At 39.9% G+C, this 121,896-nt stretch overlaps 1 protein-coding gene across 5 annotated transcripts; it reads right to left on the bottom strand.

Moving 5' to 3' along the window:
* Window positions 1-450: 450 nt before the first annotated feature.
* tox2 (TOX high mobility group box family member 2) lies at window positions 451-94,462 on the bottom strand. 5 transcript variants are annotated; one of them, XM_039798564.1, is made up of 10 exons: window positions 94,177-94,462; window positions 62,797-62,889; window positions 47,265-47,324; window positions 32,026-32,313; window positions 16,089-16,367; window positions 12,266-12,508; window positions 6,246-6,326; window positions 2,758-3,168; window positions 2,524-2,672; window positions 451-1,787 (listed from the first exon to the last, which is right to left on the bottom strand). In XM_039798564.1, exons 2-10 carry the CDS (start codon window positions 62,836-62,838, stop codon window positions 1,745-1,747), a joined length of 1,596 nt encoding a protein of 531 aa, XP_039654498.1. In that variant the 5' UTR covers window positions 62,839-62,889; window positions 94,177-94,462; the 3' UTR covers window positions 451-1,744. The 5 variants fall into 5 exon arrangements, with proteins under 5 accessions (XP_039654498.1, XP_039654496.1, XP_039654497.1 ...); XM_039798562.1 differs by lacking the exon at window positions 94,177-94,462 and adding an exon at window positions 93,806-94,170; XM_039798563.1 differs by lacking the exon at window positions 94,177-94,462 and adding an exon at window positions 93,806-94,170 and having other exon boundaries at window positions 12,266-12,496.
* Between the last annotated feature and the right edge of the window lie 27,434 nt (window positions 94,463-121,896).

The raw sequence follows: 121,896 nt of genomic DNA, 5'->3' as shown, positions 1-121,896 counted from the left end.
CATTGTAAGAAGCAAAAGTGATCTAATTTCTTTCATAAATAAGAAAACCTGTCAAACGGCTGATGGGCAACTAGCGAAAACAATATATTGATAACCATTTAAAATATTTATCATTACTGGCTTTACAAATAAAATAACTACAATTGGCATGTTTTTTTTTTACACAACTTAAAATGTTATAGATCTGTAACAACTATGCTACAGTAAAGAGATAAATACAGATGTCTTTGTCAGCAAAATGCATTTCTGTTAATCACACAAAAAGTTAAAAAGATGAGATCAACACAACCAAACATCAAGTAGAAACTTATAAAAAATCACTGTAATGTGGATGTGATGGCTCCATTCACATATTTCATTATTTCACTTCTGCATGTCGAGGAGACAAAATTGACATTATGGTCAGACAAAATAAGAAAAGGGAGGTGGGGGGCATTTTGAGGCAATATCTTTTTTTTTTTTTTACCTGTAACATTATATCTCATTTTATCTCACAGCGTTTCTTTCTCTCTTTCAAATCTTTTTCCTCTCAATCTCTCACCTGGCTCTTTCCATTTAATGATCTGCAGGACACATATTGTGTATTCAGTTTTAGATTGAACTTTATTGGAAAAAAAACACACCAGTGAGCACAGATTTAATGCAAGAACGAGAGTGTGAAATACTCCTCTGAAATCCAGCTGCACAAGGCTGTTAAAATTCACGAGAAAGACTCAACACTCGAACACTGAGACACTCTTGCACGCAAGTGTGTGTCCGTGCACATACACACATACACACCCGACTTCACACGTCATGAATGGGGTACATTCTCACGTCCAGACACACGCACACACACACAATGACTTACATGTAATATTAAAGAAGAAACAAATCTATCCGGACTTCCGATTCCCAATTTGATCCCATAAAAGTGATATTTACAATCACACTGTGACAGCTCAGTAGACCTTAACAGGTCTTAAATATTAAAAAAAGACTATTTTTGTTTTGTTTCTTTTCCCCACCCAAGCTTTTTGTATCAATTTGCAGGCCCTTAAGCAAAGCTACCATAACATCAAAGCCTGAACCTACTAGAAGTTAATATTTTTCTACAGTACAGGGCCCAACGCTTATTGGCAAAAAAAGAGGAACAATTTTGCAAGCCAGAAATAAATAAAACAGCAACGACAACAACAACAACAAAAAGAAAAGAAGAAAAAAAACACAAAAGGGAAATTAAAATGATTAAAGAAGAGGAAGAGTATTTTTTTTTCTTTCTCATTCTAATTAAAGCTGGATGGGGTCCCTGAGGGGACTTTGATGGTGACACAGAAGAGGAGTGCTCTAATAGCCCGGCCTGTATATCGTGGAGGGCATAGACACACAGCTCAGAGAGGATGGTGGGAGCAGGAGGGAGGGGAGGGGATGGGAGGGGGGCCTTATAAGTGCTTGGCAAATTTTAAACAGCAAGAGGACTGCTAATACATTAAGTGGTACAGACAGCAGTCATCTAGTCAAAAAACTCACAAATTCTTCTAGAAACTGAAAGAAATAATAATTACATTGACAAAAAGAAAGTGGTGGTGATTTGGGAGGTGGAATGTGTGTTTGCATGTGTATGTATGTTATTGTATGTTAGGTGTGAACTGTGTGTAAGTGTGTGCAGATCAGAAGAGGGTTGAGGGGATAGGGGTGAGGGGGGATGAGGGGATGAGAGTAGACTCCTCGTGTCATATTTGTCGACAGACCATGATCTTCAGTTTCAGGTGAGGTAGAGTGGCTTGTCCCTGCCAATCATGCTGCCACTGGAGAGAGAAAAACACAAAAGCACAGGTTAGATTACGAACAAAGACAAAACGGCAAAGAAAAGCAGGATTCTCACACACATTGAACAGAACAATAGGAAGTATATTTTCTTTTGATTGCAAGCCCTTCTCATTCCCTGATGTCCCCAATTTAAGACGAGACACCCATTCTCAAATTAAAACGAAATATTCCATAGTACTCTAGAAAACACTGTACACTCAGAATATTCCAGTGCTGCAGGACTGCATAGCCTGCCAAACCGTTTAGTACAATAACAGTGAAAACTTGTGTTAGGAACATCTGTTTTTTTTACTGCTGTCTGACAAACACATGACAAGCTCTATTATCTCACCATTACCTCTCCAGCTGTCTCCCCTGTCTCACTGGAACGGAGCTGACAATTTTCAACACTTATATTGTGAAAGCAGTGGGAGAGACGTCTGACAAGACTATATATACTTATTTCTAAGGGAGCGCTGGTCTGTATCTATCTGACAAATTCAACCCGGGAAAACTTGAATTAAAAAAAGATTGACATTTACTTTTTCACAATAAAATGTGTAGTTTAAGTAAATACATCAAACATCAGAAGAAAATGTCCATATGCTTGATTAATTTGTCTCCATTCAAAATGTCCTTCAAGACCATATGATTTGATAAGTTGCAGTAACAAAGGTTGTTGTGGGAAACTGACTGTGGGAAGCAAATAAAACCGTCTCCTCTGTCTTCACTGACCTGCAGTGGTTGCCACACTCCCGATTGCAGTATTCACTGTCCCAGTCATGGCTCTGAGCCACTCCAGGGCCCGGACCAGGTCCAGGGGCTCCTGGAGACTGGGAGCCACCAATGCTCTTCTGATACTCTGACTGGAGGTGGGAAAACCCCTGGAGAAAGAAGGAAAATGAAGCTCAACATCTTAAAGTAGAAAGTATTGCACAGCAGCAAGTGTGCCTTAGTTTGTTGCTCTACCTGCTGTCCAGGAGGTGGAGAGTGAAGAGAGGCCTGCAGCCCCATCTGGTGAGAGATGATTGGCTGGGACTGGACCTGCTGCATGCGGATAGGCTGGTTGAGGAGCGAGCTCTGGTGCAGGGAGAGCTGCTGGTGGGGGTGAAGGGGTGGGCTGATCTGGAAGGAGGAAGGGGGAGAGGCACTAATGCTGGGCAGCATCTGCGATTGGCTGAGCGTCTGCGACAGGGTGTGGCGAGGGGCGTGTCCTGCGTAGCTCTGCAGGTCGGTGAGAGGGAAGGCCCCGGGCCCCAGGTAGGGCGACGACGGCTGTGGGGGATGTGGCACACTGTACAGGGGCGGGTTGGCTGGCATCATATGTGGAGAAGCCTGGCTTGTTTGGGCACTTTTTGTCTCCACAGGATCATTATATGTCTAGAGGGGGGACGACGGAAAAGAAAAAATGGTTACACTCATTATTACACTACCTTCAGCCATAAAGAACCATTTCAGTTTTTTACAATGTGGATCTGATTTTTGTCGTTTTAGCATGGTTTTTATTAGAGATGGTCCGATGGCTCCGATACTGCCTAAAACGCTGGTATCGGTATCGGGAAGTACTGGAGTTAATGCACCGATCCGATACCACGTAATAAAGCCCTAAAGAAAATCTACGTTAAAGTAGTTCACTTATGTTCTTTTTCTGTTATAACTGACTGTCTGATTGGATAATAAAAGAAAGTTCTACGGCATTCATTGTTTGTGTTTGTTCGTGTTTCACAAAGAGTTTAACCTGAGCCAGACAGACAAAGATAGAAATAATATCACATATACAGTTGTTAAAACATAATAAAATATATGACACACTGGTATCGGATCGGTACTCAGTATCGGCCGATGTGCAAGTTCAGGTATCGGAATCGGTATCGGAAGGCAAAAAATGGTATCGGGCCATCTCTAGTTTTTATTGTGAAATTAGTTTTTTTTTTTGTGTGCTATCTTCCAAATAAAGTGGTTCAGATGATCTGGCTAAAATGTTATCTTAACCACTAGAAATGCTACAAAACTACTGCATGACCCAGGTTGTAATAAACTGGAATTATCTTTTGTGGATAAATCAAGTATTAACAGTGTGCACCATGCTGAAGGGTTCATGTAATGGTTAGGACTTGAATATTTAACATATTAAAATTTGACAGAGTTCTTATTGAAATGCAGATCTGTAAGATTTGTGTTATTTCTTTTTGGTGTAAATTAGCTGTAGTAGTTTTGCACTGCTCTTCCAAGAAGCAAGCAGTATTGTGACCCTGTATCCAAATTGCTTATAATACGAATAGTATGGACATTATAGGGGAATTTTAGTCTGCAAATAGAGTTTGAGACAGATATGACCATGCATCCAAACACTGATGGAGCTGATAGTCACTACATGATAAAGCTGTCCCATAACTCCTTGTGCCTCCTCAATTCCACAGAGACAACTCTCTCAGGGGTAGTTTTCAAAACAATATGTCAATGAAGCAAAAGAAAAGGACCAGCTGGCATCGGCAAATTCTAAGACAATTATTTAAATAACTACATGAAATAAATACAAAAGTGGCTCGGCTTCTCTTCCAAGAAACACTAATTTGATGTGAAAATGTCATTGAGCTGTAAATGGTAGTATTGTAACAATGTGCACTAATTCTGTATTATTCATTGCATAAAGTATTCATAGGATGTTTAGCCATTACGGCTAATGCTAGACCCGGTCACCGCTCTGTTCCTCCTCTCTTTATTTATTTATTTTATATACACTGTTGATGACACACACATTTATTCTGCAGGTCTTTCTGTCTCCCTTTCCTTTATGAGGTGGTGTATGTATGAAATACATCCAGTGTTTCTCATTAACTGTCAGACGGGCTGGAGTGATGTGTGGTGGTCTGCTATTTAGTAATGGCTCACATCCATCCCTCTGAACCCGTGAAATAATCAATGGGATGGGATGGAGGGATGGATAAAAGAGAGGGTCACATACATTTGCAGGGTCAAGTGGAAAATGAAATACTGAAGAAATGGTGTGAAGGGAGAAGCAAAGAGGTGAGAGGATGGCTGTGATTTGTTTCACCTTGTGATGTATTGCAGTACAATTATTTCAAATTCAATGGAGGAAATATCTAAACAGTATATGTGTCAAATGAGAGTTTATGAGGATTGAAACATTTATGAAATCTGTGAAATCTACTTCATAGTGTGACTTTTGTAATTTAGACTTTTTTTTTTTAAATCACTCTCTGTCCTTGGAAGCTTTTGGATTCAAATGAACACAAGAGAAGTGCCATGACATACTGTGGGAAGTAATCAAACTTTTGTTTTTTCTTCTTCTCCAAAACAAACCGACATGCGTCTCCAAACAAAAAGGCAACAGGTGCACGGTGAAGATGTGAATCCTTCAAATGATACTCCAATTACCTCCAATTCCACCCACCCCAATTCACTTTGAAAAGACTCCTTCATTGGTAATTAAAAAAGAGTTGCATTGAATCATGAGATCCAGCCCTGCATTCAGATTGGCTGGTCCTGAATGAGTGAGGAGGGGAGGGGGATTGCAGGTTTATTTTTGTTAGTCAGTTTTTTGACTGGCAATCTACCAACATATAGTATCAATCAAGCCTCTGTATAGGAGCTCTGACATGAATGTCTAATTGCACCAAAGACAAGAGATGAGAATAGTCTTTTTAGTTGAAAGTATGCCACAGTGAAGAGGCTGATGAATTAACTATTCATGCCTTAATCAAGGTGCTTGTTTTCGGTCCATGAGCATGAGAGGAAGTGTGGCGCTGTGCGGAGGGGAGGAAGGAGGACTGGGGGAAGGGGGAGGGGGAAGAGGAGGAGCTTTGGTATATGCTAAGGCAATTTAGAGTTGTGTTTCAAAAACAATGCAGAAACGCTGAAATTAAATGCTGAGCCCCAACAGATTAAACAGATTGAAACAGCCCTGCACTGTGAAAACTATTGCACAAGTCTTGCAGATGTACAAAGAGTTTAGGGACTATATTATATCAGCTTTTAAAAAACAAATGTGGGTAGAAAGGTGTTAATGTTCTGGGCTAAACTGGAGTAACCTGCAGCAAAGAGAGAGCAGTAGGTGTGAGCAAACCTCAGCCAACACATTAGTGGCCCATCAGGGAGGACAGAAACACCAGGAGGACAGCAAATGATAGGTAATGCCCACTTCTACTCTTACATGTGCACACTGATGAGTGTGCACGCACAGACATGTAGCGTTACTTTTCATTTCTCCCCAGGTTGCAAATTGGTTGTGTGTTTAAGGCCTAATTTTCACAGTTCTCCTCTGAGCACACAACACACACACACACACACACACACACACACACAAATACTAACCCCCCTGTGCTGCAAGTCGACCCTTTCCTTGGAATAAGAGTGAAAGGAATTCTCTGTCTAATTTGTTATCCCTTATATCGCCACTGACCCATGTATATCAAAGATGTGACCCCCGTAGTTACCTTGGAAACCAGACTGGCTCTGTAGGCGGCCAGGGCTTTCAGGTACTCTTTCTTAGCAGCCTCTGTTTTCCTCTTGTAGTTCTGCAGGAGCAAACACAACAACAACAACAACAACGATTGATTACAAAGTGATGCCAAAACTCTAAAATGACCCTGTGGTCCACACTGTCTGATGTGGATGAGATTTTGGGAGTCATGGTGTGATTTTGTGACCCGGCAGTGTGCTCTGTGATGAAAAACATATCAAATACATTCATTTCACAAGTCATTGCGCAGTTATCAAGTCAAGTACTTTTGACCGTCTGCATGATCTTGCTGCATTTGAATCGTTTATGTCTTCAAAAATGTCCGGAATGAAATGCCGAGGAAGCTTGTGTGCAACAACATGAAAATGGAGTTTGAAATATTATGGAGCAAAATGACGAGTGAGAAGCTGTTTGTAATTTTGTGTGTTGCTTTTCAGCCTCTTCCTCTATTAAGGCTGTTGCTCATCTCTTAATCAGGGCTGATGTCCCTGCAAATCATTCAGACGAGGAGGGGGAAAAAAATAAAAGAATTTGAAACAGCATTAGCAAAGAGGCAATCTCAAGCTTTCAGAATGAACCTCAAATGATGCGTTAAGACAGGGAATTCAAGTTAATGTCATCACATGTCACTCACAGGCTCTGTGTAACTGCCATTGCCTTTTTGATGCAGGAAAAACAAGTCGCAAAAAGTCCACCCTTAAATCAATGAGGAAGACTCAGCTCTGGAGCATTTTAATAATATGAAGGAGAATGTGTTTTGTGTGTGTGTGTGTGTGTGTGTGTGTGTGTGTGTGTGTGTGTGTGTGTGTGTGTGTGTGTGTGTGTGTGTGTGAATACAGCGGGTAATTACTGATCCAAAGTGAGAGACTGTCTGTGGCTCCATGGATGGGGTCATTCTTTTCAAAGAGGTGGGGTAGAATAACCATTAAGCATTCATGTGTTGCCAAATGCACAAAGGCTAGCAGCTGCTAACACATACAGTCAATAAACAAACAAGACATACACACAGAACAGCAAACAAACCGGAATGAAGACGGATACAATCTCTTGCTCAAACAGCTGATGTTTATCCTCTCACTCATCCCTATTTACATTATTATTTCCCTGCCATAATATACATCCAGGTATTTTGGAACAAGATTGCATTGGATTGGAAACTCCAAAATATAGGAATACACCACAGACTTTCATAATGAAAAAAAAAGTGAATCCCAATTAAGAAATGAATTACAGTTTTTGTATAAAAAAAAAAAAGTGACAACCTTACCCCTCACCCCTTAAATATTGATAGAGCCATGGCTGCCCCTTTAATGAACCCCAAACTTACAGCAGCTTTAATTTCAAATCAATTTAACACAGCTAATGATTTGCGCAACGACGGATACTTTTAAATAAATTACCATGCCTAAGGATGTCTAATTATTCCAAAGTGAGTGGATTCATTAGCAATTGAAGCCGTCAGAGGCTGCAGGTCAGTATGAATTAAAAATAACAAAGCTGCAAGGGGAGAGCATATGCCTCCATCGTAATCCTGACACAGAGGTGTCCCGCCTGAATTAGCCCCTAATTGTACCTTAATGAAATGTTCTTGTTTGATAACCAGTTAATTACAGGAGACAATAACTCCACACCCTGCTGACACTGAAGGGAGTGATTACGACCGGGGAAAAAAATGTGCGACCGGTGAGAGGAGGAGGAGGAGGAGGAGGAGGAGGAGGAGGAAACAAAATGGGAAGTAGCGAAGGAGAGGAGAGGAGAGGAGAGGAGAGGAGAGGAGAGGAGAGGACGCCAAGTTACACTTAGAAAAAGTACATGTGAAAGACAAAAAGGCAGAATAAAGACTACAAAATAGGCAGAAATCGTTGGATAGATGCTAAAACATAGCATATAAAAGGAGTTGAATATCAACGCATGCAGTTTTAACAAAGTGACAGTGTTCTTTTCCTTCTATCTCTGACCTTTCACAAATACACAACTCCAACACAGCCAACTCCATTAAATAAAGCTAAGGTCTCTCCTCTCTCCTACCCAACTCCATTATCACTGTTCCTCCCCACTGCTGTAAAAAAGAAATGGAAATTTGATCTTAATCTTAAATAACAAAAAACAGGAAAAATGTTCTTCTATGTTTCTGGGGCAGCTTTAACACGCAGTCACCTTGAGGAATAAGGCAGCCCAAATAAGGCATTGATCTTGCACTATAAAACAAAGGCCTTTGGGAATTAAAAATTGCTGTATAGCGGGCAGGCATTCCAAAACATCTTAATAAAAAAGAAAGTATGAACATAAACATGAATAAAAAGAAACACTTTGTTCTACCACACTCAAGGGTGACACTGGAGAATACACAACAGCGTGAGCAAAAGTGGGGAAAATGCACACTGAAGCTCAAAAAAAGAATCACAAAAAGAATACAAATCACAACAATGACACTTCTGATCGTTTCTTCAATAAAATACAGCAATAAAACATGCCGCCTTCAATGCATTTATGTGAATTCCACTGCGTGGTGCGTTTGAGAAGTACTGTAAGTAATTGGAAACAGGGGCCATGTTCTAGTTAAAACAAAGCTGTGTGTAGGGGAAGGGGAAGGGTTGTGTTTACATTCTGGTGCTCCTGCATGGCTCCAGAGGGTCTGACTGTGACATTATAGAACACACCTCATCGGTCCTATAGAGATGACGTGACAGCCGAGGTTGCGGAAAAAAAGAAAAGGCATAACAGCGTATACATCAGCAGGTCAAGAGCAGGGAAAGATAGAAGTTGAAGCAGTATATTGAAAATGTTTAAGATATGAAGGCTTTTAATGCTAAATGCATTTCACTTCAACATTACTGGTCAGCAGCAGTGATGGATACAGTATGCTATAATATGTCGTTCATACCAAAGACAGATATTTGAATATCTTTTGACTGTAATGAGTATTACGTAACATGCAGTAGCAGCATTGGACATACTCTGTAACTACACGGTTATCAAGTTTATCCATTTGTTGTGCAGGAATAAGTGACAGTGTTAGTCACAGAGAATAATTAGAGCAATCACAGTGTTATTGCCCAGACAGGGTCCTACATTTCATTCCATAATGACATCATTACCTCAAGTTAATTATGTGTCTTGCGAAATGACACGTCTGACAAAAAACATGAATGTACAAACAAATAAAAAAATTAGCTGTGGAATGGCACAATAAATGGGTGGAATTGCCCTTTTGTTAGTTTTGTCTCTGTTGCCAGGTAATAATGTGTGTGTGTGTGTGTGTGTGTGTGTGAGAGCGAGCGAGAGAGAGAGAGAGAGAGAGAGAGAGAGAGAGAGAGAGAGAGAGAGAGAGAAATCTATACAGGATCCCAAAATTACAGATGTGTTTAGTATTGTATAGTAATTATACTATACTGCACAAAACTGTAAAGTATTGTATTGTGTAATGTCATTGTTTTGTAATATAGTGTGTTTTGCAGCGATCAGTACAGTATAGAATTTATGTGACACCTATGTATTTAATATGTGATGTGTTTATACATTTTCTGTAAACTGCTTTGGCAACAACATGTTGTTTTGTTCATGCCAATTAAGCAAATTGAATTGAATTGGATTGACAAATTGAAATCTAAGGTGAAAAAGAAGCCAGGACACAAAGGGTTAAGAAGCACAAACAATAACATTTCAGGAGCAGATGTCCTTGAGGCAAAACCAAGGACAAGGCAATTGCTAATCTTGTATTCCCAGCATGATCAAATCACCAGGCAACAGATATAAATAAAAGGACAGGAAATGAGGAATTCACATTCAAGGGTGTCAGCGGCGAAATGAAGATTCATGGTGAAGAGCCCCGGTGAAGGCGGCAAAAATTAACTGCAAATAAAAGGGACAGACGGCCTCCAAAGTCCAGCGTATAAAGTAGGTTTGGTGGGAGAAAAAAAACACACATGCTAGATAGGCTCTAGTCGACGGTGGCTGGGGCTGAGGAGAATGGGCTGCACTTTGTCATGGAGACAGGTGCTTTTATTTGACACCCAATAGGCTGCGCCCTGACTGGATATTCTAAAAATATGAGTCTGCGCATGATCATCAGACTGTCTCGTTTTCCATTCATTTCACACCATCATTTGTCACCACAAACACATACTGTAGAAACCTCTTTGACTTTGTCCGTTGGTCCGGAATGCTAAAATGAAATAGAAAATGTGCTTGTGGAAATGTTCTAAACTGCAGTAAATGTTAACGTAGTTCCATACGGACAGGTCAGGCTGTAATAAAATTAAAATGACTCCTGAAATATGCAGGGAAATATATCTACACTGCTGATGGTAACAGACTTCTCACTTCTTTCAATATATGATTTTCACTGCATAATAATACAATTTCTATCAGTTGATTCTGTATGGTTGGTGCATGTCTAATTCATAAATACATGTGTAAAAAAAGAAAATTCAAAGGGATTAGATTCAGGACTTTCACTTTTCACATTTTCTATGCTTCACTGTCATGCAAGATGTCTTTATAGAGAGTAGAGGACAGCTATCTAATTTTAGAACAAATATCTTAATTTTCTGGTGCTGCATTATCATTCCACTTCTTTAATACATATTATTATGCGGTTTTAGCATACAAAAAACAAATAATGTTGCTAATACAGTTTTGAAATTGATAGCTTCATCATACCCATGGTTTGTGGGTAGATCTACTGTCTGCAGGATGTACTGTAGATCATGTAATACACCATATGAAAGGTGCTCTTATGTCTATATAAACCATTTAACTTGACTACCCTTCCAGTTAAAATGTTCTAATTGGCTACCTGCCAGGTACTATATTAACTAGTCAGAAGGACATACTATTGTGACAAGCAATACTAGAGCTGCAAGCTATCTAAAGCACTTTATTACTTTATCACATAATGTATGTTTGGATGTATGTTGTATGTATGTTTTTTTTTCGCTCTTAATTTGCATATTTCATGTACGTATGTTTGTGTGTTTTTAAGAGCTGCACTGAGGAAAATTCCTATCAACATAAATCTATCAATTTAAATCTTTGTAGCTGCATGACACAGATACATAGATACAAATCAGTCTCAGTTTGCCTGCAGTGTGTGCAGAGAGACTCACTAAGCTGTGAACGCTCTGCAGAGTTTACAGTATGTGGGGTGAACCTGACCTGTGAATTTGCATGACGGTGACCTAAAATGTAAACTGGCAAGAAGACACTCATTTCATGCTAGTTACTAACATTTGACTGGTGGCTGGGCAACTATAGGTAGTACGTTGATTGAAAGGTAGGAAATACTGTAATCAGCACCCTAATGCAGCTGCAATCAATATATTTTTTACAGCGCAATGTGTTGGTGTTCCAGCACGCAACTATTTTGTTTCGGTTTACTTTTGGTTTGCTTTCAGCAAACAGCTCAAAAAACCCACCATACACTACCTTTCCAGCACCAATTATCAGATAAAGTTAGCAACTAGCTGGTGAACATAGCGGAGCATTTAGCAGGTAAATTTCCCTCAGAAGTTGGTGGAGACCAAAACCAGAGCTAAAAGGAAAGTGAATATTGGACTTGCCAGGTGGACAGAAACATGACTCCAAATTAATGTTAATCTGGGTGTATAAATAGGCAACTGTTTGTTACCAAGTTCCCAATATCAACTCAAAAGATGATTCAGTAATGTCAGTGTCAGTGCAGTGTTCACAGCTTGTTTTTGTTGCGCCCACATGGCCAGAAAATGAATTGAATATTGCAGGTTTAAATCTACCACTGATTAATCAAACAAGAACTTTTAATCTGTAATTTGTAATATAGTCCTGCTGTAAACGAGGATTTAAGGGGCTCTATCGAGCTTTGACTTTACCTGAAGGCCACCGTAGGTTCTACCACACAATCAGAAAGGGAGGGGTGAGGGAAGGATGATTCAGTTGGTAGCAATCACCAACCTCTTAATCCTACACACTGGTTCTTTAAGTACAAAGTTGTACATGTACACAAAATGAATCTACCTGTTTCTGCTCCTCTCCCAGTCCGTCCCACATGGAAGCCACTATCTTGGATACGTCTCCAAAGGTGGCGGTGGGATTCTGTCCTTTAATGGCTGCCTGGGTATCTCTGAAGAACAAGGCATAGGCTGACACAGGCTTTGTAGGCTCATTGGGATCCTTCTTCTTCTTCTTTTTTTGGGGTTTGGGCTTGGGCTTCATCATCTCTGAAGACGGCCGCTTCTCGCCCGTGATCTGGAAGACCATCAAAAACACACAAAAAACAAAACAACTTATTGACACTGGAAAAAACAAGGCCTACCATCAACTGGAGTGAATTATTGCATCTCTGAGAAAATGCTTATAACATTGAGTCCTGGTGAAGAATGTAAACTTCAATAAGTCCACAAATCAAGCTCTCTGTTTAGTCAGCATTTGAATATTGCAGCAATGTTTCACTGACAGTAACAATTTGAGACTGCTACTTGTTGACAAAAATTTTTTTTCCTTACTTTAAAAAAAAAAAACACCTGTTAGTTGAATTTATCGAACCTTTTCAAATCTTTATTTTTCAGCAAGTCATAAATTCTGACTTTTCTTGCTAGGGGTGAAAGGAATTTTAAATCACTTGCTGTTTCTGCTCTGGCTTTGATGTGGTCTCAGAGTGAATTGGAGAGAGCAAATGGAATTACTTACTGAATAGGAGAGATAGTAATCATTTTTATTCACATACACAGTGAGAAGCACAGAAGAGATGTATATGCAGGGAAATATATTTTCTTTAAGTAAAGGATCCCCTTGTTGTACTGTCTCACTGCAAGCTAGCATGTAAATACACAGATGAATCTGAAACACTGTGGTTATGGCAGATTCAATTATAGACTCATTCACGTTCCCCTGATAAACCATGCAAATCCACAGAGACATTGGTTGGTGGGCAATTTATGAAAGCAGTTTTACAGATTTACATAAACCAAACAAATGTAAACAAGTATCCTTTTCTCATTTGAATGAATGAGTGATTTAAATGAAGGAGTGGAGGAGAAGGAGTGGTAGCTTTCAAACCAGATGGTATACTCCCAAGACAAAAGAAGACCTTAAGATCAACACCTTGTATCTGCTTTGCCGATGATCAACCATTAAAATATCCAGAGGGGAACCCTTAGGGACTTCTAGGACTTCAGAGAAGCATTCAAATTCAGCATTTTAAATGTAATATTGAGCATATTTAAATTAAAGATAGTTCTCTCTTTTAGTTCTAATTTTAGCAACTCAAATTTGCTTCAGAAATGACAGTGTTGTGTCCTGAAACCTTAAAAAATATTGTTATCCAATCAGATTTAGTTTCACATTTGTTGTCTCTAGGCAGAAAAAAGGTTACAGCTTGATCACTCATTGGTTAGGACTTAATGACCGGGACGGAAGTCTGGAGCCTGTGTGTTAGTTTCATGGATGTATTAAGAGAACTGGATACAGTGTTCGGCGGGAAGCCCCGTACGTTCCAATGAGAGTGCTCAAAAGCGCATTATGCAAACATGGAGCTCGGCTTTTCCGCATTCTTGGCCCATGACGTCACGGTGGACACGCGCACTAGCAACAATTTGTTTGTGTTGTCTTAGCAACCGATAGCAACATGCTCGTTCATGAGCTTCTCTCTCGTGGCTCTTACAAGTGGCAAACTCATGAACTCGCCGTTTTCATTGTCTAAAATATTCACTAACGTTAAACATTGTGTTTTCCGTTGTTCCTGATAGTTTACATGCTTAGCTAAATAAATGATAGATGTATTTAGCTAGACAACCAAGGAGATTTAATCATTATGTCGTGCTACTAGCTAGCGCTAGCAGTTAGCCTGCAGTTTCGGGAACAGAGCTCATCCATGGCTTCCTCTCTCATCCACGTTACAAGCTTTACAGCATACAGCCCTTGGATGGATCATAAGAGAGAACCAAGGTCATGTAATCACTATGTCTGTAGCTAGTAACGTTATGATCTTAATACATCCATGCTAGCTAACCCTGATGATAGCTAGCCGATAGCCCCGCCAGTTTGGGAAACGCTAATGACGTTACATCCACGTATCATAACTTCATAATCATATGTATCATAACTTCATAAGATAATACCATGGACGTATTGATAGAACACATGGTGAATTACAACCAATTGCTAGCTATATCCATTATTACAGCTACTACGTGAGCTCGGGAGAACAGTCACGTGAACGGACGTGCGCAGTCCCGTGGGTCTGCTCGCGTCCATTATGCGTGTTCATCATTTCAAATTTAATAATTCTGGATTCGCTTCTAGTGAATGTTAAAAATGTTAAAAAAGTAACGTTTTAAACAAGGACCCTTTCATTGTTCAAGCTGGTAAGTTGATATGCCCCGAAACAAATTATCCGCTGAAATATAGACGTTTCTTTCGCCATGTAATGTCTATGTGAAAAGTCTTTCTGGGCCATGGGGTGCAGTACCACCGTTATCCGCTAAGCCCATGTTGGCATATAGACACGGCGCTCTTCCTGGGGGCTTGGTTAGTTTAGTATTTGAAAAAAAACATTGCTCTACGCCTTCCTGTGATAGACGCGCCTAGAGGCAAGCGGGCAGGTAGGGGGGCGTGGGCAATCTGACAGGCAGAGCGAGAAACGGATTCCTACGTGAGCAACGCACAGTACAAATCAATGGAAGAAACACTTGCTCTCTCTGAGTTCCCAAAAATATAAAACTGTTTTCTAAACAGGACATAAACAGTGTCAGAGCATTTAGGCACAAGACTGGATGCATCGGGTAACATTAACGTTACATAACGTTATAGTTTGAATTACGATTATGCTAATTTAGCTAACTTTAGCTATCAAAAATAACTGTCTGTGGTTCGGAAAGACTAGGGTTGCCACTGTTTGTTATAAATCAACCTGTGATCAGGGATATGTGATACCACAGTCAACTTATCTAAATCAGTTGTACTGGCAGGAATATAGCGTTGTCTGTGTGTGTGTGCCCATGATGTGTCGGTTCCCTTGTTCGCTGTGTGTCGGAGCTTTTTACCTTGTGGTGCTTATGATAAATGTGTGTGTGTGGGTGTGTGTATGTGTTTGCGTGTGTGTGTGTGCGTGCGTGCTCGCGCGCATTAGAGCTGTGTGTTGGAGCTTGTAGTGGAGCGTGTTAGAGCTGTTCACATCTTTTTAAAAATACCTAAAAACATTATGACTTTGCAACGTTGAAGGCCCAAGGCCAGACCCCATGGTTCGCTACTGAAAATATTCATCACATTTGTAAATAAAGGAGGTCTTTTTAAAATTACTTTAGGGGAAAAGATTTCATGTCTCATGTCATGTGTGCGTAAGAGTTTGCCAACAAACTTACAGTGCCATGGTGGTAATGGATTGTCAGCTATTTGCAACTGTGTCATTGGGAAATAAATTTGTCTGAGGGTGAAATGATCTCGCACAAAAGGACCAAAGGAAGATTGTGTTTCTGTGAACCAGACTTTGGAAATGTGCTGCTCAGAATTAAGAAAAAGGGAACATTGTAATAACTAAAACAAAGTCAAGTTGGTTTCTACAGTTAAATTCGATCTAGTAAATATTTCAAGACTTTTCTTTTCAAATGTGACACCACAATCCACTACACCATTTCATACACAAATAATAAATAAAAAAAAAACATGACTCCTGTTCCCCTCAACAGCAAAATGTTGTAACCATGCGAGTCTTCCAGCCAAACCATTAAGAAGCACAAGTATGGCTACCCCCACACTACAGTTAGCATTCGAACCATCTCTGAGGAGCACTGCCAAGCCCTCGCCTCCTACTTCGCTACTACAAGTGTTGCTACATCAGTACCTTCGAATGAGGATCAGTCTCCTCTTCCTGATTGGAGCTTGAGGGGGAGGGTGTGGCCGATTTACTTCCGGGAGGTGAGGGGGAACCATGAGGCAGTGCACTCCTGCTGACATGAGGGTTTAGCTGGGTCAGTGCACTCATGGGGTTGGGCAGTATCGGAGGTGAGCTGTTAATCAGGGGGTGGTTACGGGTGGGGTCATAATGAGCGCCGTCTGGGTGCTGATGGTGACGGTGTTGCTGTTGGTGGTGGTGGTGGTGGTGCAAAGCCATCTCCTGCATCTGGGGTGAGAGAAGAACACCAGCTTTACTATCTTCTCCTCTACTCAAAGTAATAAAAGTTTGCCAATTAGCCAAATATGCAAAGACTTCGAAGTGGAGATGACATTTTCAAATTTGAGAAATATGCATATATATGTGTGTGTGTATATATATATATATATATATATATATATATATATATATATATATATGCAGATATGTTGTAATGTAATGTGTTGTAATGAGGGAAATGTGTCTGTTGGAAGAGACAGACAAAAAACCTCTCACAGGTCATTGTTAAACTGAGGCCGGTGGTTAGAAAGCTTCTTTTTTCTTTTTCAACTGTCTTCTCAAGACAGTAAAATGCACTATTTTTAAACTTGCAGGCCTGTGGCCAAGTTCATCTAAATTACTTTTTTGGTACCTGACTTTAGCACTGACCTTCATACAGGGGCACGTTTTGAATACTAGGTAGCTCTCTAAAAAACTAAAAACATATATAGTCTCTCAACAGCGACTGATCAGACAACTCACTAAGACTTATTAAAGAAGTCATCTACTTTGCTCCTTAAAGGCAAATACTGTACCATTCACTCTTAACTAACCACACTAGAAAAAACATAATCTCTATAAACAGATATCTGCATATGAATGCAGAATCTGTCGGCAACGGGACAAGATGTTGGTTACCGGAAGTGTTCTGGTTTTCGTTTCTAGTTCGTTTCTAGTACGAGTAGTATTGAGTTAGTATTTGAGCGGGCTTTGGTTGAATGCAGGTGAAGAGTGCATGTGGAGAATAAAAGAGTGCATTGGTGGAAAAGCAATTTTGGAAGCCATCGGCTATCGTCTGTCGACGATTTAGCTTTTTATTAGTTTATGTATTTATTTATCTGAATTCATATCCAGATATGTGTTCATAGAGACGTCTCTTAACTCCAACTCCATTCTTGTGTCTCAAGTTGTAAATTGGACCCGGCACATGCAAGAGGAAGTCTTGGCCAGGATACACCGGAAACCCCAAAATATTGTCCGTTGCCCCCAGAGGCTAAATCATCGTCAGAGCGATAGCGGATGGGTTCTGAGATAGAGAAAAACATGAATATAGCATGTGTGACATGGTGCCCCATAATTTTCTGAAAGCTCATTTTGAATCCTGGTAGCCTTTATGTTTTTGGCCTTCTGCCATATTTGTCAGTTACCGGAGGCAGGCAGAAAATCTAGATTTTCAATGAGTTGGAGCTGGATGGAATCTGATGAGAGCAGCATTTAACACGGCTCGCTCTGAATGGCTAAGACTGATGTCAATCAAGCAAATGTAAACCAACCATAAGTTTTCAAATATTTGGTTTTTAATTGTAATTATTGAACAATCATTGTCAAAATACAAACTGGAAGAAGTGAAATCTGCTATTAAAAGCGTAGCTATAAGCAGTACATTTTATATTATAAAGATCACATGACTGCTTGTAGTGATGAAGCTACAGAGACTCCCCTTAGCTGTACGGAGCGTTTTAGCATTTTTTAAAACTCATTATTTTGTTTTTCCAGGCCACAACTTTACTATTTTGGTTCATTCTCACAGCTTTTATAGTGTGATAGTCACATTCCAGAGGAAGCAGATGTTTTCTGCACAAATGCTCTTAAAACTCTCTGTACTCTACCTGCTCCGTATCAAACGGCAGACAGAAACAGTTAGCGACTTGCTGGTAAACATAGTGGCGCATTTAGCAGCTAAAGAGACAGATATTTTTTTCTCAGGAGTTAGTGGAGACCAAAAACAGAGCTCCAACGAGAAACAACTCCAAATGAATGTTAATATCACTGTATCTGCTAGATGTGTAAAATAAGCAACTGTTTGCTAACACGCTCAAGCGGCCAAAAAAAGGTTTTTGCAGGTTTATCTTTATAAAAAACTTTACAAACAAGTCAAAGTTTTCCCACACCTTTAAGCCATTAGGGGAACTGTCCCTTGAGCCAAACCTTGCATTGCTTCAACATTCAGCCATGTAACTTAGAGGCCCTTTATCACTTAACTAAAAATTTTATATTTTTGAAGGGAGCTCTCTATTACAGTTTAAGGTATGATCGATCATTTCTTTGACTTTTATCTACTTATATTACTAGGAAGGCAATCACTAGGAAATGCAACAACTGCAGGCCCTCCGGGGTCCTCAAGACACAGTGACCTGGTTGGTGGAAGTTTTAAGAAGCCAGAAATCACAGCACCTTGCAAAGCAATCATTGCGTCAATGACATTGATGAAAAATCCTATCAACCCCCTGCAGATATATTATGCTCCCTGTGTGCTATGAAAGAGAAAAGTATTACTTACTGCTAAGTTAAACAACACCTTTTTCAACACTTGGGGCCTACAAATAGAAATAAAAACAGTGCTCGCAGCTGGAGTTAGGACCCCCACATTGAGAACACCCTTCACAGTGATTACAGAATCAGACTCTCACAAAGTTACAAAGTTCTGCTCTTAGCCATCTTAAAAGATCTTCAATAATTACTACATGAAAAGCTTTTCTTCAAGATTCATCAGGACAGAACATGAGCATGGACCAAAGGATGCTTTTAATGTAGGCATAAATGGGAATGTTTGGCAATTTACAGATCAGAAAGTGATGAACTAGCATTTGTTAGCTCTTTGAAACATTTATGAGTTAAATAATACATTAGTGAAGTGCTAAAAACATCAAATTGAAAAAGGCCCGAGCACATGAGGTCTTGATAAACATGAGTAGAGGTTCAAAGATGAAGGCTCGGCTCTCTAATCATAATTGGTCCCAGTAGATTGCTCGAATAAAAATGCACAACAAAGTAATGTTGTACGAGGCCCTGGCCTGCTTTGAAAACTTGTAATATTCACACGACATTAGATTCTGTGTTTGCCTCAGCAGCTGCACACAAAAGGCAGTCATGAACAAAGACATTCCTTTTGCATTTCAAATAACCAAGCTCTAACCTCCCCCATCCACGGCAATATCCAACTTCCAATCATAATTCAAAACACCATCACTACACTTCTTAAAACATGAGGAAATAGCTTCAGCAAAAATAAGTAGTAAGACAGGGGGGGTGGGAAGAGGAAGAAAGGGGAGAAGGAAATAGAAATCCATTAATTTTCCATTTTCCATGGACTTGCTCTTTAGGGTCCTCACAAACCAAGAAGCATTGAAAAACCAATTAATCAAACATGAATGGCCTATCATAGCTATAGCAGACACATTTCCATAGCAACAGCCTCCAGGCAATATTGCCACCCTTTAATCTGAGCCACACCATGTTTAATATAAACAAGCAGTAGACATGCAGAGCAGAGGAGTTCACCGGTGGAAGGCATTGTGGGTACTGGGTGTCGGCCTTGCAAGTGTAGAAACACAAAAAGGGTCACTCAGGCTCTTACAGACATACAAATATCTAGTTTTAAGTTCCTATTTTCAGGGATTAATTTGAGTCACATTGTTTTCTAAAATTGTGACAATATAATACATACCGATTCGCCTTACTCTTGTGGAGGGAATGGTGGAGATTGTAGTGGAAATTTATTTTCAACAAAAGAATAAATTATTAATAAACTCACTGTATTTCTTGTTTTTATTTTGAATCACACACATTTCATCTGCCATTATTTATCTTCACTCTCATATTTCATAGCATTGACTCAATATTCATTAGAGCTGAGTGCTCTATCCTAACTAATGAAGAGGTAAGTCACCAGAAAATACAGAAACACACTGCATTCCAGTGAAAGTCTAATGAAACTGATAGTCAAAGTTGTAGTATATATAGCAACTGTAAAGACATATCAATGCAAGCACGAAGACACTGATTGTATCAAGGGGTGCATTACGCAGCAGCTATATACAGTATAACACCCAAAGGACTAGTGATCATTAATGACAACACTCCTTCTCTGCTAATGTACTCCTAAATGTCTCTGGTTGCTTTTAGTTGGTGCTTTCACCTGGGTGAGACGGAGAGAGCAAGAAGTTATCACATAGCGCCATCAAGCCTGAGCTAAATAAAGAGAGCAGCAGACGGCTGTACAAATATTATGAAAGAATCTGACAAAGGTTGCCGGTTGCCATAGGTACTGTATGCTAATTCCTAATGGTATCATCCAAAAGGGGGCGGGGGGGGGGGTAGTGCACAGTGAGTAACATGACTTGGTTGGTCACTGCTCTCTGCCTTTACTGTTCAACGTAAACTGACTTTTTTAATGGACTGTTGACATAGACCGCCTATAATATTGATTTTAACTCTGGATATATGACTTGGTCGGTGACGCAGCATGAATATGATGTTTCTTTTTTTAGTTGGGTAAACCCAATAGATGGTTATAGTTTGAGAAAGCTAACATTGCAAGTAGTCTTATTCTACGTATGTTGAAGCAGCTGACTCATTGAACACTTTTCTCATCGTCGTTCTGGTTTTTCTGCTGTATTTCGTGGTACAACTATAAACCAATAGCTGCCAACTTGAGCAATGCAGTGCCCTAAATTTACATTTATCTATATTTAGATTATTTATTAAGTTGGATTCTGAGTTCTCTTGGGTATTGTCATAGCTGTGCTTAACCTCCAGCAATTTAGTTGTTTGTTGTAAAGCCCCAGGGGATCATAGTCTCTTATAAATGGAGAGGAGGAAAAGTAAGAGGAAAGGAAAGAGGCTGCTGGAAAAGAGAGAGGGTGGCGGAAAGTGTAAAAAAGTATGACAACAGCGAGAGAGAAAAAAGACACGAAAAAACACTAACCTAAGTACTAAAATCCATCTCCAAAGTTACCAAGGGGACAGTTAGATATTGCTTTTTGGTGATGAGCAGCCAGGCACACCTAAACTGTGATGTAAAGCCAGGAAACTCGGTGTGAACATGTTCCTCTGCCATCGTTACGCCTGTCGTGTTTGTATTCACATCTTGTACATCATAGTCAAATGGGAGTCAAATAACAAAGGCTTTCCAATTATGTGTAGCACATTGTGTGTGAGATGGAATATCACAAAGCCATTGTTCCCCTGCTCCTGCTGACCTTACCTTTGAAATGGTTTCACGGCTGCTCCAATTGCCTGCACCATTTGATTTAGCTAAGGGGATTTGACCACCAGCACAGAGATGAGAAAAGGGGAGAAGAGAGCCCTATACAGCTACAAGGAGAAAGAGGAGAGATTCACACCAGAGGAGAGTAAAGCAGCTAACCTTGCTCTGTCCTTATGATGATTACACCAGAGTGGCATCTGTTTCTTCATTTAAATAAGCAGGTTGATTGCTATGCAAAGTTTTATTGCCCTGGCATCATAATAAACCAGCCTAGTGATGCTAAAAATCAATAAATGCAGTGTTTCAAATTGTATCATCATCTAAAATTAACTAAATAAGGATTTAGTGTGTGTCAGTTGTTAAATAAGTTCGGAGTCAATGCACTTTGAGTTCACTTAGTTTGAAATGCGAATGAAAGATGTATTCGCTAATGATAAAGCATTCTCCCCAATATAGATATATTTTAGTATTTAGATTTTTGAAGAAACATCACCTGCTTTAATCTGCGCTATCAGACCTTCAGACCCTCTCTCTGTCCCGTCCTGGCCTGTCTGAATAAACAGTGATCAATGCTTCAGAGAGTCCTGAGACTTTCCTCTCCTCGCTCCCTGCTTGACTGGAGCCATCTTGTTTAGAGTGATGGCTCACTCACACAGGTTCACGGCTGCTATTGTAAAACCACCCAGCGTTTAATTGAAACAAATGACTATAATAATAGAACATTATCCCTGCAGGCACCCAGCCATGACAGCTTTAATTAGAGGCGCGTTCAAGACTGATCCTTCAAAAGCCCAGCCGCCGCGCAACACGGTGGTAAACACGCCTTTAGGTGGGGAGCCAACCCCGGGCCTCACAACCCTCAAAGATACTTCTCATTCACCCCGAGGGCAAAGCACTAACAACTCTGTTCCTCAAAGAGCCTCAGAGCATCCCTCCCTCTCCTCACTCTCTCTCTCTTCTTCTTCTCTCTCTCTCTCTCCCTCCATCCATGTCTTCGGTTTATCACGCTTATATATACCCAGGAGGGTCATTTACACAAGCTGAGGAGAATTAATAAGAGTGTGGATTTATGAATCATACGCTACTTAAGTATGAAAGCAAAGGCAAAACGCTGCTTCTGCCTTCTTGTGACATCAGACAGATGCAAAGTAAGGAGATATGATGGGCAGCAGATGCAGCCGGGATGTTTGAGAAGAAGAAACACAAGTGTTTTAAGTATTTGTTGAAGCTTAATTGGATGTGTTTTTAAAAAAGTAGTCAAGATGACTTATAAAATATCATTCAATACCACAAGGAGACTTTGATTCAGCTGTAATATGATGCTATGATCCAGGTGCACTACCAACCAACTGCATTTAGCAACACACTATTAAAACTTCATTTTATTTAACAGCTTGGCAGTCACTTCATGTTGCCAAAACAAGACACTGTAAGGTCACTTTCAATCGTTCCAATTACACGCGAGTCCAAAGGAAAAATGTGAAATACTCTTGCTCTTACACCTCCTGCGCTGAACTGTGATCAAGTAATTAATCTGGCAGAAAAACAGCAATACCTCACAAACCAACAGCATGAGGAAATAATGACGAGTTTCAACACAAACTTGAAAAGAGAGAAAAAGCTATTTCAAAGAATATCTTATAGCCAAACTGTTGAAAGGGTGTTTGCCACTATATCTCTCTAAGCCAAACAGAGCATGTGCCAAGTTGCCAACATGTTTGATTTTTTCCAAAAAATACCTAGGAATGACTTTTTAAGTTGTGCCATGCAGATAAATACTAAAATAAGAAACAGAAGTGAAGTTATAATAAAAGTACATGGTAAGAAGGTCTACTTTTATGATGCTGTACTTTACAACCCCTTGTGTTGGTATTTTTTTGTTTTCCTTTGTGTGGAAAGTACTTAACGCCTGTGACTATTATTATTATTATTATAATTATTATTGTTAATTAATACATCTTAAAGTATAGTTGTAAGCGTTTGCACAAAGAGGTTGATGTGCCTGGTTGTGATTGACTGTTAGTTTGAAATGTACTGTACCACCCTGAACGCCTCTCAGAGTGAATCTGTGGCAGCAACAAGGCAGTGGTTTATTTGCAGATAGTAATGTCATGATGTCCCCCTTGGCACCATCCTCCATGTTCCTCATTACTGCTAATGTCAGAACCCCTTTTGCTTTTATTTTTTTTCTCTCTCTCTCTTTTTCTCTCTCTCTCTCTCTTCACCCACCCCCCTCCTCCCCCCAGTTCTCTCTCTTGTTCCTCAGTCTTTTTTATTCTCTCTCTCTTGTTCTCTCTCACTGTCTCTTACTCTCCGTCTCGCTCCCTCTCAGCCCGGGCGTGTCTCTGAGCTCACCTCACAAAGCACAGCGTCAGAGAATCAGAGCCTTGCCTGACATGACATGTAGGAGACGGTTGTGAGGAGCGGTAGGGACACACACTCTTGACAGCAGAAGGCAAGGCTCCTCTGCTCTCACTAATGAGACTCCTGACTGCCATGTCAAACACCGCGTGTGTGTGTGTGTGTGTGTGTGTGTGTGTGTGTGTGTGTGTAAATATTCTTCAATAGTGTGTGGGCGTGCCCACGCTCGCACAACAAAAAAGTGAATGTAGATGCAGAAATAATGAACACAAAAACAAGAAAGAGCACACAAATAAAAAGTAGGTGCACACAGTACTGTATGTGCCACACAAGTGCAGGTCATGGCGAGGTGATTTCCATGTGTGTAAAATCCTCTCACAGAGAAATTTCACACATTTCTGACAGAAGCCATCTTCGCCTTATTTTTCAGCTTTGAACTATAACAAATACGGCAGACAAACGATGAAACAAAACTCATTGCTATTGGTATGCTACACAACTCACACGGTTCACTGCATCACACCTTAAGGTAAAGTATGTATGAGGCTTATTGCCTTTGTTTTTACTGATTTTCAACACTCACACAAAACTACTGGTTTTATAAAAGAATCAGATCACTTTAAACAGGTTTTCACCCAGATTAAATGTCCCAACACATCTAAATGTTGTATTTCCTACTGCAAGACCAATCACTAAAGACAGCTCAGAAAATAGTTGTGGTAAAAGAAAATGGAAAGAAAACACAAATGAGCCACTGGTTTGCAACTAAGAGTCCCTCTTAGTAGGAATAAAAAATAAATAATTTTTGGATTATTATTTCTTTCATTGTTTAACTGTTTTTTTTTTATAAAACAGACACAATTTCAATAACAAGCAGTAAATCCTGTAAATGCTGTGAAAATTAAGACACAGCAAAAATACGTTTGACACAGCATTTCTTTCTATTCAAATATCAAATGTAAACTGTGACAATCACCGAATAATTTCTCAAAACATTTTCGCTTACTTGGCACTATCAAGGACAAGCTCTACCCATGAATTCTGCCTGTACCCTGTGCCTCTTGGTGCTGGATTACAATAACACAGCACACTACGAACTGTAGTTCATGAATACACAAAGTGGTTTAATCACCCTGGCTCGAGCCACTCTTGTGCACTATAGCAGACAGAGTGGCAGTGTTGTGTTGGACTGGTGGTTGGCAGCACAGCAGGGGAGACGTCCCTGAGTGAGATGACATAGGACGGCTCTCTGCCGCCACCAGGGCAGAATATTCCTGGTGGTGAAAGCAGAATGAGCTGATGGATGGTTGAGATAGGGCACAGTGCAATATGGACACGATTTCATGGCATGATAAATCTCAGCAGGGGCCCGTGGCTAAGTGTAATATGAAATCCCTTATCTATGTATCTGCTTCATAACACCGGCTATCTGCTGCAGCTGAAATCTGCCTTTGTTTCTTTAGCTTCTGTTCTTTGCTTGAACGCTACTGTTAAACACATCGACAGTATGGAGGAGGGCGATGATGACAACAACACGTGTGTTATAACACATCTTTTACTTGGTTGTTTTTGAAATACGATGTGATGAATTATCTAAATTGAAAATTGTCACTGTGGAGATCTTTTTTTCCATTACCTGTGATCACACTGATAGCCAGTGTTATTAGAAGAGATCTTTGCATAGCACTCCATACTTTAGAAGCTAGCCAGTGTTTGTACAAAACACGTTTGAATTATACCTGCAATATAAATGAGATGCAATTTGTCTCACATAACTGATCCTTTTAAAGTTCGGTGTGTGTGTGTTATTTAACACCATCTAGTTAGAATGTCTGATTAAAAAGAAAGAAATTAAGTCGGCACCTTATCCTCTGATTAGCTTAATCCGAGGTTAATCGACTTTATCAGAGTGGAGAAAATAAATGAGCTGCCGTTCCATTCTGCAATAAAAATCCCCCCAAAATGATGAAATTGGAAAATAACCTATATTTCTTTTAAGATATGTCTTAATATACAACTACAGTTTCATATCACATTGCCAGAGAAATAAGGCACTTTCTCCCAGGAGATGAGAAAAGAATTGAATTTTCCTTATCGGTCATCTATTTTTCCGCAGAATGCTATTACTTGCAGCCTGCCGTTGCTACGCAACAGGAAATATTAATAGGACCTTTTATTAGCTAGGCTTTACCAGTGGAGTACTAAAATGAGGAAGTGGAAAACATGAATGTGTTACATAAATCTCTAAACCTTTCAGGGTTTGCACAAGTCTCTGTTTGTCCAGTGATTTATGGCTGTGATGGTTCATTTATGGGAGAGGGAGGTGGGAAATGCCAAATGGAACATTAGCCTTAGGGACAATTTGGAAATAAATAATCACAAAAAAAAGTAAACAAAATAAAAAAGGGGGAAGCAGTTTATTTTTCCCCCTGCAGATTTCAAGGGGCCATCAAACAAGCAAGTGATATTTTTGTTCCGCTGATGGCATTGATCATTTAAAATCATCTGTGCCTGAATCAACATTGGAATAACTAATACAAGTCCCATTCTATCACTGGGCTTGTTGAACTGTGGTGGAAAGCGACAGACATTCCATCATTTTCCGCAGACGCTCTAATCCCTTTAAAAAAAAAAAACACTGAAAATGAAGGTCTTTCAAAGGAGAAATAGGTTTTCTTCATCTGAATGAAAAGTATAAAATAAGGCAGAGCCTCAAAGAGCAGGACGTCTTTTAAGGTAAGACAAATTTAAAGTCCATATTGGAAAAGTCTAAACACATTTAATGACAGTATTTCTGAAAAGTCGCTTGATAACAGTCGAGGTGACGTACAGTACTATTCATCTTTCTGACTTAGAATTAGTAGACGAAGATTTCTCTCTATAAATGCACCACTTTATCTCTAATCCACCTCTTTCTCTGTCCCATGTTTATACAGAAACCGGCAGGTGTACAGTATGCGATAATACGTTTGCTGAGACCCTCCATCAGAGAGAGAACACATTAAAACACACCTCTGCTCTCTTATCATTAATTCATCCCAGCTTGTCTGTGACAAGTTCAGTTGACATTGCAGCTCATATTTCATTCACGCAGGCTTGGAGAGCGAGCACCTGCCAGGAGCACTTAATGCCTCGCGAGTAAAAAATAGAAAAGAATAGAAAACACAGGCATCCAACCAACTTAACATGACAATCATTGTGGGATTAACACTTGATAATTAACCTCAACAATTGAAAATAAAGAGCTTGTGAGGAAATTCCTACATTTAAATGTTGGTAACAAAAGGAATTAGAAGTATGAATTTGAATATGAATACAGCTGGTAGACCACCCTCATTAAAAATGAACTGACCCTCATTGAGTCAGATGCACATCTTGTGTTCTGGAAAATAACAAATGAGATAATACCTTGGAGTTTGATGGAGCCAAGGCTGCATATAGCTCTTTCTGCTAATATATAGCCGCTACACATAACATCCTCTGGCTGATTATACATTCATCATCTGTTACATATTCAAAACATCACACTCAAGCCAGTGATGATGGCTAATGTTGCATGCATCATTGAGGAAGATGAAAAAAAAAACTTCATCAAAGATAATTCATTCCAGTCGCAGGCACAGGTCATATGAATTTGTGGAGCATTTAAAATATACTATAATTGAATATGAAGCCTTTCTGTTCAAATAGATTGCAGATGTAGTTGTCGCAGCACAGGTGTGTGACGCAAATAAATGTATCCAGCCAATCGCTTTAGGCAAGTTTTGGGGTAAATAAAGACACAACAGACAACAACAAGGCCACTTCACTTGTGAATCCAGAAATGATTCACTAGCAGCAGCAGAGATGTGTATCTTTCTGGGCTGTGTTGATAAGATCAATGCAACCTGAGCATGGCTATTAAATGTCTAATGTGTTTTGGAACTTGTAGATGCTATGACAGTGGGGGCATTAACAGAGAGAGAGAGAGAGAGAGAGAGAGAGAGAGAGAGAGAGGCCCTGCCAAGTGCATCAGAGAAAAGAGCTCTCCGAAAGATATCAGGTTTGGCCAGGAGGGGCTTCAGACACAATAAGCATCAGCAAAAGAAAAAACAAACAAAAAACAACCTTATCTATTGAAAATGGCCTCTTTTCAAAATTAGGAGAGTACAATCAATTATGTCTTTCAGGTTTTGAGAGTCAGCAGAGGAGGAAAAAAACCTAAAACGTCACCACCTGGTTGACCAGGAAAGTTAGCCTCCATTAACTCCTGTCGTTCCTGTTAAGGATTTAAACTGCCTCTAACGGATTAGCCTGGCAATATTGGATAGTTCTGATATGTTAACAAATCCCATGAACCAAATGCAACAATGTATTGATCCAAATGAACAAGTGTGTCTGCCACAAACAATTCTTTTCATTATCGTTTAATCTGCAGATTATTTTTGACATCTAGTTGATTAATGGTTTGGTTTGTAAAATGTCAGAAAATAGTGGAAAATACCATAATTACAATTGCCCAAAAACCAAAGTTGATAACTTTAAATTGCCTGTTTTGTCCAACAACAACCCAAAGATAATCAATTTTCTATTATAGTCGATTAAAAAAGAAGGAAATATTCACATAAAGAAGTTGGAACCAATGAATTTTGCCACTTTTGCATAAAAATAACCTAAACAACTGATTATCCGATTCGTTTTCATAACTGACCACTTGATTTAGATCTACTAAAGTATTGCCTATGTAGCCAAAGACCTCTATTGTTGTTTAATGAGGCCCAGTGTTGCAGTAGCTAACATGTTCCTTCTTTACCATGAACATAGGCAGTGTCAAGTCCACATTCACAATCCTGCTGCTGTAAATAAAATATTTATGACTGATTTGTATATCTATCTTCGGTCAGAAAACCACAGTCAGAAAGTATTTGAGACAGACTAACACATTGTTGGTTTTGGTCTTTTCATGGGACACACAGTAACCTTACTCTTTAATATTCTCTTTTTTTGCATTTGAGTGAAGGTCTTGATAGTTTCCATTGGTCCGGAGGATCCACACCCACAATCCACTGCTGCATCCACCTAAAGATCTAGATCTAAACACCATTTAGTCCCACAATTCACCCAAACACCACAAACAAAGCACGCACTATCTATTGTGTCTAACAGTTCCCTGACTATGATCAATTGCTGCTGTAATACGGCTCTCTACTCTAAATCCTTTTTGTTATATAATCGCCCTATTTATTTTATGTTTATATTGTTGCACCTGCAATGGAGTACTTTCAAACGTCCTCATACTTGAATCACGTAGGCACGCATTTAGAAACCAGAAGCTCTCAGCCTTTTGTTGAGATAGAATAACCTTATTTCACTCAACTGAGTTATCTCTAAAATATCTAATAATGAAATCCAGGAGGTACAGAAAACTGGAGGTATATGCTCATTTTGAATAAGAGTTACCTCTCTCCTCTTTGCAATTTCTTCTTGCTTTCCTCCCCACAATGCCTCCCCCCCCGCCCCACACCCCCCCACCCCTCTCTCTCTCTCTCCATCCTCACCCCTCCCCTCTTCATCCAACTCTATTGCACTCTTTTCTTTGCCCAGCTCACGTATTGAATCTGCCTGATGAAAACAGATCTCACTGCAGCACCACAATAGAATGGCTGATGCAGGAAAGATGAACCCTAATGGATTTTTTTTTTCAATGTGCTCAAGATTGAATATAAGGCCTGACCTCCAGATGTAGTGGATCCATTTCAACAGCAGAGATATTGTTTATAGTGAGGACACAAAAACACATAGACACACTTGGACACACACAAACAGTACGTCCACAGCACCAAAACCCCTTCCTATCTACATATAGCACTCAAACACTGCATTTTTTAGTCTAAAATTAGAATTAACCCTCATTATTTATCTATCCATGTCAAGTGAGGTATTCATTATGATAGAATCTCATGTTTGAACTGCAAAGTTTGCTTAATTACACTGCTCAACAGACTGTATCAAGGTGAGGCTCCAGTTTAATAGACACTCCGTTCTCAGCACAAATGAACCTCTGCTACGGTTTGGTAGTTTCGCCAGGCAGCCTATTTGACTTAGAAATTTCTGAGTTTGCTTTATATGCTGCTTTTTGCAGTGAAGTCGAGGCAGAGCCCTGAAAAGGTCTCCTGTATGTTCAAAGGGCTTCCCTCAGAGCCAGTTAGAAATATCAAGGTTTGGGAGGTTATAACACTTTTTAAAGACCACTGATAATCTGGTTAAAAGCTGTAATTTCTTTTGGCTTTTGCTATTTGCTTCTAAATTACCCTGAATATAAACTTAATTTGGATAATCAATATGTGTTGCATTTAACTTTGTGTCTCCACATAAAAGTGAATATCAATCACCAGCAGTTACCATCATTTGAAGTCTATGTGTTTTGATTATATGTTCATATTGTGTGTCATTATAAACATTTCAAATCTCATGCATTTTACCCCACAACCTGAAATACTCAATCTATTAAAACCACAGTGTGGCCCTCCGTAGCAGTAACAAATATCCTGACTGCCAAGCGAGAGACTGGCCAATCAACCACTGTCTCCACAGTAAAGGTCATGACCAAAATGTGAAATGAATATGAAGATAAATGACACATGAATCCAACACCCAGGGGGAATATTCCAACATTATATATAATATATAGTATGTTTATATTTCAGATCTATTTTTTTAGATTTTGGCTATATGCTGATGGTTGTTCAATCTTATCTCTCCTGTTTATGATTAACATTATAATACATTATGCGTGATATGCACCTCTGTCTGTTTTTAATGCATACTGTATATAACAGATTATCTTTTCTGTTCATTAACATACACTAAAAACATGGCTGACTCAGACAGAAAAAGAACAATATAAAATGTGCACTATATAATGCACTGCATACAATATATTATTTTACCAGAAAAGCACAGCTGTCGAGTGTACTATTTCTGTATCTTTTTATTATATCTCAGTCAATATCAAGTTATGAAGGTATGATATTCTGACTTTCAAACCCTGAACACAAAAATCTTTGCATACATGTTGTTACTGTTAACTATATAATGTGTTCTTATCTTTTCTTTCTTTCTCAGTGCTGCAATCAATAAAAGTCACATCTGTCCATATTTCGAAGGGAACCATTGAATCAAATATTAAACCCTACCATACATGTTATTTAGTGCACCTCTATTACAATATTTACATGTTGGTCACTGAATAGGATTTAAAAAAAAAGCCAACATGACTTTGAACTCCACCATTTACTCATTTCTTGCCATGTGGAGCCATATGTATCCTATATAAGAGATTGCTAAATGCAGATCCTTTGCTTATTGCAGCCTATACATTACGCATAAGCTTAACATATATCATTTGTTGTGATAGAAACCTGCTCTATTTCCTGCAGTTCTCCTGAATGCAATTACGGTTTGAAGATGTTAATTTGTGGAGGAGTAGTTCTGTGTGGAGCTGAGGGAGTAATCAGTGCGTATTCATGTTTGAAGGCTTGACAGATTGACCGATGCATGCTGTCGAAGGTAGATATGACGCTGATGGATTTACCCACAATCCTTTTCTCCATGCATCAGAGCTGACATGGCTACAGCTGAACAATCATTCAGTCCCCCTACTTAGCCCCCTTCTTCACGTCTTGGAAATTACATTTACCTTATAGGGTTGTAATCTGTTTCATATTAGAGAGCTCTTTTAAATGGCTGGCTTTGGATGTTTTTGCAATATCCAAAAAGCTTTGAAAATCATTTTAAAAGTCAAATTTGTCCAATCTCTTATGTGCTCCATCATTTTTTCCCCCCCTAAACTGCAACTTCATATCTGCCTCAGTGTATGGCATCTGGTCAGTGTGTCTGTGTGTGTGTGTGTGTGTGTGTGTGTGTGTGTGTGTGTGTGTGTGTGTGTGTGTGTGTGTGTGTGTGTGTGTGTGTGTGTGTGTGTGTGTGTGTGTGTGAGGGTTAATAGTTTGCCCTTATGTCCTCCTGGGTATCTCAAATTTAAAAAACAAAATCTTCAAAGTTTTGTTAAAAGCCAGCACAGCTTAAATCACACCCCAAACTAAAAGGGTTTAGTTTGAGTCCAACCCTCTTTCCTCTAAGGTATCAAATATTTTTCTTACTGTTACTAAAGGCTTAAACTGTCCGAAACATTTGTGAACATTACTAAAAAAATATTCTCTAATGACTCCTTAAACATCAGCTCTGTGGTGTTACAAGGCCCCCGTGGAATGGTTCAGTCCACTTAGTGCTACTCACCGAGGGCATTTGGCTGGAGACGAGGTGGCTGTCCTGTGCCAGCATGTTAGACATCATGAGTGTGGGCAGCTCTGGGTAGGAATACGGGTTGATGAGCCCATTGTGTTGCAGCGAGTGGCAGAGGTAGCCTGTAGAGTCATGCTCCATCAGGTGAAGAAGAGGAGGCTCAGGGTGGTTAGGTGGAGTGATAGGGGGGATCTCGTAGTCTTCGTCCCCGGCTCCGTTTCCACTGCCCGAGCCACCGCCTCCACCTCCTCCCCCGCCGCCGCCACTCTGACCTGTGTAGTTCTGAGGAAGGGCAACAAGGAGAAAAAAGTGAGAAAAAGGAAATTGTGGATATCTGTAGATCAAACTAAGACTATGACTATAAACTATGACTAATAAGTCATAACTTATAGTCCATATGGGTTGCAGATGTAGACATTCAGTTTACAATGATAGAGTTACTAGATAGAGAGGAACAGTTATTTAAGGTGCCAAGAGGTCCAAATGTCCTGTTCATTTCCTGCATAGGCCAGGTTAGGTACTGTAACTGGAGCACCTCCAAGACATGAATGTGTATACAACTCTCCCATTTGAATCATCAATATCACAAAAGGTGAGCGTTGCATTTCAAAATATCTAGTTCTTTAATCACAAGTCAAAGATACAAGCATGTGTATATACAATCAAGGTGCAATTCATTACATAACATCAAATCCAATCCAAAATATACATTCAGCAGTTCAAATCAATTCACTTTTGGATTCTTGGTCATTTTTGGATGAATGTGGTAACAATGGTGAATTTTGCTCCCAAATGCAAAAACAAAACACTCTCAAATTGCTACAGCCCTAATTCAGACCCCTAATTGGTTTCTTCTCCATAACAATGGTAACTAAGGTTCATGGGTATCGCATTATTTAGAGCCATTCACAAAACCAAACTGGTGGATTTTTTTTTTTTATTCTTTCTTCAAATAAAGTGGAGTTCATTAAAACTAACATCTAGTGTTTTTTTCTCTACCTCACCTATTATATATGAGAACACCTGGGTGTGTATTATTGCTTACAGAGTATTAGATAGGAAGAAAAAATGATAAATTGAATACTGAGGACTCCAGGATAAAACATGTTGCTGTACTAGATCGGCGAGTCAGTTGTTGATTTTGCTTGGATCCACTGACCACTATAGTGGTCAATACATCCAATGCGGTGGTCTGGAGCTGATTCATTAAAACAGATCTGTGTAACCTTTTTTGTGTAACCTAACAAGTAAGGCTGATGTCAACATAAATAATCATTAATATGTTAGCATCTTGTTCACCCATGAATTCAGTTTCCTGCCATTCTACAAACAGCTTTGTAAACTGTTTAAATTCTGATCTGTCATTTTGTTAGAAGAACCGGTGTAATTTTGTTTCAAATGTTGAACGTCTCATTTTGGAACAAAAACTTGATGCTCAGCAATCAGTAATAAAGAAGACCAACAGCCTCTGTGTTTTTGTGCTGTCACGCTAACACAGTAAGTCCAATCAGATCAGAGTTCTGCACAGAGCAAGAAGAAAAGAAAAATAGCAGGGAAATTCAACGGGGAATGAAAAGCAATTTTGTCTGAGACGATCCAACTTGACTCCCATTGTAATGACTGAGTCAAATTAATCATCACAAATAATATTCTGGTGTCAGCCATTCAAGGGGTTTTTAATAGAATTTTTATGATTCATGTCTAGCAGTATACATCAAACAGTCAGTTCTGCAACATTTCTGAAATAAATTCAATATCATCTTTGTGTAGGCTGTCATCCTCGGCAGCAGAGTGGTCATTTATCTCTCAAACAGATACTTTTAGAAAATAAGGGGCATGGGGAGATGGAAGAAAGGAGTGAGGATACAGGGCACATTTTTCTTCTTTCTCTATAGAGGTGAGTGTAAAGGCCCATTCTGTAATGTTGTGACCATATAAATTACAGGTTTGTTCGAATATATAACTGAAAAGGTTGACCTCCAAATAATAAATTAGCATTTTCAGCTGCTTGTAATAAGGAAATAGGCCTGTTTTACTGCAAACGAACATCACTCAAGATCAGAAAATATTAATGATGCGGATTTTGTTGTTGTCTAATGTTGGTGTTTGTTTTGAAGTGATAGCAGCTTTAATCCTTGTGTTTTGTGATGTAGCAGTGGAGCAAGCCTTTCTTTCCCCATTCGGATCACAGATTGCGCCTCTAAAGTACAATGTAACCAATAATCTTTTCTTTTTTTACAACATTAGCTTTCAGCAGGATTAAAATGTATCTAATGTCTTTACAATGCATACTTATCTAAGGCAGTAAACCCAAAGCCAGATGAGAGTAATTTCATTAAGTTACGATACCTAAAACACTAAAACACCAATCTTTAATTTGACCACGAAAAAGGACGTTAGCAATGTTTTATTTTGCAGCAAGAATGTAGACACAGACTCAGCGTTCAAAGTGCACTTTCATCTTCCTACATGTTACACCAAATGAAAGAAGGAATAGAAATAGAAGTGGGATTGTCTCAATTTGATTTACTTTGTCCTGATATAGCCTGCAAGCCAGTTGATATACATTTTTTGGACTGTCCTTTGAAGACAGATGTTTTTGTAGACCTTTGGGGATAGTGTTATTGTTTGGTCTAATGGACAAGAAAACGAACATTTCCTGAGATTCATTTTCCCTCATAATTGTTGGAAGGAAACTAAATTGTCTGCTGTAAAAAAAAGGGGGGAAAAGAAGAAAAAAAAAAGGAGGAAAAAAAAAAGGAAATTTTAAAATATTTTAAATAAAAAAAAAGGGGGGAAATTAAAAAAAAAAAAACCCCCCCGCTTAGTCATCATCTAGCATGTTCATCAAGCTTTTTGTTTTTCCAATATAAATATATATATATATATCCACACTATAGAAACATTTTCCCGGTCGCATCCGTTGCTTTTGATTGTGCAAAGGGACGCGGACAGAGAATGTGTCATGTGTTAGATTGCTGTGAGGGATCATCCAGTGCCCTTGATGATAAAATGTAAATACCAAGGACGTTCCCAGTTGGATTGTGGCAAGATAAATTATTCATATGCCTCTATTCAGAATGAGCTTGCATGTACAGAACCACATGTACACCCTGTCTAATGTATACTCTTTTCTCCTTTAAAAGTAAAATCCAAACAAAGGCAATGTATTTGATGGATTGTACAGACCAGCATGTGTCCTAGTATGGAGCTGGCTTTTCGGACAAAAACCTGCTCTTTATTTTCCCCCTATGAGGTACTCGTCATGGGTTTACTTTCAATAGTCAGGGCCACATTCCTACCAAAAGCTGCATTACACACATTCTATTTCCTCACTGAAACATCCTTTATATTCCTCCTCTTATCAATACCACACACTATACGGAGCGTTATTTCCAATACGCAGTATGCTCAGTCTGAGCAGCTGAGCGAAACACAATCTGTAACATTTTAATTATGAGACAAATCTCTTGACTGTAAGTGTTACATACCAGCACACCTTTCATTTGAAAGAAACAGATGAAGAGACAGTTGGTCTGGGACTGAGAGAGAAAATAACATTGATTGGGGAGCCTTCCAGCTTGTCTTTTATTTGGCACAGATTTCTCCCTCCCTCTGTAATACTGCCTGAGTATTCAAGGCTTTCTGGAGATGATATTGACTGTGGCTAATGGCTCATTATCTGTACATTCTTCTTCTTATTAGATTATTGTTGTAATGCCTGTAGAAATCTGGATTTGGGACATAACCCAATTCCTATTTAATTGTATATTCATTCTGTAAAATGATTCATTGTCATACATAATTAATATGCACTAAAAAAAAGGAGTTGCATGCCATTTAGTATTTGTAAAACACTACATGATCTTGGCATACAGTAATATTTCGATAATTGATTAATGGTTTAAGCCATTTTAAAATGCAAACACCAACCCTTCTCTGCTTGCAGCTTCTCAAATGTGAGGATTTTCTGCTTTTCTGTGTTTTATATTATTGTAAACTGAATATATTTTGGACTCTTAACAGATAAAACAAGACATTTGTACACCTCGTCACCTTGGGCTCTGAGAAATAAATATTCTTTTCACTCTTTCTTGACAAAAAATCATTAGTTGCAGCCCTAGTCTTATTATTTGCCAGTTTCTTACTATATTACCTAAAAGTGAACATCGTTTTAAGAAAATTATTTTTGATAGGTGGCCCACAAACAAAATAATCAAGCTAGACATCAAGTCACAACATAAGAACATACTAAGTGCATAAGTAAATTCAGGCCGGTTGCTTATGTGCCACACAGACGCAGAGTTTGAAGTCCTCTCAAGTCAGCGTTTGTTTCTAGGAGAGAGGGCGGGACCGACAGCTCAGAGACAGACGATGACAGATCTGCCTTACCACTAATGTGCACTTATCTGCCTATTGGAGAGCTTTGTCACAGTGGTGATTTATGCTTAAAATCCCCCACACACTACCACTTCCATTACCACCGACACTCTTCGTTCCAACACCTTCTCGTATCCACCGTGCAGAACTCTGCACACAGAGACAAAGTCAGGCCCTGTTATCTCTCCTTTCCACGCAGTCCAGTTTGCAAGGAAACGGTGGATTTATCTTTGGGAAGAATTTGAGAGCATCATCTATTTTCATTCGCTCTGCCATTGCTCTCCCAGAGGAAGATTATACTGTATATTTATGAATGATCCTGTTTATTAGTGTACACATAGCTCTTGTTTTAATGTAACACAGCAGAGGCAAATAGCTGTTGTCAGACTACAAAGATCACTAACTTTCAAACACTTGAACACCATGAACTGATCTGCTATTTCTGTTTATTGGACTGTTTGTTTTTGATACTTCTCTTTTTCCTCTCCCTCTCTCTCTCTTTATCCCTCCATCTCTCTCAGTCAACTCATGCCTAATTAAAGCCATAGCTGTTGTTCTGCTACAATATCATGTCAGGGGGGTATCAACACACCACAAAGCCTTCTCTAGCAAAGCCCAAAGAGAGGGAGGGGGAGAGGGCCAAAGATCCAGTTACAGCCACCCTACACCTCCACTCTCCTCTTCCTCTCTTGGCTGGCCCAACCCCAGCCTGGCCTGTCCCTCACAGAGCCCAAACAGTTCTGGTCCTTACTTTACATCCCCAGGACCCCAATCAACCCACCCTCCCACGCATCCCCCTGTCATCTCATCTCTCTCTAAAACAGCCAGGCTGCATTATTTATCTGTCACTATGTTACTGTTTGGAAATCATGAAAGGGGCTGTGGGGATGGGGATGCTAAACCACTATATACTTAGTTTCTGTTCGGAGAATGAATGGGAGGCGAGGGTGGGAAGAGAAGAAGGTGTGGGAGAGAGAGAGAGAGAGAGAGAGAGAAGAAAAAAAAAAAAAAAAAAAAAAAAAAAAAAAAAAATTGGGATGCCGTGAGGGTGTGGGACGGGGGGGATAATAAAATAAAAGTTGTACTCTTTCTAGGAAATAAAATCCAGCTACTATCTCTTCAGCCCTGGCCACAGCTAAGTGAGAAGAAATGATGCTGCTCTGTGAAAAAATGCTTCTTATTTATCATTATGGGAGGGAAAATATGGAGGGAATACTGAGAATAACTGAAGTGAATAACAACTGTCCAAAGATGAAGATGCAGATGGCCCCATTCACCCCAGATACTGAGTTGATTACTAGCTAACCTCCCATTGACTAAAACCAGCCTTTCTAATTGCTTATGTTATGTTTCCCCCCGTTTCTTTTATGTTTCTTTCCCCTCTTCTCCCTCATGTATCCTGTTCCCAGTGCTCGTCTCACTTGTCAGTCCAGGTCAGGAGGTCATCCTCATCTGATCGCGTGTCAGAGCAGATTAGAATCAGAGCTTTTGTGCCATGTCATATTTCATTATGCATTTGACTCATCTGGCAGGTCAAGGGGTCAGTGTGATTTGATTGGATGACAGAAATGATATAATTTGTGTTTAACCCTAGGCTGTATGAGGCTCTGAGTGGCGTACTAATGCATTCTGCAAAGACGGGGCAGGCCTTCTCCACACGCAACTAATCTGAAGTGGCACACCGCAGAGTTGAAGGAGAGCCAGAGCTATTGCACAACATGCTGAGGTTATAAGGGAGGCTTTATCAAATAATAAACACAACCTCCCTTGTACCTCTGTTTCTTTCTGTCTCTCACCCGCTTCCTTTTTACTCTGCAAACTGATGCGAGTGCCCAGACATTAGCTGCCTTCTGCGCCTAGTATGTTGCTTTCCACTTCCTTTTTTCTTTCTTTATCAATTTGATTCACTGAAAATGTGTTACTGACCCTCTTTTCTCTTGTTTTTCTCTGTCTCTGTTTTTTTTTCTCTCTAACTGTCTAATAACACTTGATTTTAGCAAGAGAGGAGACTAATGGAGAAGTGCTGTCAGCAACAACAACCACATCATTATTGCTGAACATTCAACTGGAACACAAACAATATTTAAATAGCTCCCAAATGACTATAGAATACAACACATAGTAAGAGTGATACACAAAGTTATTGTTATGAAGAGGAATAACAGCAGGTGTTATTGTTTGATAAACAAACATGCATCTATATTTGCGTTTGGAAGAGTTTAGGACCTTGCTGTAGTAATGATATGCAGATGCTGCAGAGTGTCAGTAAAAACTCAACTGTGATCTCCACTAATGCGGTCAGAAAACAACATGGGTGCACATGATTACTCAGGCCTCCCAATAGTCATCTAGAGTGATTATGATACCGATGTTGATACTGCTGTGGGTGACGGGAGAGGAGGAGGGAGAGGGGAGGGTGGATGTAGAAAACGGAGAAGGAGCAGTAAAGAAGGGGGGATGGGGAATGATATGAATCCAACATTTCAAATGAGGACCATAATCAAAGTTATTGCCTGACAGGGTGAATCTAGGATTGCAATGTTACATTGTCAGACATGCAGTATTATTTTCAGAGTCCCCTCTGTCTCTTCCTGTTTGGAGCAGCCATGTCTCCTGGAGAGGGAAACCGTTTTAACTTTGCTCATTGGCCAACCACTGTCTGTTCTGCGAGGCTTGACAACAGCCACTGCTGCTGCACAGTTATGGCCACCCAGAGACTCGGCAAGGCCAAAAAACAGCAGCTAGTCAACTGTTTTTTAATTTTGAATGACTCTTCAGTTATCTACTTTTCTACGCTCACTGTCAAAAGCATTATTAACATGTGGACAATGGCGCTACTGTGTCTGAATGACAAAATTAATTATTGTTATAAGAGCAAGTAAATGGACAAAAAACAGCACAATAAAGGGTTGGTGGATCAGTACCGACTGACTAACAATGTTGGAAATAACAAAGGGAGCGCTGATGGCGCAGTCATCCAAACAAACGTGCATTATACTGAGAATTGTTAGGATCCTGTCACCCACAAATAACTCATACACCAGGAGAAGGGGGGCATAAAGTGAATGTGGCTTGTGAGAGTGTGTGTGTGTGTGTGTGTGTGTGTGTGTGTGTGTGTGTGTGTGTGTGTGTGTGTGTGTGTGTGTGTGTGTGTGTGTGTGTGTGTGTGTGTGTGTGTCATTTAATCTGGGTGACAAATGTGAGTCTGCGTGCAATTGTTCTTGCACAAAACTGAGTGCAATTGCTCTTGAATGCTTTTGTGAACATTTTGTAGAAAAAATACTTTTCTTAAAAATGTACTGTCAGAGACGGCTGCTCTGTGTGTGTGTGTGTGTGTGTGTGTGTGTGTGTGTGTGTGTGTGTGTATGTGTGTGGTGTTGGTGTTGGTGTGTTCTCAAGTGTCTCCCCTCCCTGGTTCGGAGTCAATGACGCTGTGTATCGGAGGCTGGCACAGCTGGTGGGAGCAGGAGACTAACATCTGGACCCTCGTACTCTTGGTGCCATTGTTAATAAGAAGCTGGTGGGGAGTGGAGGGGAGTGGAGGAGACAGCTCTCCAGTGTCAATGAACCTCCCTGTCTCTTAGCTCGGCACTGCAACTCACACTTCACAAAAGTGTCCACAAAGGAACCTCCAGCATCGCAGCATATCCACGACTAAGATTTCAGAGTTGAACCCAAACAGGAACAGCTTAATAGGCCTGATATTTGGAGTATTTTGCCGCACTAGCGCTGTGCCTCTAAGGATGGCAACGTGGGTCAGTTGGTCCACCATTTTGACCCAGACTGAAATATAACAACTATTGGATATATTGCCATGAAATTTCAGACATTCATTTCGCCCCCTCAGGATGAATTGTAATAACTTTCGGGATCCCTTAACTGGGATTTAAAATTGTCCAGCACTCTGGTTTATGATCAAATGCCTTCACATTTGCTTCAGTCCCTGCTGCATTTTGTGTGTAGTTCTTAATAGCAAATGTTAGCATGCTAGATGGTAACAGAATATTAGCATTGTCTTTGTAAGCATGTTAGCGGGCTGATGTTAGAAGCCTCACAGAGCTGCCAGCATGGCTATAGACTTTTACTCTTGTGAATTCAACTACAAACAGCAGCTAGGAGGTGTTAACTGCATCTATTCCGATTGTGTACATTTTCTGGTTCTTTATTTTTTTACATGGTTAACTCCACCTGTGTTAGACAAACTACACAAATAAAAAAATATAAAAACTGTCTGCCACAGGCTTTGTACCAATATATTTGCTGTGTACTGCTTAACCATTTTAATATGAAAAATGATATTACCTCATTTATACTTTCTCTCAGCAGAGGAAATAAGCCAACATGGATCGATGTCAGCTTAGGGCTTTTTTTCATACCTTGAAGATACTGAGATAATGAACCAAGTATTTTTGCTAATGAATCTTGGTTCAATGCAACATTTTCCTCTTTAATAACCCATAGTTTTTTTTCCGCAGCCTTAAGGGAAAACCAGTTCAAGTCAAACTTTGTACGTTTTATTTTTAAAAGAGATAGAAAATCTCTGTGGTTATAAAAAAGCTAAACACACACTGGTCTTTTATAACACTCTGGCATGTGATCTAGGACAGGAGTGAGTGTTTGGTCTGTCATCATTCTATCCAATGGGGTGAAAGGCCTACACAAACACATTAAGGTTGCCATTAGTTTCATCTGATCACCTGGGGCAACGGGGGATGGACAGCTTGGCAGAGCGAGGGCCTTACACAAATATACAGCATTTATATGTAGTGCCATGTCAGATGAGTATTTCAAACAGAAGGCTTTTAAACGGGGAAAGAGTGAGTGAGCAGGGTGAGGTAGGGGGGGTTCAAATGACTGTAAAAAGGCAACAGGGAGAGAGCTTTCCATCTTTCTGCTGCCACGACAAATATGCCTGCACATCCTTTTGCATTGTCTCTGCTCCCTGCTTCATCAGCAAACAGCTATATAAATATTTTGGCAGGCAGCTCTTTGTTTTCATTTTCACAAAAGATGTAGTGAGGGAGTGAGAGAGAGAGGAGGGGGCAGGTGGGGGAGGTACTGGGTGGGAAAGGTAAAGGGAAGAGGTTTGGAGTGGGTGGGGGGTACATTTGAAAATGAGGATAAGGGAAAGAGTGGGGACATGGGTTGTAGGGAGGTGGAAGGAAGGCAGAAAACAAAGAAAGATGGAGGGGGGAGACAAAAAGGGTGAGTAGGAGAGAGAGGGGAAAGTGAGAAGAACTGGAGGGAAGTATGTTTAAATTAGGTAAATCAGGTGAGGTGGCATAAAAGGATGGAACAGACAAGGGATTGGGAAGATTGGGGTGACGAGTAGAGGGTGAGGCACAACATGGGAGAATCAATGGGCAGAGTAGGGGGCAGGTGGAAGTGTAGGGGAGGAGGTGCCTGCCACTCTGGTCCCCAGCTCCAATCTAAACAGCTGGAGGAAGCTGTAAATCAGACTAATTCGGCCGAGCTGTAATTCAGACCAGCAGGGCCAGGGCGCTGGTGCGGGGACCCCGAACGGCGGGAGTTTACAAAACGCCGCCGCGAGGCTTTAATCAGTGCAATGATCCGAAGATACCGTCTCCCCCAATCAGCAGGCTTCCTGTCAGTCACACACGACTGATCCCGACCAATCAGGCTCCACCGAGGTTCCAGACGGGCTGGCTGGGCTTTGGGCTGCTGCCAAACAAGAGAATTACTCATCTAAACTGGAAAGGTGGAATGAGCCTTTAATTCAGAGCATAGAGGGACGAGGTGATAGATTTGTCAAAGGTTGGACATAAAAGACTGTGGGATCATGTTCTACAATGGTTCATCAGAAACATATGGGGGAAAGATGAGAGACACGTGGGAGCTGTGGAGGAGGACTAAATCATATTCATCAATTTCTGCAAGTTGAGGCACTAAAACGAGCGACAGACATCGTGTCTGTTCACAAGAGCTCTTACACCACTAAATCTCTCATTAAAAACATTTAGGAATAACAAAAATATCACAAAGGCCTCATTATAAGTGCAGTCTGTCCATGTGTTCAGTGTGTTTTCTAAACTTAATCATAATCACATCTGTTTGCTGCCATATAAAAAAAAAACCTTTCCATCGGTCTGCAATCTGTCTCTGATTCTCTGTGTCTCACAGATCTGCTGTTGGCACTCAAACACCTCCCTAATTCCAATTACAACACCCAAGGGACCAGTACAATCCCTGCCAGCAATGACTTACAATAAAATAACTGAAACGAGAAATAGCATCAAGCTTACCGTTAAAACATCATTTGAACTCCCAAAATGTAAAACAGGCAGACAAACTTTCAAATCCCTCGTTACCAGAAGCCGCCTTTTTGATACCTGCATTTTACTCAAAGAGGAAAGAGGGCAATGCATTAACTTAAAAGTGAGTGGAAAATGCAAATGCAGTCCACTTTATCATCAGGCATTCAAACGGACCCTTTCAACTCGGCAATCCATAATATTTCAGCTTTGATGCTCAGGAAATGGCCACTGCTCGACAGTAACACGGAGCTGGATTCTGCTCTAGTAGTAGTCAGACTAGTGTGACTGGCTGGGCTACACACACACTGTGCATGTTAAAACCACATGCAGTGTCTTGGCAGCAAAGACGCTACAGCGGCAGCCAATCAATAAAACCTTGTTACGCTAATTGCAAGATCATAATCTCTGTTTCTACTTCTGCTGAATATCCAAACAGTCACTCCATTAGCCGAATTATTCCCTTGTGCAGTTTCTCTTCCTCTCACTCCACCCCCTCCACCTTCCATTTCCTCCTCGTGTTCTTTTTTTTTTCGGTGACATATTTCTCTCAAACAGCAGTTCTGCTAAATGAATTCATAAGTCAGGCAGAAAGACATCAAAGCAAATCATTGTCAAGGTAAAGTGCTGATGAAGTATACTGTTTCTTTCACTTTGCTGCAGAGCTATGAGAAGGCATCACCACAGTGCATTATCATTGATCGCATCGCTCCGTACTGCTCTGTTTAGTATTAGCAGGAGAAATCCCACTTCAGGTGAAGGTCTACTAAGACCTTTATAACACAACAAAGGCTCTCTGCCTGGTGCTCTTCCCCACTCCACTGTGGAAATGTCATGCTGTGTGTCTCTTTTTTTTTGCGCTCGAGGGTCCGATGAAAAACTCTGCGAAGACACCGGAACAAGCCGGAGCTTCTCGTCGTTGGTTACTCTTTCCTACTTTGTTGCCACGACAATGGTCAGTGGCCACAGGGGCAGACAAAGACCCTGTTGATGGCAAGACCAGGGTCCGTGACCTTGTCATTGAATCACTAACACTTTGTCACCTCCGCGGGGTGAGAGAAAGAAACACAAGAGAACTAAGCAGGGCCAGACGACGATGCTCATGGGAACATTGATATGACAATGGCACTGACCCCGTTTCCTTGTGACTCATCACAAGAATATACCCATCTAAGCATCTCGCTATATGATGCAGTTGGCCGGAGTTACTCAACAGGGCCATGCTTCTGTCCTATATGAAAGTACCTTATGTAAAAAAAAAAAAAAAAAAAGTATTTATATAGGTGAGCCAGATTAAATAGAGCGATTACATGCAGAAACTGAAGTGAGAGACAGCAGAGCACTGAGAGACACACTTTCACAGTTTGGAGGCGGAACCGCTGACCCAAATGCATTTAAATGCAACGGGGGGTAGAGAGAAAAAGAGAAACAGAGTGAGAAAACAAGCAGAAGAGGGAGAGTCAGAGAGAATGGGAGGAAGAAAGATAGAAAAAAGTGAGATAATAAAGCAGCAAGCAGAGAAAAGTGAGCTTTAGGCAGTATGATTTGTTTTGATTCAAGATGGAATATATTGAGAATAATACAGCTACTGTATATACTGTACAACATGTTTCTTCCGGAATAAAATGTTAATAAAAGATTATCCCTGCAGCTGTCTTATTCCTCTGTTCATTTTTATCTGTGCAAAAACACAAGCCTAAACACATTTCCAACAAACAATCCAATGAAACACACTTACTTGCATAGAATACGAACTATACTAATAATTGTCATAGTATACTTTTATTGCAATTAGCAGAGAAGGAATCGATGCACACTACCAATTTGCACTAACGGAAGTTATGCAACACAATGCTAATAGACATCAACCAAATGGCAGCTGAATCCCAAATCTATACTACACACTAATTCTAAGCAGGTTTTAAATATGTAGTATGTTCACACTGGAAAAGTGAAAAAAACAGTCAGTGTACATACTAACAAAAAAACTTTTTTTGTTTGTTTATGAATGTGCTGTTGATGTACAGTGTTCTCCCACAATGCAGTGCACAAAGAAATTCGAGAAGCTGCTCACAGCTTGATGACATTTCAAACTAATAGTGGGTGGTCAGGCGGGTGGTACAGCTCCAGAAACATATTTTGGAAAAACATTTTGCTGCTTTGTTAAGTTCAATTGGCATGGTTGAATTCTAAAGCCACAGTTTGATTGACGCCTGTCTAAATAGCAGTAAAAAGGTATTTCAATTATTTGAATTTCTTGTGATCTAACTCCAGAAACAGTATAAGGATATAGTATGCATCATACTGTACACGTGTGTCAATAATATGGATTTGGGTCACCACAGTCAATTATAATTCACAAAGATTTCATACTAATGTGTTTGTTTTCCAAGATCTTCCTCAAGCTGTTTCCCCAAATCCACACAAATGAAGCATTTTTAGTCTGCATACTGACTTTTTTGAATATACTTTGTGACTTTACTAGCTGAATGCACTACATACTTAAAATCTGCTTAGAATTGGTATGTAGTGCAGAATTAGGACACAGCTACGGTGGTGCAGATAAGTGATTTTTTTCTATTTCTTCCATCTCTATGTTTTGTTGTCGGAGTGTGTGTCCACCCCTAAGGCCCTCCCTGATTCAAGCTGTCAGGAGGAAGGAGAGGCTAAACTTGGTGAAGCGGAGAATAGAGCAAGGCACATGTCAAATATGAGGGGATTTTGAGTAAACAAAGTATAACACAGAGCAAAGCAAAATCGTTTCTCATCCCATCACCGTGTTTCGCGCTATTTCCCTCTCTCTGTCTCTTTCTCTCTTGCTTCCTTGATCCCCACCTTTCTCTCCCTTCCTCCCTCTGTCTATCTTCCATGCCACATTTTCAATGTTGTATCTGTCCCTCAGTAATTCATCGAAGAACATTGTGCACATCAGCGCAACTTGTAATCAGTCAATCAGCACTGCAGTTAAAGTACATGTGCTGAATGAAAATGGGAGATAAAAGCAGTGGTTCTTAAGATTTTTTAGACAGCCAAGTATCAGCATGATAAATGTGTCAGATAACAGCACTATCCTACTGAAAATCCCTTTGTAACAGAAATATTTGTTGTCAGAGTAATCTAAATAAATTTAGGGACTCAAGAAGCAGCATGGCTCTCATTCTGGGACATGAGCCACACTTTAACAAACCAGAGCATTAAGAAATTAAGCAAAAAAGAAAATGCAACAGAAACACAGAACTACTGTAGCCTATGGGTCGGTTCTAATAATTGCAATTGACAGGGACAAATTCCCTGCTTCCCTGTGTATGTCAGATGGGCTTATTCCCAAACTTCACAAATCCCCCTGTCCAAACACAACCATATGGTCTCCCAGTTGTTCACGACCAGCTGTGCTACAGTGTATCTGGCACGGTTGCCATGTACTGTAGAAGAGAGCTGACTCCCCCTCTATTCTAACTAAATAAATCCTTTGCAATAAGGCCAAAACTCACTCAGAGTGAAGCAGCGTTTTCTGCCTGGCTTTTACCAAAGGAGCACAGCGGATGATTGCATAATTGGAATAAAGTGAATTAGAATTTTATGATGGCAGAGTTAGCTTAATGGTTGACACTCTCACCTCACAGAAAGAAGGTCCCAGCACTCTTTTTTGGAATTTGGATATTTTTACTGCTTTAGGTTCTTTGGTTTCCTCCTATTTAACAGAAATGTAATTGACAGCCTGACGTAGACTGTGATGGACTAGCAACCTGTCCAGTGTGTTTTAATTAATTCTGCCCAGTGCATGCTGGGATAGACTCCTGCTTCATTGTTTAAAAGACGACAAATATTGTATCTATTAAGGAAGAGACATCAATACTTTTAACATTTTACGTCACATTTTAAAACCATATCCTCTGTATACTTCTGAATCTAGTAAAAAAAGGTTTTTAAGAAATTTAATGAGATATTTGAACTTCATTTTGCAGAGTGGATGTGCAAAAAAATTGAGAATTATTATTTTAATGTTTTAGTACTATTCTGTTCTGTTTGCTTGTATGTCATATATTTGTTTTTGATGTTATTTTATTGGGTTGCCATTCTGTAACTGTTTTACACAGTTTAGGCTATGTAGTGTGAGTAAAAAAAATCTTTTTGTTAATGGGCATCCAAATGAACAATAACCAATAAAAACAGGAATCGTTTGACTGTATTTAGACTTCAGATTCTGGGACAAGAAGAAATGTGTTTCTGTTTATTCCGAACTGTGACCACTAACACTTATATTATTATTTAATATTATTATTATTATCCTGGGAGAATATTTCACCCATAGAGTGCAGAATGTGTATGTGTAATGTATTTCTGTTAAATCTTGCAGCATAAAACATGGGTGAACTAATTGGAATATATTTTGAGAGATTTCAGTCCCTTTGCTTTCAGCCGATGTCATATAACTCAGTGGTTGTTTCTGTAACAATACTTTGTTGTCCATCCTAACAAGCTTGAACAATAGTGGAATGAAAATGGCTCGGCAACGATCGTTGGAACAGATGAAATGAGAGGAAAAGAGCAGGTATTCCATTAGAGGCAATTTGTACACACCTGGTTTGGCGGGAGGAAATCATGGTTGTTTTCATTCATGTACATGTTGTCACCATCAAACTGTTGAGATAGATAGAGAGAGAGAGAGAAGAGAGAGAGAGAGAGAGAGAGAGAGAGAGACATTTAGAAATATTTAGGCAGAGACCGACACATCACAACAGGGACAGAAAACAGATTTTCAGTCAGTCAGTGGAGATACAGAAACAGTGTAACACTGCAGCCTAATGACTGCGAGTCCTCGGCTTATAGACCTCGATGCTCTGGTGGATGTCAGTAATTACTGTTCATTAGAGACACGTATAATTATGCTCTGTCAAAGCTTGTGTAACTCACACTCTTAGTCTGAGCTTGCCGACAGCTTGAGGTTGTGTGTGTTAGTGCGCACACACCTTACGGCTGTGATTCCACGGGTGTCACAGGGCGACAAAGGCACAACAGAGTGATTATCACAACACTGAGAGCACAACACTTGCACCAGCGGCCATGTAGTTATTCAGTCAGCAAGTTGGCCAGTCAAATCAAATCAAAGGCAACATTAACATAATCAAACGGCATGTGACAGGTAAGTCAGCCAGGAGTTGACCCAGAAATTGATTTGCTGTGCCGCGCAGTTCGCTAAAACAGCTACAGGAATTTCCGGGGACCTACTTTCCGTGTTTACTTTCGGTCAGACTCAAAGACAAGAAATCAAGATGATTTCTATGGAATTTACGTTTTTTTTGGAAAGCTGTAGGAGGTTCATGCTCCTCGCTCTGATCGACATTATTTGTGCCGTACTGCGGGGTTTCCAAAATCTCTAGAATGGAGGTTGTGATCATTATAATGGCCATCAATCATAATAGAGGTTGAGAAAATACTGAAATCTAAGAAAGCCCACTAGCCACAGATGCTGTTTCCCACCTTTACTAATTAGTAACATAGCTGACCAATCACAAATCACCACGTTCAGCAACCCTGCGAAGCAGCCACCCAGCAAGTGACTGAGACTACACAGAGGTGAGAACAGCCTTTAGTGCTTTTGCACTTTGCCAAAGAAACGAGGGCAACCCCACTAATCCAGAACTCAGAAACACCGAGCTCAAGAAGCCTAAAGGGGAGGCATAGGCTGGAGGAAAGGTGACGGTTTGAGGTTATGGGGATGAGAAAGATGAGGATGTAGCCCTGAGCCAATGGTAAAGGAGTGGGTAGAGATCATGTATCAGTGGGAGGTACAGTAGCAAAGATGCTGTAGTAATGGTGGGTAGAGAGACAGAAATAAAAACAGAGAGCATGAATGAGAGAGAAACCGAGTCTGAGAGGAGGAGGGCTGTAGCAGCAGTAGTGGCAATAGAGCCTGTGGTTGTTCTGGCTGTAGTGTGATTAACACTGGGGTCACAGCCAGAGGCCGCAGCTTGAAACACACAGTCATATAAACATGCACACACACACGCACACACACACACACACACACACACACACACACACACACACACACACACACACACACACACACACACACACACACACACACACACACACACACACACTCCCAGAGGCCTTCCCTGCTTCTCTGTCTGACACGATTTGGCACCAGCCATTTATGAGGATACAAAACACACCTCAATACAGCAAGTAGTGGCCGAGATGAATTACCGCTGCTACTGTAAGGTCAAGTAACAGGATGGATATGTGCCTAGAGTAGCTTACCGAACTAGGGGTGTTTCTCAACCTGTGGGCAGGGACCAAAAAATGGGCCACAATCTTTTTTATAGCCATGTTCTTGTAATAAGCTATGTGTTCCAGGGACTAAATCTACTGTAACTGCTGTAGTTTTTCTTGATTTTTTGTTTCTATCTTTCCAACAATCTACAAAGAGAATTCCTTGCAACATTATTCAATTTGAGGCCCCAATCCCATTTCCGCGTTATCATTCAGACTCTGATCGAGCTGTTACTTCTAGTGCAGTGCTTTCTGTCTGATAGCACCATTAGTTTGCTGGAGGAATAATCATTGTATTCTGCAAGGAAAATTAAATCACTTTCTTTATTGCTCCTGGAAAATGATTTTACATATCCTAATCACATCGTGCATGAAGTGACGGTATTTTGGAATAGGTTATTTTCACACCTGCAAACCAGATGTCGATGAGCGAAATGGGCTAAGTAGAAAACAATTATACAGAATGTCAAAGAGCAAACCAGAGTCTGTGGTGGTGCTCCTGCAGCACAATGTGAGTCACTGAGGGCAGAGTTGTTAGAATAACAAACAATATCTAAATCAAGCGGAAAGGTAAAAATAATTATTTCCTGCCTCTTTGTGGCTAGCAAGTACAGTAGCCAGTTAAGCTAAGTGTACTGTAATTATTCTACCTTACAGATACAGTACACATATGATAATACGCCTACTCCAACGTGAAGTACGTTAAAAGGAATAGGACAGTTTGGGAAACATGCTTTTCTTGCTGCGAGTTACAAAGACTTGAAATAGTTGGAAACTTTAGAAAACGCTAAAGCTCACAAGTTATGTTATATCTCTTTTGTTTAATCTGTACACACAAAGGAAATGTAAAACCAAAAAGTTGCAGTTTTACAGGGTTTACAGGTTATGCTTGGGAAGAATTCTTTGGTCAGGACTTTCTGACTCCCTAGCTAATTCGCCCCGTTAAGACTATTTGTCAAATGGACTGTGCCACAAAACATTTGATTCTGTTCTTAGTAACTATGAGTTGTCATTTACCTGCTAAATTTGATCAAAAATCAACTTTACTGTAGTAGTTCCACATGGGAGATTTCGACAGAAAAAAAGTTGAATAATGGTTATAAAATGTGTTTCTTTTGTGTTATAAAAGTCACACTTTCACCAAAAAAATGTTAACCATATTCAAGCAACCGACCAGCTGAAGTGTCCGTTAGCAAGACCCTGAACGCCTACCTCTAAATGTGACTAATCTGACTAATCTGAGCAAAAGGTTCAGTTCATCTGTGCTCCCTGCTCTAAGGTTCATTTAACATTTTGAACACTTGAAAATGACAAAACCTCTGAAATGTTAGAAAATAATGTCAAAAGCTGAGAGAGATGCATAATAACAAAATTAATTAAGGAGCAAAATAAAAATGCACTAAGAACAAATTAATAATGCATGTGGCTTTACAGCAATAGTCTGGGAAAGCTGTTCTCGCTGCCAGGTGGCGGTTGTTGTCTGCAAAATCAGATAAAAAATGTGTGCATATAAAATTTTCCTCTCGTGTAATCTGACTTATATTATGTAGATCTTATTTTTTTATCCAGAAGTCATAATGTGCTCAGTGTGCACATATGAGCAGTTGACATATGAGAAAAAGGGAGGTTTGTAAGGGAAGGGCGAGCTTGTCGCGTCTCTCTCTGTTTGCTTTCCTGAGGCTTTGAGGTCATTAATCATAGCGGTCAAATCTACAGCAAAACAATTGTGCAAAGGAAAACAGAGACAGAGTGAGAGAGAGAGAGGGGGGAGAGGGTGAAGCAGGGAGGGAGGAGAGGGTGAAGGTGAGAGAGAGGTGGAAAGCAACAGTGAGATGGAGGAGAGGGGAGTCATGTCGAGTGAGGGAAAGGAGAGACATTTTGAGATAGATTGAGGCTTGAGAAAGAAAAGGGACAAGTACGGCCTGTACAACTGACGCATTTGACACCAGACTCCTGTTTGCATAGCAGAAATGCAAATACATGAGAGGGAGAGAATGGGAGGGAGAAAATAAAGTGGGAGAGAGATCCTATAAATAGCTTTGTGTTTGCGTAAAGCCAAACCAATGTCAGTTGGATGCAGGAAGTGCACCACAGTCATCGAGGTAATAAAACAACTGTTGACTGGAACACCACATATCAGAAATGTAGCTTTCCAGAGCCTTCAGGCAAGGACTCACATCTATAGTGGCATCTCAAAACCATCCAAATCAAGTTTCCCTTACAAAGTTACACCATAGAACTTTTTTTTTTAAAAGAGGAGAAAATTAGGAACCAGGATCAAATTTTTACTCTTAATGATGACAGTGAAAGAAATTGGGACAGTTTTTACTGTATTCTAGGTACAGTAGCTTTATCTGCCGCAACCTGTTCATGTTCAGTATCATATATTTTATTTTTTATTTGTTATAGTTTGTGTTTCATATTGCATATAAATCTTCAAATGTTTTGGATATCTGTTTTTGGTTTTGTGTTGGGTTTAGTGTGTACTTTTGTTATGTGTAGCATTAAGTGATCTTACAAAAAGGGTTGTGGCGATCCATTTCTTTCTCTCCTGAAACCAATTCCAGTCAGCTGCGTCCGGTATAGTCGCCGCAACCGACCTGTCGTGCGCAAATGTGACGTCATGTGAGCGCCGTAACTGTTTATACTCGCGCACACTCAAAATCCTGGCGCGCCAGCAAGATCTACGCCATTTTGACATCACATTGGCGCTCGACAGGTTGGCTGCGGCGACAGTAAAAAGGCCTTAAATCTGCCAATACTGGGTACTGATTGGCCAAATTACCAATCTGTATAACCTCACAATGTGGAACTCGTTGGAATAAGTACGACATTATCATGCACCATGGATGCTGTGGCACTAAAAATTCACCTGCCTGCTGTGATTGAATTATTTGTAACATATAACAAAAACTGTTAATTTTATTGACAAACCAGCTGGACTTAATGTGAATCAGTTAAGTCTTGCCGATACAGGAAACACTCACTGAGATCGGTAACGGTGCAGTGCCCTACTTAAAAGATATATATATATTTTTTTTTAGATCACTTTCATATCAATTCCATATTCCTACTGGGACGGTTACTTTGCATTCTGTGCTACAGCGTTGCTAACCTGCATTGATCTACACGAGAAGCTTTTCGCATAAGGTTGCTGTGAGCCAAACTGTGCTTTACTGTACGTACTGAATACCAAATCACACAACCGGTAACTGCGGCCAGGGATGTTTCAGATTTAAAGAAAGATGAGGCAGGAGAGAAGGAGAGAAGAGGACGTAACCCTCTTTCTAGTCTCTTTTCATGGTTGGAGCGTGCGCATCCCTAGTTTTTCACCCCAGCGTAACTAATCACATGTCAGTCAATGTGCCCATGGAAAGAGGCAGCAGTCAAAATACCTGTGTCAGGACTGTGGTCATTAGAGCATTCAGTGACTCGCTGACACACACACACACACACACACACACACACACACACACACACATACAGATGAATGCACACGTGTGAATGCACACACACACACACACACACACACACACACACACACACACACACACACACACACACACACACACACACACATACATACAGACATAACCAAAGCAGAGTATGGGGGATGGTGTGGTGTAAAGCAGATATGGATTGCCTGTGTATTTGTGTGGATATCGCTGCTGCTGCTGCATGTGTATTTCACCTTTATGTGTTCCTTATGTGTGAGTATGTTTGCATGCTGTATAGACAACTTAGGTTCTTGGCTCTGAACGTGTGTACATTGCGTGCGTGCCGACATGTTTGTGTAATGTATCCTGTCCAATAATACACACATTGATCCCAGCGAGATAAAGATAACAAAGTCAGACCTTCCGTAATATTTATTTTCCCATAACAGACCTGCTCAGCCACGCCCAGTTATATAACTCCATGCAGATGAAATATGGTCTTCATTACCTTTAAACCTCTACACACAGAAACCAGTGAGGAAAAACAGAATTGCCCTTCTTTCTCGACTGAAAGAGCACGAAATGAATTGGAGCAGCTGAGATTTTTTTACATTACCATGACAAATACGGCGAAATGGGGAGGCGAGAGAGAGAGAAGGGAGAGATAGCACACGAGAGAGAGAGAGACAGAGAGATGCATGACGACAGACAGAAAAGGGCAGATCAGACAGAAAGACCAAATTGTGTGAAAAAAAAACACATCAGCTCAATTTGTGCTCGACTGTAAGCTGTGAGCTGAGAAGAGAAATAAAATAAGGGATTTAGCTGGGAATCATGTTAAACCATGCAAGTGAATGAGTCCCCAGAGGAGAATGTTCCCTCTCTCGCTTATGATGGACTTAATTGCCTCTATCAGTGTTAAGATATAACATTCATCTCAGGTTTATTGCTCTGCTTTATGGTCTTTGTCCATCATACTGAGGGGTTTCAAGAGGCAGGCCACTCCTCAAATGGCACCTTAAAATAATGAGACAGATTACAAAGCAACAAGGGGAAAAAAGGGAGAGAAAAATAAGCATAATTTATATCTGGAAAATGAGAGCATTTTACAAGCAGATCTAGTATGTGAGCGAGCCGGCGAAGAATGGTTTTGATGGTATGCTGGTTGGATTACTCTTTGGTTTCTGGGTCTTTCAAAATGCATGGTTCGTCAGGCTAAAGGCACACACATCTCCCCCACCTCTGACCCCCGAAAGCTCTGAGTAGGTGTAGGGTTTCAGATGGCCACACAATCGTGCCATTGTGCTCCTGTTAACACAATGAAAACAAAGCTAACACATCGCAGACATTCAACTCCCCCCACTCTGCCCAACCTTGACTTCCAACACAACTCAGGTGGAACACTGAAATGGACAATCAAGGGATACAGAAATCTGAAAATAACTCAAAAATGAGACACCAAAGCATACTGTTGGTAATGTAAAAATACTTGCAATGGATTCTGTCTGCATACACACCGAACAATGAAGAATATTTAACATAAAATCAAAGCTTAACATGCATCTGGATCAACGCGACATTGAAAGATCATTTCATTTCTTTAAGATGTGGTTCTGATCTCCTAAAAACAGGCTGCTTCTTATCACATGAGGGCTTGAGAACCATGTCTGCATGTTCCATTAAATCTATTAAATCCACTTGCATTATATCATAGTGCTTACCACACAATAGGAGCCTTTCAAGGGCAGTCCCAGAGGAAGCCAACAAAGGGCCCTCTCTTTCAGGGTCTAGTCAAGTAATTCAGAAAGAGCCAAACACGATTTTTGTGTGTGTGGATCTTCTCCACCAGACCCCGAGCGGCAATTTCACCAAGTCAAGGAAAAGGCTGTCGGGAAAAAAGGATAGAGGGGGGGAAAAAGAGCAGTTTTTTTAAAAAGACACACAAGCTCTTCTGAAGAAGTGTCCTTCTCCAAAATAGTGATTCTCTAAGGCTCCCGATTACATTTGACATGTCTTTTATGTAACGTAAGTGCCAAGGTTTTTAAAAGCCTGGTGTTTTACAAAATCTGCACATGGCAACTGCGGTACACTTACGTTTAGGAAAAGATTACGGTCATGGAAAATAAGCTAAGGTATGGGTAAGACTAGGCAACTAAAACAATTGGTCAAAGGTGAATGTTAATTGCAGATTTGTGATGGGACAAAAACTCCAGTCTCTTGCATAAAAGTCAGATGTCCTACACCCTGAACCTTCAGCATTGCTACAGTACATCAACGACCCACTACTTCCAGCATAAGCACTGAACATTGGCACAGGACATACTGTACATCATGAGTTGCAGAATTGTCCAGTATGGATGTAATTCTTAGGGATACCAGGCTGGCCTGTCTGTCTGTTAAGTTCCCTGGATACCTAAAAAAGCACCAGATTTCAATCAAATTTGGTCAAAAGCTCAGCCATCAGTTAAGGATGAGATTCTTCGTTCTTAGGGCTGGATCCGAATACTCGAAAATTCATTCGATGGGTAGGTATTTGACTTTCAATTTTGGGATTTGAATATATTAACCCTAACCCTCTCGCTTCATCTCTTTTCATTCTCTTTCTCCTCGGCCTTCACGTGCTGCCTTCATGTGCCGTAGGAACCTATTCTGCTATTTTGATAATCAATTAGTGGTTTCAGTCCTTTTACTAGCAAAAATGTCAAATATTTGCTGCTTTCCAGCTTTTTAGATGTGAGGATTTTTCATCGGTCATTTGAAGACGTCACCTTGGTTTCCAGAAAAATATAATGGCCGTTTTTCATTATTTTCAATTCAATTCCATTTTATTGTCATTCACTCTATTGTAATTAAACTTAAGTATGCAGTGCACAGATCATATCTAGCACAGATAACTAAGGATGTTAAGTTTCTGTATGGGAGGGGCGGGGTCATTGGAACTGTTCTGCGCTGAAGCGATGCAAAGGCTCATGGGAAAAAAAATATATGTTCTGAATGGTTTCTGTCCTAGTTAAAGTGTTTTTTAATAATTTTCTGTTAATGTTTTGGGTGTGCATTTATGTTACCTGGGTTTTAGTGTTGTATGGTGGATTTAGTGTTCATGTTTATCTACATTTATTGTTGCACCATGAACGAGACCCGGGTGGGGACCAATGGGCTCTGAGTAGGGAGAAAATGAGTAGAGGCTTGAACACAGATTGGAAATCAGTGACTCTATCTTCTGAGTGAAACATTCCACGTAACATAATACGTTGGGAAATTACGACGGTTTATGTGTAATGTCTTAGTTTATGTATTTTTGGGACAAATGTATTAAATGCATTGTTCTGAGAGTGATAGTGACATACAAAAAATATTTATGTCTACTAAGGATTTTTAGTAATGACTACTAATGTAAACATGATTTGTCTACTGCATCCTGCTCTGTGTTAATACAACTTGACCTGGTAAGTTTCACCTTGTGTAAAAACTTGGAGGGTGAAAGGCAACAGGTTTCCACGCAAATTTCTAGTAAAGTCAACTAATTCGGGATAACAGTGTTGACACAATGTGCAGGCACATATGTAACAAAATGGAGGCTCACATTTAAACAAAATAATAGGCAAATTGGTCAAAATTAAAAAATAATAATTTGCTGCAGCCTTATTTTCAACTATAGATGGTGCTATATCAATAATGAACTTATATGGCCATAATTCTGTGGTTAAGCGATTCATTTGACATTTTGAAAAAATTACTCTTCCTGTACAAAGTCTTCCTATGCCAGGGCAGGATTTAGGTATTCTCCAAATACCATGGCTGCCATTTGTTAATCAGCAGGATTGTCTTTCACTGTGATACTTGATGCAGATTCAAATCTAGATGGAAATTTAAAAATGTCTAAACATTTTCAATTAAGAAAACATTGTGCAGCCTTGGCAGAGGTATATGCTCTCTGAATGCTCTCTAATTAATAATGACTTTTGGAGATTTTTTTTAATAAAAACCAGCTCACCCTTTTATGTTCTTACATCCAATGACATTTATGACCTTCTCCATTCAAATTACAATCATTTTCCCCTGTTTCATTGTGTAGCAGGAAAGCATAACTTCATCCGTTTGTTTTCCGAAGAAACCAATCTGGTTTGCACAAGTACAGTACAGTTATTTGAAAACACATAATATAGCACCAGCAGGAAGAAAAAAAAACGTCTTTCTGTATTTGGGACCTCACCATGTATTTAAATCTAAATGCAGCATCCAGTACCGTATGTTTCTATCAATAGAGCTCACAATAATTCACTGTTCCTTCATAAACTGCCATGCTGACTCCACATCCAGCCTCTGCCACTAGCATTCAAGCAGAATTTGTTATTACCAATCTAATTGCACATTCCACCCTGACAAGAGCTCATTAAACCTTAATTATACACATGTTGTTTTCTACAAACATCTCCATTTGGGTCTCTCTGCCTTGTAATTGTTCAGCAGGGACAACTAGTTGAGATTTCGGAGATTGAGATTGAATAAGAGAGGGAGAGAAAGAGAGAGGAAGAGAAAGAGGAGAGAGCGGGCAGAGAATGAAAAAATACCAGAGAGAGAAAGAGAGAGAGGAGTGTCTGGAAGTAGGTCATGCCTGTTCATAAACAAGGCATGGTTTCTAAAATAATATACCCATCCAGTGGAAGTAATGCCAAACAACTGAGCGAATGTGGAGCTCATGTAATATTTACGGAGCACTAATACATAGATGGCAGGTCTTTTTCTCAGCAACCAGCAACCCCCCTCCCCCACACACACCACCACCACCACCCCCCTTTCCAAAGCCAGAGGTTTCTTTTTTATCTGTTTTTTTTTTTTTTCTTGCCATTTGAATTTCAGAGAAAGCCAACTACATTGATATATTTGGCAGGGAGGGGGGATTGGGGGGGGTCTTAAGATGTTGAGTTTCCCTCACTTTCTTTCTCCCTTCTTTTCTGCCTCTCCTATATCGGTTCCTAGCCCTCTCTCTCTCTCTCTCTCTCTCTCTCTCTCTCTCTCTCTCTCTCTCTCTCTCTCTCTTTCTCTACTTCCATTTCCTCTCCCATTGTTCCTTTCGTATTGGCTTTGGCTGTGATGTTTTTTCACACATTTGTTACATTTTAGCAAGGGAAAGTGGGCCTTAATCCAGACTCTTTGAGGCATGGGCGATGATATTACTGTGGAGAATCGGCCTTTTAAAGACTTCTTTTAACTCCAGCTGGTGCTGTAAGGTCACCAAGCACTTGTTCGATGTCAGGCCCAGCGTGATGCTTCTGGGCTTGGGACTAACTGGCTGTGTCGACTCCAGGCTAGGCTTTCTGGGCTTTTGACAGCGACTGGCAATGTGACTGCAAGAGGGAAAAACTTCTTTAGCATGTTCTCCAAGTCCTGTGAGAAAATAACTCTCAGTTGATCATTATGTTTGATATGCAGGACACTTCCAGTATCATACCTTCTACCTGGATTGGCTGATTTTGCTCTTTTTTACATGATAGTAAACCGATTATCTTTTGGTTTTGGACTGTTGGTCGGACAAAACAGGGCATGTGATGTTGCCTTGGCAATTACGATGACTGTATGTCACTGTTTCTGACATTTTCCAAAAAAGAAAAACAATGAATTGATTAATTTTGAGACTAACCGTTATAGCCCTATATATGTGTGTGTGTGTGTGTTAATAAATGTGTTTGATGTAATGCATAAACATTAAAACATCATATACAGTATATCAATTTTAAAAACCATCCTTATTCAGCCATGTCACCTAACAACATTGATTGTTTGAGGTTTACAAAACAGACACTATAGCAAATGATACATGTTTTGTTGTGTTTTGTTTGTGCTTATGTATATGACACCTTAATTAAAATCAGATGCTTTTTTCAAAATGCGGTGGCATGAAATGAGATGTCTTTCACAGACCATCCGATGTCACCACCACTTAGCACCCAAAAAAGCATCAAGTGTGCTGAGCCTCTCAGTCATTGCTAGGGACCTTCTCAGCCTGTCACTGTTGACACTTGCTGTATGCATCATTGATACTCACCCAGCAGCAGAAAATACATGTACATAGCCTGCCATCAGATCACTCCTGCTTTGCAATATCACAATTATCTTGGCAATGTTTTTTTCACTCTTTTTTTACAGCAAGCATTTGTTTTGTGTCTCTGTTTTGTTTGTTCATTCAGTTGGTTCGTTAAAATATTCCATTCTTAGCACAATTACAGTGGAACATCACTCAGTTCTCACCAACATCAAACATGCTCACTGTACGGCGTGATGTGAGCCATGTCAAGATAAACAAACATGACATATTAAACAGGAAAATGAGTCACTCTTATTATCCCACCAAAATAAATCTGGAAAACACTAATTATAACAAACCTGTGCATGATCCTGACTAATTCACCCCTGCTCTCTGGCTGGCTGTGTATATGTATATACAGTACAGTGTTTGTGGTTTGTGTGTGTGTGTGTGTGTGTGTGTGTGTGTGTGTGTGTGTGTGTGTGTGTGTGTGTGTGTGTGTGTGTGTGTGTGTGTGTGCGTGCGTGCGTGCGTGCGTGTGTGTGTGTGTGTGCGTTTGTGTGTGTGTCTGTCACATTCTTCTCCTGCTGCTGCCTTAATAGGCAGTCTCTTAGATATTCACTACAGAATAGCGCTCATGCAATATTAATATCGCACCAAAATATGGAAGCCAGAGCCCCCACTCCATCTCTCACTCCCTACATAATTGACTATGCAAGGCTCCAAATCAGCTTGGAAAAAGTGGGAAAGACAGAGAGAGAGACAAAGCAGGAGAGAGAGAGCAAGAGAGAGTGAGAGACATGTAGAAACCAAGGGAAACAGACAGAGAGAGAAAGAGTCCTGAAACGATCCTGTCTTCTCTACGCTATCGCAGATTCTGAACCTTCACCCTATATGTATCCCTGTCAAGGCAGTGGAGCTACAACAACAACAACAATAACAACAGCTACAACCGTAACTCAAACAGTTTGACTCCCTGCAAAGAATACTCTGATGCTTATCCAACCTGAGCTGAAACAAACCTCCACTTCAGCAGCTTTGAGAGTGATTGCTAAACACTCATTATATTTCATTATTTCATTTCATTGTACAGATTCCTGTAGCTCTATTATAGATGACAAAACTTGAACACATTGCACCATGCATGCAGTAGGTTGGTAAACTGAGCGTACCTATTAAAGTTCACTGATCCGCCAGTGGGTCAGTTATTGCAAACTCATGATGTGCAGCCAATTGTTTCAAACCCACTGAGTGTTATCTTAAATTCTAGTGGATATCCTAAAGTTTACAAATATACCAAATTGTCAGGGTGATACTAGAGGAAATGTGTATAAAATGATGCACAAGACATATTTCCATATGCTGAAATTGCACAGCTATACTTGGCAGTGTGGAAAGAGATAGATAATTTTTTACAACTTCAAACAGCTAGCCTGGCTCTTCCAAAAATTCTGCCTATGACAACAATAATGGAAAATGACAATTAGCAGTTTTTAAGAGAGTTACTTTCCACTGTTCCGTCAATCACCACTCTGGTTTGGTTAAAATAAACCCTTAATTCACCCATTTACATGTGAAAATATGCTGGCTCTATAAACGCTAAAAGTATTGTTTATTTAAATGGAGTCTGGTGAGTTTGGTGATGGCGATTTCGGAGCGGTTTTTTGTTAAACAAAAAGGATCTTACTCTTTAACAAAAAGGTCTATCTCTGTAGGGATCGTTCCCATGATGTCATCAGACACTTAAAATAATAATCTGCAGAATGTCAGTGGCAAAACAAGCACTTTTAGTGGATGTAAATGGATGGTGCACAAATGTTATGAGTGGTTAGAATGCAGCCTGTATTGTACGCAATACTGAACTGATTTCCAAAAATGTTGGTCACATTAGTTAGACACAAACATGGGAAAACAGGGTCCAGGTTAAAAAAATACTGAAGTTACCTTTTAAAGAAGTAAAATTAAAATAAAGAGTCTCTATTTTAAGGCAGAGATTCTCTTCAAAGCCACAAATACCCCCCCCCCTTCATTCATGTACATGCAGGGATTGCAAGATCACTGCAGAGCAATGGGGGTCAGGCCCTCTGCACTGAGCATTTTTAAAAATGAACTGTAGGCATTTAGAGCCATAATAGATGTTGAAAGAAAGAAAAGGAGAAGGTTGCGGGGGCAGAGCCGGTGGTTGGGGGGAGGGGGCAGTGCACCTTGACAGGAAACATAGAGGTGAAGAGCAGGAGTTGGAGGTTAGTTTGACAGAGAGAAAAGGAGGGGTGGTGGTGGTGGTGAGGGGGGGGCTTGGTGCTGCGGAAGTGCCAAGCCCACTTTTAACTGAACTGAGGGTGGAGAGCGGTGGTGGGGTGAGGCAGGAGGGGGGAGACAGAGATAGAGATCAGGGGAAAATAAAAGGGGTGTGCAGGGGAAGGAAGATGGGAGGAAGGAGTGGATGGGTGAGAGGAGCTGTGGGGTGAGGAGGGGGGGGGGTGCAGAGACCTACTACACCTTGATACTTGCTCTCACCACAGCACCTGATAAGTGCAATGGAAAAACGTCTGGTTTCCTCCTGCATGTTAAGTGGTTTATATTCTCCTCCTCTCCATGCAGCCTGTAGCTACAGACTGCTACTGTATTGATGCTACACCCAGGTAATAACAGACTAAAGGAAATGACAGAAAACCAAAAAGTGGGGAGGGGGAATAGCACATATTGTCTCCTTGTGTATTGTGTTTTGTTTTTTGATTAATTCTAATCTGTGTCAGAGTTGCAATCTTTAAATTGGAGCCTGAAAAAAAACACAACTAGGTGATTTAGAAATGTTCCTTCCCTTACATGAATGTTTATTCATCACTTTTAACATGTCCTTCTTCATTTCAAAAACAATTTCTGCATAGAGATTTAGATGCAGAGTTTTATTTGCTCAACAGAGGATCAGATGAAAGTGGATATATATCTTTACTACCTCATGCATGCACTGACAAGGAACTCATTCCCATGATTTGTAAGTGGGTCTCTCCACAGAACAGCATTAACAATATTCACTTTAGATAACGTATGATTCCAGGCCCGAGGAAAGGATGGGTTTCTTAGAAATGCTTTGTTAGCACTCTCCCCCTTGATAAATGATTGAGGACATGTGGCCTGAGACATCAATACAATCTCTGTTGTAATTAAAAAAAGGTGCGCACCAACAATATTACACAGCTTTCACATTGTCTCTCTCTCTCTCTCGCTCTCTCTTCACTCCGTCTCTGTTTCCCTCTCTCTCCTTCGCTCACCCACACTTCCTCTCATTGAGCCCTGGAGCAGAGAAGAGATAATTCAAAAAGCACTTGCATGGAGTGAAACATGAAAAAGGGGGACATATGAAATTAAATTCTCTCTTTTTGCTCTATTGTTCTTTCATTGTATCTCTTTGTTACATAAATGCATAAAAGCAAGGCAAGCAAGATTCTAATTATGATTTTCACAACACTAGATTTCTTTTTTTTTATAAAAAAAATGAAAGATGTCACAAACAAAGCAGACTTACTGTTCGCACTTTGTCAAAGTCAAAGTACTGCAAGTGCTGCATCACTAAACGTCAATTAACTTGATCTTTTTCTTTTTCCATGCATCCTTGCAAACAATTATATGAAATCATGAAAAAAATCACCGAAATGTTTGAATCTCTATACTCAATCAACAATTGCCCTTCCTTTATTTTTTAACCTAAAATAGGTCAGGAGCAGAAGCATTGTATCCAGAAAGCCACTGCATGCCTTTGTTCTGTGTAAACACAAATACACTAGCAGGCGGTTGGTTTTGCCTATCAGCTGGAGCAAAACGCTTCTGTTGGAAGCTACCAGGCAGACACCACACAAACCACCAAGTCAGATGGGTGCTTAATTGGGAACCTTGCGGTGGCCAGTGATGGTTTGAAGACAGGGGACTGAGCAGGTCTGTCAGTGTGAGGAGCCCATGGGGTGAGTAGCAGTGGGATGAGGGGTTAAAGGATGTGGAAGAAGTCATGGTAGTTGAGGAAGATGCTAAGTTCAAAATGATGGGTTGTGTGGCTGGTTGAAACCAGATATTGGTGATTGTCTTTAACAGTTTTTTCTATGCAGAAGCTTTCGATCACAGGATCAAGAACTTCCAGCTACTGTGCATCCGAGGGGAGGACACTTTGACCCATGAAATACTGTCTGCACTGCTTGTGAACTATCACTCCTATCCTGTGACAACCTTGCTGTGCAAATGTGTGAAGGCCTCTTCGGTGGCTCTTAGTGTACGTATAGGGGTTAAATGTGGCATGTCAGTACATGTAGGTATGGATGAGACCTAGAGGTGAGGGAGCAGGGGTGAGGGGGGAGAGAGGGCTGAGAGAGATGGGTCTTACCCCAGTAGAGGGCAGTCTCTTGCTGTCAGGGTTTGGGCGCATGGGCAGGGAACTGTAGAGTCTCACACCTCGATCTGCAGCAGCGTATCTGCTCTGGAAGAGGAGAAAGAAAGAGAGACATTTTTTAAGTATATTTACTTTCTTTTAGCGAGAATTCAGCGTGAAACTTTGCATAAATTAAACACTTCAAACGCTATAGAATAAAAGCACAATCAAAAGATCCAGATTTAAATTAAAGTAGTTTCAAACTAATTCAGTTTCAAAGTTACTTTTTTAAGTTTTATTTATTTTTTGAATCCATAGTGCAGGGATCATACATACTGTAGTTCTTTTCGCGGTCCTCATTTTGTTTCATAAATTTCCGCCAAGTCGGAGAGCCTGCACATTGGCTGCCATGTTAAATCACATCACCTCATGGTGATGTACCACACATAATAACTGGATAAGGTTGGCTCAGTAGCGGCACTAATGGAACTAAGCTGTTGTGTTTGGTAGCCAGGATTCCTGTGCTCAGCTCCACTGTACTCTACTGACTCCATCTTTCTATATGTTACACGGATGATAATTAGAGTGTGGTGGGCTCCGCCGGCTCCTCCCTGTACTTGCCTATGTGGGTTTCAGCTGTGCAACACAACCTGAGGGAGTGATGGCAAAGCCCTCAGTAGCTGGGAAGCTAATGATTCGCAACAAGTGGTCCCTGCCAGGGGAAGACAGTGCAGCTCAGTGTGGTTCACACCGTATAGCCCAGCGGGGGTACATCCCAGGATTCACTTCAAATCTCACTTTCTCTATCTAACTCCTCGTCTTTATCTCTCTCCTCACCTTAAACTATACACATCTCACTGCACCTCTGTGATTCCTTGATAATCTGTCACTCTTAGATTCTCTCTTCTATAACATCTGGTCAACAGTTTGCATGGTGTTTCTGTCATCTAGACAGTGACGACCTATTTTGTGTGTGTGTTAATTGATAAAATGATCTACATCCTTTTCTGTCTGGTGTTGGAGTGTCTATTTTTGCTTCTGTACACTGCCTGCTGTTAAAATAAATGCTAAGCTGTTTCTCATAAATAAGAGGATAAGACATGAATTTATATTTGGTAATGACTATGGCTCCTGTCTGCTATGTAAAGTGCTTGTTGGTTTTGCCCCACGTATTACATACAGTCTGCTAATGAGGATGTGATGTAGGTTATTGAGTGAGAAAAACTAGCAATCTAGAACCAATATTATTATGTCTGTCTCGAACTTAAGCTTTTTACTTGCTTTACTATTTATCCATTCATTCTGTCACCTCATCCACACACTCTCACACGCACATGCACACACACACACACACACACACACATAAAACACCCAGACACACATGTAATCACACATATACAAACAGGCTACGTCCAAGGGCAGGGCTTCAGATTGCTATGCAGTGAGTCAGTATTTCACTATATTTAACAATTGAGTGTGAAAATATCCCTGAACCAAAACACGCAGGCAAACACACATCCAGTCAGTGCTCACATGAGCATAGCAGTCCTCAGCTTTTATAGTGGAACCTCCATAAACACACCTTATGTTTATAGGCCTAAAAGCATAATGATTACCACCACGCAGTGAAACCCACAAGCAATGTATGCAAAAGCTTATGTAACATATCATGCATGAAACGTGTTTGAGAAATCACAGGCTCAAAGAGCATGATTTATGCCCTATAAGCAACGTTCTATGCAGAACAGTATACAGTATGTACTAAAAGTATGCTGATCTAATAGCCTACAACAGACAGTATACAGTGGCAGGCTATCCCCTGAGGCAGAGTGAGAGTACTTGCTGTGTAAGGGTTTGATTTCCTGTGCTCATTATGAAAGGTGAAAACAGATGAGTAGACAGCAGTGGCCATCTCGTCGATATGGTTCGCATAATGATGACCCAGCGTTATTAAAGAGAACTCTCATTTACAACTTTCCTCGATGCTGCACCGTTCTGACAACCAAGAACATAAAACCCACAAAAAACAACCATTTGGACACAAAAAGTGCATTAACTTTTTATTGCAATATAGATATTTATTTGCTATTTCAATTATTTGCAGTGCTATTCTAGGTCATAATCAGCAACATGACCCGGTACGTTGTGCCTTGTACATCCTCCAATCAGAAAATTATTTTCCTCTCTACCTTTCCAGAGGAGCAACTGTACACTAACTGCATCCCTCAGTAGAGACTTTCTTTCGTGGCTTGTTAGGTAGCTTGCCAGCATCACAGCTAAATGAATGCCTCGCAGAATAGCTGCTTTAGCCAGCGAAGGAGCCACAGTAAGTGAATGTTTGATATTTCTCCAGTGTGCCAGGCTAATCTGGCCCTGTGGCATGCCATTACGGGGCTAATAACAGCTGTCTGCGGCCTGGAGGGGACACAAGCAGGCCTGGCTGCGCTAACTGGCCCTGACAGACTCATTAGGAGTGCTGGCACCCAGAACAGCAACAGCCAAACTCCTCACATTTCCTTGCTGGCTCACAACAGTTTGCAAGTGCAAGAAGCATTGTTCTCTACCCTTGTTCTCTGACACCTTTCTTTGGTTTTCTAGTCCTCACTTCAGACGCTCTCACCCTTGTCACCCCTCTTTCACTTTCTGGCTGGCTTTAGGTTTCTGTGATATTTCTACCAAACCCAGATGCTGCCAGCCGTTTACCATCTCTGCTCAACACCATGTTGAGTCCAACCACTTATTGTTTTTTATTTTATTTTTTTATCCCGCACACCCACACTCTCATTCTGACCAAAATAGAGCTGAAGTCAGAGTTCTCTTGTTTGTTCACGCTACTGTAATCCTCGCAGAGAAAAGTAAAGGTAAAATAAATACATAAACAACTGTGTAACTCACTCCCAGTTTCTAACTGACTTTGGTGTACAGCCACAGGAAGATGCTGCACCACACCAGGAAGAGGCTGGCATCCTCTGAACTTTGTATCAGTTACTGTAGCTTGGCCTGGCTGGGGACAAAAGGGACTTCCCCAGGCAGACAGCAAAAGCAAACATTGTCCTGTCGCTTGGCAGAGTGGAGCCAATCAGTACAAGCTAAGCAGGCAGACAATAAACACAGAGAGCCAATGACGGTCGTCTGGATGTGGAACCATTAACAATAGAGGGGGTGCTTTTTCGCACAGCTCTTGCCTTGTGTCAGACTTTTATGCTTGTGTACAGATTAACATGACAGTTTCTGACAAATCTTGTTGAAAGCGTATATTCGCTGAGATAAGCTAAAGTGCAACGTTGAATATTTCTAACAACAATGAGCTGTCTGCCACCACATTATATAATATATAAGCCAACTGATACTGATCAGCGGCCAAGATCGAGTTATCACAAATATAATGGTATCAACATGCAAATTGTTGGATAAGAAAAAATTAACTGCAGCAATAAATGCTTAATTGGTGGCTTTTTTGTACATATTTGATTTATAGTATGTTTTTGATTACTGTAATATGTTTGTATTTATAGTAATATATATATATATATTACATAAACATGTTACTGTCATCTCTGATAAAGTTCTAAAATAATGTGACTGTAAAATATCTTAACCCAGACATATCATTATGTTTATGTTGTAAAAGCAAAAGCAGTAAGGAAAAGCAAAAAAAAATATCAGATTTTTATTATTCTCAATATCCAAAATAATCTTCTGGGCTCTATTATCTAATAAATAGTCCAAAAAAATCAGCAGCCTAAAGCACATTAGACACTGCGATACATCTACTCATTAGATATCAGCACTGCCTTTTTATAGGCGGGGGTTGTGGGGCACTGCAAAGCCAAAGGCACAGCTGTGGGGCTATAGTTACCTGTAACGTTAGCATGTTATATTATTTACGCAGATCTAGACTTAATGGAACACATGTGTGTCTGCAGCCGACATTCTTCCCAGATTAGCTAAAAGGCCTGCACACATCAGACTCCACCGACGAGAGGAATGCAAGGGCCTAGACCGGCTTATGAGGAAACCCTATCACTCATCTATAATATACAGTGATGTATGCACACACACAATCATACATGTATATACATGTATGCATACAGTATGGAGACAGTGCTCCATACTCCGTACACACTGTACGTACAGTATGCACTCAACAATGCATACACACTGACATCAAAAGTTCAATGACACAAAACATTACTCTCATTCCAAATTCAGTCTCTACATTGTTCAATTCTGCTCCCGTCAGTGCTGTTCTTCCTGATATTCTTCAACTGGTAACATACATTATCCTATCAATTCTGTTGCATAAACATTTTACATAATACCAGTCCGATTTCTAGCTGCGGTGGTCTAACAGTCAATAACAGAGTATGAATCACTTTTTCAGTGTCTTTTAAAGGTCTGAGACAAAACCAACTGCAGTGTGCAACATTGGTTTGCATATTGTGATGAATCATTTTCCTTTATAAATTTTGTACTGAATGTGATATTGTTTAATTTGCTGGAAGATGATTCAGGCATAATTTCTGCCATGCTTTACATCTGATACTTTAACATGCTATATATGTTTAGCTTTATGTTCAAACATAAGCTGAATTTCCAGCTCAGTTTGGAAGGGTGTACAGTATGTACTACAATCATACTAGAATGTTATTATGACAAATTAATTTGATTTATTGGAATTTTAAGTTCATGAAACCAACTTTACTTTGCAGGGACTTGAGTTTGATGTTAATATACTTACAGTACCCCATGTGTGAGTTCTAGCATTTAGACCTTGAAGAAAGTTGTTTAATTTTAAAGAGAAGGGCAGACTTGAGCTATAAAATATAAACAGAGAGGTAACTTGCATTAATGTAATATATACCTCAATGTTCAAACAGAAATGTGTTTATCCTCTTTTGTTAGGCCAGTACTTGTGAATCAATACATAGCATTGATTACTAAAGGCTGGAAGCTACTTGCACAAACATATTGATGCATATTGTACATACCCATGTATATGTTTACAGTGATTTGTTTGTTTAGATATTTGTGTTTATTTTCACATAGATTATGAATCAACAGGTATGTCACATTCCATTGGGCTGTGTTTGTACTGTATGTATTATTTATTTCCAAACACCTGTAGTGAGAAAGGCAGACAGATGAGTTGTGTGTTGTGTGTGTGTGTGTGTGTGCGCGCGCGTGTGCGTGCATGCCTGTGTGTGTGTGTGTGTGCATGCCTGTGTGTGTGTGTGTGTGCATGGGTGCGTGCGTGCGTATGAAAGAGATGTCAACTAAGGCCTAAGCAGCTCAACCATAACCAGGACATGAACCCAGGGGCTACCTGCCTCGGGCCACTACTGACACTCAAACTACTGATCACACCATTGGGAATATTCAGCCAGGGCTATTTATAGCTTACCGCAGCTTTTACAGACTCTCCATCCACTACTGATGTAAACTCATGTAAGTTTGTTTGTACGTATATGCTTACGCTTGTGCTTCTAAGGTGGGAACAACTGATTATTATAAAATCGTTACAGAGCTTTGCCTTTGCCACCCCTGACTGTGCTGCTGTCTTCTGTTTATATTTCTTTAATGGTTGTCACAAGTCAACGCAGACCATAATTTTCACGCAAGTGTATTTATTCTCAGTCTTCTGGCATTTCAAGAGACTAGCACTATGTGTTAAAATGCAAATACATGTTATTGTTGTTTGACACTGAAAATGTACAGTAGAAAGAGAGGGTGAGGTCCCATTTTTCTTTGGTTGTGGCAATTTCTAACCAAACTCATTCCACAATGTTTTCTTGCCCTTAACCAGAGGTGCTGTATTTCTCGAAACTTGACTGTTACCGAACATTTACATCTAACTAAAATGAAAGGAGCCTCTGTCTGTTCGTATGTCGATTTCTCGACAACCGTTCATCCGATCGACTTCACCCTTCACGGATTTTCTGCTGAAGACTCAAGGGAGTGCAGTGTCAAGTGTGTGCTCTTGAGATCTACGGGACATTTTTGTTACTAGTTTGTAGCATGTAGCATGCTGGTTAAGCTCGCTCTTTGTCACTCGCTACAGTGCATTTAAGAACAGATGAAGACAGACAGACCGGAGATGTTACACTGTGGCAAAATCAAACAGGCATAAGCAATGTGACTTTCATAATGAACATTTTTGTTCCCAGAAGTAGCCTGGTCCCAAATTGCTAGCTGTTAGCAAACAGCGCTTATATACTAGCATTGCTAGGAGATGCACCTATTTCATGGCAGGTGTAATGCTCAGGACACAAGGAAGCGCAGTGTTGGGTGTGAAGTTGTTTGGATGAGCGGTTCTCAAAAAAGCTGCAAGCAGCAATACCGGAGGCCAAGCAATCAGCCCGTTTAGAAAAGTGCCCATTTTGAATGGGCACTGCACTCGTGTGATAAACAGCTGAAAATCTGTTTGCTATTTTTAAGAAACACAATTAATGGTGGCTGTGGAGGCTACGCATCTGCAACACAGTTTAGGTTTCCAACTTTGTGCTCATTTCTCAAACTTCTATGACACTGCGCTGTTCTCCCTTCTCTTCCACAAACTCTCTCTCATTCTTTCTAACTTGACTTTTTGTGTCTATACCTGCAGCTACAGAGGGCTGTCACAGAAAGTAGATTCTGTATCTACTTGAACAACAAAGTACAGCTTGGCTGCATGTTTTCAGGCCGGTAGATAAGAAATTCAACAGCACCATCTAAAATTGTGCCAAAACTCAGATACTAAGTACAGTCAACTGAGTGGATTATTGAGTAGATTAAACGCTGCATTTTTGAAGCCTCCACACAGGGAAACAGAATAAAAGTTATAGATGTAATTAAAGATTTTTGCTCCAGTCAATCCTGGTCAAGTACAGTTTGTCGTAGGATATATCAAAGTGCAAAATGAAACACTAAATTAGTGTTGTTCAAATGAAAAAGTAATCAAGCATCATCTCCACTAAAGCTGAATGTCAGAGAAGCAATACGTTGATGAAGTATGTCTCTTATTTACATCAAAGGCAGTTTTAAACACGAGACCTCTATAGCACTACACCTCTTACCAAGGATAACACGTATATGAATAACTAGCCTGCTGAAATGGGTTTGCTCTCTTTTCTGTCACTTTCTGCCCTCTTGCATTTGACACAAAAGCGGGAGAGATGGAGCACATTAATAAACTGAAGTCGGTGCCCTTGCTCTCTCTGATACAGAAGGGAGAAAAGAAACTTTTCGTTTTCATATCTTTTGTTTTTTTCAGAACCCCTCATCTTTTAACGTAGTTTCCTGAAGGCAAAACAAGACAGGGTTACAACAATACGACTTACAACCAACAGCTGACAAGCAGAGCCAGAGCCTGGGATGTGCGCTGCCCACAACTAGTGTATTACAGACAGAAAACAGATGGTTGGGAGAAGATTTAGCTAATACAAAAAGAGGGGATTTTCTCTTTTCTTTTTTTTTTTTACCAAGAAGACGTACATGCAAAGGCTAGATTAGTTTAATACAGGCAGAAGCAGAGGAGAATAATTCCTTAACAAACTGGGATTGCTGAGGAGAGCAGAGACTCCTGAATGTCAGTTTGCATTTGTCATCTAATTTCATGAGAAATTCTGTGACTGTGATATAAATGTACTCGTGTTTCCTTTAACAGAACTTAGCAAATATACCATCTGTACTGCATTATAAGGATTTTTAGCAACACAGTATTGCTGATAGTAAGACAGGAAAACAGATAATTTTAAATGTTTTTAAGTTTAGATGCATTTATTTGAACCAAAGGTGTTGCTTTTCCAAGATGTGAGCTGCAGAGCAAGTCACTGCCATGTTAGATAACCTTGTACAGTAAGTCAGCTTTAGCAACATGTTTAGAAGTTCAATCACACATCGGAGGAAGAGCGAGAGAGAGAGAGTGTGGGAATGAGAGAGGCAGTGAGGATGGGTGAAGATAAGGCAGCAAAGACAGAGAGAGAGAGAGAGAGAGCATTAGAGTAGGCAGGAAGAGAGAGAGAGAGAGAGAGAGAGAGAGAGAGAGAGATGGAGATAGAGAGATGGAGGGACAGAGTTAGTTGAGAGTTGATATGCTGACTACAGGCAGTTGATTTGGTTTCAGAGAGCATTGTTACGGTGCTTTGAATTAATGCCTCCCAAAGAGTCCAATTGTGATTCTTGGGCTGTGCTGACAGAATATTTGACAGCCTAGGGTGAGCTGCTGATCTCAGCTGAATCCTCTGTTCTGTGAGTAAGTGTGTGTGTGTGTGTGTGTGTGTGTGTGTGTGTGTGTGTGTGTGTGTGTGTGTGTGTGTGTGTGTGTGTGTGTGTGTGTGTGTGTGTGTGTGTGTGTGTGTGTGTGTGTGTATGGGTGTGCAATGTATGGTTGATACCCAACACATTCATACACCTACACATGTTCAGATATGTGTGGATGTGCAAAACCGCCCACACGGACGTGTTCAGACTCCCACATACACACACATGGACACACAAAGACAGAGTGGACAGTATGTGATAAAGACACTATACATAACTCAAATCCTAAATGACGCTAACACACACAGTGACACAAAAAAAAAACTCATATGCAGCTAAATTGAGCACATTCACTTAATCAAGATGAAACAGATTGACCATGTTTTGTTTTTTTCTTCCTGCAAGAAGCATGTCGTCCCTTCTGGGCTGCTGGAAGAATTAAAAAAAAACACAGACAAGCCCAATGCCAGTGATGGGAAACAATAAAGATGCTAAATCAAAATCAATGTGTTGCATAGTACTGATCCAGTTTGACAGCAGCACACATGAAAAAAAATGCACTACACAAACCTGCAGTTACTGCAAATATATTAATTGTATTCATCATGTTAAGTCTCATGATCCTAAAGCTACTTTTATCTCTTACGCTACAAATGTGCTGTAAGCAGATGGATTGTGGGCAATCCAGACTGAAAATCTAAAATATTGTGTGTTTAAAATGTCATTACCAATATAGATCTAACTGAATATTCAATATTGATTTATATAATTGAATAGGTTTTGTTAAACACTTTAATGTATACAAATGCAAATCAGTGGTAATTACAGAATTAATTGGCAAAGCCTTTCACACACAGAGAGACATATACAAATCTACTGCATATGATGCCCAACCAGTGCACTAAGCCTACATTAACACATGAATATAGTCTACCTAGTGTTGTTCATTTATGTATTCTCATTCTGCAGGGTTTAATGATGCATTTGAGTGCAAATAGATTACAAATGTGTAGTTGTGTAGTCAATAGTACATGGCCTATGTTTTTGACATCCCTTTATGGTCAAATGTACTGCTTTTCTCTGTTTCTCTGTAATTGTAAATTCAATATATTTGGGTTACATAGGAAATTATGGTGGCCTTTTTTCACTATTTTCTGACATTTTATAGACAAAACAACGAATCCATTGATCAAGAAAATAAACAAGGCCTTAATTGATAATAATAAATATTATTTGAAAATAATAAATAATTGTTAGTCGCATCCCTGCTTCAAATGTTGTGTAGTTGTAATGGTCAACTGACAACTTGCTAGAGACTTGACTGATATTAGCCCTCGAGCACTTATGACTTTACTTGAAACTTAACTTTGACTAACTGCACAAAAAGGAAGGGGAAAAAATAGCTCTGACCACCAAGAGGAAATTTCTATAATATATCAAGCAATGCAAAATGATTCAGAGTTAGATTCAAAGTATGAAACCCCCTCGTAATAACCTGCGTGTACTTGCCACAAGTTATGAGACAAGTGTAATAAGTACATAAGTAGCAGATGAGTCAAAGGTATATATTTAGAGTTTACACTAGTAACCTTCCTTTTCCCCATGTGAAACTCTCATTCTGCTGATTTGAGAACTTTGCTCACCACAGTATCATGACAAGTTTAGTATGAATGTAATAACACAGTTTTTGTGTGCTTTTCAGAGGTTTCTACAGCAAAAACATCCTAAATCGTGAGCATGAAAATTCTGGTCTATTGATCTTTTTTAGGAAAGCTCAGAAGCCACTTCTTCATTAAAATTAACTGAATATGGAAGAAACAAAGAAAAACAATGGGAAGAGCAGGAGGCAGGAGACTCGCAGCCAACTGAAGAATATAATTGGGATGCAGGTGTTGATTTCATGGATAAATACTTCTCCTCTTCCAGCCCCCTTTCTCTCTCTCTCTCTCTCTCTCTCTCTCTCTCTCTCTCTCTCCAGCCTTTCTCTTCTCCCTCTCTTTACCTCTGCTATCCATTTCCAGCACCTCTGCCTTCCTCTCTCTCTCTGCCTTTACATCTTTCTCTCCATCTTGAGTGCTGTGCCTCACCCTAATTAGAAATTCCCCCTCCGACCAACTGAAATTGAATTGCCCATCATTTGCATAATGATAGCTCACCGGGCTGACGGACGATTTACCATGAGATGAAATGTAGCAATCACTTAAGAGAGTGACCATGAGGCAGTGTGGGTAACCGGGGAGGGGGTGCATGGGGAAGAGAAGGCGAGAGAGGAAAAAAGCAGTGTAGAATGTGAGGATGAAATGGGATCACAAAGATAGATAGATAGAGAGAGAAAGAGAGAAATCCGACAGGTATTTAGGTTATTGCCTCATACAGCAATATAGCTGGAGGGAAGGCTGTGTCCTCAATATGACAGCAACTGGACACAACAAGGACACAAAAGGACGCTTATGTAACACTGTTCCCCTTGTCAATGGAAGCACTTCTGTCTTTCAACTCCAATTATCATAGAGTATGTTTCATACAGAGCTACTGTTCCATCAGAGCACTGAAGAAATCCTGTATTCCCCAAATCCTTATACGCTGATCTTTACCCTCACACTTTTGTGTTATTCCCAATCTCCAGCTGCCTTCTCCCTAGGGTCATTCAACATTTTTTAAGTTGCAGACTATTCATTTCAATAAAAAATAAGTTGCACAACTGGGACAGAAATGAGACTGCCAGTGTCCAGTGATTACTCTTTTATTTCACAGTATTTTATATTTAATGGAATCAACTCAATGAGCGACCAAAGGTCTGTCACCTCTAGTCAGTCAAGAAAGATTTACCATTTAGAATGAACAGCTCATACAATTTATGTGCGTTTTATTTTTCCTACTGATAGCAAACAATCCTCTTTAGAAAGTAAATAAGGAAAAGTTGATCATTAGGATCCAGGGGTATGTTTTTGTACTCTTAGGACAGGAATTAAATACTTCAAAACAATTAATACAAGTCAGTGACCTCTATTGTTGGTTTAAATGTTAAGCTGTATTTTTAGTCTCTCGAGTAGATGTTTGGCAAGTTCTGACTTTGTTCCCTGCACAACATCAACATCGGGAACTCCTGAACCACCCACAGTTTAAAAAAATGGTCAGCCTGTCAACTGTGTAGTTGTCAGTGAACGCCCTATCAGCTTCACAACTGTCACACCATGTACAAATTACTGTAATCAACGATATGATAATCATCTCCTTGTCTCGCTTCTTCTGGGGTATCGATCTCGCGTTCCACTAGGCCTGAAAATTTGATTTGTAAAAAATCCTGATAAATCTTGTCTCGGTGAGGTCACGTAACTGCAGGCAAATCAAATAATGCAGCATGATGAGTGTGCAAAATGACAGTCTAAAAGCTGTTTAAAATCTTAACACTGAGACAAACTTGCCACTAAGGGGCCTTTTTTATCAAAATTAGTTATTCATGGGACAGAGTGGGCTGAGGCAATTGGTGTAGAGGTCATATTTGTTTCTACAGTAATAGTCATAGTGATATGTTGAGCTATTGGGATGGAAGCTCTGCCCAGAGTCTGATAAGGCCACTGTTTATTGTCTAACTTCCACTCTTTAACCTGAGGAACCTCAGACTCTCACACACGGTACTTTCCACTCCTTAGCCATTACCTCAATGTGTGTGTGTGTGTGTGTGTGTGTGTGTGTGTGTGTGTGTGTGTGTGTGTGTGTGTGTGTGTGTGTGTGTGTGTGTGTGTGTGTGTGTGTGTGTGTGTGTGTAAAATTTTTGGTTTCCATCACAAGTTTTGACCTAATTAAAAAGTCCTGTCGATGCTCAATAAGTGACAGATCATCAGAAAGCACACAGAAGTGCACACACTAAGACACACAGCAGTCGAGTAAACCACCTCTGGCACTTTTGGGCTTTGTTCATAATATTTTCATTGTAGCTTTGCTTTACTTTCCAGCAATTCCATTCACTGTGTGTGTCAGTTTTTGCTACTTCAAGATAACATCAAATAAGAGCGTCAAATAGGAGCACTTAATAGAAGAACTGCACTTTATTCTTAAATCTAGATGTAATTGCGTTTTTCTTCTTTTTTGCCTGTGCTGAATCTGTTATGGTATTCTTTTAACATCTACACATACACAAACACACACACCACACACACATACACTTCACTCAGTGCTCAAATCATTTATTCAATTCTTCAATCTCCTCTTTCTCTGTCCATCTCTACATAAGTGATCAGTGATCACATGTCGCATGTTAAAGTCGGCAGGCCCAGACAGGAGGGAGTTAAGTCCCTTATCTCTCCTCCCCAGAAGAAATTCCTACTAGAGGCCTCGCTCTGCTGGTTTCCTGCCTTCTTGCCCAATGCCCTATTTTTACTCATCGGCTCTAGAATACCAGGGGCAGCTTTTTCCTTGTCACTAACATATTTCCTGCCATTCTCACTCTGACATTCTCCCCACTGCACGGTTTGCTCAAATCGTTCCCCCTCTTTATGGGTCATAACCTTTCAGTCGGGGCCGTTCATATTCAAATGTACCGGCTGATGCTGTAGCCGCTGTGAACACACCCGTCATTTTGGTTGGCCTTTTTTGGTGTTCACAGGTTTTTACCATCAGCGTTCACCAGGTGTTAATTTTGAGATCGTTCTGAGAGCTGCCAGAAACAATCAGGTCCACTCTCCGCTTTGCTGTCAGGTTACCTGACTGTGTATGATGGCTCATCTACATAACCAATAAGCGGTTTAGTGTTTCAGGCTCCAAATTAAAAGAATAGATAGGGCTCTTAATTTTTGGAAGTTTATCTTCAACAATTTAAAAACATGTCAAAATTGGATTTAAAAAGATAGTACAATACCACATTATCTGCTGTTCATTTGCACTTTCTCCACATTTTTCTGTTTATATTAGAGCAAGCATTTTCTGACAAGTCAACATTGCGAGGAGACCTTATTTATTGTAAGCTGTGGTGATAATAGTCTTCTTGTAGCCGAGTACCTAAATTTGAGGCACACAGAGACACCAAATCTAGGGGGAAATTTGTTCAAACTGATCTGCTCCTTAAAAAAAAAGAATCTGTCACAACTGAAAAAGTCCTCACTTTTTGTGTGAGGAAATATAAACCTTTATGATACTGCAGGTATAGTACATATTTTGACATTTTACCCCAGAGAATAAGGCCATTATTGAACATATCAGTGGAAACAGTGTCTAACCTTGAGTGCCTGAGTGGGCATTTCCAAGCTAGGCTACTGTAGCTAGCACTGATTCCCACTAGGAATGTCTTAACTTGTGAAGCATCAGCATCTTCTGCACACTCTGTATTGGATTCATCCTGCACTACACAAGCAAGTGGGGTCAACCTAGCGTTAACTGTCTTTCATGGGTCCATGTGTTAATGACAATGACCATACTGTCACAGCAAAGGGAAGTCTTGTAACCTCTGCGCTCTGATTAACTCTCTTGTTAGCGATCAAGACATGGGAAATCTTTCCTCCTTAGGCAGAATTTGGCAATCTTATACTTTGTCACCTCACTTCCTCGTTTGCTCTCGCGACAATTACAACAGCCACGAGAGGTTGCCACCTAACAAGAAATGTAATTGTTGGCCATTATGAGTTTAATAATCGACCCATATGGTTGTTTTTGAGGTGAGAATGGGCTGATATTTTGCACCAACAAAATAACCAATGCCAACAGTAGAGTCGGACCCAAACATTCACACCCTCTGGAGAACACCAATTTAGAGGGTGTTATCATTACAGAACAATACAAAACTTAAATTTCTTCTTTTTGGTAATAACAATTTTGAATCAGATGATGCCCACCAAACAGACTACTGGTTTAAATATTACAAGGCTTGGTCTTTTTATTATTATAAGAACCAACTCTTAAAAAAACCTTAACCTTTCGTTGCTAATGTTGTATTTTGACAGCTGGGACGATCCCTTCAAAGTCACAAATCAAGATCTAGAATGTCTGGTTCTCAACCTTACTGAAGCATTTTGTAACCAGTGACAAGTTGAACTTGAACGTACTACTTCACTCACAAGGCTCGGGAGTCCGTGGTACAGAATGTGCAGTTAGAGAATTCTAAGTAAGAGGCCTAAGGAGGCCTGAGGAGGAGAATGAATGGCAGTTTAATGCAAGCCTGGGGAGACATGATATCAGTGACTGGATCTGTCACTGCAGCTTTCATCCTATCATACACCAACATGGTTTAAATGAAGGTGGGTCGATGCTGGTTGAAAACACTAATGGCACATAAAGGGAGCATACTTTGCTACTGTGTTTCTTTCTCACCAAGGTCTGATCACTCCTAGTATATTACTGGAATGCAGCTCTCAGTATATTCAACCAGCTACAGCTGAAAAAAGCTCCATTGTCTACGTTTTCATGGTTACTTTTTTTTACAAAACGGTGGCATTGACATTCCAAATAAAGATAGTTTTTCTTCTCATTCATATTTGCAGTAATATTGTAAATGTGCTAAAATTCATTCTGAGTGGGATATTGTGAACCCAAGACAGTAGACACCTGTGCTTGAATCGCACTGTCTATTGTATCGCTTTTTTTGTCCCTTTACTGGGTACATTTATGAATATCAATATTATTTCCCAGTAGGAGGTAAATGGTATTGAATGGTTGCCAGGCTGCTGGAGGGGAGACTGCTCAGCTGACTAAAAGAGCCATTCTCCATTTTATCTCTCAATCAGTGTGTGTGTGTGTGTGTGTGTGTGTGTGTGTGCCTAAATACCATTCTACTGGTGTGTGTATGTGCAAATGTGTGTTTCATTTTGACGAGGAGCAGAACGAGCTGGAGCTTGCTGCACCAATAGGCCATGTAAGAAAAAATGCACGTGATGCAGGCAAATACAGCCGGTCTTCAGCAGGATGGAAAGACTGTAATCAAACCATAAATCAAAAATCACTGAACTGCCATCCACCCAACCCCTCTCCCCCTCCCTCTCACTTCTTTTATTGTTCCTACCCTCTTACTCCTCTCTGCAGAGCTCCCTAGCATGTTGTGTTACACACAGCCATGCATAAACTGCTCTGAAAGAGGTGAATAGCAGATCAATGAAAAATGCATTTTCCCCATATCAGAGGTTTCGTCATGAGATGCCAGAAATCATACAGTGAAAAAAAAAGATCTAATTATTTTTCAGAACAGTGAGCTTTTTCTATAAGCTCTTATGTTTTGGCCTGTGATGTGTATCAAACCCATGTCTATACCTCACACAAACTGCAGTCACATGTGTGCATGTGTATTTGTTTTTCTGACTACTCACCAACACACGCAGTCCACAGTTGTCTGGCCATGACATTTCATAGTGAGCCACCTGGTGTTCTGTAATATCAGGAGAACAGTGGGGTCATTGTGAAGGAGCTGTGTGATATCTAGGAAAGTGACCCATTTAGAGCCCAGCCACAGAGCTGACAAGCCTCTGTTATGTCTGGGACATCTGGGAGGCCGGAGACACTCACTCTCCGCTGTACTCCTCATATAAGTCAATCCTTACCAGAGAGGAAAAGACATCTGACATGGTCACGGATATTTCACACACTCACCTATAGGGGCTATTTAGGAGGTAGGGCTGTAAAGTGGTGCTGATACTGGCGAGGATCTGTTACAGTACACTGGAAAATCTGGAAGGGATCCAAACAATATCTGAAGCTGTTCTGGTAATCTTGCAGATATTTTAGAGGGTTGGAATAAAGTTGCAGCACAGTGCTATCTGCTGCTCAGCAGAAGTGCCCCGAAAAGATCAAGTGATCAAGAGAAAAAGTTCTATCTCATTATTCAAATGAGAATGACTTTTTCAGTAACTGGTTCAAACCACTGATGTTCAAAAGAGGCCGCATATTCTGCAAAATAACGGTAGCAGGTAACTGACAGCATGAACGAGAAAAAAAAAACAGGGAATTCAAAGAAAAGAAATGTTAACATTCATGTATCATACACAACGCTGTCCAAAACGACTAAGATTTGTCCAATAAAGCTGCAGTGTTGCGTATTATATAAACGAATACATGAATGCATAATGAGAGGCCAAAATGAGCCAAGGCAAGCACGCTGAAAAAATCCCCCAGGGGAAAGGAAATTATTCAGAATAGACGAGGACACAATTCATAATAATATTGGGAACAGAAAGTTTTTTCTCTCTTTATTTAAAATACATACTTTAAATGTAAATCCAGAACTAACCTACATGTATTGAGTGGCTTACTTTAACAAGATAGGGATTTTAAAGGATCTGTATTTTTACACTGATTTCAAAGCCACACTTTCAGATTATGGCCTGAGGTAAGATTGCTGAGATGGCGTATAAACAAAAATACAAGCTAAACTAATACATGTACGGTTCAAATGTAAGCATTTGTGCACTCTACAGCTAGTACAATGTAACAGCAAACCCTCTGATTATTCCATCTAAAAGAATCCCACTGTCATTTCACATTCCCAAACAATAATTCTGTATCATGAGGGTATTCGGTTTTTGTTTTTTTTGTGTGGAGAAGCAATTTGCTGCAAAGATTGAATCATCGGCCCTTGTTTCATTTTCCATGTAATTAAATCAGCTTCTGAAAAAAAAACGATGTAAAAAAAAAAAACGATGTAAGCTGGCGTACAATTTAGGGAAAATTAGCATTTTTAATCACAGTACATTACTTTAATAACTCAATAAATCTGTGGCAGCTGGAGCATCTGAGAATGTTGTCACAGCCACTTAGTTCTGCATTTGCAACTAATACAGGCTGATGAGAATCATCCCGAGAGAGAGAGAATAAAAAGAGAGTGAAAAAGGGAAAAAACAGAAATCCCACAGAGTGAGACAGAAAGGATGAGAATCCAGGGAGATAGAAATAACAGCATGACAGGTGAGAAACAAGGGTGAACAGAACCAGGAAGAAAGAAATATCACCGCAGACTTTGGCACAGAGAGGGGCTCAGCACTTGTCTCACCTCCTTCAGTTATTAACTGTTAATCCCCAATTAGCTCATCCATCACTTCGGTGTCGTACGTGAAACCTGCTTACCCCTCATGCTGCTCTGTTGCTTAGGTTTGTTTGTGGGGCTTAGCAATAGTAGTTGCCAAATACACTAAAGAAGCCTGAATGACTACAGAAAATCTAATTCAATTGTAAAGGGATGTCAAGGATGCATACAGTGCACAACCAAGCTGCAGGAGTTACTACAAATTTGAAGCTGACGTACAAAGTCCTGACCCCGCAGCAGAAGGAGCGCGGCCTCTTTAAAGTGAAGAGAAAAGCAGAAATGTTATTGGAATGTGATAAAAGCTGGAAGCGTTGCTGAATGGTCAAGCACTGGCTCATGGATTGCCTCTCCATATCTACACTGCTTCACTCTCCAAGAGACACCTTTTTGGTCGAAACCCCGATACTTTGACAGACATGTAACCTCCAGAAACTGGACTGAGCTCTTGTTCAAACAGGTTAAAACGGCCCCTGCTTACATTTAGTGCTAAACTAAACATAGTGTTTGGTTCACACAAAAATGAAAATACAGGAGGGAAGGATGGTTTGCATCTCGTCTTCGCCTGATATGCCATTGGCTTCTTTAAGGGTTTTTGTTATCAATTACTGTAATCTATAATTTCATATTTCTATTGAAAACGTTTTGTTTTTTTAAAACACTTTGCTTTGCTTGTTTTGTCCAACCAACATTCCAAAACGCGCAAGCACATTTGATAAGCTGAGCCAGTGAATATTTGACATTTTTGCTTGATATATGGCTTAAACTAATGATCAGTGATCAAAATTGCTGGCAATTCGTTTTTTGTGGATCAACAGATTATTAATCAAAAAACCCTTTCAGCTTCCTTTAGCGTTGCCTAAACCTAACCATGACGTAACCCTCATAAAGCGCTCATACTGATGGTTTTGGACTGCAATGACAAAAAACCTTTGTCATTTAGCCGTGGGAACTTGTTGAAAACTACCGCGTGATTGGGCTGTGGTAGGAACACCGATGTTTGATGTTGGATGACGTTCTCTCTGCTGTAATGAAAATAACAGCGGGTGTGAGCAGGTGCATGAGCACAAATGAAAGTTAGAGCGGGTGTCCTGTGGGAAGGAGGACTCTGCCTTGGTTTGTGTGCATGTGTCAATGCTAACGTGTGGTACACATCAGCTATTCTATTAGTTTCTTTTTTCCTGTAAGTTTGCAGAATTGCTCTTCAGGCCTCTTTCTCTGTCTGCCGGATAAAGCTCTATCTCTGCATCTCCTCTTCCTCTCTGTCGGATGTTTGTTTTCTAGTTCTTTGCGCAAGCTGTAATAGTAGAAACCTACATCATTTTACAGCTTAACAGTATATCCCTAAGTCTGGGTTCACACAAACACGTTTACTGGCATCTTTTCACATTGAGTATCTAAGAAGGCACACACACACGGAAGAAAATCCTACGCCTTTATTGAGATATTCACATTCGACATAGGCAGGAGAGGCACATGAAAGCATTATGGCACTCAATCAATGCCCCGAAGGTGTATTGGCAGGCGTCTGTGCCTGTTCGCTCTATCTTTGCAGTTCCATTGAGGAGACTGAGGAGCCTTGTTTCCAGTGATACACAGCTTTTTGATTCACTTAGCAGGCTTTGTCATGCACATGTTGAATTAAGCTTCTGACTAAAAATCAACCGTGCAGCGTAAGTGCGCACGCGCGCACGCTGCAGCACCCGCAAAGCCGCAAACAGCCATTAGCAGGATAGTGGCAGACCCTGCTAATTAGCTCATCATCTCAACACCTCTCTCCCTCGCTCCATGGATCTGGTTGCAAAGTACACTTCCCAAAAGTGTCATGGTGTAATGAAAGCATCACGGCGCTGAACATACAAGTAGTTTTCCTTGTGCTCTCTGGGGACAAGAGGCGACACACAGGACTTGTAGTTTCCTCTATCGACTGTGTGACTAACATTAAAATAGCACCCGAAGAGGCTAAGTTGATTTGACAGGACAGGTACAAGGAAAAGCTATTATAACGCCATGCCAGGCTGATTTTGTAAGAACGGCTCGGCTGGGCAGCTCGATCCATTTGCAGATCAGGCAACAGTGGATCAGAGGGACATTTTTACACCACAAATAAAACACAACAACCTAACAGCTCACATTTATGGTTCTGAATTTATCTGCTGGTTCCTCCTTCTGCTTCTCTCTCCATCTCTCTTAGGGCGTTATCACACTGTTGTGTGACTGTTGAGAAATTGCAGTTATTATTCAACCTTAAAAATGTTTGAAATGAAACACTGAAATATCTCTTGAATGCAAACAGTACAGTACAATCTTGAACACAAATCTGAGAATATTTGAAAGTATTGTTTTTTTGTGGTTCATACTGCCCTGAGGTCATTCAAAGAAGAGGAAGATCACTGTGTACTTTGTGCATGCCAAAACAACCTCAAATGTCAATTACTGTTGGTCTTTACGCAGCTAAAAGGAAGTGATAACACAGTAGGTTTTCCTGACACTATCTTTTCATCTATTAGTCATTTTGGATGATATTTCATCACTTTGTTAAAATGCAAACTTTTGTTTCAGCCCTTGAACAGTTAACATCAATCGAAAAACAGATGTCTAGCGTAAACTAATAATAAACTGTAGACTGATCCTTCTTTAAGTGTATGTGAAAACATTTGCAGTTACGATTGCAGATTTATACCTCAGTCTATACTTTCTGCAGCAGCTGCAATGATACTTTCACCTTCTAATGTTTATTTTCTTGTGTGTGTCTTTGCGTATAATAAAGTTAGTCATTACTTTCAAATTAGAACGGCTGGTAACATCTGTTACATGTCAGTGTATGGACTGGTTACTTTGTGCTGTTGAGGAGCTGCTGAAAGACTCACACACTCTATATGGTAAACAGCAGTCTTGTACAGTTTCATATGTAGACTGGGACCAACAACTGGGGTTTACATGTGACTGTATATAAACATTATTACAAAGTCGGATTCTGCACCATGGCCTCATGGTTCGTGATATGGCACAGCCAGTGAAATGGCAAAGAAGCCAATTTACAGTTTATAACTCAACCACACATCAATAATAGAAGAAAAAAATAGATTACAGTAAATCCATGGTTCAAAAGCTGCATACCTTTGAAATGTCAAAGGGGAAACCACAATGGATAACTCATCTCAAAACTCATTTCAACTGCACAGTGCAAGCTGTATTACAAATATTCAACAGCCTACTGTTCCCTCCAGGTATTTTTCAGCAAAACACTCTATACATTTTCATTTGGGAAAAAAAGGGAATGTATTTTTTCACTGGCAAGCAGCCAAACCAATTTAATTGCATTCCAAATGGGCGCAATCTCCATGTAGCAACCAACCGTGTTGTATTTCTCAAACTTCAACAAGCTCCTTGACTTTCTCAGAGTAATTGAAATCTTCCACTCTTACACCCTCGTCGTTATGCAGAGCAGCAGAAAGTACAACAAACCAAACCACAAGGAACAAGGAGATCTGGCTCTAGGAATGAGCAGCTTTAGCCAATTTGTAACTTCATCAGCACATATTGATATAGTTTCTCTAAAGTCAATTAAAAGAATATTAGGTGGTGTGTATCTAGAAAGAACTAACGCCTTTCTCCTGCCAAGAAGCTGGTGATTACCCATGACCGGTGTCAGCAGAATTCTGTCAAAGTCTGATGAAAGGTCACCGCTTTTCATTTTGGCATCATTCTTCTAGCATTATAGCCATGTCCCAAAAACAAAGAAACTATTCTTTTAATGTGAAAATATTCATTCGGTACATATCTGAATGCAATGCTTCTGCATCTGAAAGATATCAAACTTTGCAAACAGCAGTCTTTGGTGCCAAGAGGTAACCTTTTAGTACAAATGAGCAGAACTGCAGTAATTATGAACACAACTCTGGATAACACGACTATTTGGAAATAAAAAAAAATAAAGTTTTCTTTCCATCACTACAGAGATTATGAATATATTTTCAATAAATGTTTCAGTGCTTTAAAAGCGCTTACTGCCAAATCGTTTCAAGAGCTTTTTTTTCTTCTTTTTCTTTTTTTTTTTTTACTGCAAAGACAAACTATAATCTCAGAGAGGTCCTCCCATCTACCCGGTGGGTAATTATAGGATGGCAGGCAAATAAATCATCCATCAAGAATGGCAGTAATGTGGACTTCTGCGCATACTACAACCCAGAATAAGGTCCTGAGGTGACCAAAGTATCAGGCATGGTATCAGTCACACGATGATGTGTTTGCTTCAGGAAGTCCTTATAACTGTGATGTTCAAGGCCTACAGAAACCCCCCCCAAAAAGGTAATCTTCCTGTCTAGATGGAATAAAAAAAGAGAAAATAAATAAATGTAAACGATTTAAAATGGGAGATCTTTTAAGTAATTATCCCGCTATTTATGCACACACCCACACATCTCTCTCTCTCTCTCTCTCTCTCTCTCTCTTTTTTTTTTTTCTCTTCTCTCTCTCTCTGAATGTGTCTGAGAGCCCAGCCACATGCCAGTGCCTTTGTGTCAAAGATTAAATGAAACCAGGAGTGCCAGCAATGCTGTGTTTGCACAGTGAACACACTTGCTTTCAGCTGCACCAACACATCGCATACCAATCAACATACTAAAACATACCTCAAGCAGCTACTGTAGATCCATAATCAATATGATACAAAATTTCTAAATGTAAAGTTAATTGTACTATCAGGTTCCTGTACATGTTACTGAAGCAGTATTCTGTGTGTGTGTGTGTGTGTGTGTGTGTGTGTGTGTGTGTGTGTGTGTGTGTGTGTGTGTGTGTGTGTGTGTGTGTGTGTGTGTGTGTGTGTGTGTGTGTGTGTGTGTGCGTGTGTTTAGATGTTAAAAGTATACCGTAACAGATTCAGCATAGGCAAAGAAAAAGAAAAATGCAATTACATCTAGATTTAAGTATAGGGTGCAGTTCTTCTATTAAGTGCTCCTATTTGACGCTCTTATTTGATGTTATCTTGAAGTAGCAAAAACTGACTATCCACACACAGCGAATGGAATTCCTGGAAAGTTAAGCAAAGCTACAATGAAAATATTATGAACAAAGCCCAAAAGTGCCAGAGGTGGTTTACTAGAGTGAGGCAAAAAAAAAAAAACAGGCCTAGGGGGACTGTGGGTTTGTAGTGATAGGGAGGGGACTCTCTCTCATATATACACACACACACACACACACACACACACACACACACACACAAAACACACACACACACACACACACACACACACGGACTTGGCTCAGAGCAGCACAGAGACAAACGGCACACGGCAGAGGACCAATCCTTGGTGGCCCAACCAGCTAACTTCCTGTGCAATCCTGAAGTAACTCAAACGTGATCTATACATCACATGTGACACTAGTTTCAAAACTTTTCACTTAAGGGCTGATTTTGCGTTGAGGTTAGTCACACATTTGACATTTTTTTTTCCTGTGTTAAAAGAGCAGGGCTTCTAAAGTCACTGTGACAATTAGAGAAGGAAGCAACTAGACAATGTTAAACCAAAAGTCTAAACGCTTACTTTTATTTTTAATAAATCTTACTAATATACACGTCCCAACCAGAAATCTTTCCAAAATTGTGACATACTATAAAGTACATTAACCACTACTGCAAAGGGTCGGCCTGTTGATTGGTCAACAACACACCATTATTTATGTGGTCTGTATGCTAACACGTGTGCGCTTGTGTTTATTTATGCTATGCGAGCGCAGACATGCTTGCATTTGCATTTATGAGTGTGTCTACCTGTGAGAGTGTGTGTACTCAGTGGACCCATGGTCTCTAAGTGTGGGCCTGAACCAGCTATCTCCAGTTCTGTTTGCACAGGACATGCCTCAGGAAGCTAAGACAACTGTTCATGTTTGCCCATGTTGCGAACCCCTCTTAATACACCCGACAGCTGCATTCATAGACGGCGCAGATGCTATGTTTATCAGTGTTTTTATACATATATCCTATGGAATCTGTTGGATCACGCCATCCTCGCCGACCTTCTCTGAGGAAACGCCCATCAGGAGTGGAGCCAGAGGATTGAAATGCCAACAAATAAACCGCATGCCATGTTGCAACTCTGACAGGCAAATTATCTGTGCTTTTTAATATAATCTAATACGTTATAACCTGTACCTGAATCAGCTGTCAGTCTACCATTTAATACAGCAAACCTGCCTTATAACAAGGACTGAGTCAACAGTGGGAGCGATGAAAGATGCCATGTCCCACAAAAAGCAGAATTTCCAATCATACATTTTGATGGGTGATTTGGTGCCTTCACAGACCTACTCAAAATTGACTTAACACTGTCCCTCCCAATCCTGTGATAGCTAGATCTTATCTTCCAAGTCCACAACTTGTTAAATCTTCCCCACTCTGATCTGTCAACAAGACCCCCCCCCCCCCTTTTCCTTCACTCCTTCCTTTCCTTCGTGTTTCATTTCCTGCTATTAGACTGAACAGCAGTCTCATACCATTTCACATAGTGTACTGAAAAAAAATCCTAAAAGTACCAGAACATAGGCACTAACAAACCATTCCCAGAGTGACGAAATGAAAAACAAATTGTTGGGTGAACTGTGAGATCTTTGCAGAGTGGCGAGTGTGAAAGTCAGAGATGATGAGCCCTGTCTGTGCTTATGTGAAATGTTGATATGGTTTTCTCATACAATGATTACGCTAATTTATGTACCAAAGCCTGCTTTACACAAATCTGCCAAGGCCAATAACTGCACTCATAATCTCCAGCATCTAGAATAATCACTTTGTGGTCTATTTGTTTATGAATGAAATGAAGCAATTATCCTAATGAAGATCAGCTTTCTCGCTCTGGGAATTGCATTTCGACACACTGAAAATGTTCTGTCTTTGTTGCATCCGTCTTAGCTGTGTTGATACCTTAAAACTGTGAAACAATAGGAACACCAAAAGTGTTAGTGTATGATAATTAAGGACACGCAGTTCACAGCAGGGATGCTGAAACTGTTGCAAAAAAGAGCTGCGCACTTCCTGACCTACAGTCTAAACCACATGCATGTGGATGATGCTAAATGTCTGCATCAACATTAAGTTTGGTTGTTGCCCTTGGTGAACCAAACATGCATGTATAAAGTTGCATAACAGAGGGTCACAGTGTTAATATTGAATCTGGCTTATTGTTATATAATAACAAAAACAGAGCCTATGCAACAACTTTGTGATATATCCTCTTGCTGCTAAATATGTTTACCATACTTATCTCTATTGAAGCATGTTATCCTGTATTTACTTTATAGAAATATCAAGGCTCTCAAATGGAAAACATTACTGAAAGGGTGGTATTATTTCCTATTTTTGTGCTGATAAAAAGAAAGTGAATCTGCTTTGAAATGCTACTGTAGCACAGTGAAATTCATATAGTTCACCATTCTCATGAGCAGGCAGAGTGTAGAGCAGAGCACAGAAATGGTTAAATAAATCACATGAAGCAGATGTCTCTCTCTCTCTCCTTCTTTTTCTCTCTTACACACACACACATTCATTAGTGAAATCCATCAATCAGCATTTCATGCAGTTTGGGTTTGAACCACACCAAATGCACTAAAACAATAAACGTCTGTCTTTCAAGTCGCTATCTGGACTGGAACACATCTGGTGGCACAGCTCATTTTGGTTTCCACATCGTTGAATGACATTACAGACTCAAGGGCAAGCTGAAAAATAAAGTACCCCTAAAATCTTTCTCCATTTTCACTCTATCTACAGCCCTTTCTCTCTTTACACACAACCCAAATCTACTTCCCCCCCCCTCCCTGCACAAACCAGCTAACCTCTCAAATGATATTCCACCACCCCATCCCCCAACCAATCAAGAACTGAATATAAAACAGCACAAGGAAACTGGGTGGTGGGGGGCAGACGGACAGGGAGAGAGGCAGAGGACAGGCTAGGCTATTGCTACTGAGGAACCAGTGGCCTCCTGAGGTGAAGACAGTTTAAAACACCTTGACACATTGAACTCCTCTACACAAGTCGAGGGGTTGAAACACACACCCAACATCCAGCTGAGGAGCCAGGAGTCAAGCTTGACTGTAGTATTTTGGTTTCAAGGGGCAGTGACGATAATTAGGGTTAATGTGATTTAATGAGGGGCACGAGTTGGGCCGGGGCCGGGCCGCTTCGATTGCCGTTCAACGTCAAAATTGGAATTACTCTGACATCTTGAGATGTGGCTGTGTTTCGCATTACGTTACAGACTGCCATGCATATCACCAAGCCTGAAAACTAATTGCTATCAGTCTGATGATTTCTTATAGTAAACTTACTTTCTGGTGGATAGACTGCAATGTGATAGCAGCATAGAAATGATTTGGATAGCAGTAGTATATCACAAAAGTATATTGGGAATATTTAAAAAAAAAAAAAAATGCACAGTCATGATTGAATTCTTGGCAGTTCCTACAATCAATCATCGACATAAATAGCCTGTTTCCATGGACCTAGGTGATTAAGTAGCTAACCAGGCAGGATAAACTATACTATCTATTTTCAGCCATACATGACTTATGACCCTCTTAACACCTCTAGTAGCTCTGAGTCATGTCTGGTCTAGATTATAAAGTACAGAGCAGAGCAACGGGAGAGCTGGAGAGAGTCTGGTTGAGGCTTTGCCACCTTCACTGTCCTGTAGGTTAAACAGAAGTCCACTGTGGTAAATCCCTGTTATGGACAGTACTGTATCCCCTCGCCTGTTCTCTATTACTCAATTGCCGTCCTGAAATTCCCTATAAAATCCTATGTGGGTGTAGCTGCAGAATACAAACTACAGTATCATTGATATTTTGGCACCAATGTGGAGATTTTTCCTATGTTGTTACAAAGGTGAATGAACATAAACAGATTAGAAGGCAGGTGAAGTTCTGTCTGCAACTCACGTATCCACAATCTATCCATCTAATTCTAAAAATGTTCTCAATATCCTGTATTTTCCTTTCTTGTGTTTAAAACAAGTGATCATAAATAGCGCAGTTTTTCTCATTCTGTAATAGTCTGTGCCCAGAACACAATCTAAGCCCCACTGCTCCAGAGAATAACACTTTAGCTACTTATCATTAACTCAAAGACACAATCAGCCCCAGGCGATCCGGCTTCCCTCCATAACCTTTTGACATTGCTGCTGGGAAGGTAAATGAGAGAAGAAGTTAGACGGAGAGAGGGGGAGAGGTGGGGAGAAAGAAAGACTTGGTTATGAATAGTGCCAGTATTTTATACAAAAAATAATGTTCATTCCATGACTGCATTTTATGTTATCTATTATTTGCTCTGAGTTAACTGCCTGGAACTGCATTAGAACAATAAACTCGACACTTTGAGTATTCACAGTTCCAGCAGCTTCAGACTGCGTTTCCCCCTCTGGTGTGCATTAGTGCCATGCATGGGTTAACATTTTCCCAGTGAGAACGGTTGGGATATTGCAACTCGGACTGGCCAGTCAGCAGAATGTTATGAATAGGCACAATGAAAAACCCCAAGTCCATGCTGTTGACCCAAGAATGCTTGCCTCCATGTAATTAACTTTTCTCTGTGTACAGAATGAGGTACTGCTGGAATAACTCTTTACTTTTTTCTGTTTCTATTACGGTCATGTTTTGAAGAGAGAGAGAGAGAGAGAGAGAGAGAGAGAGAGAGAGAGAGAGAGAGAGAGAGAGAAAGAAAGAAAAAAACACATTCTGAGAATTCAACATGGAAAATATTTTCGTCTGTCCATACTTTGAAGTATCCCATGACTAATACAGTGATTTGGATAGTGGTGGAAATGGAACGGACCACTAGAAAAGGGATGGTACGTGCTCTGCAAAAGCTCGCCTCATTGCTCTTTGGGTGGACAAATGCCATCAGCTTGTTACTTGCGCTCATATAAAGATGCACAATGAGGCATTACAAAGTATAACACGTGGGGGGAAACTCGATCAATGTATAAATGAGGGTCATCTTGTTAAACATGTTTCATACACCTCGCCTCAAGGTATAATAGCAATTAGGTATGCACTGCACACACACATGCACACATACAGTCAAACACAGTAATGCTTTTATTGAGATATCACTTCTCTGAGTACTGCACACACTGTGTATCAATAAAGTGTTTGCTCTGCACTGCGGTGAAAATGGCCTCAGCATATATAAATAACATACAGTAACTTGGAACAGACTGCAACTATGTGAAGAATAACATCTGCAAACCATTGGATTATAAACCTACAGAATAACTACAGTATAATTACTTGAGAGCCTCTCTCTTGGGCACCTTGTTGTTAGAGGGAAGAAGGATGAGGAGAAAGTGGAACAGCTACAGTAATCTATCCAACTTCATTTCACCGGAGTGATTCTGCCTTGGGGTATGCACAAGTCATAATGCATTTGACAAATAGTCTCTCGCTAAAACAGGCATTTGCGAAGAAGTGGCCTTCAGCACTGGTATACACAGCTGAGTGTACGCTGAACAAACAAGCCTCCCACTCTGTGAGGAAAGATACAGAGAGGCTTCAAAAAGATTAGGAGAAATCTTGGGCGAAAAGTAAAGATGACTCACGGTGATTGTGCAAGTGCAGGACAATGCAAGTTGGATGGAGTTGAGAAGAGCAACAGAGCCGTGGGGTTCATAGCAAAAATACAAATCGATGCTCCGCTCATGTGTTGTTCTTTGCATTGTTCTGGAATGTGGATGCACAGGTTGTTTCATCAAGGCATCGACAATGAAATCTAAAGAAGCACAATGGCGTCTTTGTCTTACATAATCTACTCATCGTTTTGTGTTTGAATTAGATTTGGGTTTTAAAAAGGAAATCAAAGCATAAAGTACATTCGACTCCTTTTGATTTATACATTCATGATTGTTACATACTGTATTCTGTTGATGTTTTATGTGTAATTGCAGGAAAGCCATTGTCTAAATTCAAAGGTCAAGTGCAATCATGGATTTGTGGTATTGACTTATCCTGTCAGTGTGATCCATATTCCTGGCAGGCATCAATCAGTCATCAGTCTGAATGTGGCTGAAAAGTTCTAACCAGTTTCAGCTTACACATTCTTTACGTTCCTCAATTCTTAACCCCTTCAGGTAGAAAGCATCATGAATACAGGCATGTGCGTGCACACACACACACACACACACACACACAGTCATTCTCACAAAGCCTAACAGTCAGTCTCACAAATAGATGTGTTTGAGTTCACACCACTAGAACAGGAAGTGCTGGGCTTTTATATATGGACTGTCCCACTTAGTGTTATGCTCACTTCCTGGTTAGTGTATTCAATGCTGTAAAGTAATGCATAACCACACTATTGAGTTTCAGACAAGCCATATATATATATTCTGGCTAGCTTAATGGAAATGATTGTAAATCAACACCTACCTTCCTGAAAAACTGCTCCTGCAAAATTCAGTGAGAATCATCTTTACAATTTCCTATGAAATATTCTCACCAAACCATTGAAATCATTCCTGCAATAGCTATAACTAACTACATAATGACTGTGAAAGACAAAACAATATCTTATTTTTTTAATCATCTTTGAAAGCTTCCCAGTTAACACCTGCTCACACAGTGCTACTTCAGGGGGTCAACTCCATCCAGCTCCTGAAATGAAACCGCTATAAAAGATGAACTATTGCCAAAACGTCATATAAAGCTCCCGTATCATTATTCAACAGTTATGTATAGTAGCTGCAGCACAGCACAGATAATGTGTCACTTTACATCTTAGTCACAGCTGTTACTTTAGTAATGACAATGTTAGACGATTCTGTCCTTGAAACCCAAACCTGCTTCGTACCGGGCCAACAACCTCTATACGCTCGCCGAATCATGATAACTAGTACAGTTCGTTGTGTCAACGCTAGAAGACCTGAGGCACGGCATTGGTCAGAGAGCCAGGTCTCATTGTGATCTTAAATATACATCCGCAGCAGCTACTGTGTGTGTGCCTATGTGTGTCAACTAGACTTAGCCAATATACACACACACTAACACACACACATACACACAATATTTTGCTAGTCCTCACATTTATAACTATAGCTTATTTAAGGTATGTTAGAGTTAAAGGCTTGACGTTGATGTTACAGTAGATTAGGGTTAGGGAATGGCTGCAGTCTCATGTATTGTAATTCAAACCTCACTGCACGTGAGTGTGGGTGTAACAGTGTGTGTCTGTGTGTGTTGTTCATGTATACAGGTGACTGTGTGTATGGACAGGGGAGATTAACAATTCAAATATTGTACTGTGCTACAGTATAATGTTTCACTTTGTCATCAGCAAATGTTAACTGCCTGCTGGCTTCCTTCCAGGTGCTAAGGCAAGCAAACCTATTTGAATGGCTGCGGGTATAATGCCTTCTTCTAGCTCTGCCAAATGTTTACACAAGTTTTACCCTGACCACATAAAACAAAACTAGCTTTGTTGCGTGTGACTTGTAATCTTGGACTATTTAGCAGTTTTGTAAATCTGTCATTTGTCTTAATACTAAACCTTTATCAGTGATGCATAGAGTCAGCACCGGTGTCCATGGAAATATTGGAGCAGTGGAAAAATAATTTATTTACAGTAGGCTCCATGACATTCAACAGAAATATCAATAACTGCATAATTTAGGAAACTTGACAGTATTTCCAAAAAGGGCTGATGCAAACTGATTTTGTCAAATGGAAGCATGTCGATAATACTGTTTTATTGCTGCCCACTTCAGTTTACCAATAAAAGTATCTGAAGTTCTAGTAATTGGATAACATTTCGCACTTGAAACCGCATGTGCATGTTTATAGGAACACAAAAAGCTGATAAATAAATTCCAATATTTCATCCCTTAGAATTTCAAACAACACCGGATGGTTTCTTTTATAGGTTGCTGATGAATAATTCATTCTTCAAAGTTACTATGTACGTACTGATGATATTAGGTGGATGCGCAAAAAGGTGTTAACCGAGCCTGCATAAATATGCTACTGTATATTCTTCATTGAAACACTTTTGTCGAGCAATGAGACAAAATAAGACAAATTAATATGCAGACTGGTCAGTTACAAGATGCACGATAGCCTATACACTGGCTTAGAGCATCACAAATGGCCCTGATCCATACCATGCTGTCACTATCACATTCAGACGCAATCTTGATAGTTGTTTATTGGACTAATTGTGCATTGACCCATGTGGGAACCTGTGTGGAGCAGATAAGATAGCGTGTTTCCGCAGTTAGTCCAGCATGGTTTAAACAGGGAAGATTTGGCCCGTTTACATATTTAGTTTTAAGAAGAAGAAAAAAGACACATGTTCAATTTGTGAGCATTCGCCAGTAGCTCCAGTGCGCTGGAGAGAGCGGTGCGCTCGGACTCAGCTCACAGGACAGCTACAGTAGGTACAACGTGCCTATACTTTATTCAGGTGAACACATTAGCAAATTCTAATTAAAGGAAAACCCGCGTGCACGAGTTAAGAACAGGTGTCATGCGTGCTTTTCTGCAGAGTTTAAAACAATCAGCACAGCATAAATGCAACAAAGTTCAGTGATAGTGTAGCTTATAGACTCATTTCAATCTAATTCATCCCGAGGGAAGTAAAAGTGCAGCACTCGTCTTCCTACACATTGCGCCTGCTCATATAGCTATATACGGCCCACCATGTGTAAGCAATGTAGGCTACTTGTGCGCGCGCGTGCATCATCACACCGAGTGCTGCACATCTGACCGACTATTAGCCCGTAAAGTAGAGATAATTGTTACCTTGTTGGCGTGGTAATAGTCCAAACCGGAGTCAGTCGGTAACGTACATGAACCCACGCTTGAAGGGGGAGCTGGATAAAATCTGACGTCCATCTCAGAGTCCGCAAGACTGACGGCATGAAAGCGTAGCTCCAAAAACCTGTGCGACTCTCTCTCTCTCTCTCTCTCTCTCTCTCTCTCTCTCTCTCTCTCTCTCTCTCTCTCTTTCCTGCACACACACACACACTCTTTTTCTCTCGCGTAGTCTATTAAACCGAACAAAAAGTAGAAGTAGCCTAGTAGTAGAAGAAGAAGAAGAAGAAGAAGAAGAAGAAGAGGAAGAGGACTGAGTCTCTCCTGTCGTTCACTATTCACACCCGTCCTGCACTTACTTCAGCACTATCTGGGCATTCAGCACGGTGATGCTCTGATATAACATCCCTATAAAGTTCACTTGGAGACAGGGGGAAAAAAAGAGGGGAGCTGCCCGCCTCAGTAATCACAAAAAGTGAACCGGTCACTGAAGTTGTCTGTCAACGAGCCGAGCCGAACCGAGCCGAGTCGTGCTGCAGGTAAAGATGCAGAATGGATCTTGTCGACGGTTTCTCCCAAAACGCCCCGTGCTCCGTTCCTGGTTTCCAGACGCGCTGGAGCTTTTGTCATGTGGGAGCGCTCCAATACATCCATGCGTTCATGTCCACACAGAGTGGCTGCTAGGCTGCGACCTCTACCGGTCACAGGAGGAACAGGCGGGTCAGACGGGATGGGAGGATTGAATGTGTGTGTGTGGGGGGGGGGACGACAATCATGTACTCCCAAACTGGGGTCAAGTCCCCTCCTAATTGGCGGGATAGTGTTTGCATGGTAGTCGCAACACAAATCTAAAGTTAATTTAACTCTAATCAGTCCGAAGTAGCCTATTCAAGTTATTTACCACAGTAAAAGGAGAAATGCCACACTGTGAAAATACTGCATTACACGTATAAGTATTGAATGTAATTGTCAATATATCAATATCAGATAATTATATATTATGTTGTGCGGTTGTACGATGCGGATAAAACATTTTTGTATCTCAAAAGCTATTTAAAGGGGGCATAGAATGCAAAACCGATTTTGCCTTGTCATAGTTGAATAACGACAGTTTGGTGGGTAAAGAGGACATACATAGAGCCTCAAAATCCCATTGACACCTCTTTCCTCTGCAAATCTCACAATTTGAAACTGCCTCTGAAAACAGGTAAATCTCAACGAACCACCGAGTTGACGGAGTCGGGTATGGCTGCAGCCTCGGGACCTCCCGTCTCCTCCCGGCTGGTGGCGTCCCGAGCTTCGACTTTTCAAAATAAAAGCTTGCGTCTGGTACGCTATGTCGTCGTACTTTGGTGTTTTTTAACTAAACAGTACGCAATCATGCTAATGAATACAATTATTTTTTCAGCAGATGTCTCAGTTACAACACGATTGGAGCTAGCAAAGCAGTCTCACAAAGCTATCTAGCTCAAATTGGCTGGCTGTCTAGAAATCTGTTGTTTTGTTTTTTGTAGGAAGAGCGAATTGCTCCACAATATTGCTGCGTTCCAGACACACTTTTTAGACCGTAAGTTACGACTTCAAGTCACGAGTTACGACTTGGTAGCATTCCAGGCAATGTCACCACAAACCCTTCTTGCTAGCGTTAGCGTTAGCTAGCAGCTACCTACCGTTGACGTTAGCTAGCACTAGCTGATACTAGCGATTTCTAATCGGCAACATATTTTGGGCTTCATTTAATAAACAACCTGTAGTAGTACACAATCGTATGTGTATTGTTTTGATTACAATGTGCGTAATTACAGACCTCGAAATTAAACCCTCTCATGTGATATGGCTTAAACAAACTAAACGCTGATGCAGTTTTAAATGTTTTATGATTTCAGAAAGGAAGAGGTTAACCAATATTTCATATTCATCCTAATCCTAATTAATCCTAAACATTAATAAAAAAATAAAGTAAAGTCATAGCAGGTTTCATCAAATAAACAACAAACGTTAACATCAGGGAGACAACATTAACATCCACAAATCTGCCAACTATAGACTATGTATGACTATCATTAATTTAAAAGTTTAAACGGCATTCAATTAATTGCATCATGCTCACTAACTTAATCGAGACTTCATTTAGAAAATAATTCACGATTTCATATTCTGAAAAGTTGAAGCTCGGGACTGCACCAGCCGGGAGGCTATGAGACGGGAGGTCTCCAGGCTGCAGCCATACACTCTTGAGTTGACGTCAACTCGGCGGCTCCTCCTTATTTGGCTCTAGTCTCTACCTTTGTCACGGCCCAACATTTACATAGGCTACACCGTCTTCTGAATAGGTCACGCAGATCTAAAAAATTTTATACATTGTTCGTCTGCTATTTCATCACTAAATTCACTTCTGAGACTTTTTTATGCAAGAAATCAACTATGTAGAGGTCAAATATGTGCCGTTTTACAAAAATTGATGTCTAATTGCAAATTATATCCGACTGTGTGTCGGAGTTCAGCGGACGGTGCTGCCTGGGTTGCTGCCTCGCCGCCTGGCCTGCCTTCCTTCACAGACCCCGGCCTGCTGTGAGCTAGCTGGAGCTCTGTCACGGCCGGCAGCCCGTGGCGCTTCAAATCCGCGCAAAGTCACCGTTTCTGGGTTACTGGACTACCAAACGGCGCTGCCCTGACAGAGCTCCAGGGCCTGCAGCTCCCCTCTTCGTGGCCGGTGTGTGTGAGTGAGAGCACGGTCAGCGACCTAGTTACGCCCGCAATCTCTTACCACAGGTTCCAGTTAATCTTATAATGGATATGTGTGTTGAGTTATTTAAACAAACGATCGGGGAAATAAACGCCTTTTGTCCGCAAGTGATCTGGACGGAGCTCTATCAATAAGAGCTAGCTAACCTCCTCCTAACGAGACCTCTGAAATTCACAAAAATGCATTAAATTGAAATCGGACAATTGTTAGCTAAGCTTTGTAAGACCTTAGGGTAGCTGTGATGTACATGCTGTGACGAAATTCATACTGTAAATATACTATAGTTATGCCGAAAGTGTACCCGGGGTCTGTGAAAGGACAGGCCAGGCGGCGAGGCAGCACCAGCCGCTGTCACGGAGCATGAACTCCGACACACAGTCAGAGAAAATGTGCAATTAGCCATCAATTTGTTGATTTCTCGCATAAAAAAGTCTCAGAAGTGAATTTAGTAATTTAGTAGTAACGAACAATGTATAACATTGCAGTGTCTGAAATATGAGACCTGCTGTCTCGTCTCCATGTGTATGTGGGCTCATCTAAATATTCATGAGCATACCATATTTGGAAGAAAAGCTCTCGTTCCAAATAGGGCCAAAACACAGGGATGCATTAGGACCCATAGAACAGCACTCGGGCCATTTTCAGCCCAACCAATATTACATTCCCTATTAGGAGACCTTAAGGAACAATGTGAAATACCCTATATAATCATTCTATCACCCCTTTAAGGCAAAAAAGAGTGAAAAATCTGACTCATTTGCTTTGTAGGATTGGAGTCTTTTTATAATTTAGACATGAAAATCTAACATGTTCCTGTTGTTTCTTAATAATGTCACTGACTGGACTGTCATGGATGTGAGCTATATGCTAAATGTTTGGAAGGACACAGCTGAGAGTCAGTGAAGAATAACTGCCGTTTGTATATTTTTCAGATAGCGTTTAACAGGAATGCCAATAAAATATGACTTCCTAGGGGTTAAAAACACTGTTTTCATGAATGCATACTTTTGTGTTTTTCTCTCCCTTTTAAAACTCTATATGACTTACATCACTTTGACCCCACTTGATATGTGTGTATATGTGTAATAATTTAGGCCATGAAGTTCATGCTAAGCTATAATTTTTGGTAAAGTCTGTTTCACCTAGGACTCCACACCTCTAAATCACTGCCTACAGCTATTTGGAATACTTTTTTCCCCCACACTTTATTTCATTTTGATGCCTGTCTTCTATGCAGCAGGCAGTTGAATACACACTGAGAACAGATAGACTTCTCATGGTAGCTGACATGATATATATTGCTACCGTGCTCCAGCTTTGACCCTCACATACACATACACACACACAGTCACATTTACACACAGCTGGACAAACGCAAAACATACTCACACAGCGGTCTACACAACAGGATGTAAACACAGAACAATGTCTAACTGGAGCTTCAAATAGGTGCAGAGAGGGAAAATAACACAGCTCACAGCCAAATGTGTATCACACTGTTTTTAAGAATGCGGTGGAGTGGTGTTATGTGCTCAGTCATACGTGTAGGAGAAGTGTCATTAATGTGTTTTTGCAAGGCAGAGCAACGTGTAAGTTATGTATTGTGAAAGACAATTTTTTTGTCTTTCTGTGCTTTTGGTGCATGTGTTTGAGTTTTATATGTGTGTGTTTGTGTTAAGCAAGCTGCCATTGTCATCCCAGTGGGTGACTTGTTGGCCCCCTCAGGACTGTGCCTATGTCTGTGTAGCTATTACGCAGCATGGTGGCTCTGGCCCTGGGGTGGGAGCCTGCTTTAATACCAGGCACAGATGGGTCGCACCGTGGGCTTGCTGTGGCGGTCTGACATCAGCTGCCAGCTCAGGCTGTCCTGAATCCAGGCTCATAAGGTTAACTGTCACAAAGAAGCCGATTCCTCCTCATTCTGTACCTCTGTGTCGCTGTCTGTGTGATTCTTCTCTGCCCGTCTCTTAATTTCTCTCTTACTGTCACTTGTTCACTCAGTCTCTCAGTGTCAGTCACTGTTAGAGCAGAGAAGACGCGGTACACAGGGGTATCTGGCACGGGCCGGCTCATGGCTTCATGGGAAAGGAATGCATGCCGTTTTTTGTGTTGCAGCGCTGCGTTACAGTATTGGCCAGACAGAAAGGGAATTATGTCACAGAGAAGGAAATATGTTTGATTTAAAAAAAAATAATAATAATAAAAAAATGAGGGGGGTGGAAGAAGTTTTGTAAATGGAAAAAAAGAAAAGGGAGCATGAGAAGGATGAGACATAGGGTGGAATTAGTTGTTGGGTGGAGGGGTGAACAAAGTAGGGACTCTGACTGGTGTAACATGTAAATAAAGGAAAGATGACACAGGGAGAGAAAAGTCAAAGTCACGCAAATTCTTAAGATGTGTAACACTCAAGAACGACTTGTTTCCAACGTGGGATGCAAATCATATCGTCTAGCCTACCATTGTGAAATACATTCATCCACTCAGAGCAATTAGCAAGAACAAACACTTTTTAATGCCTTGGTAAGAGCTCCGGCTAGCACCAGGAAATGAGCGGAAAATATAAAACAATATTTTCCATTAGGGGTTACGACCCAGCCGCTACTTCGATGATGTCAGCAGTACTGTTTCTATAACTTCTTATAAGCTTAAGTGATCGCACTTTTCGAAAATTAATTTTCTTTTATAAGAAAGTGGTGGTGACTCTCAGCCCTCAACAATTTTTTGTTTTTGTAAGTAAAGGAACTCAGTAATGTTCAGTTTGTGCTTTTACAGGAGCAATTGGCCTTGGAGAGAAAAAAATGAAAAGAGGCACAAGACAAAGTCAGAAACATTTTCTTCCCTTTCTACTCTGCCCCTTAGATTTCTCCTCTTGCATTTAAGTGAGCTGGTAATTCTTCTTCCATTTGGAAAAATGGACTGATTACCATCAATAAGCATTAAGCAACACCAAAGAAATAATTTTCCCTGTTCATAACTTACAAGTGCTTTTATTACACTATGAGATAGTTGCTACATTTCCCTTGTCTCAGTTGTTTTCAAGCAAATGTTAGTATATGTAAGGAAGAGAGCACCAATTCCATGAATTATAAGGCTCCATCTGCAATCTGAGCTATTGAGCTCATGAATTAGAAGTCTCTGATGAAGTGAATAGTAATGAATGACTTGTGAATTTGTTGAATCGATATAAAAACATCTTTAACTGTGTTGCATAAGTGTACAAATTCTCAAAATGGGGAAGTGGGAAGCTTGGGAAGTGGAAAAAGATTGGTGTCAACAAATAACCTCCACACACTATGTATTTCAGAGGTCCTATTGTACATTAATCTGTATTTCTTTAATGGCATCCTCCCTCCACACGAGAGAACACACATTAGCCTACTCCCTCATCTGTAACAAATAAGCAGAGTTACGCAAGTGTTATTTTATGTCACTATAATAAGGCCTTCAGTTCCACACTAGTTATGGAAAGTGAAGCTGTCAAGGTGCAGTTTTATCAGACACAGCAGGACTTTTGTTGTTGGTCATTTTCTGTAAAATATTAATGCTTATTCTTTTTTAAAACAGCTCAAAGCTTTCATGTTCTACATTACTGTCAGATGTTTTAGAAGTCAAGTCATTTCTTTACATCGGAGCAGTACGAGGTTATTTTTCACATAGATGTTCATTGTCCCTTTAACCCAAATTGAAAGTACATGTTGCTACCTTTCTCTCTGATTTAATGTATCACTAATGTAAATGTAACAGCATTGGCAAGGTCTACTGGCAGTAATTCCATATAAGGTTGTCCTGAGAAAAGCAAACAGCAAAGTAATGGTAAACAGGAAATAGTTCAATAGGTCCATTAAGGAGAGAGATGACTCATTAATGACCCAAATTTACACAGAAAAGACGCTGTTTTCGCAGTATTGCAAAGAAGCACCAAATTTGTGGAAAAAGATAAAAACCATAGAAACTGATTATGCTGAAAATACCCACCTTTGCTTTGATTTGTGTCATTTGTGTTCTGCCAACCACTTTGTGACAGAGCAGCTGGTAAAAATGCTTCATAAATGCCTTTATAAATGACTTTGCTTTTGACTTTGGTTCTCATACAACGAATTTCACTTTCAATTTGAGCTAAATCAAGCCAATACTTAATGTACCAATGGTGCTTAATTTTTCACATTTCCACTCGTCTCCTGCTGCCTAAATATGTTGAATGAAAAACCATTCCGCTCAGTCAGTTTGGCTGTTTCTCCTCAACCATGCAGGTCAAATGATTGCTATTATTTTCCTCAAAACTACCATGATCATAAACAGAAAATAAGAAAATTTATTTAAATAGGACTCTGAGAGAAATGTTGTGAGGACAAACAATGGAAGTGATGACATGACAGGGTTTGGTGGAATACAATTCTGGGTTAACAAGGCATATAATGGCTCCAGATTCAACATCCTGACTGATAGACACAGCAAGTGGCTTCATATAGCTTGGAACTATCACACTGGCCAAAGCCTTACAAGAGACCCCATTCTTGTCTGGGAATATTTAATGCTCAGTCTCACTGACCCCCATAAATGTTATTTGCTCCCCTATGAGATCATATTGCTGTATGTTCTTTCCGAGAGAACAACTGCATATGGCAAGCAAAGATGTACTATACATGAAAAACTGAAACTGACTTAAGGAAATCACAGACAATTCAAACATTTCCTGGTGTAGCGTCAACTGAATTAAAATGTGTGACAGTTCCAGAATAACAACAATTACACGCCAAATAATGCTTTGCAGAATTTGCACTTCTCTTTACCCAAGCACAGTTGAGTTTTGTATCAAAGCTTGTGTGAATAAATTCTGTGTGAGGCCGTGGCAGGCCGGCCACAAAGGGCTGTTCAATGCTGAACCTTTGCTAACCTTTTCTAGCCACTGACCTTTAATAATGAGACTATGTTGTCTCTTGTTCCTTCGGACAATCGGCCATTGAAACAACTGCCATTCATGGAGTCCGCTCCACCCTCTGCGTGACCCTTTTCCATACTCGTAATTAGCTGCTGTTGCATTTCCACCAGATGCAAACCAACCACATACGATATTTACTATTCATATACAGATGTATGACATTTTATTAAATTATATATTATTTGTTATACCATTTCCATGTCAAGTGTATGGACAATGGTGGCTTGGTGCATCAGAAACACAAATAATCTAAATCAAATCTTTTTTTTTTCTTCTTTTTTACAAGTTTTGACTTTTACATGAAATTGCAATGATGTGAATGTGAAGGGAAACAATGTAAATCTGTAATTAAATCACAATTAGAAAATGTGTATTTCTAGCCTTTAGATTTGTTCCTAGAAAATGTTATTTCAACTCGTGTTTTCACAGCCCCATCATCCCCTCATCCTTCCATTCCACTTCTGAATAAACCCTCCTCTTCATCATCCTCTCATTCCCCAACCTTCTACTTATGTTGCACATGAGAAATGAGAGGGGGATGGGAGGGAAGATGAATGAAACAGGGAGTGGGGAATGAAAGGGAGGGAGGGATGGGGGGGGGGGGTAGAAGAGAGCAAGATTGGGAAAAATGCCCTTTGACTGGATTTAAAAGTCTGTGGCATTTCATTTTCAGAGAGAGGGGAGCTTCATCTCCTTCAGATCCTTTAAGGGCCAACCTAATTGATTAATGTTTCCATCTCATTGAGAAGAGGAGGGGGGCCATTTGAAGCTTAACTGGAGCCGTTCACATTCCCAAGTCTTAAAACAGAACCACCACGGAGAGAGATGATGACAGAACGAAAGACACAGTGATGAAACAAAAGTCTAAAATTCCAGTAGATGAGTGAAATATGTTGAAGGTCGAAATCGTTTCAATAATATACTGAACATAGAGGGAGGGAGACATGGCTTACCCACTACTATAAAATCTCCCTGTAATGAAATAATGTACATGATTTTAGCAAAGAGGTATTCAGTTTTCAAAAAGGCTCTTTAGGTTTCTGCACCTGTCACAGGGAGCCTGCAGCAGGCACTTTATGTTATTGGGAAATCTAATGTAAGAAAATCCATTGCCTTTCCACTGAAAGTGAAGTCTGGGGGAAAAAAACATGCTGGTGACATTAAATCTGTGGTCCAAAGGGAAAATATATATTTATGTCTGGATAATTTGGTGCTTTGAACAGGTGACGCTTTCCCCAATAACAAAGTTATTTTTTTTTCAATTCATGACACATGATACATAAGGTCTTACACTGATTTCAAGCTTTGCATACCCTATACTTCAGGTCACAAGGACATAAAGCTGATCATGGCTGAATAGAAGTAATGGAAATTAATGAGAGGAGAAACACACAACATTATAGCTCTGCATGTTCAGGTGCAAGCGAATCAGCCCGGCGTAATTAGAAATCTCAAAAATCCCTTACTGAAAACGCGTCATGATTATACTTGCCCTTTGCCTGTTTCTCGACAGCAACATGGAAAAATATTTATATATCGAAGACTCTGTGGCCATTTCCAATCGGACAACAAAACCAGTGGAGAGAAGCCAAAACAGTAGTGACCTTTACCCAACATGGTATACTAAATATGAAAGGTCAGCTTGCTTGGTGGGGGAGGGTGGCACTGAAGTGGAGCACATAGCAGCAACAGACAAAATACTGTAATATCTATCTGGCAGATCCCTATGCTGCCTTCAGCGGTCATTTGAATGTGAAGGGTGTCGAGGCAAGAGGGAAGAAAAGATACATGGTTCAATCTCTCCTCAGTATCCTTCTGCTGCTCTTCAATTTGCTGCTCTGCAGTATATTGGCCGTTTTTATCAACCTTATTAATCTTGCAGCTCTTAAAGCTGGGGTTAATATCTGCTTCACTTCCTGAGTCAAAAATACTGTAATTGTATACAATTTCCGTTATATGTGACCTAAAATATAGGAAACTCCTATGTAACAGCCATGCAAATTATTTCTATTCACTATAATTAAGGCTCTGTTTTATCATTCAAATGTGGTCTGAAACTGGAGACAACTACAGTATTTAGATATCTTTCACACTGCCCGTTCACACCCAAAACCAAAACGATTACCTCCCATGCATTTAGTTGTTGTTCTCTCAGAATTAATTATTGTACAATTTGTTTGACAAGTAATTTGCAACTTTCTTAAATATATTGTACTTTAATGTTAATATCATAGGCCTATTGTGAAAATCAACCACTTTGACTATAGTCTTAAATTCAGCTTTTTCTAATATGTAAGAGGGGAGATATGTAAAAGACAATAACTACCAGCTTGGATTGAGTTGAACAGTTGTTGTTTTATTAGATTGCTTTTAAAATTAAGTTTGATCTTAAAAAAGGCACAATCTTTGATTTTATTTGGCCTTGTAAAATCTGTAAAAAAACACAAATACAACAACATTGCTTTCAAACGTATATCCCATAACAAGAATCTGATCCAAATCCATTAAGTTAATTAAAACATTATGTTTGAAAACAGCTTTGAGAAGTGCCGTGTTTGTACAGATACTGACACACTGTGTCAATGTCCCGCCATTCAAATTGCAAAGAATTCCTATACACCACATTCTGAAATATAATATGCCAAATGGCTTTCATCAGCCATTTTATTTTATTATTATATCGACAAACCTATATTGTTACCAATTAATAGCAATGGTACAACTATATTGTATACCAAGTGACTTTCATCATTCACTTAACATTGATAATAATCTTATTGACAATCCTTTTTATATACTAATGACATTGGTAAAAAATATCTTTAGTGTGATTTATACCTAATATTAATTTCCTGTGGTTGTGCAGCTATTGTGAGAAGTGTTTTGACTTATATGGGCAGAAGGAAGCCTAACCATGATCACAAAGTAGCCTCCCACCACATGGCACTAAACACCTATAGCTAAAGCTACAGCTCCATGAGATCAAAGGAGGCCAGTCACACGGGAGCCATGTCCCATTTCAGGATGAAGATCAACGTTTATGGGCTGCACCTGCAACCTGCTCGGACATTTTCATTTTGGTCCAGTTCATGTGATGTATGATAACCAATTTGAACCAAGTACCTCGTAAATACACCATAGTCATGTGACAAGAATCATTTGAACAAGCCATTAAACAACTGACTGGTCCACAGAGGATGATATGGGATAGTGATGGCTTCAGAGATTAAACATACAGAAGTGTCTTCCAAATTTGAGCAAAATAATTTCTATGTTCACGTGTGGAGCCGTTGAAACGGGACTGGCCTTGTTGCCTATTATAACATATTTGGTCTAGAAATGCTGACTGAAGAGGATCCAGCTCCTTAGTTGGTGCATACTGTAGCTTTGGTTATTGTTTCATAGTTTCAACCACAACAAATGGCAGCCAAGCAAAGAACACAGTAACTTCCTGCCTTACAGTCTCTTGGCCATACTTACAGACTTTATTAATGTGGGATGATTTTAGAGAGAAGAAAGAGAGTTGATAGACAGTTGTATGAGACAGTAATGCCCGTAGTGTAGGGTGATTATTTTGATGTTCAACTAATCCACTAACACTAAACAAACAGAAACTCCATTATTCTTGAAAACAATCACTCGGTGTACTGTAACATATATTTGATTTATTAATATTACTGAATTTTAAAGCACTGAAATATCATTTGAGATTTAGCATGCACTGCAGTTCAAAAGGGGCTTGGTAAGTTGCTTTCATAAGCGCCCTGGCCATCTGGAGAGCCTGGAGTTTTCACGGTGGCTAGCCGACCTGTGGGGCAGGCAGCAAGCCAAACAAGGCTGATACACAAAGATTTTAAAACGTAGTCTGGTCAGCAGGGAGTCTGAACTAGAAAAAAATTAGACACAACGTGTAGAGAAAGATCCAATGAAATGCCACAAAATTATTTATTTATATGCCTATAAAAGCCTAGAACAAGAACTACCATTAGTGCAACAAGTGTTAGTTCTGCAAACATCAACTTCCTGTACAATAATAATAGTTTGGATTTATAAAGTGCCTTTCCATGGACCCAAGGATGCTTTACGTAAAGATGTATGTATGGCACATTAATGTTCACAGGAATATTGTAGAATTAACCACAAATGAACCTTTCAACAAACAAAAAAACTAAAAAGATAAATGCACTACTTATTTTTTTGTAAAATTGAAATGTTTAGACATTACAGTGTTAATTGAATTACAAAAGATTATATAAAAAATAATCACTATCATTAATAAAGCTGTTTAACTGTATATCATATGTGGGTTAGGGTGGCAGTGTAGTGTTTGTACAGCAGTTTGTCATTGCTAAAGTATCATCTATTACCTTCACAGTATGAGGGGATTTGTTTTTTATGTATTTATAGGTAAATAAATACTTCTAACTAGAAATTATTTGATTCAATTTTAACATATGAATATAATATTGAGTTTTAAAGTTGCATTATTTCCCTTTTTAGCCACTTGGGGGCAGAAGAACGCTACAAAATGATGAGAAACACTTACCCCTGACATATTATCACTTCAAAAAGGTATTATGGCTAATGTGTTAGCATACAGTTGCCTCAATTTAGTAATGTTTTCTTTTTTATTACAAGTTTTTCTCAAACTGGATTTACTCCAAATCAAACTGACAGAAACAATTCCTCTTCCTGACACTAACTTTTGCTAATTTACCAATTGATCTGACAAAATTTGATCTTTAATGTTATTCTGACTTGGGAGCATTCACACATTACTCCCTAATAGTTACCCTACTGCTAGCCTTGTCGTCACATCATTAAATTAAAATTAATTAAAAAGCTGAATCAATTGTATTAGTGTTAATATTGGGTTTCAGATCTAACTCCAAGCGATGGCAACGCAACTGTGGCCATCTTCGCTGTCTGAACCCCCCCGATAACTTCAACTTGGAATTACAACTAGGAAGCTGACGTGAACCATTTTTCCAACTCAGTTGCTCGTAGTTGCGGCCGAGCAGTGTGACAAGACTGTGACATTACTGCCTCTGAGCCACACCGCCGAGTTCTTATCTTTTCATATATTTTTCTTTTCTCTATTAACTCACATTAACATCTAAATATGTACTTGCTCCTGGTTAATTGTAGACTTTATTGTCCCCAAGGGAAAATTAATTTCCATAGCATTGTACACATCAGACAATGGTACATACAATAGCACACAGTAAACTACATACAATAACAGACAACAGTACACACTCCGGCCTGTTCAGCGAGGCTCCTTATTTAAGTATTTATCAAGACACAACCTACCATTCCTCTCACTTACCAACATGGAAGGCAATCTCTAATTATCTTAATTAATCTTTACAAGTCCAATTAACTGTACATTTTCCCCACCAACACCAAACTCCATCTAGAATCAGAGTGGAAATTGTCAGAGGGTTATGTTGCTGTCAGGCTCTGACATCAGATGGAGTCATGGCAAAAAAAAAAACGTCTATAAAGAAGTCCCTCCTTCAGAAATTAATTCAGCTTATAAATCACAATAGAGAGAGGTGCATAGTCCCTTCCAACATACTCTTAGGTCCATGAATCTGAGTGAATGCCTTTGGGTTATGTAATGCTGAGGCAACATTCCAACAACTCATCTAGAGGCATCCACAACGACAGGTTTATCTTGTTGCTATATCATAGTTTACTCCGAGGGAAGGTGGTGTTTTCTGGAAACTGAATTTCTTATACAAATTATCAGGCAAAATTCTACAGACATTTAATCTCTCCCTGTAGTTCCGTGAATGACAAATGAACAAGCAGCCATCAAGCTCTACTATCATCAAAGGACTTTTCATTCCTTGTGTTTACATTAATTATGAATATCTCAAGAATAAAGAATATTTTCATTTCTTTTTTTTCCTGCGTTACACGTGTGACAGGCAACATGTGCAACTAATACTGCACTGCATCACATTAATTGTGGTTGTAAAAAAACTATAACAATAAAGAGATTTGTAGAGACACAATCCACTTTAGAGAAACTAATCTCATGCACGATAATCAAGGACACTTTCTCACATTTCCATCAGCACAAGAGATCTATCTTGGATTTTAGATAAGTGAGAAGAAGAGAGGATCTACAGATTTATACAATCTTGTAAAGTTACATAAGCCACTCTAGGCTCATGACACACTTAAATAAGCAAAGGTTATATAACAGCTCTATAACTGCACTTTGCCATTGAGTAGCAGAGCAAATTAGCTCGGTGCACAGGAATTTACAAGTAAAGCAAAACATTGTACCAGATTCCTGCTTTTGTTCTCTGTGTGCATTAAGCCGTGTTTTCACATAAAAAATAAAGGTACAGCTGTAAAGTATTTCCTCCACTGCTGGTGACTCACAGGAAGTTAAAGGGAAAAGTGAAAAATAAGTCAGAGCTGCACAAACACTGAGCATGCACACGCACACACGCGCGCATGCGCACACACACGCACGCACACATTTATTCTGTGTGTGAGAGAGACACAGACAGATGCGGCTGCCTGTGTTGTGTACCCATCTATTTAAAGAGAAAGGGGTGTGGTTGTGAGAGATAGAAGAAGTTATTTATCACTATTCTGTGTAACCCGGCCCACTTATAAATTCAGAATAGCTGCTGTTATGAGTAAAGCCTTTCATGGAGTCATTAATATTTGACAGAAAACATGGCTTTTTATCAGACGAACATTTTCACCATTACTTTTCTCTTGTGTCACAGTGCCTTGTGTCACAGTGCATTACAGGCTTTTGCTTTTATCTCGCTTGGTTCTATTACTGAATCAGCCGCACACCTCCATGCATCCCATTCTTCCCCTTTGCGTTCATCAATTAAAATTTCTACTTGTGTTAAAAGACAAAGCATTTAGTCCTCCTCTTTTATCTTCAGCTCTATCTGCATCCGTCACTCCTCCTCAATCACAAACGTTTCCTTTATACCTCTATTATCACAACATTTACCAGCACAGCTCCATTATTTCAAACATCTGCATCAGTATCATTAATTCATGTCTGTCATTTTGTATATTCCCGCTCATTCTTAATGGACATGGGAGTGATATTGAAAACAAATGCAATCAAGTGAATAACAGCATTACAGGATGCCGTTTCCTCGTGCTGCAAGAAAATGTAAACAACTGTGGTGTGTTCATGCTCCCTATAAAAGTAATTTATGGATCACAGACTTGTATTTGGACGAACACAGGACCTGTTTCAAGGGATGTTAGGCATTTTCATCAAATATTAGCCACTCTTACACATATTAGACACATTTATATAGACACTGTATAGAGTTGTAAAGCAGAAATTATTTGTTGGTGAATTGATAAGTCAATCAGCAAATTCATTGATAATGAAAATAATCTTTAGTTGCAGCCCTACATGTAGTAAATGTCTCACATATGGATGCCAAAAAACTATCCTCTATTCTGCTTCTTTTTACTGAGCCAACAACAGCCACAGCATAGGAAACATTTGGAACAGGTTAACTATGAAGATTTGGGCAAGATTCCCCTTGAAATTATATCAATATATCTTCAATACAGCCTGTATCATAATGTATAAATGGGCCTTTATGATCGCTATATGTTCGAGCATCTAGGTCAGTATGGTATTCATAAAATGATCAAACTTAGATTGCGAGAGATTGTGACACCTTAATTCGTGCAGGATATAATCTTTACAGTGATTAACCAATCCATTAAACTGTGATCATAGAAATAAAAGGGATGTGGTGTTTTAATTATAGTTAAGAGGTTAAATTATACAGTCAAAGATGTTGGTACAGAGAAAGTATGCTAGTTTTTTTGCTGAAGACTAGACTATATAAGACAAAATGTTGTGCTGTGAAAGTTGGTTGTGCTGTGAAACCTAATTAAATCAATAAAAACATTTAAAAAGGCCCTTACATTTCTTATTTTTTTTGTTGGCAACATATTCATGAGTCAATTCTGCCACCAGCAGTTGGTTTCAGTTGAACATTCTGTTGCTAGCAGCAACCACTTCTGGCACAGTTCCAGGGCAGTTTCACTGTCATCATTACATCCACCTTTTGTTTGTTCATGCAAATATTGACAATAAAAAATAAAGCATCCATTTATCTTTATGTGTGGGTACTCTTTTTTTGTTTGTTGTTATATCTGTTTTGTTATGTGATTGGTTGTAGTTTTCTGTTTACTGCCAACCAAGCTGGTCATTATACAGCTGTCTGACTGAGGCTAATGTGTCATTTTTATTTTTAATATACAGTTGAGATAACTGTTATGTATTTTACTCTTTTTACTTTTACTCTTGTGGACTTAATTGCTGTGTTGGAGAATTACTGAGACATATGGGGGCTTAATGTTCATCTTTCACTACTTTGTTTCCTCCTGGCATGAGCGAATCCAGATTCCTTGTTACTTTTACACATTTGTGTGCTAACCTTCAGTGGTACAAGCTCATATTTTGGTATTTATATTTAAATCATATTAATGACTGTGCTGGCTATCAGCAGAATATCAAATCCTCTCATCACTAACACTTTTCTGACACTTAAACTGCTTTTACTCATTACATGTCAAATAAAAATTCAACCGACAGTTCACCTACCTTTAGATCTAACACTTTGACTGGCATTTCAACTATACTTTCAGTGCTTGAAATTCAATTAAATCTCCCTTTCCTTCCTTTTTATTTTCTATTCTCTTGGCTTTTAAACGACTGTTTTTAATTGTATTTAAATGTCCTTTTGTAGTGTGTTTCCTTTGAACTTAGTCTCGATGCTTTTTGGTGTTTTGTGTAAAGCATTATGAATTGCCTTGTTGCTGAAATGTGCTATAAATAAACTTTTACTTTCCTTTCAACTGAAACATCCTTTCACTCACACTCATAGATTGACACTTCAGCTTTTCTCGGTGCATACACACAACTGCTAATTCAATTTCTTTCAGTATTTGTAACACAACAGCCATTTCAACTACAACTGTTTCAGTATCAAATGTCTCAACTGCAAAATTTCAGCTGTGAACTCACCTACCTTTTCTTCAGATAATAGCCTTTTCTGACTATTTAACGCTTGTTTATCTAAAGCTTAATTGGAAAAAAGAAAAGCAGTAACTCAGACTTGATGTTTGCTTACTGAACAAATAATACGTTTTGTATTTTAAATTAAACAAAAACAGACTAAATCAGTATGAAATGTTATATAACCAGCTCGGTGAATTAAAGTAACATAAAATATGTATTACAAATAGCTGTTTTAATCATAACTATTCATTAGCACAGGACAGTTATCCTCTGAGAAAATGTATTGACAGAGCCGGCATAACATTCTCCAATTATTGGAGAGAGCAGCCAGTGTTCCAGAGAGAAGCCTGTCCTCACCACATCTTATAAATCGTATACATCTTACTGTTCTGATCTAATATTCTCTGTATGCAGCTCTGGTGCCCTTTCCACAAATCAGGTGTTTAGTTTATATCCCAGTGGTAAACAAAAATAGGCAAAAGTTCCCAATGAAGCAATTTATTTGAATGTCAGCTTCCTCACTGTGCAACGTATAACCTATATTTTGTCAATCATTAATATGGAGCAGAACAATAAAGCCATTCCAAACATAACTCTTAGATTGTGCACGATAACAGATTTTTTTGTCTTTTTTCTCACAGAATACTATAAAAAACAAAAATAAAACATTTTTATCTACACATCACTTTAGTTCAGCTAATGAATAGTGTACTGTTATATAGTAATTACTAATTTCTGTCATCTGTGAGAAAGGATATACTCTCAGTGCTTTGCAAAACAACACAAAGTCTCATGCTCACATCTAGTCAGCAACAGGCTCACTGTAACAGCCTTCAGTCTTTTATTTCCATCCATAATGTGCACAGGTGCAGCTTAATTCAATTGGAAGACGTTGCTGTGGTTATACACAAATACATCTCCATGTTACCAGTAAAGCTGTTGTCATGGAGATGATGAGGCTTATATAAGCGCAAATGTATTTTTGTTCAAAACAAGTGTATTGTCGTCACTGTGCTCATTTCATTAGGATTTGTTTATACCCACACATGTAACCACAATTGATTCAACTGTCTGTCTTTTTTTCAGTATAAAGCAATACACTTTAACATGCGTTTTTTTTTGGTATGGCCAGTAAGGTATGAAGGATCTGCTCTCAGGCAGAGACATTGTATGCCATCTGCAAAAGTTGATAACAGGCATTTCCCCTCCGTACGACTTTCATCTGTATCACTGTCACAAGCAGAGCTACAGGCTTGATATTAAAAACTCATGTCTGGTTTCACAAAAAACAATGAGATCTTACCTTTCAGCCAACTAATGTTATGCTCTGACTATGGAAAATGCTCTTGCAGAAACGGCGGGTTGTCATTCACTTCACCTTTAACCTCTTGTCTGCCTCTAGATCCAGCACCTACCAGCTTTCAGCAGAGGATTAAACAGCTATTGACAGAGGAGTGACGTGATTGACAAGTTAAGGTTTCCTTCCTTGTCAGAAGGGCCTCTGTGTCTGTCTGGCCCAGGTCTTCCCAGAACTCACATTTCACATTCCAGCGTGACTTGAACAACTTCTGAATTTCTCTGCTGTGAAATACAAGGGAGATTTCTGGAGCCCCGCTTTTCGCACTGTTTGCCTAAAACGACTCCTGTACATCGACAAGGGGGGAATAAAATTCTTAAATAACCTCACATTTGAGTGTTATGTAAAGTTCTTACTTGCTGTTTGCGAGCCTTGAACGGGGTTTCTCTCACGGTGCCTACATGTCCAGTGTTTATCAGTGCAGCAACACCTCCAGTCTGCTGCAGACACTCGTCTCAAATGAGGGAATTTTCAGCCTTAGTGGAACATGTGGGAGTAGGTGGTTACTGTATATTCATTTTAAGTCTTTGACTTTGATTTTACCTGAAAGAGGGGCAGTTGGCGGTGGGTATCACCGCTTGTGCTACTTCAGACAGACAATGACAAGAAGTTTTGAATAACCTGTTTAGTTATGAATTAGTCTGGAGAGCCCCTACGCTCACAGGTACAGGACTCATGCTTCATTTATGCATACAGCACTGTTACAAGATGATAAGCATTGTGTCTCTTAACATTTTGACAGCTAAGTAGAAAGAAAACAGAATGCTGAGGGAGGGAGTTCAAAAATGTAGTGACGTTCTTCCTAATGTTCCTGTCAGATGACACAATATGTATGGCAGGTAAGTTAGCTCTATATCAATAAACAGGGACAGAGAGTAATAGCATAAGGCGTAAAGCTGGAGGGACTTGTCTCTCTGTCTCTCTCAGTCATCTGGACCCACCTGTCCGCAGCCGGAGCCTCTCAGAAGATTTGCTGCTGGTTGGGGAATTCGTGGCTGAACGATGCGTCAGGGGTTGTCATATAAAATGTGAGTGCTTTCCCCTGAGTAATTTAATCGCAGACTTTTATGGAGGCATCAGCCTGCATACTGAGTAAAAGGATTGTAATTGGACTTCTTTCATTCAAAGTAATATATGGAATATGTGGTATAATTACAGCGCCCGGTAATGGTCTGCGGACGACTGAAATGCTAACGCGCAGTGATTGGTTTAATGTGTGTTCATCAGGGGGAATTTGCACCATATTGACTTGAGACTTTTCTTTAGTGATATTTCGTTTAGGCTTGTCAGACATTATCGCTGTGTCTTTCATAACCTCCCAACTACTCATTGCGACCATCCAGGATGATAGAATGGTTGAAAACGGCTTCTCAATAAATGAAACTTAGCAGAAATCGTCTATTATGTGGCAAATGAGTAATTTGTGTGGGCGATGTCTGAGGTCAACTGTACCATCATTAAAGCACTCTTGAATGGTCTGAAAACCCTTTTATGCAACTGTGCTGTTTGAATAGAAATTGTTGTTTCTTTATGGTCTGTTAGCTATTCATTTCACCATGATTGACATGAACATTTGGTGAAGGCTGATTGTTTTGTACTGTATATTGTACCACTGCCAACAAGGTAGATTTCATAACTGAAAGCGCTTAAAGTAATGTCATCAATGTTCAGTTTGTGTTGACCCATATTATTAGGTGAGATAATTACAGATTGTCAATTTGTAGAAATCTCACAAATAAAAAAAACAAGTTTTTTTTCTCACAATATCAGTAGTGCAAGTGTCTCTCCGTTTTCTCTGATATTTTACATATTCATGCATTTACAGATATAAAAAAACTATTTTTGTCTTTGTTACTGATTGAAGTGCTAATTACCGTGTTTACTGAGCTTATTGTACAACCTATACACAGTCAATATTTTACTGATCTTTATCTGTGTGTGGTTTACCCCCCAAACCACCATGACACCTAACTCCTTGTTCGTGACAAATCGTACATCAAAGACTAACTGCATTTGCGGTGACATAGAAATAATTCTTTACTGGAAACCAGGCAGTTCCTGGATAGCTTGGGAGTTGTCATGTTGCATGCTACATGTTTACGGTACCTTGGGCATTTCCACACACATCAGTCGCTTCATTTTTCTGTTTCTCAGCTAAACCAATCAGGTGAATCTACTGTTCCACAGTGTGTGCGTGTGCGTGTGCGTGTGCGTGTGCGTGCGTGTGTGTGTGTGTGTGTGTGTGTGTATGTGTGTATGTGTATCAAAGCGTTCAGCTAAAGCAGTCATTTAACCATAAAGTATACAGCATATTTAATGCAACAGTGATAGAAAACTGACAGAGTGGTGTTTTATAGTTATTTTTCCTTCACATGGACTTGTCTAAGAGATTTTTTATTTGTGTCATGTAACCTCATCTAGATGGGATCCAGACCTCTGCTCCATATATACAAGGAAGAGGAATGCATTTTGCCTAACAATTAGTAGTGTAATGTAACCTGATGATGGCGCCACCCAAACGTTCAAAACATTAGGCCTGGTCACACTTTCCATCATCTCGCTCATCATGAAACATTACTGAAATGAGATCCAGGTAGTGTGTGTGTGTGTGTGTGTGTGTGTGTGTGGGTGTGTGTGTGTGTGTGGGTGTGTGTGTGTGTGTGTGTGTGTGTGCGTGTGTGTGTGTGTGGGAGAGAGAGAGAGAGAGAGAGAGAGAGAGAGAGAGAGAGAAAAAGAGAGGACAGCGTTTCACAATCCTCAGATAAACTCAATGTGACAAGATGGTTACTTTCTCTCTCTGCTGTGACAGTTAATTCTGGACTAGGAAAAATGTCAAAAATGTTTAGCTGTGCTTGAGCGGAGTTAATTACAGAGCCCAAGGCCACTCAGACTAGGGCTGCTAATGGCCTTGACTTACAGATAAAGCTCCATTTACCAAGACTATTTTTTTTAGCTACTGATCTAATATACTTAAAATCAAATATTTTGGCAGCAGCAATTAGATTGTCACTGTTTAGGGTATAATTTAGATTACATAGCAGCCTGGTTTTGTTTCACCTGCCATTAACCTGATTAATGTGTGTTACTTATCATCTTGTAACACTGTAGTGTATTGTGCAGTATTGTGCACAGTGTTATGCGTATGGTTTGGACAGTTGCATGAGAAATGAAACTGCATGCGTGCAAAAATATCCTCAACACTAGTTTGACATTCATTCTCCGAACTGTCAACACCTGACATTTAGACCCTCTGACCACCTGTGTGTGTGTGTGTGTGTGTGTGTGCGTGTCTCTCTCTCTCTCTCTCTCTTTGTCTCTTTCCTTCCTTTGAGGTCAGCGAACCACAGTGTTAGTGTTTTCAAGCCACCCTTACATGTCTTTGTGGTTGCATCACTTCCTCCTCACAGGTCCCTTCGGCGCTGCTGCATTGACACGTGAAAGCCTATGAAACAGCAATCAAGACATCAGTAGCACAGGGGCCACAGCCAAGTCAACCCAGTCCCAGAGATCGGGACCCAGAGATGGCCCGTGAAATGAGTTGGAGTTGGAAAATCACCGGGGGGACATTCCACGCTCCGCTGCCAATTTCACTATCATAATCAAGCTCAGCTTGTAGAATATTATAGGGCCAACTATTTTCGCTGACACTCAAACTGTGCATAGATTTTTGTGGTGCAGAAGATAGAAAGCAGATAAGAAATATTGTGTGGGCTGAATTGTAGATTGTGCACCAAAAAAAAGAAAGTGCTGAATTTGTGTTAATCTGATCTTAAATGTCGTTCTTTAAACTAATTACTTTTGTGAGATTGAAGTTTGGTTTACATGTGTTAATTGCATCCATATATGCTGACATTGTGCAAAACTGTTAAGTGAGAAAGTGCAGAGAATTTTTTTTTGCCCATCATCAAGAGAGAGGCCATGTTGATCACAATTGAATAGGCAAATTCTGCCCAATTTTACACACTACTACAAAAAATATACCAAAGATCTCAATACAGCTATATTTTCTTATAATAAATATTTATTTTACTATATAAAGTATGTATCTGCAGACAACACACTCAATGTATTGAATCAATAACACTCAGGTTAAAAGACATATGAACATGTGTCACATCTACGGCCACCTGACAATTAATACTTTTTATGAGACATGGTTGCAGTGTAAAATAGTTCTTTACTGGAAATATAAATGTTGACAAACTGAATGGCCATATCTTAAAAAGTACCGTGAAATTGGTTTGTTTATCTGTAACAGTATTCTCACAGCTCTGAGGTTTACTGTAAACCACAACTTAGTTATGATTTCCCACATTTTCTATTGCTTGATTGACTGAACCCTGGAAACATTTTCTTACAATTGCAACAAACACTGAGGCATGAGGGAAATAACCTGTGACATCATCAAGCAGTCCCTAATGTTTCTGGCCCTGATTTAAGAGACTACAGAGGGCTATGTTTGCTGATGATATGACACATGGGTGTAAATATTAATGTGAATGTGCTCTGAAAATGGTAATTAAAGCAAGGTTGTTTTTTTCCAGAATTCAGCTCTCTCTGTAATTTATAGTGAATAATTGCAAATTTTACAGATTCATAGATATTCAGGAAGTAAATGTTATACACTGGTTAATTTACATACTATCCAACAGTTTTTTCTCAAGAAAATCATCATTATGTAATCTATAAGTTATTTCGGTGGCTATTCATTTTTTAGAATTGACATTCTGATTTGCTGAGACTGTCCTCCCTTGAAAAATGGCCACAAAAGTCAAGCAGCAATTACGACTCATATTAATGTTTATAATGACGGTGTCCTCTAGTGGCCGTAGTCATTATGACGGGAGCAAAACAGGAAGTAAGTTGATGAGGTAAGAGCGTCAAATACTGCATAAGGAATTTTTGAGTCCCATTTAAAAATAATAGTAGGCCGAGTTGTTTTTTTACCTTTACTACAAACAGAACTACATCAAGTGCTGCATGACATGGGTAACCGGAAGTGAAGTAATCCAACAAATGTCCATGATTTTAACCCAAACCACAATCTTTTTTCGATTCCACAATGTTAACAACAATATGAGAATGGAAAACGCTCCTGTGGGTTGTATTTCCTGCCACCACTATGGACCCTAATTTATGAAACGCCCCTGTGGATCATTTTAGAGGGTAGGGTGAGTGGCCTATATCGCCGTATGGTTTGGAGGACTTGTTGGATTTGCTCCTTAAGCCGCCTACACATGACAAGCGATTTTCTCTCTGCGCACCGGTATGGCGCAGAGCAAAGCGCAGGGCAGGTAAATGTCAAGGGTGGCAAGAAAGCTATTTCCCGTTACTAGGTAACAACATGCTGTTATGTCATTGGTTGCGCTTTCGAAAGGTCAGCGGCAACTAGGTCAAAGTTGAAATAATTTGAACTTTGAGCGCAGCGCAAAGCGGCAAATCTGAGCTCTCCCCGTAGGAAATCAATGGAACAGCCGTCGCAAAGCGGTTTTGCCACCTGTCATGTGTGGGCGGCTTTACTCATTCCACGGTATCTGCTCAGGTGCAAATTCTATTAAAGTGCCCATATAATTGTATTTTCAAGTTGTACCAGAATAGGTTTACATGGTTTAATTGTCAAAAAACACCATATTTTTGTTGTACTTCAAATTGCTGCAGCTCCTCTTTTCACCCTGTGTTCAGGTCTCTGTTTTAGCTACAGAGTGAGACATCTCACTTATAAACATTTGTTGAGCAGCCTTTGTTCAGAAGTGAATTAAGTGGGGAGTGTGTAATTAATTGTAGATCAATGAGATATTCAGCTTTTAGCGACATCTTAATCTCCAAATCAGGTGTTGTACTGTTGGGTTGGCCAGCTCAGAAGTAATGGGACCTGATTTATATTGACCCTGAATCAGCCCTTGTTCCTCTGTCTCATGAGTGAGTTGTTGAGTCTGAATATGTTTTCCTAAATTGGCCTTAGATATATGGCGTAGTGTACAGATCCTTTATTCTCTTTTGTACTAGTCCAATGTTGTGTACACTTGTGAAAACAGTCAAATATAGATTTAAACACTGTATCACAAGACTTGATAATTAAAAAACATAAACGTCAAAAATTAGCTCCCTGAAATTCCTGAAAAGTTTAACTATTGATTTGAAAAAGGAGAGAGTCCTGCATGCATAGAGAAAATCCAGATCAATATACCTCTATTATAGACTGCAGCAGGAGACCTTTTAAAGTCTGTGTATACGCTCCTGCCTCAGTGGGTGTCTGTGTGTTAGAGAGTGGCCTTTCTATACTGTAAATCTCTGGGACATTGCAAAGATCTCTCAGGCAGCCAAAGCCAGTCGTCTTCATTCATTTGCAATGTACATCTGCCTTTGGTATGAATATGGCTGTCAGTCCCATAAAGACCATCACAATAGAACACGCTCATTAGTATTGTGTTGCACTGTGCTTCAGCATCAAGCGCCCACCACCCTTGACTAATTTTCTGTTTGTATCGAGAAACAAAAGCTCTCCAAATCCCCCTGTGGGTTCCGGAGTGTCTTACTGCACATCAAACTGTGCTAATTACCTTTTGCATGATTAATTGGACCAATTAGAATTAGTAGAGGAAGAAAATGATTCTTGGCAAGGTGCGAAACATTAATTAGTCATTAAAAAAAAAAACGTTTATTAGTGTTCAAATTTAATCTCGCAGAACACAATGGGATTAAGAGGAAAAGACAGTTAATATGAGGCGTGTTCAATCACTCTCGGCTGCAGATGGAATAATGAGTGTCACTGCTTGCATTGTGCTCCATCACACACACACACACACACACACACACACACACACACACACACACACACACACACACACACATACACACAGCCTCCATCTCCTACCACAACTACAGTACTGTTAGAAAACACCCATCTTCATCCATCATACAAAGTGGCAGTTGTAACACAAACATTCCAGCTCTGATTGATGAGTCAAGACCATACAAACGACTTACACACAGTAATCCCGTACAAGATTTATGGCCTGAAGGCGATGCATTACAAATTTGCAATAACAAAACCAACAACAATAACGGCGGTAGCACCAACAGCTAATAGTGATTTAGCTCTGGCAGCATTTATAATGGTATACTGTAGTATGGCAATGGTAACAACAATGTTGCATTACACTAGTTTACACACTGTGTCTGTAGCATGGGAAATAACAGCCGCAGGGCAGTTGTTTATGACGGTGAAAAAACAGGCAGGTATGGGCAGTGAGGACAGCGTGGGTGTTTTCTCACAGTTTGAACATTCATGCAATAAAACAACACAGGGAGTGGCTTCACACTAAACTAAACCTTAGCCTGTAAAAGATAACTGTAATCTGCAAGCATACACACATAGAAAGGGTTGGTGTGCGGTGATCATGGAACCATGTAACATGGTTGCAGATTAAGTGTATTATAAAATTACTGCAGACCTTATTTTCTTTTTCAAGTTGTTTAACAAAGTCGGCTCACAATCTGTTGTAATCCTCTCTCTCTCTCTCTCTCTCTCTCTCTCTCTCTCTCTCTCTCTCTCTGTCTCTTTGCTTCTTTTCAGGGGAAACACCCAAATAAAAAACTGAGAGTTAGAGGTGAAAAGAAATCACACTTCACTTTCTTTCCACATCATAAACACAATTGAACAAGGCAGCTGCTTCAGTAATGAGAATGTCTGCCGGCTTATAACCATAATACGATTATCAGCAAAATGTGTGTGTGGTTTTGTCACGTTTGTACTGTTTCACAAAAGCAAAATGTTCCGACATTGATGAGGTAACTGTTATGCATGTAGCCTACAGTATGTGACAAAAACATAGGTTGGTGTTGTAAAATGTATTGCATTTTTGGGCTGATTTGGCATTTTAGAGTAATAAATATACCTCAAATAAGAACACTAAAGGATTTGACAACTCTTAATTTTGAGTGTGAAGCACTGTGGACATGCATTATGTGGAGTGTGTCTGTAAAACATCGTACAGAAATACAGACGTTTATCATCAACTTGATGTAAATACATACTGTATGTTTTATTAATAAAAAAAAAAATCTGAAATGAATGAATGAATGAATGTACTGTGTTTATCAAATAAGGTTTCTAATGAAACAAGGTTAGCTTACATTAGATTAGCATTTTCTTGATTCTTTGATAAGGGAGGAGTAGATGTAACTTAGTTAAAGTTTTTCTGTGGAAAAAACATAAGACATAAATTATTATTCAAAGCAAAGCATTATCATGTCTGAAGAGGATCATGTAATGTCTAATCATGATGAAGGTCAGAATTCACTTCAGTTCTCCTCGCACTACTACATTAACAAGGTCACTGGGAGCAGCCTCAAATATTTCTTTATCAGCTCTGGTACACAATGGACTCGAAGAGGAGCAGCAGATTACATTAGATATGACAAATTTGAGGTGAGAGTGTAAATGGAAGGCACATCTGGCTAAACATTTGCTAGTGTGACTAAACAGTTGTTGACTGAACCTATTTTCTCAAGAGCTTCTACCCTCTACCACTAGGATCCTAAATGACTGTCCATAAAGATGATTAATGACAGAGGAAAGAAGAGGAATTATTATTATTTTAATTTTCTCTAATCTTTTTTTCATATTTAAAGGTATAGTATGTAGGAGGTAAACACAGCGTTTAAGCTCAACAAGCCAGAGAGACAGAGAGAGAGAAAGCAGCGGTGATTGAGCAAGCTAGAGAGAGAATAAAGCACCGGGCAAAACAATCAGAGAAATAAAACGTTTTCTGATTGTTTCACTGCTGTTACGTTCTACTGCACAAATATACAAACCCACACCTCCACAGGAAGGTGTGGGTGTGTGTGTTTCTGTGTGTGTTGGTAAAATCTGTGCTCCAGTATAAGAAACCGGAGTCACAACTGGCTGCATTACTTGGGAACGGGCTGCACTACCTGCACACTGTTTTGGCTGGGGGTTACACAACCGCATGGGACCCAGAGGCTCTTTGCTGACACCCTTAAACGTCCACCACACAAAAAATTATAAGAAAAGAGAAAATCCAGGCAGAGGGCAGAGTCTCTGTAGATACAGGCACCCCCACACACTTCTAGTGGCTCATAAGTGATGATGGAGAGGGATTATTTTTGTATTAGTCTATACATTGTTTTTAGTAAAATACATCATATTATACCTTTAACGATTTGACCTCTTTGGGCCTCAAACAGTTATTGAAAAAAAAATGTGACAAGTTTAAAGGAGACACGTCTCTTTGGTAACCTGAAGAGCCAGATGGTTTGTTAACACAGAACCATCTGAGAAGCCGTCATTGGAAACTGTTTGGAAAAGGGCATGCACTTTTAAAAAACAACTGGCAGGTGATTGGATGAACCATCTGTCTATCACGCCATTGTTGTTTTAAACAGTCGCGGCCGTCACACACACCTAAAACGCGCCTGCAGCTTCCAGTAGCTCCTCGCCGGATGCTGATTGGTTCAGTTCGCTGCTGTTCAGGCACAAATGAGTTTACTTAAAGCCTGACAAGATGGATTTTCATGTGATAAGTGATCCTGCAATTCTTGCGAAATCCCTTTGGTGGAACTGACAACAACTCATAACATCCAAAACGTGACAAGGAGATACAAGTACACAATTATGTTTTTGTAAGAGGTCACAACCCAAAAAGGTTGGGAGCCAAGATTTTACATTTAAAAACATAACAAGCTTATACAATCCAATCAATACTAAACCTGTCAAATAAATGTAGTTGAGTAAAAAGTACAATACTTCCTTCTGTAGCGTAACGCTTGGGGCGGCCTCTAGCTCACCCACTAAGACCGTTCGCTGGTCGGCTGAGTCTTGCAGCGGCGCGGGTTCGAATCTGACCTGCGGCCCTTTGCTGCGTGTCATCCCCCATCTCTCTCCCCCTTTCATGTCTATCCTCTGTCACTATAATAAAAGGGAAAAGCACCAAAAAATAATCTTAAAAAAAGATGGAAATGCTCAAGTAAAGTA

The sequence above is a fragment of the Perca fluviatilis genome, chromosome 4, assembly GCF_010015445.1.
Source record: "Perca fluviatilis chromosome 4, GENO_Pfluv_1.0, whole genome shotgun sequence".
Classification (NCBI taxonomy): Eukaryota; Metazoa; Chordata; class Actinopteri; order Perciformes; family Percidae; genus Perca; species Perca fluviatilis.
Note: the sequence above shows the minus strand (reverse complement) of the source record. Positions and strands in the feature narration are given on the sequence as shown.

Coding starts and splice junctions, on each gene's coding strand:
- tox2 (XM_039798562.1), bottom strand. CDS start 93,898: ATGGACGTCAGATTTTATCCAGCTCCCCCTTCAAGCGTGGGTTCATGT. Junction 62,890..93,805: donor ACTATTACCACGCCAACAAG/GTAACAATTATC, acceptor CTCCTCTTCCAG/AGCAGATACGCTGCTGCAGA. Junction 1,788..2,523: donor GAGTGTGGCAACCACTGCAG/GTCAGTGAAGAC, acceptor TTCTCTCTCCAG/TGGCAGCATGATTGGCAGGG.